We start from the raw sequence: 129,639 nt of genomic DNA, 5'->3' as shown, positions 1-129,639 counted from the left end.
AGTATTATCACTCACTGCCATCTGGCTGAGTGACATAAAGAAATAAACAAGATATTAGTTGAGATAAATAGTCCTTTCTGTTTTAACATTGTACACGATTTGATCCTAAGTTTTGGAGCCACTTGGATACTGTCTCTGTAAATAACCTCAAGAGATAGATAATAGTAAAATGGAAAACAATGAGAGAGTGATGTGATTTGAATATTTGTCTTACTTTTTTTTATTAACAGCTTATTGAGATTAAATTCACATACCATACAATTCACCTATTTAAAGTATACAATTCAATGGTTTTCAGTATATTTACAGATTTGTGCAACCATACCTACAATCTAATTTTAGAACATTTTCATCATTCCAAAGAGAAACCTGTAACCATTCGCAGCCAAATCCATCCTCAGGACCCCCACATCCCCACCCCCAGGTTGGCCAGCTGTACAGCTGTAGGCAACCGCTAATCTACTTTCTGTCTATATGTATATGCCTATTCTAGACACTTCTAATTTCTCCATAACTTCATCAACATTTGTTATAGTGGGTCTTTTTGATTCTAGCCATCCTAGTGAGTGTGAAGTTGTAGCTCCTTGTGGTTTTGATTTGCATTTTTTTAATGACTAATGCTGTTGAGGATCTTTTCATGTGCTTATTGACTATTTAGAGAAATGTCTATTCAAATTATTTATCTGTCTTTTAATTGGGTTATGATTATTTTTTATTATTGAATTATCAGAGTTTTTCTTATTCTGGGTACAAGCCCCTAACCAAATACATAGTTTGCAAACGGTCTCATGGTGTGGGTAGTATTTTCACTTTCTTAGTAGTGTCATTTGAAACACGAAACTTTAAAATTTTGATATAGTCAATTTATGTACTTTTTTTCTTCTGTGACTTATGCTTTTGGTGTCATAATTAAGAAATCCTTGTCTAACTCAAGGCACAAACATTGACTCCTGTTTTCTTCTCTTTTAAGAGCTTTATCCTTGCCATTGTTTTAAATATAATTTATTTAATTATAAGTTTCTATAATTTAATTTTTGTAATAGCTGGGCTTAGTCATCAGCTTTCAAAATTCCTGAATTTTAGCAACTGGCTTTCACAATGTGGTATGAGCTAGCTCCCGGATACCATTGGGACTAAGCGTGGCAGTCTGCGTCGGCCTGGAAAAAAAGACAAGCTGAAATGTGCTATTGGGACTGATAGGGGGGAGAAAGAAGCTGCTGGTCACTCACCCATGAAGGCAGGGGTGTCCAAGGGAATCTAACCCCACTTGGAAAACGGGTCTTCCTAGAGGCAAATAGAAAACTAGGGCTAATCCCACGAAGAATCTCAGGTGTAGTTCCAGAAATTGCAGATAAAATACACCAACAAGAATGGGATTCCTTTGGATTAACTCAGAAAACAAATGAGGGTGGTGCCATTTAAACTGTTCTATATTATATAAAACTCCTCAAGACACAGGGAAGTACATTCTAACCTCAGAGAAAGAGCCCTGGTAGGGAACAGATGTGATACTGGGTGCAAATTATTAAGTGATGTTCAGAGCAAGTTCCCATACGCTGTCACTAGATTGTCAGTCTTTGTAGAGTATGAAAGCCAAGTCCAATGATACTAATTACTCTGGGCTACACCCACGGATAGGTAAGGAATATTAAAACTTGGAGCAGATGCCATCAAGAACACCAGATTTCAGAGTTAGCAGGAACAAAGGACTGAAGTATTTCTGGTTCTGATAGAATATAACTTGTGATACTCTGAATGAATCCCCCTCACAACACCTTTTCTCTGATCTCCTCCTGCCAAAAACAACTAGAAATACTGGATAAACTATGTAAAAATATTTTTAAGTGCTTCATAGACCAGGCAAGAATGCAAGTAATCTGTAGAAAGAACAACAACAACAAAACTCCAGAAAGGTGTGGATGAAAAAAGGGGTTCTGTGGAAAGTAACCTTCATGGTGATCTGATCATAATTTCCTAACTGGTAGGTCATGGTGGATAGTCATGCCCCAGGCATATAACTTCTTTACTAAAAGGCTTATCTTTGCCTTAAACCAGCCCTGTCTATTTTTCTTGTGCATCTAGGTTAATACACCTTTGAAACGCTCCCTTTCAGACCCCTCTTTTTAAAACATAGCCACCCTCAAGAGAGAAAAAATCTTAAACTATCCTGTAATCCAGTCCTGTCTTGCTTTCTCCCACCTTCATGTAATCTTCTTTACTTTCCTTCTTTAATATCAAGTGCATAAAATAGGCTGCAAAACTGTCATTCCCAGGAGCAATTTCAATTTCGTCACCAGCATATGTCATCAGTTTGGCTCAAATAACTCTTACAACAATTCTCTCCAGGTTTGGATGTTTCTTACACAGAGAAATGTAGGTAATCTGTGAAGCTGGTTTTCACCCTCAGGGTCAATTTAAGGGACCTTACGTTTACATTTTGAAAATTACATGTTGTGTAGAGGACAACAGATAAAGCTAAGCATTTATGGGAATTCACTGAACAGATCTGAGATTGTAATGAACATTCTTTGGTATAAGGTTGAGCAAGAAATAAATCTCCTTAAAGATCTACGTTACAGAAGATGATGTTGCAACTTTACCTTTGCCCTGGGAGAATGGGGGAAAAAAATTCCCTGAGGCTTTCTTCATAACTTCAAGCAAGCCCGTATGTGGGTTTGAAATGCAAGTTGCCCATGTGTAGGGTTGCTAGATTTAGCAAATAAAAATAGAGAATGCCCAGTTAAACTTGAATAATTTTTTAATATATGCCCTAAATGTTGCACTAAAAGTTACGTGTATTTTTATCTGAAATTTAAATTTAACTGGGTGTCCTATATTTTATTTGGCAACCTTACCTATAAAGTATAAAATATAAAATAGGGAAATTTAATTTCCCATGCTAATAGTGCCCCCTGGTGACATAGAAAAATCCCATGTCTTTTTTGGAGGAATGTGACTTCAAACCAGACTTCAAAGAATTTCCAACAATGCTCACAATTAAAAAATCACAAAATATATAAGAAATAAAGGAAATGTAAGTAGGAACCTGGAAAAAAAAAGCTAGAAAGTATAATCAAATCCACAAAGACTTCAGCTATTATGATTGTCAGATATGGAATATAAAATAACATAGCTAATATGCTGAAAGAAATAAAAAAAGAGACTTGAAAATATGAGTAATAGACCAGGAGAAAATACAAGCAGATTTGAAAAAGCACCAAATAGAGGTCCATGAATGAACGAAAAGTATAATACCTTCAAAATTCAAAAGTCAATAGCTGGGCAAACAGCATATTAGACAAAGCTGAAGGAAGGATTAGTGAATTGGAGGAAACATTTGAAGAACATATCCAAAATGAAGGTCACAGAGACCAAAAGATGGAAAATATAGAGAGACCAGAGCTGAAGAATGTGAAACTCTAAGCTCTTCCAGACAGCGAAATGAAGCTGCTGATAAATTTCTTGCTTCTGTCAGGATTAGCTCAAAGTTTCCGGTCAAATACTTTGAGACACAACCTTGGAAATTATGCAAATCAAATCTCTGCAAAGAAAACAAGACAAAAAAAAAGTGTAGCCACTCACAGGCTTTGGTCTGGAAATTGCTAGATCATAGAATGAATTTCCTAGATTTTCCATTTCACTTACAGAGTATAGCTGAGATGAGGCCTTGATTTGTAGGCCTGGGTCAGTCAACTTGTCCTTTATTTCAGAAAAAAAAAAAATCAAGTACTAGGCTCCCTCAATGAGCTAACTATCCAACAAGAGGATTACCTTTAATGGCAGGTAGAATATTTTAAATACCCCAACAGAGGTGAAAATAAAGTATAGGGGAATTTCAGAATATTCCCATTTGATTGGGAAGATTAGATAAAGGGGCCATGTGAGGTGAACATTAAAGAAAGGACTGGGATTTTTTCTACACATAATAAAGAAGACATTTCAGGTGGTGAAGTAAACATCGTACACTAGAGTATAGTTGTTGGAAGTCTTCAAAGATGTTTGGGGAAATAGCAAATTGTTAATTTGCTGGATGTATTTGAAAGGTGTTAGGGAATAATAAAAATTCCTCATTCTCCCCCCAAAAAGTGTGTAGGGATTAATTTTGGGGGCCGAGAATGCATAGCTGAAGAACTCATACTTAATTTGGCAGGCAGTTATAATTGTATGGAAGGCCTGCCTCAAAAGCTCATCACAGATGGCAATCTGGCTTTCCGAGTCCATGCTCGTAAGCACTCCACCATGCTGCCTATGCACAATGATGCCTATTTGTAAGGCCCAGTGAATTCTTGGCAATATATTAGGCACTTGATACATGTTTGACCGTTAGAAACATTTCAGCATTTCTGATGATTTAAGAAGTAGAACCATGAACAATTAGAATGTACCAAGTGAATAATAAATCCCAAGCGAGGGTTTTGGGGGAGGGGATGCCTTTTACACTATACTACTTAATTTTCCTGTAGATCAATCTGATATACTACTTTAAAAAGCCATAAAAATTAAACAAGTTTCTCTTAATTTGGTAAGTTTACTTTTGATGTATGCATCAAGAAAATAATACAAAAAAAGGAAAAAGAATCCAAGTATATGTGTAAGTATATTTGACTGGAAAGCTAAACATAACCAAAAGGATCAAGATCTAGGGACTGTTTAAGTAATGATGGTATAATACAACAAAACATAATATACTGTAAATTATCTTATATATAAAAATAGCTATTTGAAAAAAACATTAAATAGAAGTGACATAAACTGTTGTTTATTTATATATTGAAATTATGTCTAATAAAATACACTATGTTTCTACAAAGTGATGAAGATTGAAAGAGTCAGAGGCTCTTGGGAAGTTGATCTCTAATGATGAAGGAATTTTTGCATTTTGTTATAATTATTTTGCCTTTCTTTCATTTTATAGCTAGATCAATAGACAATGAAAGATACTCTGAATTTAAACTACAGAATATCAGGCAAAGAGCTGTTAGGTAGCGAATGTATTCACATTGATGACTGTCTGTAAGGAAATTCTATACTGTGTAAGGGAGAATAGACTCAAATTTCCTTTAATTCTGATTCTATTCCTTCTGAAACTTTTCAACTTTTGCTATTTTTTTTTCCATTTCTTTTGTCATCGAATTCTTACATTACTCAAAGAAAACCTCATATTGTAATTATCAGTTATACTCTGATTGGCACGCAAATAAGGGTAGTTTTGCCAGTGAAGTCTTGTGTGATATTGTTTGAAATATCAAATGTCAATTACACGACTAAAAAACAAGGAATACTTAAGTCAAATACACAATAATATGAAATTTGAAAAGATGTGAAATCTACTAACCCAGATATTAATACCCTATTAATATACCTGGGTCAGTATCTCCCTGAATGAAAAAATTATGACATGCATTTAAAATGGACAATAAGAAGTTTAACGATAATGTGCATCAATATTTTTTAGCACATTAAGAGGACAATGAAACCAACAAATTATAATATACAGCCCTGATAACTCAGAAAGTGGAATTTCACATAACTCTTAATACTTCTCTTTTAGTATTCAAAAAATCTGACTAGAGAGTAACAAAACAACGAACCACTAATACAGAATGGTCTATTGGAAAGTATAATGATAGTTTACATGATCTATATGATACAAAAAATAACGAAGGAAACATACGGTTTTGAGCTTAGGAATCTTGTAAGATAAATTATCAAATGAAAAACTAATCCCCAGCACTAATCAAATTCAGGAAGCCTAATTAGAGCTGTTAAACCTAAATCTTGCAATTTGGCATTGGCCCAAAACGCGGTAAGGAGCACTAACTACTTCAGTGTGTAAACACAGAGATTTATCTCAAAACAGTTTAAGAACATCATTATCTTCTGAGTAATGATACAAACTAGCATATACCTCATTATAAGTTAATGATCCTTTGTTTGAAGAAAAATAATCATGCTCTTTATGAAAATGTTCTTACTGTGATTATTTCTTATTCTTACTCAGAATGGAAGAAATGTAGTAAGTATGTAATAATTCAGGCAGCTGATGAAGCGCAAAAGAAAAATAATGATTCAGATTGTCATCACAAAGATGGCGAAAGTGTTCGCTAATTCATAGTCGCCTAATTTTCTACATCCACACATTTTCCCTGGGCAACCTCATCCAAACCCAAAGTTTCAATGACCTATGACCTATTTTGTACATCTATAAAACCTTCAAATCACCAAGATTCTTTCCTCAGTGTCTTCTTCTCCCAGCAAATGACTTCACCTGTTTTCATCAAGAATACTGACACCTTTAGAAAGTAGCTGCCTTAACCAAGACCCCATTCAAACATTTATCAGGATCCATCTATTCCAACTTGCTTCCCTCCTGTCTCTCCTAAGATCAATGCCTTCATCTTTAACTTTATACCCCCAATATTACTCAACCGGTTTTTCTCTTTTACTGTATTTCTCTCTTTGATAGTTCCTTTCCTGCTCCCTGCTGCCTATAAATCTTTCATTTTGTACAGCTCTAAGAGCTGCTTTCTATCTGCCAGATTGGATGCTGATCAATTCATGAATCATTTAATAAAGCCAATAAGATGTTTAAAATTTACTCAGTTGAATTTTGTTTTTTAAAACTTTCAATCCACTCACCTTGGCAGTGTACATTGTCCTCCTGGGAGAAATAGTGCTGTTGTGTGTAACGGAACATGCTATCTCAATGAATTCTGTCACTCTCAGAAGTCCAAATAATCTGTGACATCACCCATCCTGCCCTAGCCCTTACGCAGAATGTAATCCACAGGGGAGGAACTGCTCTTCTAGTTTGCAAGAGTTGTCATCCTGAGGACTGAGAGGATCCATCATGGCCAAGTGATCCACCAATCAGCTGATGTCTGAAGAGGGCACCAGACTTCCTGGAAAGCAGACTGGACCAGGGGAGCTCAAGGACTGAGGATAGTGACAACCTGGAATAATTCATCAGTAATGTCAGATACCATTTGGAACCCCACATGTATTTTGGGGGGATTTCACAAGGGGCTAGAGCTCTGGCATGAGCAAGTAGGTTTATTTACCTATAAAATTTAGATATTAATGATAATATCACCTAATTCTTAGCCTCGGGCTGGCGAAGCTTTAGGACTTTATCATGTTTCTCCGAAAATAAGACATAGCTGCACAATCAGCTCTAATGCGTCTTTTGGAGGAAAAATTAATATAATATACAATAAAATATAAGACTGTGTCTTATTTTACTATAAGATCGGGTCTTATATAACATAACATAACATAACATAACATAACATAACATAACATAACATAACATAACATAACATAACATAACACAACACAACACTGGGTCTTATATTGATTTTTGCTCCAAAAGACACATTAGAGCTGATTGTCCGGTTAGGTCTTATTTTTGGGGAAACATGGTAAGATTACTCACGATAGCATTTCTTTTTTTAAAACTTGTTTGAGGGCCAGCCGGGTGGCTCAGGCTGTTAGAGCCCCATGCTCCTAACTCTGAAGGCTGCTGGTTCGATTCCCACATGGACCAGTGGGCTCTCAACCACAAGGTTGCCAGTTCAATTCCTCGAGTCCCACAAGAGATGGTGGGCAGCACTCCCTGCAACTAAGATTGAACACGGTACCTTGAGCTGAGCTGCTGCTGAGCTCCCGGATGGCTCAGTTGGTTGGAGAGCATCCTCTCAACCACAAGGTTACTGGTTGGACTCCCACAAGGGATGGTGGGCTGTGCCCCCTGCAACTGGAAAACGGCAACTGGACCTGGAGCTGAGCTGTGCCCTCCACAACTAAGACTGAAAGGACAACAACTTGACTTGGAAAAAAGTCCTGGAAGTACACACTGTTCCCCAATAAAGTCCTGTACCCCTTCCCCAATTAAAAACAAAAACAAAAGACACTTGTTTGGGTGTATTGCTTTCTTTTTATTTTTTATTTTTTGACAAATCTGAGTTCTTAAGCATATCTGATACTTATGAGAGTTTTATTCATTTAACAACTCTTCACTGAGTAACCGCTAATCACTTGGGAATATGAAAATGCTAAAACAGTCTCTGCTTTCAGGTAGTGACTAGGAAATACATGGTAAGTAAGTATTGTTTAGTAAGGTTTGATATACAGATAAGTTATGGAAATTTGTCACCTTTACAAAGGGAAATTTATGGCCTGCTTTTAGGCCAAAAGGGGAAGGCAGAGCCGTTCTCTCAGCTTCTGCTGTTTCTCAATTGCCTTCAACTCAAAATAATCCTTATGTAGAAGTGGCATGTTTTGGGGGGCATATTCTAATCCCTTTCAATATTAATGTGGATTACTTTTTGCAGCTTTTAGTTTATTATTTATTGCAGTTATTTATGTTTCTGTCTCTATTAGGTGATCAATTCCTTAAGAAAAAGACCTCTCTTATTCACCTGCTCAACCTCAGGAGGGAGCTCAGGCATTAAATAATTAAGGAAACCTATTGTACCCTCTCTAATCAGTCCATAATTGCTATGGGTGTGCAAAGCAAATACTCAACTTGCTAGAATTACTTTAATGTGAGAGTAGCAAGCTTTATGACTTCTTGTGTATTATATATTGTGGTTGTGCTGAGGTCTTTGCCTCCATCTGCATTCTAGGATGCATTCAAGATAAGCCAAGTGTTATTATTCAAAATAAGAGGCTAGATTAATTGAGTAATGCACCCAACTAATTTTCTTAGTGCATGGTTTCTTTGTACTTAAAAGAAAAATTCAGTAGATTTCTGTTCCAAGGTCAAACGGATTTTTTAAAAAAAATAATTAAAGTGCTTTTTATTCCATTTCACTCACAACCAGTGTTTTCATTTGCAATAACTAGTAGCTGGTTCCCATGTAAGCTGTAGGCATGAAACTGCTGTTAAAAATGTGTGACTGCTGAAATTTGACTTAAAAATTAAAAAGCAAAATAAATATCTAACTGTACAAATGACCAAGGTGTCGTTCCTGTACGACTCGCTCTTTCCAAATATTTTGAAAGCAGAACTCTGTGTTTTGAAAGCTCTCTGCAAAACTAAACACAAAGATCCCCAGGAGACCCTAGGCCAGGAAATGCTTTCAGCTAGGTCCCAATCTCACCCTTCAAGGCGTGGGACTGGAAACGCGGAGCCACGGGAAATAATTGAGGGCAGCCAAAGGCCGCAGGGGGCCGCCCCGCTGCAGGGCGGAGGCGGGGACCGAGCGTTGTGGGGCAGAGAGAAGCCCTCGCTCTCCACGGCGCCGGGGTCACGGCTCCCCACCCCTCTCCACTCCTTCGCGCAGCCTGAATCCGGGTACCACCGGCGTTTCGGGGCGGCCCCTTCCGCTCGTTGCAGGCGCCGGGCCTGGGCATGCAGCTTCAGCGGGGACTGCGGCTTTTGGGGCTCCGGGCCTACGCAGGTCCAGTCGCCGCGATCGGAGCCCCAGCCGTGGGCCGCGTCCTCCGCCCCCGCGCGCCGCTGGTCGGATCCCGGCCCCGCCCCGGCCTCCGCCTCCGCCTGGCGCCCCGCCCCTGGCCGCTGCGCTGGGCAGCCGCTCCCGCTGCGAGCCCAGACCGGCCACTCGCTAGCGCCAGAACCATGGAGCACCCCGGAGCGGGTGAGCGCGGGCTGCGGAGCGGGCCGGGAGGGGAGACAGGAGCCTGGGCGCGTGCGTCTCGCCCAGCTCTCGGCTTCTGGGAGGGCTTCTGCCGGCGTCCCCAGCGCCGGGAGCGCGACCCCTCGCCCGCCCCCAAGTCTCTTATTCCGTCTTAGCGGATCTCACCTTTGCACCGAAGAACGCAGTGCAACCGGGGTGTGATCAGTGCACGCGCTGTTGTTGCGACGGGAAGTGAGGGGTGTGAACCCAGCTTAAGTTTCAGTTTTAATTCCCGCTTTCTGATCTTGTGACCTTTAGTACAGACTTCATGTCAGCACACAGCCTCCGACGCTGTGTGGGGTCATCAAAACCCAGAAAACCTGTATTTTTTTCCCTATGTCACAAACATTATAGACCTGACACTTTTCGTTTAGGATTTCATTCTAGGTGTAGAAATGACCTTATTAATTTGGCGCCAAATCCGTAGTAGGGCCCAGAATTAATTTACAGCTTAGATCAGCATTTACTGTGAACTGAACTTTGCATACAGCGTGTTAGGAGATGGACTTTCGGTGAAAGGGACCGAAAGCTAATCAGAGAAAAAGTGCTTTTCTTTGTGGTCTTTATAGTATAAACGCAAAAAGAAAAAACAAACAAACAAAAAACAGAAAAAAAACAAAACAACAACAACAAAAACTAGAAAAACTATTAAAATGTTCAATTGTAGTATATACCCTGTTTCCCCGAAAATAAGAGCTAGCTGGACAATCAGCTCTAATGCGTCTTTTGGAGCACAAATTAATATAAGCCCTGGTCTTATATAAGACCCAGTAGTATATTATATTGTATTGTGTTATTATATTATTATACCCAGTCGTATTTTACTATATATTATATAAGAGCCGGTCTTATAGTAAAATAAGACCGGCTCTTATGTTAATGTTTGCTCCAAAAGACGCTTTAGAGCTGATTGTCTGGCTAGGTCTTATTTTCGGGGAAACACAGTAGTAGCTGTTAGTGCGGATACGTTTACAGTTATTATGGGGATGAAATGATAAGGCCTTGTGGGTCGGTTCGGAGGATTTGAGTTTTTGAGATACCGATAGCATATCTGGGTCTTTTCGTTATTCATATTAACAAACCTTAAGATGTTTTTCAAGGTTACTGTTTCTTTACATTTCTTTTCAGATATTAACTTATTTTGTCCATTTCTCTCTTAATTTGGATTGTACTTTGTTTTCTTTTTATGATGAGGAAACTAAAGCATGGGGTTTAAGCGACTTGTTGATTATCACACAGCTCTCTGCATTTACCCAGATGTTAAGATGCTACTATTTTTAATCAGTAAGCCAGGTCTAGCATGGATGGTATTGACCTTTTCTATTGATTCTGGAGGACTATATATACCTAGTAGAGTGAAGAATCTTCCTTATTTTACTATCCAAACAGGAAACTTGCATTTTGTGTGACAAAGAGCAAACCCTCTATCCTTTTTTCCTCTACTGGCCTATGATGAAGTCCTTTGCTGGAGTGCATTTATATTTGAATATTAGTGTATACTTAATGTATAATTTTATAATATTTTAAATGTATGCATTAATTGTTTTCTTATAAAAGTAGTCCTATTTAAAACATCTGAATAGTGGAAAGTGGAAACATACAAATATACTGAAAACAGCTATGTCAGCATTTAGAAATAATTTATATCTTTTAGGCTTTTCCTATGTAATTGTAATCATAGAGCACATGCAGTATTAGCTTTGCTTTTTAAAAAGCTAATATTATAAACTTTTTTTTGTAGTTGCAGTCTGCATAGCCATTATTATTTGTTGTCATTAGAGTGAGTATGCTTTGTTTAACCATTTCCCTATATTAGGCATTTAAGCTGTTCCACTTTTTTTTTCTAATAAAGCTGTGTTGAGTCTGTGTTGACATATGTAATAGATACCCAGATATATCAGTGAGAGGAATATTTTCATGGCTCCTGATCTGTTGCCAGACTGCCTTCTGAAAGGGTTACCTCAATTTACAGCTCTATTAACTGTGTATGTTAAGAGGCAATAGGGCATGTTGCTTGAAAGGACAGGTTTTGGTGGCACAGCAACTGGATTTAAATGCTAGCCCCAAGACCTAGCTGTAACCTTGGGCAAGTTACTTAAGTGGCTAGTCTGTAAAATCAGTAAAATAATAGTACATCCCTGACAGCATGGTTGTGTGGATTAAATGAGTTACTATTTGTAAAGTGCTTCCGGCTGTGCCTAGTATATAGTACATGCTCAAATGTCAGCTGTTGTTGTTATTATTAGTAGTAGTAGTTTGCCAATTTCACCTCATCTTTATTATTAGTGCACTTAACAGCATTACTTTTATTTGGATTTGTACAAAAATTTTTATTTCATTTTGACTATGGTTAGACCAGAATTTAAGTACTCAAAACAGTCAACTTATCGTATAAAGGCTTTATTTTAGGGTCAGTTATTTTAGGCAGTTTTCCAAAAGGAAAATATTTATACCGTCTGTAAGAGAACGTGTAGTTGTGATGGATGTGTTTGATTCATGTCTGCTAGCCTTTGCCCAAACACTAAAGCTTAGGGAATTGGAGGAAGGCTTCTAGATTTGAACCCTGTTGAGAAACATTGCTCTATAGGATGACCCGCAATTCTTTCAAGAATTACTTGGAAGTGGTATTCTCTTTTTCTTTAGTTAATAATTCATATCTTCAAAAATTGTTTCAATCATTCCGTAATTTAATGTAACAGTTTGTATTTCATGTTCTAGACTCCTGTTGATTTTGACATATTACACTCGAGTTTATATTAATATGTACTTTGTTTAACAAGATGTGGAATGATGTTGAACAAGTCATATTACGCTTCAATTTTTATTTTTATGTCATATGGGATAGTAGTAGTATCTTTCCTTCATTCACCCTATGAAAATGAGAATCTGATGTGCTGGAGCTGCTGTTAAACACCGGGAAGTGTGTGTCCAGCACATCACGGACATTGAGATAACTGTATGGCACTACAGCTTATGTGAGTTACTAACCACTCCCAAATGTGCACTTTATCCATTCCCTACAAATATGTTGATCACCAGCTGGGAGTTGAACACTGTGCTAGGCATTGAGGAATCAAAGGAGAGTAAGAGACAGACTTAAGGAACTTGGAGTAAGGTGATCAAGCCGAAAGGGGCATAGCTGTGAATAGCTCCCCCTTTCATTTTCAGAAGAGTCATAGTTTCAGTGATAAATTATATGATCCCTTCAGCTTAGAATCTAATAGGGAAGGCAGACAACTGGACATCTATAACTGATATATTTGTGCTGTGACTGGCAGAAGCACTAAGCATCTGGAAGGAGACTGAATTACCTAACTCAGCCCTGAGCTAGGGATCAGGAAAGTTTCCCTGACAGTAAACGTCTCGTGGGAGTTTTTACTTTTCAGTTGATTGTTCTCAGCCGTTATCACAATCTCTTATTCTACTGCAGCACTAGAATAGGGAGGAAGTGAAAGGGAATCCTCTGGGGCATTGGTTTTCAAACTTCCATCACACGTTAGAATCACCCCGCAGAGCTTTAAAAAAAATAACGGAGGAGGCTGGCCCGATCTCCAGAGACTGTGATTCTGTTGGCCTGGTGTGGGACCAGACGCTGGTAATTTAAAGCAGGTCCTCAGGTAATTCTAATATGCAGCCCGGGTTTAGAATTTTCCCATTAGGGCGACGTTGTCATCTAAGGGATGAGATCACTACTGGGGCCTAGAGAGATTACATGGCTTACTGAGGATCACACAGCTGGTGAGAGGGCGGGTCCATACTAGAATATCTGTCTTATGATTTCTCGTCTCAAACCCTTTCTGCTATAGCCACCAGCTTGCCTTGCATCATCACCTGAATGCCACTATTATCGCCATTGTCATTGCATGATTCCTTTTTGGTATAGCCAGAGTGATTCCCATACCTCTTGCTTTCTAACTGTTGTTGATTAATTGAGTTCGACATAAACTAAGCATTCAACTATTTCAAGAACTTTTCTCATTAAAAAAAAAAGACTAAATTTAATTCACGTTATTTAATTCTCATTCTTGCCTTCAAAATGTGTTATTAGAGCACAGAAGTCAGCCTCCCTCCCCCATTCCACATTATGCCAATAATCCAGTCTATTTCCAAGTAGCACGGGGACTTTGGAGCTAATGTAGACATGTTAGTGTTAAACGGGCGAATTTCATACTACTAAGTTCTTTTCTCCCCAGCTTTATTAAGGTGTGGTTGACAAAATGTATTTTTTTGACGTATACAGTGTCATGATTTGATGTGGAATGATGACCATTGTGGAATGATGACCACAATCAAGTTAATTAGCACATCCATCACCTCACACAGTTAACTTTTTTTTTTGGATGAGACTGCTTAAGATAGATTCTCTTAGTAAATTTCAAGAATACAATACAGTATTAATAACTATAGTCACCATTGTCACCATGCTGTGCCTTAGATCTTTAGAATTTATTACTGACTTCTTAGATTCAGCATAAAATAGAGAAAAAAGTTGGAGTTCTTTAATTTCATTTTGATTTTCATTCTGCCTTGTGCATATTTAATTGTACAACTACCACTGCTAGTTTTCCAAGTATAAGCTACATGGTCAATTATGATTCTTTTTGTTTAACTGCATGTGCCCAAAGGTAAAAGTTATGTATTTATCTATTAAAACTTTTGTTTAAGTGTAAACTGCACTTGTATTTTTCAATGCAAGCATAGAAATAGTAAACATTTACATGTTCTTACAAATTTCAAATTGTTTTGTTTGTTATTAGACTCATAGTAAACTGGAAGATTTTTTTGCTTGTTTTAATCATTGAATTTCCAGAAATGCATGTTTAGAGCCATGTATTTTTGACTGAATTTCCAGTGTTAATGTAATAATAGAGAGAAAAAATTTAAGTCTTTATTGAAGAAAAAAAATTATGACCAGAACTTATACAAATGAGAACATAGTGATATTGTTAAAAGTAAACATGAAAAATACTGACAAGACCTTGTCGGTTTACCGTTTTCAAAAGGAATGTGAAAAAATAGAGGTTTAGAATTAAGAATATATAGCTATAAAAGATCATGAAGATTGCTGATTAACTTAGTCTTCACCTGAGTTGAGTACTACGCTTCAGAAAATTATTAAAGCTGTTTAGCATAAAAATGATTTTATAAAAATGTGGACTATGACATAAATAATAAGTAGCTTCACAATATATTTGAATACAGTTGTACCATTTCTTAACAGATGTTTACTCATATTGAATTCAGTTAGATTAGGATATAAGTTAAATAAGTTAAATAATACATTTTTCTTTTTGTGATATGTTAAAGGAGGAATAAATTCCAGTGAGTGTGAAAATGTGTCCAGGAAAAAGGAAATGTCAGAAGAATTGGAAGCCAGTACTATGGATTCTCTGGTAGATAGGCCATTTGCTACTATAGATGTTAAAGATGATTGTGAAAGTAAGTACTTTATTAAATACATATGTATTTAGAAGTAATGAATAGTAAATTTAGTGATACAGATTTTTTTTTCTTAATGAATTACTTCACCTTAAACACTTGTCATGTTTTGAGTTTGGGGTGTTAGTTAATAGTTATCTGTTGATATTTTATTGTCAAAATTTTCACAGATAATGCTAAGACATGTCTCACAAAATTTTAGATCAGATCATTCTGTACTTTATAGCAACATCAGAAAATAATGGGCCAGAACATACCATAGTATATAACCTCTTTCTTCATCTATCCTGGAGCCATTGCTAATTTTAGCAGTACCCAGCCATCTCATAAATATTTACTGGCCCTGGAACATAAGCCAGGCACTTGCGAGGCATTGGGAGGGTCACCAGTGAACAAGACAGACATTAGCCCTACTCTTCATGGAGCTTAACAGACTAGTGTTAAAAATAGTTCAACTTTTAATCAATTATGCATTTATTAAATTGATTGGACCTTGAGAGCCCCATCCATAAACTTTAGCTATCCAATGCTTACTTGATTGAAATACTGCCGGAACTACATAAATATCTAAATCTGAATTTCCTGTCATTGTAAAAACAATACTGTACATGATATTTGGTGTTACCCCACTGAAAATGTGACAGGTTTGCCTGTTATCCAGGTTACTTGTGAATAAGAAAATAAGGGAAAGCACCAATGTATTCCAAAAATATTTATTGACTGTATACTCTGTACTACTCACTGTTTGTGGCCTTATGTAGAACTTTACTATGCTTTGATACGGTTTTATCTTAAGATGATTGGGGGTCTGTAACTGGAAGCTCCATAAGAAATTATTTAGTTCAGTCTCTTCATTTTTGAGAAGAGGAAGTGAGACTCAGAGAAGTTAAGTAAATTAGCTGAAGTCATGTAATTGAAAAAACTAGTTATAGAATCTGTGATTTCTGATTCATTAGTCATTTCTTTGATACACATTTATTGGATACCTAGGTGTTGGCACCAGATATTGGGAATATTGAAACACATGACAATATTGAAAAGCATTACCATCAAGAAACTCATAACATCATTGGGGAGCCAATACATCAACAGCTATAATCCCATAAGATGAATGCCATCCAGGATACTGTGAGAGTACATGGGGCAAGGATGTGTGTGGGAGGTGTCTCACCTGTAGGTGGGAGTAGAGGGTGTCCTGGAAGGCTTCCTACACGTTTGCAAGAGTAGAGGCCTGGTCGATAAGTATGAACTGTCCAGGGTTCTTTCCTCTTTGCTAACTGTCCTTGAACTTAACCGATCAAAAGAATTTTCTGTGGACTTACATAAAAGTACAAATTCCTCTTTTCCACCTTGGTGTCAGGCCAGGGAACCTTTTTTGTTTTATTTTTTTAAACATCCCATGTGATTCTGACCCTCAGCCAGTCTCAGAAACCCCACTGCTCTTTATCACACTGTATTTTGATACAGTAAATCTAGCTTATATTTTGGGTAGATGTAAGGAGAGAAGGATGCTTAAAATGTATTAAATCCCTGGTATCTTATTAGTCAATTTTTCGTATTCCATAATCCAAAGGGCAAAGGACATATGAAGAGGTGTTTACTCGGGGAAGGCATGGGTTTTCCATCTTTTCCTTTACAGCTGGCCTGTAATGAACAGCTTTTGTGGGGTTCACAGCTGTTAGAGAAACCTTTATTTAAAGAATTGGTAAACATGTTAAGTAGAGGAAGATACCCTTTGGAAATGAGAGGCAAGAATAGCAATGATTTAATCATGTTTTCCACTTAATACTCTACTTTTTGAGCAAATAAAATGAATATATCTAAGAAATGCAATCACTTCTTTCTGACTTCATTACTCTAATTTGCATATAAAAATAAAAAAGAAATCTCCTGAATAATAATGCCTAGGGTTTCCAGGCGGGAATTCCCGCTTATTCTCAGGAATTTTTTTCTCTTTCCCATTCTTGAATCCTGAGGAAAGTTGGTCGGGAAATCGGGAAAACTGGCTCCTTGAACCTAGTAATACCCACAATGGGAAATAAACGTAGTACTCACAATGTCTCTCATAGATATTTTCCCTACTTATCACTAGGGTTTCCAGGCGGGAATTCCTGCCCATTCTCGGGAATTTTTTTCGCTTTTCCATTCCCGAATCTCAAGAAAATTTGGTCAGGAAATTGGGAAAATCGGCTCCTTGAACCTAGGTGATTGGTAGTATTGGCCGTCACTTTGTGGAAACGATTCATTGTGGAGAACAGAAAACAGTTTATATCTCAGGATTAGGGAATGGGAAAGCGAAAAAAATTCCTGAGAACAGGTGGTAATTCCCGCCTGGAAACCCTAATCATGCCAATGTGCCCAGGTGGGCATCTCCCATCCACTCTTCTTCCCTCTGATCCCTGGTGCAGTTTCTGAATCACCATTGGAGAGCTTGTAAGTCAGACTGGAACAAGACGTTCAACTTGTTCATCGTTCCAGCTACAGGTACTTCTGACTTACACATGTCTAATACATGGGAAACAAACTACTTCTGCTAGGTATTGAGAGTGATACCACCAGAATCCCAGAAAGCAAATCGTATTTCTGTAGCTAATGTATTCTTATATCTGCACTGGTGAGGAAAAACAATGGTCCCTGGGACGAGAAAGAAGGAAAGGGATTTGTCAGTGGTTCTGTGGTCCATTTGTGCTTTGAAAAGTATAGCTGCTGCTTCAGAGGACGGACATTGGGAAGACTTGCCAATTCTTCATACGAATAGGGATCTTTTCTCTGCATTATATGGTACATTTTTATCAAAGAAACGACATTATGCATGTAAGTTAGGGGCTCAGGTCCATTTTTAGCTATATAGTATTATACCACTTTTTGATAGTTCAGACTTTGTCAGTTAAAAGTTTTTGTGGGTTAGTCTAGACTCCAAACCACTATGCATAATATTACTTTTATGGGAAGATATATTTCAAATTCCAAGCTCCAACTTACACACAGTCAATGGTATAAGAGAAACGGAAAACCTGTGTTTTAAGTTTTGGTTACTTCATTTTTTTCTTGTGATACCTAGGACACTTAAACTGAGCTGGGCTTCTTCAACTGTTAAATGTGGATAATCCCTCATGGTATTACTGTACAGATCAAAAGAGGTAGTCTGTGCAAGAAGGAAATTAAAAAATGTAAAATTATGTACAAATGCTACTTGTTAAACCTTGAAACATATCCCTTAGTTATTTGGGGACAACTTGGTCTCTGGTTTTTATATTAGTATTTACTAAAACACCAAGGAAGAAATAGTAAAATTCTTTGCAAACCAGAAATTAGTAGTTTTTCTACAGTGAGATTTTTATAGAAATGTACAAAAACTGGGATTTTTGTTGTCAACCCCTAAACCCTTAGGTAGATATAGTATTTGTGTTCAAAACACAGGACAATTAGTTTGTGACTCCAGTGGATTTGGGACTTTCTCTTACATTTAGTAACATGGAAATTGAATCAATTGAATGTCTCTGTGGTAGACAGCAACCTTAAAATTCTCAAGTAGCTGGTTGTCTTTGGTCCTTTCAGTTTCCTTTGATGGGTGGAAATTGTGAGTTAACTGCCAAGAAATTCTTGCAGATAGAAACCCTTGGCAGACTGATGGGGAAAGTAGCGCTAACAAGAACACCGTGGGAAGGGGAATCCTTGCCAGTAAGAAAACTCCCCAAATGTTTGTTTCTGAGTGTCTCAGTGGTCAATTGTGTTACCTTCAGTGTGGGGATCATGATTAGGTGTCGTGTGCTCTGGTTGGCCGAAATGGGTCTTTATGTTTTTTTGTTTTGCTTTTGAGAAGAGACTACATGTTAGGATATTAAAATGTGTTAGAATATTATGTGAGAATTAAACATAAAATATATTAGCTATTTATATATGTGTATATATATTAGAATATAAATATATATTAGATATAAAATATCCAAATGCATATACAAAAGAAAATCTTTTAGAATTGTTGAGGAAGCCATACGAGTATAACCTGAGCCACGTCTTCTAGCTTTATAGGTCAGACATGATCTAAGAAAATCCAGTATTAGTGAGTTGTTGATGGGATCTGGATGGGTCTGTTCCCTTTACAAGGGGAAGTGTCAGTGGTCAGTTGGTTAGAAACCCAGTAAACCATGTTGAAAATTGGTATACTGTTAGTCCTGCCTCTAAAAGTTGAGTGGGAGTCTGCAATGGAGAGTTCCTCTACTGCTGATGGGAATACCTTAGTGTGCTTCCTATAGAGTGTAAATTTGTGGAGAGCTTTAGTTTAATTGACTTTACTCTCTTAAGAGAATCAATCACAGTCTTTAACTAACAAGCCACATTTAAATCAGGATTCAAAATAAAGTATTTGAATGAGTTTATTTTTTTTTAAAGTCACATGCCTTTATTTCCTAAGTAGAATTTGGTTCTCCTCATATTGAAATTATTATAATTCTTATTTTACCTTACATAGAATTTTAACCTTGTAATTATTGGAGATTTTAGCGACATGGAAAATGATAATTTTGTTATTTATTAACTAATACTATTAGGTTGTATTTTTAAAAACACTTTGTTAAGTATTTTAAAATACAAATTGAAACTTAACCTTTACCTGAAAAAAATTTTTTTATAGAAAAATGCTGTATCAAAAAAGGATGGAATCTCAATACCTTGTATAGTATGTGATTATCTTCAGTCAGTTTTTAAAAAGGATAAGTTATGTTTTATGCCTTCTCTGTAATTGATTGGGAAAGCATATTCCGTATTTTATTATGAAAGGGCATATGGCAAATTTTTGTCCAAAATTATACAGAAGGTTGATACTTAAACAAACAAACAAAATAACAACAGGAAAACAAATAGGAAAGCCCAATAGATACATTAACTCATCCAACACATAATTATTGAATGCCTGCTATGTACCTGGTACTATTATTTGTGCTGGGAAAAGGTTGTAGAAGATAAAATGCAGTTAGTAAACAAATATATGGAAAGTTCTTTAACTTCATAAGTATCAAAGGATGCACCTTAAAATATGATTGTGACTTACCTGATTGACAATATCTTTTAAAAATAATACTCAGTGATTTTCATGTCATATCTACATTGCTACAGACAATGTGTTTTTATAGTCATTTTAGAATGGAGTTTGTTGGGATCTCCGGCAATGTTCACACATAAGATAGAGCCACTCATGGGATTCCTAGTATAAGGACATGATCTTACTTGTGGAAACAAGTTTAATTCATAAATATGTGTGTCGCAATGTTTTTTAAATAATAAAAATATTGGAAAAAACCGCAAATGTCCAAGATTAGGGAATGGTTGAATAAGCTAGACGAGTGCCTTAAATTACATATTATGCAATTATATATTATGAAAATAATATTTCTGAAAACTATTACAGGGAACATTTTCTATATAAAATGTAGAGTGAAAAAGTTGTGGGAAATGTATGTGCTGTTTGTTTATAATTGTGTAAATACTTTATTGATCGGTCACTAAAATTAATAGTGGTTGTGTTGTAATAATAGGTTTATGAGCGAATTTTTTGTTCCTTTCTCTGATCTTCAAATTTATGAATGCATCATTCTTTTTATGAAATGCTTCAATTAAACATTTTAAATGTGGTTAAAAACTTGCTTGTAAAGGTGTAAGCTTCATTGATTCGATAAATAATAGAGAGCTGCATAAACTCATTTCTCTGATGTTGTTATCCTCTAAGATATTCCTAATACTGTTAAACTGTGGTGGTTAAAAGTGAGGGTTGTGGGGCGTCTGGTTGGCTCCGTGGTTAGAGCAGAGTGCTCATAACACCAACGTCGCCGGTTCGATTCCCAGATGGGCCAGTGAGCTGCGCCCCCCCCCCCCCCACAACTATATCAAAAACAAGGACTTGACCTACAGTTGAGCTGCACACCCTCCACAACTAGATTGAAAACAATGACTTGTCATGGAGCTGATGGGTCCTGGAAAAACACACTGTTCCCCCAATATTCCTCAGTAAACATTTTTTTAAAAATCCTTTAAAAAAATGAAAAAGTAAGGGCTGAGGAGTCAGACTGTCAAGTTTCAAAATTTGCTTCTATACTTTCATATTGTGTATTTTGAGCAAGTGTCTAGGCTCAATTTCATTTTCTGTAAAATTGGCATTATAATTGTAGCAATCTCAAGAATTGTTGAGAGGATTCAACTCATTAATATAGGGAAAGTTCTTATAACAGTGTGTGGCACAGAACTAACCCCTGTAAAGTTTTATTCATTTAATCTCACCAAAGTTTTTGCCTAAATATATTTGCTAAATTAAATATTTAAAAAAATTCCCCTTGAGCAATAATTTTTAATCATATTGAGTGCTTCGTGCACAATGCTAAATTCTCCATATTTTCTTATTTATTTTTTAACTTTTTTTATTAGTTTCTTCACATTTTCTTAATCCTCACAGAAACTCAATGTGGGTGGGAGGGTAAAATTTTTTTTTTTTTTTTTAGATATTTTATTGATTTGCCAAAGATTATTCAGATAGTAAGGGAAAATAACTCTATGAAATATAGAAGGTAATAGTTTAAGACATATAATTAAGGAGTTTGAGGAGTGATTACTTCAAAAACTTTGCTTAAGTAGTACAAGAAAAAAAGAGAAGAAGATCAAAACAAAATCTAGTTTATTCTGAGCTTTTTGGCTAGGAGCAAGTGTGAAAACAGTCAACCAGCAATAACAGATAGACTACTTAATTAAATTAATTTCTCCCATAATTCATTCCCTTGTAGTTCTTTGAGGGAATAAAATGACATGTAGTGCTTTAGGTGAAAAAAACAAATGCATAGGTCAGAAAGTTACAGCCTTTGTCAACAAGACCAGATTCATTAGAGCACATTAAATGACTACTGAAATCATTGTGAAAATTAACAAGTGTAATAAATGAAATTTATGAGATGGGTTTACAAGCTCTATTGCAACTCATTGTTTTTTCTAAACAATAAAGTTACTCTAAATAATCCAGTGAAAGACCCAGCGCATATGGCTAAAGCTTTTTACATTTTGCTCCTATGGTCACTGATCTTTAAAGTTTTCATTAGTAAACTAGACATTACATGAATACTTTGTTCATTATATTTTCATATGAACTAAATAAAAAGTAATAGAAAATTGCATTTTAGAACTTACACTATGATTTCAATGTTAGAAATAAAATGAAGTTCAGTAAGGAATAAAGGGATTTTATATTCTGGCTGTACAAATAGACTTTACAAATAAAAGACAAAGAAGATGTGAAAATAGAAGAAAAGAGATATTGGGTTTGATGTTTAACAAGTTGACTATAAATGAGAAGGACTTACTGAATTAAAAAGAAATATATTACAAGGTTAAATAAAACAAGTATAGCAATAAATACTCATGGGATTCTTCTTTTTTCCCAGCTCTCATCAGGTATTTTTCTCTGTGATTCCTGCCAAAAGAAAATTTTAGATAATCCAGTTGAAAAGAAAGTTAAATAGTTGTTGGTAAGATTAGAGGAAGCTAAGGGAATTTAGAAATACCCTGTGCTTCTTTATTTTTACCAAGAGGTTGTATTCGGAACTGGGGTTTTTACATTATGTCTTTCTCATGATACCAGAATTGTTAAGAGTTGTACATTATAACTAATAGTATCACCTTCAGAGATTATGATTTTCCTTCTCTGGATGTCTGCAAAATGGACTTATGGAATGTTTGAAATGGCAAAATAGTTGCTACAGACAGGGGGACAATTTAGTTTTAAACAAATAAGGTATAAGACAACTTAAAATTCTGAAAGTTTCAGTGGTGTTTTAATTACCATGTTATCTGTAAAATTGGCATCAAAATTGAGTCTGTTCCTCTTCATAATATTGTTTGTATTGAGTAAAATACAGCAAAAATGATTATATGTCTTATAGTCACAGTAAGAAATACATTTTATATTGCTATCCAATACACATGAATATGCAAAAACCTCGAATTTCATGAAGCAATGCTTACACTTACCATAAGTAATGTACTATCTAAACTAATTCCATTCCATTCTATTCCAGTCCAGTTTTTAAAAAGTCTATTATTATCTTCTGAGTTGGTTTCGTAACCCACCAGTGGGTTGATACTTGCAGTTTGAAAAAGGAAAAACTAGAATATAGGTTAAGGATTCTCTTTCCACTATGTTAATTTTATTTAATTCTTTATTTAAAAATTTCACCAGGAAATGTCCTAATTGGTACAGTTAACAGGTAGTATCTTTATCACAGGTCACAGAAAACTAGAACTAGAAGATATCCTAGACAGAGATTATCAGCCTGTCCCCTGCCCCTGGGTTGTGTGGTGTTTTTTCGTTTTTTGTTTCTTTTCAATTTCACTGTAGAAACTTTCAAGCATATTCAAAAGTAGAATGTTAGAATGAGCCTCATGTATTCATCACCTTTTTCTCACTGGGTTATTTTAAAGTAAATCACAGACATCATTTTATCTGTAAATATTTTAGCATGTGTCTTTAAAAGATAAGCAATCTTTTTTAAAAAGCATATCCAACACATCCTTAACACACCAAAAAATAACAGTAATTCCTAATGTAATCAAATATCCTGTAAGTATTCACATTTCTCCAAATCATAATATTTTAAAAACTGGTTTGAATTAGAAACCAAAGTGTATTCATTATATTTGATTGATACATCCCTTCAGTCTCTTTTTATGTATAGGTCTTCTCCTTTTTTTCTTTTTTTGTATATGTGTTTATTGTTGAAGCAATCAAGTTGTATAGAAGTATCCATATTATGCTCATGTAACGTATTTCTCTATCCTTTGTGTTTCCAGTGAACTGGTAGTTAGATTAGGAGGTTTGATTAAGTTTTGAAATAATTGACAAGAACACTTTAAAATTTTTTGAATTTCCTATTGTGTGACATCAGGAGGCACATCATATTTGGTTGTCTTGCTTTTTTTTTTATTTAGTAAAGAAAAATGTAGGGTTTTATATACCCTTTTAATTTGTTTTTAAATATTTTTAAGGTTTAAAAGTGTTTGAAGTTTGTAATTCCTAGTAGGAAAACATTATCTGAACAAATACCCTATGGCAAACCACTATAACATGTTACAGCTGCATTTGGGGCAGAGGTGTAGGGATTCTCTTCAAAGCACCCCAGCTTTCTACTTGAGAAGGTCAGAGTTACACTGGTTTGTATTATTGCAACATCCGCTGGGTGACCTATGTTGCTTTTCCGTCAGCAAGGGTTTTATTTGTCAGAAGGGCATTACGCTTGACCTCCAAATTTGGCTGACAATTTACTGATGAGATTCATCACCTTTGGGTTGCTCTGATACTTTGACATATTTGCCGGATTCTGGGCCACATCCTGGAAGGCCAGCGTAACTTCTGGATCCTGCATGGCTGCAAGAACCTTTGGGTCACTAAGAATTTCACTGAGCCCAGGCATTCCTGCCATTCCAGGCATGCCCCCTCCCATTCCAGGCATTCCCCCAGGAAAATTACCAGGCATTCCCCCAGGAAAGCCACCTGGAAAAGAGCCATACCGAGCTCCTGATTGATTGTCATCTGGCTTCTTCCTCCCTCTGGGCTGTCTCACGTTCTTCCTGAGCCTTCTTAACCATTTCCATTCTTTCTTTGATATCTCGTTCTTCACGTTTCCGCCCATACTTTCTCCCACGTTCTGCAATTTTCTGAGCCCTTGATTGAATTTCTTTTAGTATTGCACTAGCATCTTCATCATCATCCAATTGACATGCAAGAGGCAAAATCATGGGCTGCTTCTTCCCAATGGCCCGGAAGTCTATGTGCTTTCCCTCGCCATTTGTAGGGCTGAGCTGAATCAGGATTTATTTCAATAGCTCTGTCACAGTCTCTAATGGCAGCATCTGGCTTCTGTAATTTGATGAAGATACTGGCTCTCTTGGCATGCAGGATGGCCAAGCGAGGATTCAGCTGGATGGCATCTGTGAACAAGTCAATGGCTCTCTGTAGGTCACCATCATTTAGAGCATCAATGGCAGCCACTTTTTTATCATTTGCCTGATCCATCACCTCCTCAGTTATCTCTACATTTCCATCTCCCATTTCTTGAGGTGCATCAATGTCTGGTTCAACCACACCATTGTCAATTTCTAGATCACTTTCCTCACTTGATGGTTCATCTGTCTTTATGTTTTCCTCCGCCTTCTTACTATCTGCTTTTTCTCCCTTGATATTTTTTTCTGACTTAGTTTTATGAATGGCGGGTGGTATTTTACCCCCCATGCTCTCCACCCACTCCCTCAGGAAGCGCATTTCCTGGGTGTGCAGAACGCTCGGATCCTGCTTACACATTTTCACAAAGGTCCGAAGCTCGCTCACTTTGCGGGGTGGGTGGGGGGGTGTCCATAGTTGGAAAGCAAGCGGCAGGAGACGGCGGGCACGGCTGAGCCTGCAGCCCGATTCCAGGCCTGGGCACTAGCTCGGTGTGACCGTGACTGTGTGGAAGGGGGTTGTCTTGCCTTTCTGTGATGTTAGATTGATCAGTGGTTTCCCATCTTGTCATCTGCTGTACCCACTATTAAAGCTCCTGTCAGCTTTCCATCCAATGGATTTTTCATTGATGATCTTTGGCTTGATCCACACTCCAGTAAGGATTTTGCAATGGTGACATTTTAACTCTATCCTTTTGCATTTATTAGTTGAAAATTTCTATGAAGAACTTTACCTTAGGTAACTGATTTCCTCTATGACTATTTGGTTATAAGGAAAGAAAGGGTAAATGCTTGATTTTTTTTTTTTTATCATAGTTTTAGAATAATAGTTCTTTAGACTCCTCCAAAAGTGACTTGAATGTTTGGTTTTAATTTTTCTTTTGCGTATTACTTTGAACTGATGTATTTAAATTTACTTGAAGTACTTCATACCATTGAAGGTATTATTCTATTTGATGCTCAAATTGTCCCATCTTTGGCCAGTGCAGGGGACTTTCCGATTGGGTCTTGAGACCTTCTGACATGTTCCCCGGAGTCTTGGAATTTCCATGCTTCTCTGGTACATTTTGTGCCCCAGACCTAGAATCAGCTATGTCTCCAAGGATTGGCCAGATTTTTAAGTTCTCAGAGATACAAATGAAGCGACATGATGGAAGCATGCTTGTTGGAAGACTAGTTTTTGGGTCAGTGCCCTTTTCACTCTCTAGTGCCAGCTTTATGGGACTGAAACTGACATTAGTTGTTGCCTTGCCAGTAGCCCTTCCATTTTTCCTTTTGTAGATTACTTTTTTCACATAGGTAAAATAGGATAACTGCCAGATACTCACTATCCCAGCTTCCTGTGCTGCTTGGCGTTAGCCCTGTGTCCTGATTTTGGACAATGATATATAAGAGGAAGGATGCTGGGAATTATTTAGACTCTGTTTGTAATTTTACTTAAAAAAAAATGCGTGTTTTGCTTTTGAAATTTTTTCCCAATATTATATTTTAAAAAAACTGTTAAGAATGCTCTTCATTTTCCACATTCATAGAGCTATGATTGTCTGGATAATGAAATACAATGGATAGTTTATACAATGGATAAACTACAATGGATAGTTTATAATGAAATACAATGGATAGTTTATAGTTTATAAATCATCTCAGTTTCTTTTTGGAGCCCCTTAAATAATCTTAGCAGATATAAATTTATATCCCTAATTTTGTTTGGGTAATATCTAATAATTATAATAACTAAGAATACTGCATATTTTACACCAGGAAGTAGTCTAAGATCTTTCATGTATTAATTAACTCAATCTTCAAAATGACCCTATTATTATTATCCTCAAATTATAGGGCAAGAAACTGAAATAAAGAGAGTTCATGTGATTTATCTCAGATCACACAGCTAGTAAATGGGGGAGCCAGGATTCCCTCCCACACACTCTGGTTCCAGACTATATTAAGTTTGGTTTCCATTTCTAGACTCCCAATTTACTAAGAGCAGATGGAAGTGGGCTAGAAATGTATTTATAAGTCCATTAAAATTATATGTAGTCCTTCATTAGCATATTTTGTGGCTTCTTTTTAAAATTAGTATATGTAGTTGTGTTACTCCGATCAGATATGCAACCTTTTTTTAGATACCTAAAATTATAAGCAGCTCATCAACATATTGACTTGATTTTCCATATTAAAAAAATTGCATGGGAAATAAAACTCAGTGACATCATATGAAGCAGTGCAGACAACACTCACGATATGGATGAGAATGCTGCAAACTATTAGCTGTAGACTTTCTAAAGTTCCAACAAGCTCGCATGTATGAAGAAGCTAATAATTTATATTTCAAATATGTATTCTCTGTGAAGACACATCATTTTAGCCACATTAAAATGTAGTAGTGAAATAGATGCACCAACACACCAGGTGATTTTGTCTTAATTCATAATGATACAGTCAGACTTATAACCCAGGTCACTTTGCTCTTAATTTACCTCTATCTTCTAGGTCTCACAAATATATGTTAGTCCTAGAAATAAAGCGTGTCTTTTTCTACAAACCCTTAGTTTCAAATTTTAAACGTACTTGACTGTTTTTCGTAGAAGTTAGCATTAAAATACTATTTGTGACATTCATTTAAAAATTGTTTACTAGTGATATTTCAAAGAGCAACAGAATAAGGATGATTATGTCTCTTTGGTTTTGTGTGTAATAGTAACTTCTTATGCAGAACTGCAGTAGAGTAGCAGTTTGATCCAGTAGAAAGGACGCTGGAAGAAATCCAGTAGAAATCGCTATCACACTTAACTCTGTGACATTGAGCAGTTTTGAAAAGTTCTTCTGCTCTTCTATTTCATCACATGTAATACAAGAGGTTTAGTAAGGTCAGGGTTGTCCAGGCAGGCGCACACAAATTATGCTATTGGTTAAGCTCGGATCTTCCCCATGGTCCTTCTCAAGACATTGTGTACAGGGGGTCACTGTGGTTTATTTGAGATGATCCAAAGATGAAACCAATCTCATGGGATTGAATGGAAGGTGAGGTGATTCCTCTCTCCCACTCCTATGCAAAATCAAGCCTCAGAAAATATTTGTGTTTTTACAAAGTCTCCATGCGGCAGTCTGTTTTGAATAGTAAGCTACTGTTCAAGAAGATGCAGCCTGAAAACTCAATTAATGGTAGTTTTGCACGCATGTGGAAACTTCTGATCTGTAAAAAGGGAGATAATGGTATTTCCCACTGATTTGGTAATTATTTCTGGGGACTTAGCTTTGTAATTAGAATTGTGGGTATTGGTAAGTGAGTCTGTCAAAGATGACTTTAAAAAGAAGTATGCTAAGTGCTTCTCAAATGATCTATGGTCCAGGACCTGTTTTGTTTTTTTAAAATTTCCGATTTTCTGCCAAGTGATTCTTTTGTTAAAAAACACACCAAAAAACAAAACAAAACAAAAAAATAAAAAATGAATTATTAGAATAATGATGTAAAAAGTGACCAACAGACTATAAATAAAAATTCAATAGACAGAATTACTTTGCCTAATTTTTGTGAAAGTTTCTAAAGCTGTCTCTTAATTTTTTCAACAAATAATTTGTAGTGTGACGTTGGCCCCAAACCAAACTTTGAGTGGCACTGCTACAAATGGTTGTATTGTAGGAGTCACAAATATACCTACATGATGGGTGGAAAAATAACCTTTTGTAGTATCACGAAAACTGGCGTGGAGGAGAGAATGGTCGTTAGTGAAGTTTTAGATCAGAGGTTAGTACCCTGGCTAGCTTTCTGCTTTTTAAATAAAGTTTTACTGGAACATAGCTATACCTATTCATCTGTGCTTTGTCTACAACAGACTTGGGTATTTTTGACTGAGACCGTGTGATCTGAAAAGCCTAAGATATATACTGTGATGTCTTTTACAGAAGAGTTTTCCAACTCTTTCGATTTTAAAATGACAGTTATGAATGATTGCTACTAGCAGTGCTTGTTTCTTTTTTACCCTAACTATATTATCTTTGTTTTAATGAATTAGATATATTATTCTTTGACTTTTTTCCTCTAGTCACCGATGTACCTCAAATAAATTTGGAGAGAAGTGAAGGAAATGAATGGCTCAATAAAGATCAAATAAAGAAGAGGAAAAAAAAGCACAAAGACTATCAACCCAACTATTTCCTATCCATTCCGATCACCAACAAAGAGGTGCTATTTTTTTTTAAACATTTTTGCTATAAAATTATAAATTACATGTAAACTACACTAAATGCTGGTAAGCTCATTTGCTCTCAGTTTTTGAGAGTCTTTGGTGGCATTTTAGCTGGGCCATGCAGAGACTGTGTCTATTTTAAAAAGGGAATATATTTTTAAAATAATTTTGAAAATATTATTGAAACAATCATATTTAAAGCAATTTTGCAAAACCCACTTGAAAAAGTATTACCAGATGGCATGTCAAGATGCTTTCTAAGCATTTTGTTCACCACAACAGAGGAGCCTTTCAGAAGCTGAGAGCAGTGACCAGGTAGAAAAAGAGAATTCTGAAGTCTGCTGGGAAAATCAACTGGGATATCTTGCTGTTTAGTCTTGTTTATGATGATTGCAACATAATTTGTTAAAAACTTACTCATTGTTGTATCAACTTAATATTTCATGACAGACTTAGTAGAAATCTATTAAACATCTGAAAAAATTAATGTGGTATGAGTAATAGGAAATCAGATCAGCCAATTAGCCCACACTGAGAAACCATTCCTAATATGTGGCTGAGAGAGAAAACTACAGTATAATTAAATGGGCTAGGGCAGGGAGGTAGGAACTGAAATGCCTCACTTCTCTTGAAAACTGACTGCTTTCACATCTTGGCCCAATTTAAGAGCTCGATCTGAATTGCTGTTTGATTGTGAGTGATAATCTCTTTTACCAGGCACATTTTCAAGTTGCTTTCCCCTTATGTAACGAAAATGTTTCTAGGGAATGCTAATGAATTTTTAAAAATCAAATCAAACAAAATTGAAGTCAAAGAAATAAATATCAAAAGAAAAGAAATCTTTTGGGGCATTCTAGGAAATATCTAGTCTGTGAGATACAGTTTAGCCAGGGTAAGAAGATACATAAAAAGAGAAGTTGTATTACCTGGCAGTACAAGATTTTAGAATTTGATGCAGTAAAGAATCATGTTTTGATTATACTAGTACATACTGGTGGGTTGTGAAATAAATGTAAATAGTCCTTAAAAGTGTTTAGTTGATACAAACTTTAATGTAACCAACAAGTATATATTATATTCAAAATAGTTGTGAGTTATTTGGTTTTCTTTGAAATGTAGGAACAGGTGTACATACGGGAACTAGAAGAGAGCAGGAAGTCAAAGCCGCTTAACAGAGCAGGGCCTAAAGAAACTGAATGTGAAACAGGACAAATGACTTCCCCAGAGACATATGATTTCTGATTGTAAGAGACTCCATGTCCCTTATTTTGATTTGTTGCTTAGAGATTGTTCCAGTACAGAGTGGATCAGTCTACACTTCCGTAAGTTGCTTTAACTAGGCCCTTCATTTTATCTTCTCCCTTCATACTTCTATTCTTGGCTCTCATTGTAACCTGCCCCACCCCTCCTCGCTTTATCCTGGCTTCTCACCTGTTTCAGTGAAGACTGGTGGAGTGATATGATGTGGTGGGGCAGGGCAGGTGGCGAAGGGACCTAAGAGGAACGAGGGAAGAGAAAATTCTGTCTTTCCACCACTTAGTTCAGGATTTGGGCTACAAATGTGAGAGTCAGGAGGGGATGAGAGAAAATCCTGTGCAAGTTAGTCTTTGTTTTTCACCCTGTCAACAGGTGTAGCCTTTGTCTCTGCTTCTCAACTTCTAAAAGGTGTATAGAAAGTGGGAAGGATACATACAGGCTTTGGAGTTCGACAGATCAGCTGGGTCACAAACTCCTCTATGGATATAGATGAGGTTCCCTAATTTCTGTAGTTTCAGTGTTTTCAGGGTGTAAAATGGAGGTGATAATGATTATTTTCTAAACCCAACTTTGGACATGTCACCTCCCTGCTTATATTCCCATTGACATTAGGATAAAGGCAAAGTCTTTACCATATTCTGAAAAGTTCTACATGGTCTTGCCTTCTCCATTTCAGCCACTGTTCCTTCTGCTTGAGCCCCTCTGGCCTTCCCAAAACTTGCCTCTGTCCCCGGGAAAGCCTTCTTTTCTCTGGCTGGGAGTTTTCTTTCTTCTCTTGGTTTTGTTAATGCCAAAATCTCAGCTCAAGCCTCTCCCCTGTGACCACCCTGACTAGGTCATTCCCCACCCCCGTCCCCACCCAGCGGGGGAAAAAAACAACTTTTATAGCGTTCTTTTTGCCATTTGTCATCCTTTCATTTGACATTTGTTAGTTTGTCTTCCTTACAGTTTTTCAGCTCATTCCCATTATCTAGAACTGTGCTTGGCCAAGAGTAGATGCACAAAATACTGTCATTTCAGGGGCAAAGATGTGCTTCTGGCATACTAAGTTATGGACCATTATAAATAATAAATACAATGTTACAAATGTTGGTTTCCTAATATAGGTTCAACAGCAGTTGTTTGTGTTGCAGGAGGTAGGGTGACTTGTACTCCTGGGAATAGGTTTCAAAAGCAAATAACTTAATGTTTCCCTCTCAAGAAATTTGTATGTGACAGAAAACTATATACAAATATAAGGAGGAGAGGTAGGAATGGGATATTAGGAGATACATTTTATATCTTTTGTATGAACACCGTTTTTGTTTGCTTGTTTTCAAGTATCTAATGTTAATTTTCTTTTTAAACTACTTATGAGCTGTTGTGGGAAGGCCTGGGAAAAGAAACAGCATTTATAACATTGTTTCAATGGGAGACTCTATTCCAAGTTTCAATTAAGTGACCTGCAAACAAACTTTTGGAAGCTAGCACACTCACAATGAGTTGTTCTACTTTTGGCCTCTACTTGTTGGCATCTAGTTTTAAAGAAAAAAGTATACAGACTTACATGGATCTTTGATTTTTAAACCTGTTTTTAGACGTTTTGAATTCTTCATTAATGGAAGATCATGATTTCGTATTTAAAAAAATAGAATTGGAAAATAAATTAGAATGGCTACATAAAAATATCCTAATTGCAAGTATATGAAAGTATGTTTTTCCATTACTTGCTATTATACATTAGTTAAAAAGTAAAAATAGACAAGAAAAAATGCAGTTATGAAAAAATCTTAAATGTTTCTTAAGTGGCCAGTTTATATGCTCCCTTGTGAGAAATAATAATATAAGGTAAATCAACACTGAAAAACTGTAAGGGAACAATCAGGAGCTGATTGAAATTAGGAGTGTATTAACTTTTTTTGTAAGTTTTTTTATACTAATGGAAAAATATGATTTTCTTTAGGGGGTTTAAAAGGCAATTGTTACACTCTATCTTTCATCATTTCCTAATGTGAAAAATTGCTGGTTTTAGGAAAATATGAAAGTAGATTTGTGCATTCAGTTTCTGGGAAATGTAATTGTGAAAGCATTTGATTTCGTCACATGTGTTAAGCACTTGGTAAATAAAATACTCCTCCTATTTGAGGATATTTTTTCAGTTTTACTCTAGTTATTACTATATCATCAATTTTCCAAGTTCTTTTCGTAGTTGTAGACAAGCAAGCAAAATAAGAGTATTTGATTTTGAAGAAAACTTAGGTAGCAAATTATAAAAAGATGAGGTCAAAGACGTTTTTCTAATGTGCACTACAGTGTAACATGCACATCAACTTTAAGGCATTTTCTTTGAACTCATATATGCTTTGAGTCAATTAGAAAGCTTAAAAGAGAAAAATAAATTTTCTCACTGAATTATTTCTGGGCATGTAGTATATGGCTTAGTGGTGAGATTCAGTAGATGGGTGTCTGATTTATTCTCTGAACACATAAATTATTCAGTGAGTGAAATATTTAAGAATTTAATAAAGCTTTTATTTTTAAAAGTTTCTTTCAATTTATTTAATATGACTCTAAAGTATTAGATTTTTAAATGTGTATTGTGCAATTCTGCCAATGACTGAGGATTGTGGTGCAAGATAGGTTTAATGGCGTTACGGAATTTTAAACAGTAGCTATAAAAATTCATTTCCTTTGGCCTTTAATGACTTCGGTACTTTTTTTAATGGCATACAGTGAAGACTCTGAAGTATATTTCTTTTTATCTTTTAACAATGTAATTAGGAATAAAAAGCATTTAAAAATCTTAAATTGATACCAAGGAATATATAAATTCATTTGGTGCATCAAAGTATAATTAGAAATATGTTATTTGATTAGATTAACTTTAGAATTTTCATAGGTTTGAGGTTAACCCTGCATTGTAAGTACTGTGTGACTTCAGAGAAATAGTCTTCAAAGTGTTTTACAGTTTGTAATTAGCAACTTTATAAGCTAATAGATAATTCAAAGATATGGATGGTCTAAAACTATTTTACCATGTAGGACATTACACTAAGATGCTGAATATCCAACTAGAAGGAATTTTTGGAGCATTGTCTTGACATATGTAATTAGTATTTTAATTTAGAATGAAAACTAAGTTTTTATGAAAATACAGATACTGTACCGATGAGATGCAAGTAGCAAACCAACAGCTGTGACAACCAAAATGTGTCCAGGTATTGACAAATGTCCCCTGGGAGGCAAAATTGCCCAGGGTAGAGAACCGCTGATTTTAATAAAATTGGCAATGTTACATACCTTATATTAGGCAATGGTATAGAGGTCACAAAATAGTTTGCTATGTATGTAGCTTGTCTGCTGTGATCTTCAACACAACACTAAGTTTGGAGATACACACTTTATTATTCCTATTTTACAACTGGAGAAACCAAGACTCAGTGAGACTAGGTGATCGCACCTTGGGTTAAAAATCCAGGATTTCTGCAGTTAAAATCCAGGATTTCTGAAGCAGGTCCAGCACCCTTACTTTGGAGCACTCCGTATTATGTAATAAAGTTCTAATCCTGAGCCACTTTTTCATTATCCGTTAAATCAATCACCATTGGTACCAGCTCAGATTTGAAGATGTAATTATACTGTTTTGAGGTGTGACATTTTTGAACACTCATTTCCTTGACACAGGGCTAGGCCCTTTCCATATGAACCTGGACTCTTTTGAGCTGCTTTGTTATTCTTCCCAAAATCCAGTCTTAGTACTTCATTGCACTGGGAAAAAACTCTAAATTTGAAATTTAAAATCATTGCAGAGTAATATAGATTTACACTACAGAGTTTTTTGAGAGTGAGAGTGTGTTCCATTACAGAGTATCCAGTAAGATTTCCTAAAAATCTCCTTTAAATGTCTTTTTTCCCCTCAGTGTTTCGTTTCTTAATTCCATACCAACATCTTTATCCCTCTCCTGTTTCCTCTTGAAAACAAATTCCTTGTAACTCGTACTCCATTGCTCTCCAGCTGCTTCTCCTCCTCCTCACCCCTCCTGGTCTTTCCTTCTAGGTCCTTCCTTCATCTTTTTTCATGCATTGCAATTTATCCTTTTCCCAAGTTCCTTTGTGGTTTTGGGTATGTGATCTTGAAGTAATTTTTTTAATCGTCTGTGTTTCAACTTATGTTAACAGAGATAATATGAATATCTACCTCATAGGATTGCAGAGAGGCTTCAGTGAACGAATAACGTGTGTAAAATGCTTACTATAGTACCTAGAACCTAGTGGCACACAATGAAGGTTAGTTACTGCTGTCAGTTCAATATTATTTTTATTAGTACTCAGCACTGTGGTGAGGTGGCAGGGTAGAAGAAATAGGTATTGCCCTTGAGACATTTACAATTTAGTTTTATCTCTGTAGAGTAGAGAAAACTGACCATAAGATCTCTGTGTACTATTATCTTACAAGCATTTTCTTTATCAAGCTGTCAGTATTCTTTCCTTGGTTGTCATAGAAGTGACATAGTATGTTAGGTGTTGCTATGTAAATTCCTACCAGAAAAACACAGGTTGTTTCTTGTGTTGCTCTCTTCCAACCTGCAAGGAATAGGGAAATGCTGAGGTTATTTTGGGTGTAAAGATACATCAGAAGTCAGATCCCCGGACAGCATCTCATGATTTGCCCAGTCACATTCTCAGATAATGGGAACATTGTTCAGGATAAAACAGCCATTCGAGTATTAGAATAGTCTGCTGTGCTCCTGATTCTGTGGTTTCTTATTTCTGCTGTCTTTTTATGGACTCTCCTTCTATTGCCAGCCCCGCTCCCCCCTTTCCTTTTCTCTCTAATTCTGCTGCCTCAGGGCTCCTGTGTTCTTTTCTTTGGGTATTGCTCAGTTTGCTATTTCACATTCAAACTATTTTCTGTTCAACTAGAATTGGATGTAACTGGAAATGGAGAAGGGAAGAGGTATCATTCCTCTCCTTGTTCAGAGGAGGTAGTGAGCGGGGAAGGCTGATGAGGGACCAAGGGTTTCGCTTGGATGGAGACTGTAACTGCTTTTCTAACATACACATTTGGATCTCTTTGCTATGCTGTCTCCATGGGGATGCCCCTCCTCACGTGTCTGGGAAAATGACAGTAGTCATTCCTGTTGAAATTATGGCTGTCCTAAAACATCTTCAAGGTCATGAAGGATGGGTTCTCAGACGCATTCACTGGGAGCCAACTAAATATTACGTCTCACAGAAATGAACTGTTGTCTGCGGGTTTGACCTTTCTGTGGCAAGAATAAAACTACTTTTTAGGAAAGATCATATTTATAGTAAGTCATACTGTATATATTCAAGGACAAGTTTCTGAAAAGATGCACGGCCATTGAAAGTTTTTCTACTCAACTAGTGATCCAGTCTATAAATTAAGGGTGTTAGACTCGATGCTCTTTAGATCAGCAGTGTATGATTTCTAAAACTTACACACCCTGTTAAGCTTTGTAACTCATCAGGATATTTGAGAACAAGTAGACAATTAAGTACTGTTTGGTTGAAAAATCTTGACATTTCTAATTTTGGTTGCTTATTTTTCTTCTCGATTTACATTTTGCCATAAGGAAATTTTGCTCACCTAATCTCTGTTTTGTGTGCATGTATGTGTGTGTGATTAGGTTACAAGAGGAATTAAGATCCTGCAAAATGCAATAATACAACAAGATAAGCGAATGTCCAAGGCAATGACCAATGATGGTTCCTTTCATGTTACCCTGCTAGTGATGCAGTTGTTAAATGATGATGACATAAACATGTGAGTAATGTGTCTTTGAATATTGTTTCTCAAATGATTGCTTTAATATGAGTAAACATACCCGAACCCAAGAAGGCATTTAAATTCTAAAGAAGTAGTCTTTGTTATAATTTATTCCAGTGGTCAATGTACAGAATTAGCTGTGTAAATATTCTTTCTAATCTAGACTTTTAAGATATGTTTTTGTTACCAAATGGTGGCCCTTGATTACACAGTTGTTTTGCCCATGCTAATTACATAAGCACTTTGGAGTCTGATCATTTAGGTTAGGGTTCTAGGTAAAGACTCTGGAACGATGGCACAGCTGCCTGTTAGTAGCTGCTTGATTGCAGCAAATTCTTTATTTTTTAAGTAAATGGAGAAAATAATAGTACTAGTACACGTAGGAGTTCTTAGTATAGGGTCTGGTACATAGTAGGCACTCGATATTATTAGTGATTAGAGCTGCCATTCCGCTAGGTCAGTGTACAGTTTGGTTTTACCTCACTCGTTCTTAGAGTACCTGTCCACCTCACATCCTATGCCACAGTGGTGCCATGAAGGCTGAGTAGAAGTCATTGTCGTTTTCCAGCCTGGAGTGGAGACACCTTGCTCTGCCCCCAATTCTCTGGCATACTCTGTACGTGTCATCACTCCTTTCGTGTTTCCTCTGCATAGCCCTCTGGATTAAACTCAAGCCTAAGCTCTCCGGAAAACCAAAGCCAGAATGGATTGAAGTTTACTTCTGTTTTCTACCCTGAAATATAGTCTCCTGAGGGAACAAAGAGCAAGGCTTGAATTAAGAAGGGGATGAAGAGAAGGGAAAGTGAAAGGGAGAAAACAATAAATTAGTAACTCAAAATATATATTATGACTCTTGTAGTTATGTCTTTTAAAGAGTAGAACCTCATGTCTTTAGACATCAATCTTCTGATCCACCTGCCCCAACTGGATCTACCCAGGAGCAGGTCTTGTGTGCTGTGCAGTGGCAGCGGTTTGGCTCACTTTAGCTGTTCACTTCACCGGTCAGAAGAAAAAGTAACTATTCTGATGCTCTTAAAAGAAAAGAAGCCAAAGCAGATGTGACACAAGAAGATGAAAGCCTGAGAGAAGAGGAGTGCCCGGTGTATTGTAGAATGGTGTATTAGGGTTCTCCAGAGAAGCAGAACCAAAAGGACTGTATATCTAGATGGATATCTAGATATATTGATATCTTTATATCTCTGTGTCTGTATATCTATATATCTATATCTATATATCTGTCTATGTGAGAGATTTGTTTTCAGCAATTAGCTCAGGTTGTTGTGGGGGCTGGCAAGTCTGAAATCTACAAGGCAATCTAATGTGGCAGGCTGGGGACTCAGGGAAGAGTTGATGAGTTGATGTTGCAATCTCAAGTTCAAAGGCAGTCTAGAGCCAGAATTCCTTCTTCCTTGGAGGATGGCTGTCTTGCCTTAATTTCAAATGTTAGTACAATCTTTGGCTCTGAATTCCAGTTTCAGAATTCTGTTTTCTCCATGTGTATACTTTTTACTCATTTTACCATAAATAAGTCTTCTTTGTTTTTGTTTGTTTGTTTGTTTTTTCACTTACACTGTTTTCTGTGTCTATGAGTTTTTGTTTGTATATTTGTCTTGTTGCTTTCAGTTTTATAGCCCACATATGAGTGAAATCATGAATTTTGACTTTTTCTGTCTGACTTATTTCATTTAGCATGATAGTCTCAAGATCTATCCATGTTGTTGCAAATGGCAGTCTTTTCTCTTTTCTTATGGCTGAGTAGCATTCCATTCTTTATATGTACAATATCTAATTCATCCAATCAAGTATCAAAGGATATGTCAGTTATTTCCATGTCTTGGCCACCATGAATAATGCTAAAGGATAGCTTTGCTCCATATATTATTCATGGCTGGTAATTTTTCTCTTTCAATAGTTTGAATATTTGATTCCACTCTCACCTAGCTTGTAGGCTTTCTATTTAAAAGTCTGATGATAATCTAATGGGATTTCCTTTGTAGGTTCTTCTTTTCCCTGGCTGCCTTGAGAATTCTTTGTCATTAATTTTTGACAGTTTTAGTATACTATACCTTGGGGAAGGACTTTTTGGATTGAGATAATTAGGTGTTCTGCTTGCTTCTTGGATTTGAGGATCCAGCTCTTTGCATGGTTTGGGGAAGTTCTTGTCAACCACCTGTTTCAATAATCTCTCTGTTCCCTTTGTCCTGTCTTCTTCTGGTATACCCATCATTCTTATATTGCTCTTTCTGATGAAGTCAGTTCTTGTAGAGTTCCTTCACTTTTCTTTTTTAATTCTCAAGTCTCTCTCTTTTTCCATCTACATCATTTCTATATTTCTGTCTTTGATATCACTAATTATTTGTTTCATCTGATGAGCTGTATTTTCTAAGCTCACTAGTTCATTTTTCATCTCTTTTATTGAGTTCTTCAGCACCAGAATTTCTATTTGTTTTTTCTTTAAGTTTCAATCTCTGGCAAAGTACTTCTTTTGTTTATTGATTTTATTTCTGGGTTCATTAAAAGTGCCTATCTGAGTTTTTTTGTATCTTGTTGAGTTTTTTCAGAACTGTAATCTTGAATTTCTGTCATTTAAATCATATATTTCCATATTTTTAAATTTATTAATCTGGAGATTTTTCAATTTCTTTCTGAGCTGCCTTGTACCTTGCTTAGTCATGGTATTTGATGGATTATGTCTCTGCCTAGGCATTTATAAGAATGAAATATATATATATATTTTTTTAATGTCACTTCTCTATTTAGTAGGTTAATAAAAAGAGGACTTTCTTTTGTTTTCCAGTAGGTGGTGCTGCAGCACAAGTTTTTTATTTTCTCTTGCACTGCTCCAGCTTCTGAGGAAAAAAAGTCCTTTCATAAACTGCTCTTAAAAATATATTCTATTTAAAAGAATTTGAAAGTTATTGATACTTACCGTAGACACTATGACTCCTTCTCACTCTGTGATTGATGACATCTCATTAGGACAAATTTATTGATTTACGTTACTAGAGAACTGAAAAACCGCACTGAGTTGAGATCATCCCTATTTCTTTAAAGAAAAATGGGATATAGAATTCACTGTCTCTGAAAAGCTCTAACATTTAGCATGGCTTACTTTTGTATATAGTTACTTTTAAAATCAGTATCTTGAATTCCCCTAATTTATGATAGATGAGCCAGAAGTGGCTGCTGTGTTTTTACAAGCTTTAACTCGTAGCACACAGTGAAGGACAGTGATGCAGTAGGAATGTGTACACTGTCTTTTTGGATGAACATGAATACAGTTAGGAAAGATTGAATTTAGGTTTTTGAATTTGGAGGCATAATGAGCATTGGCATTTCCAGAACTATTTTAAGTATTGGACATTACCTTATGACACAGAATTGAGTCTCAGTATGAAAGCCGTATGTGATGATTCATTAAAAACTTTATATGAAAACTAATTTGAAGATATGAAAGATCTAGAAAAATACCTAAATTTCTTTTCACACATTTGACATGTAATTACTGGTCAACAAATCACTGATCAAGATAATTTAATTTAATGGTGGCTCACCAGAAGGTTTTTTTAAATCCCTTTCCATAATGTAAAAAAACAAAAACACACACACAAAAAAAACCTTATTTCTTTTTTGAGTAATTGCTGCCCTCTAGTGAGATTTAATTTTTTTCCTCATAATAGAGTACTTTACCAAAAGCCTTTTTAAAATGGAAATAACTGATTCTAATTTATAAAATATTCCAAACCTAGTAATGTCTAATTCATTAATAGAGTAAACATTTGTTTTTATAAAGACACATGAAGAACTTGAAACAGAATAGCCCTGTAATGACTGTAGGCTAAACAGATACAACAAACTTGCAACAAACATAGTTGCAGTTGGCAAATACAAACTTGTATTTTTATTGAATCCAAGTATAGTAAATTTTCTTATTATAGAGACTTATATTTTAAGAGATAATGTATATTAAGTTTCAGTAGTGCCTCACAAATAAAAAGTACTGTATAAGTATTAGTACTTTTAACAAGAATCTAGAGCTTTCCACATAATTTAATGTATACTCTTGTAGGTATCAGGTTTTTTTGGACTATATTATCAGTTTTTTGTTTTGTTTTTTTGAAATGTCCATGCAGTTTTTCCTTTGTTAAAAACTTGGTGAAGTATGAAATAATATCTTCTTTCATGTCTTTAATACAATATAAATTATAATTAGGTAAAGATTTAATTCAGTTCTCCCATAGTTTTTGTTTAAAAATTAATATTAGTTTTATTTTAATCACATAGATTAAATTTTGAAAGTGTTTTATGCTTTAAAATAATTAATACACATATCAAAATTTTATCTTTCTAAAGCTGATTACTTTATTTCTTGTTTGCTTTTTAAATATTTTATTACTTAATGTGTTACTGAAAAATATATTATCTCTTGCCAGTGGTATTGATGCTCTTTTGGAATTAAAGCCATGCATAGAAGAAATCCTGCAAGGGAAATATTTGACTTTGCCCTTTCAAGGAATTGACACTTTTGAAAATCAGGTTGGATTTGTGAAGCTGGCAGAAGGAGATCACATGAACCCACTTTTGGAGATAGCAGGTAAAAACAAACAGTAATACACTCATATGAAATCTCATCTGTTGAAGAGCAAATTTTCCCTCAATTTTTGTAGTAGAGATTTGACATCTCTTAACTTGGGGAAGCCAGTCAACCTCACTTTATAAGTGAGCTGCTTCAGCATTTGCTTGTGTAGGTAAATAGCTAAAGAAAAGGCCTGAAAAGTTATCTTGATTCTTCTGAGGAGTATGTTGATTCTGGGCTGTCTGGAAGGGATGGGCTTGGCTTAAGTATTTGTTAGGGCTGTCCTAATTGTAAGTCTGAAGGATCTTAGTGTTAACATGACATTTGACATGTAGTTGGCATTTAATAAACACTTAATGAATGAATAAGAATCACCAGTTGCCCATTCAGAGGCTTGTGGGGACTGTCAGCCCTATTTCAGAGTCAGTAGATGTCAGTTGAGTCAGTAGCATTTTCCTCTGTGCTAATTTTTTCCCCCCTTCTGTGTAGGTACTTCTCGTTAAGCAAAAGGTCCATTGATGATGGTACAAGGTCTCATATCCATTGGAGACAGGTTCCTTTGTGCAGCACAACTTCAAGTGTTAGGGAAGTAGAAGCAGAAAATTGCACAACCTGGATGAGTGACTTTTGAGTCGATGCAGAGATCACAGGTTGGGTGTTAGTCTGCAAACTGTAAACCAGTTTTACTTTCATTTTCATTCATATCATGTGAAGTCATTTTATGTCATCTCATTTCAGGTTCAGTAGTACTTGGTTCATAACACTCTTATCATTGGTCCATGCTTGGTCTCCTTTCTCTCTCTCTCTCTCTCTCTCTCTCTGTCTCTCTCTCTCTCTCTCTCTCTCTCTCTCTCTCATCTGTCTGTCTGTCTATCTATCTATCTTAAATTAATACCACAATCACCTGGGAATCCATCCCCCAAAATGAAAGCTAGGACCTTGGTAGTGATCTAGCCATATTGTCCTTTTCATTAATCCCATCTCTAGCCTTCCTTCATCTAAGCTGGCCATCATCCTGAAGTCAGTGTTCATTTCCTTGTATTCTCTCAAAGTAGATGTATTTTAAATTTGTAGTTAACCTTATGAAAAGGATAGCTGTTGTATGTGATCTTTTGAGACATACTCTTTTACTTAATATTATATTGTTTTTATGCAGTTTTATATTTGCCCATCCAAAAATGCACTTCTTTTTTGGGGTAAGAAGGGCATGAGGATCAGGTTTCATTTCATTGTTGGTTAAGTTTTTCTTTTGTGGAGCAAAACCTATATAAACAAACAAACATGCAAACAATTAAACAATATGTATGAATCAAGTAGAACTTAAAATCATTAGTTGGCCAAGGAGAAGGCAACTCTAACAATTTTGGTGGCAATGCATTTGGGCACTGATGGCCCCAGTTAACAAACTCAATTTGTTCTTTCTGACTGCTGGAGATAATGTTAGATGTAGGTCTATTTTTTTAAAAAACTATTTTAATCCTCATTTTATTTTATTATTATGTTTTAAATTTTATTGGGGAATACTGGGGGACAGTTTGTTTCTCCAGGGCCCATCAGCTCCAAGTCGTTGTCCTTCTATCTAGTTGTGGAGGGCGCAGCTCAGCTCCAAGTCCAGTTGCCATTTTCAGTCTTTATTTGCAGAGGGCGCAGCCCACCTCCCATGTGGGAATTGAACCAGCAGCCTTGTTGTTGAGAGCTCACACTCCAACCGACTGAGGCACTCAGCTGCCCCTAGATGTAGGTCTTTTCTTTTACAATTTAAATATCTCTGAATTCAAGAAACATTTTTAATTAGTCATTTATTCATTGCTCTTTTAAATAATCAAATTAGTGCTTTCAATGTTAAAAATTCCATCCATTCTTAGCAAATAATCTCACAAAGGCAGTTTCCAATATTGATAAAAGATCCATTGTGTGCTGAGGAATGTGAAATCTTTCCAGCTTTAGTATGACTATGAACCCAAGGGTGCTGGTCTGTCATTTAGAAAAGGCCACTGCCCCTGTAATTCTTGTTTTGATGCCAGAGACTGTTGCTTTAAAACATACATGCTTTTCCAAAAATTTAAACAAAACAGTACCAAAAAATGGAAAATAGAGGTAGAACAACACTCTGTCCCCCTCCTATAATCACTGTTTCTTATATTTGCTTTTAATCTTTTTGTGTATATTGGACTGTTGCTTTTGATTGTAGTTTTTATAGACTTTTATAAGAACTCTAAATATTTGAATACGTATATGGAAAATTCTCATTGAAGTCTAGTTGGAACGTCCCTTTATATAGTGTTCACATAGTTAGAATGTTCAGTGACAGAATTTTTGTCAGTATTTTACTACATTAGATTTAGTTTTAAAAGAATGTTTCAGGATTAGTATTGCTTTTGTTTAACATTATCAGTAAAATAACATAATATTTGATTTTGTGTCTTATTTTATAAATTGTTTATTCAAATGATATAGTCCAACTTTTAGAAGAATATATTCCATTGACCAGGGTACAAAGCTTTGTAATAAACTATGTATACATATAATCTATACAGGAATATTGAAATCTTATTTATTCAAAATAATGAAGGCAGAGCTAGTTTGACTTAATGGAAAGCAGGATAATTTTTAAATGAAATAAATTGGACTGTTAAAGTATTGATAAAGAAGTTAAGTTTAAGTACATATTATGAAGTAAAACTAACTTGAAAAATAGTTGAAAATTGTAATTCATGAATAGTCTGATTTACCTAATTTTCATAGTTTTAAAATTTACAAGTTAAAAGAAACAAAGTCTTAAAATACTACATAGTTGTTTTGAGGAAAAGACTGAATTTTAGACACTAATATTTCAAGTTATTATTGCAAATTAGCAGGTTAATGAGTAATTTAGAATTTTTAATGTGTAATATTGAAGAAAATTATACCTGTTGAACTAATAGAGTCTGAATTGACAAGCTTTTACAACACCAGTACTTGGATTATGCATCCGGATATGCTGCTACTAACTTATTTTTGGTAGGTGCTGGCGGGAAGAGACCAAGCTCATGTTTGTACACCATGTACATGTAGGTTTATGGTGGTAGCTGCTGGAGGCAGCAGGGATGGTGGATGACATCAGCAGTCCTGTGTCTCAGCTTCTTATTTTGACCTTGAGTGATCCTGTTTTTCCAGAATAAAACAGCACCTTCTCCTTTCGTAGTTTACCCAGTAGCTCATAGAGCTAAGAAGATGTTGAAAATGAGGCATTTACATGGCATTTCTCCACATTTTACAATGATGAAATTGCACTGAAAAGCTTCTGCATAGAAATGAAGGTGTGATTTCATTCATTGTTTCTTTAGCAAAACGGTGTTAAGTATATTAGATTGAGAGATTACTAAAAATTTAGGCTACTGGAATGATAATAGTCCTTGCACGTTTTTTTTAAAAATGAAAAATGTGTGCTTGGTTAACATAATAAAAGATTCCAAGTTCATTTACCTCATAAAAGTAAAAATAAAAGGTTTTAGGATATTCATTTGAACGTTACAGTTTCTCTTATTTTGACTGCCATCTCCCCCAAACAATGGAGAGACTATGTCCTGTGTTTTCTGCTCCTTGCAGGGAATCTGATTGTTGGTATCTCGGGCTTTTCTAGGCTGCTCTATTACTACATGAAGTCTTGGACTTCTAACTACCAAAGGCAGGTGGGCGTTCCAGTAGCCTGCTGACCATTCCCCTTAATGGCCTGGACTAGGCAGTCTTCAGGGACATCAGAGCACCTCAGCCACACTTCCTTTAGAACTAAGCAGAGACCAGCTTTCCTCTCCAAGAAGGATGTCTGAATCACAGCCCTGCACCGTTGGGGACCATCAGAGAGCTTCCTTTGCACAACCTGCCAGTGGTAGATCATTTCAGTCATTTGCTTTTTTGCCCCAACTCCTGGGCAGAATAAAGTCCAGCTTCCTTGGTATGGCCCATGAGATCTTTCATGTTCTGGTCTCTTGCCTGCATCTCCTGTCTTATCATGTTCTCTCTCCTTGCCCACTATGCTCCAGTTACACTGTCTCCTTTCAGGTACTGGGACTCAACACATTCTTTCGTGCCATAGCACTTTTGCGAATGCCTGAAGAGACCCTCTCTTTGGACCTTTTTATTCTCTGGCTCTCAAATGTCACCATCTCAGAGGGTCTTTCCCTGTCTCTTGTCCCCTGTAACGAGAGTATCCGTTTCAGTAAGTTCTTTACGATTGTGCCCAGTGTGTTTACTTCACAAGTCTTATCACAGGTTGTAATTACATAATGGCCTATTTGTCCGTTTTACTAAATTGAGGGAAAGGACCATGAGTGCTGTGTTGACCGCTGTTTACCTAGTACCTTCTCTAACATGTGACACATAGAAAGTGTTAATAAGTATTTATCAAATGAATGAGAACATGAAGAAACCATAGTCACGTAGGTCACTCTCCTGCAAGCGTAAGTTTCCCAGAGTCAGCAGCATCCTGCTCAGCGTCACTCTTCTCCTGCTTGTTCTTTCTCTTGTCCCCTCCCCAACACCACTCCAGCCGCTGGTGCAGAGTTCCCTTAACCTCTGCCCCTCCCTCAACAGAGAAGACTGAGGCTGCGACCTGCTTCAGTCAATTCCCTGTACTAAGGAAACCTGTCTGCTACTGCATTTGCCTTTAAAAATCCCATATGGTTTTAGGAAAAGGACTCTTTTATCTACGTAAGACTAATCTTTTCAGCTGTGTTCTTGATCTGATGATCTTGCTCTACCAGTTGTTTCATCTCCTATACTTCTCTATTTTCAACCTTTTCTCTTCTTCAGCTCATTTCCCCCAACTTGGTTAACTTGATAACACCTTTCCTATCCTCAAACAAACAAGCCACAAAGTAAAAGAGCCTAAGAAATATTAATAGCAAGGAAAAACCGTATTGTTCCTTGATCTTGAATCTTCCACTAGTTTCTGCATTGTACCTCTCCTTCCCTTCCTAGCCACAGTCTTTAAAACAGTAGCTTGTATCATTTGTCTTCAATTCTTTACCGGTGCTTACCTTCCTTTCTTTAACCTGCAACTGTAGGTTACAACCTACTCCACTACCATCCCGCATCACAGGCCACCGATGGCTTTCTGATTTCTAGATCTAATGGATGCTTTAAATTTATTCATATGGCTGAGCACTCCTTTCTTTAAATTCTCCTTTGGGCTACTGAGACACCACTTTCTTGGTTTTTTTTTTTTTTTTTTTTACACTTTTCGTAATATATCTTCTCAGTTTGATTTAAAGGCTTATCTCTTTATTTCTTATGTGTTTGTATTTTCAGGATTCTGAACCTTACTCTCTACTACTTAACCTTGCTTCTGCTTTTGTATTTATTATCTTGATGAAGCTCTTCATTATTCTAACAGAAACGTAAGCCAGAAATCTAGGTGGCATCGTAGAGCCCAGCTTCACTCATTTTAGATATTCAGTCATCAAAAGCTGTAAATTTTCTGTCTTAAATACCCGTCCCATTCATTACCTTCTTTCTATCCCTGTTGCTGTGCTTCTGTTCCAGCTCTTTTCATCTCATCTCCACTATTGCAGTCTCCTTTCTCCAATCTGTCCCTGTGCTTCCAGAGTATTTTTCTAAAGCAGAAAATGGATCATTTTTATGCTCCCTTTTAAAAGATTTTATTATTCTCTGTCGTAGATAGGACAAAAATCTATTCTGACTGTGACATTGAAGATGCTCAGCTCTTTGCCTCTTACCTAGCTACTTAGCCTATTTCTGGTGTTGCTGGATGTGTGAAACTACTTGCAGGTTCCCTGATGCACTGTGCCATTTCACGTAGTCGCCTTAGCTCACATTATTGCCTTCTCATTGAATGCCATTGTAGTCCTCACATGATCGAATAACAGTCACTGATCTTTTTTTTAATTTATTTTGAATTGTAGCAAAATACATATAACAAAATTTACCATTGTACCCATTTTTAAGTGTACAGTTCAGTAGTGTTGTATATTCACATTGTTGTATAACTAATCTCCATCTTTGTCATCTTGCAAAACTGAAACTCTAGTCATTAAACAACAATTCTCCACTCCCCCCTCCACTGAACTCCTGACAACCACCATTCTACTTTCTGTCCCTAGTAATTGGACTACTGTAAATACCTCATCTCAGTGCAATCATAAAGTCTTTTTGTGATTGGCTTATTTTGCTTAGTATAATATCCTCAAGTTTCAATCAAGTAGCGTGTCTCAGTATTTCCTTCCTTTTTAAAGACTGAATAATATTTCATTGTATGTATATACCACCCTTTGTTTATTCACTCATCCATTGATGGACACTTATGCTATTTTCACTTTCTAGTTATTGTGAATACTGCTGCTGTGAACATAAGTATACATATATCTCTTCGAGTCCCAACTTTCAGCTCTTTTGGGAATATACCTAGAAGTGGAATTGCTGCATCATATGGCATTTTATTTTTAGTTTTTTGAGGAACCTCCATACTGTTTTCCATAGTGGCTGTACCATTGACATTCTCAACTACAGTAGAAAAGTGTTCCAATTTCTCTACATCCTGGCCAGCACTGGGTATTTTCTTTTTCTTTTCTTTCTTTCTTTTTCGATGGTAGGCATTCTAATGGATGTGAAGTAATACCTTATTGTGGTTTTGATTTGGATTTCCGTAATGATTAGTGATGTTGAGCAACTTTTCCTGTGCTTTTTGGCCATTTGTATGTCATCTTTGGAGAAATGTGTGAGTCCTTTGCTCATTTTTTAATCAGATTTTTTTTTAACTTTAATTTTTGAGTTGTAGGAATTTTTTATATACTCTGGATATTAACTTCTTATTAGATATATGATTTACAAATATTATCTTCCATTGTGTTTGCTTTCCATTCAATTGCTTATGTCCCTTGATGCACAATTTTGTTTCTTTTTTAAAGGATTTATGAATTTTGTATATTTAAAAATATTTGAATGAAGTTTATTAGCTTAATATTTATGAATCTTGTACTAATCATCAATAATCTTATGGTAAATGGTGCATTTGAAAACATTCAGAACTTGATAATGTCATTTATTTAAATAGAAGGTATTTCTTTACTTCCAGCTTTAATTTTTAACTTTTTAAATGTTTTAATTTTAACTTTTCCAGAAGTTTTTTAAATTTAGTCAATTTATTTACTTTTACTTTTGTTGCCTATACTTTTGGTGTCATCCAAGAAATCATTGTCAAATCCAATGTCATGAAGTTATGTTTTCTTCTGTGAGTTTTATAGTTTTAGCTTTTATGTTTAGTTTAGTCTTTGATCCATTTTGAGCTAATTTTGTATAGGGTATAAAGTAATTCTTTTGCCTGTGGATATCCAGTTTTACCAACATTATTTGTTGAAAAGATTGTACTTCCCTCATGGAATGGTCTTGGCACCCTTGTCAAAAACCATTTGACCATATACATGAGAGTTTATTTCTGGCTCTTTATTCTGTTTCATTGGTCTGTATGGTAGTCTTTATGCCAGTGCCACACTGTTTTGATTACTGTAGCTTTGTAGTGAATTTTGAAACCAGGAAATGTGAGACTGCCAACTTTGTTTTTTCTATCAAGAGTTTTTGGCTATTTGGGGTCACTTGAGATTCCAAATGGATTTTAGGATGATTTTTCTATTTCTGCCAAAAACACCATTGGAATATTGATAGGGATTGCATTAAATTTGTGCATCGTTTTGGGTAGTATTGACATCTTAGCAGTATCAAGTCTTCCAGTCCTTGAACATGAGATGTCTTTCCATTTATAATATTTGTGACTTCTTTAGTTTTTTTCAGCACCATTTTATAGTTTTCAATTTATAAGTTTTTCCCCCTCTTTGTTTAAGATTATTCCTCAGTATTTTATCATCTTTGGTACTATTGTAAATGGACTTGTTTGCTTAATTTCTTTTTCAGATTGTATCACTGATCTCTTATAAGACTCATTTCTGGTCTGACTTCCAAAGTAAAGGCTTTTCTGATCTTCAAAATAGAAATGACCATTTTCGTCTCTAATCTCCCACATAGGTGGATATCTATGGTAAAACCACATTGTATTTGGTTGTTTTGAAATCTATTTTTTATTTTTTATTTTTGGATTATTACAAAAGGATGAAATATTTATTTTTAATTAGTTGATATCCTCAAACATTGCTCTCCATCGAATCATCCCAAAAGTGATGAGATACCTAGAAAACATGCAGAATATAAATTTGATCTCTCAGACATTCATAAATGTTCCCAGTGAATGATAAATTTATTTCCAATTGCTATAAATTTCAGGTGTAAAGGATAAGGTAACACAGTACCAGTAAAACTAGGTTTGGTGGAATAGTCTAAACATCTCAACTCTTTATTATTGAATTATTTACTACTGAATAATGAAAGTCAGTAAAGTATTGCTAAGTATCTTATCTATTAGGGCTATAAAGTATTTATATGCTTTCATAAATGTCAGTGAAAGAGGATAGGTAAACAAATGTCACTGGCTATACATTAGAGTTTGGAAAGGCTATCATACATAGCACAGTGTTTTAAATCATAATATTTTTAAAAAATTTTTATTAGTTTCAGGTGCACAAGACAAAGCAAAACTTAGACGTTTATCATTTATATCCCTCACACTGTGTGAGCCCCCCTCCCCCTATCCACTATCCCTCTGACCTCGCACAGAGCCATTACATTTCTACTGTCTCTATTCCTAATGCTGTACTCTGCTTCCTGTAACAATATACATACAAATATATAAATATACATACATATATATATAAAATTATAGTTGGCATTCATTATTGTTCAGCTTCAGGTGTACAGTGCAGAGATCAGGCATCTACATCATCCCTGAGGTGGACTCCCAAATGGGACACGTGTCCATCGGATACCCTACAACATCTTTACATTATTGATTACGTTCCCCAAGAAATCTATTTTTCTTAACTAGAGTAAACGCTCTTTGAGGGGGTCTTTCATTTTTGTGTTCCCAAAGCCTGCTACATAACATAGGTTCAAGAAATATTTTTCAACAGATAATATCAACGAATGAAAAAATGTAGATATAAGCATAAGATTCTAATTGAAAGAACATTAAACCCTAGGTAGTCTCTCTTTCCTCATTTATATTCTTGTCTAAATCTTTGCATCAGAATAAAATCCAGTCCTGGTGTCTAGAGTCCTCTGTGGATGATGTACTGGAGCTTGAGTCAGCTGGTTTTTAGGATAAGAAAAGGGACCTGAGAGATGACTTATGGCCTCATAACTTTTACAGTCACGGTTAAATGACCTGTCCAAGACCACAAGCTGAATAATAGGAGAACTGGGACAATGTTAGAATACTCAGTCTGGTTCTTTTTCTCAACTGCACTGGAATGAATGTGATTCCTCTGGTCTCAAAATGTAATTTTAAAGACTTGCTTTTAAGAGTGAAAGGCTTTAAAGTTCTATGACAATTTTACACAGCAATCAATTGGAAATATCTGTTTAAAATAATGAGTATAAAAATTCTAAATTGGAGTTGGTTTCAACATTATGCCAGCCTTTTTTGTTGAAACAAAATAATTCAAATGACTTACTAAAACCATTTAAAATGAAATAGTTTAAGCGCATATGGAAATAAGAATCCTTTAAATAGTAATAACATAGGAATGACAAAAACAGTTGTATGGTTTTTATTTCTTTATAGTTATAGATGGCTGAAAAGTGATTCTAAAATGTTATTGAGATTTTTCATATTATATTTGACATAATGTTATTATAGCTTACAGTGGTACTAGAAAGCATCTCCCAACTGGAAACCACAGAAAGAAGTTATCACCTCTTGTTGTGTGGTGTATTGTTTAATCACAAATCAGCCTTTTTGAAGCTGTAGTATAACTTATTATTTCCATTCCATCCATATGCTGAACTAGAATATATAAATTTAGGAATATATTAGGACCACCTAATTTACAGCCGCTTTGAATACCTCAATAAAAAATAAACCTCTTTATGATTATTCTGAAACTATGTATCATGCTATCATATAAAGATCCTTGACAATTTTAGAAAAAGGGAGAAATGGCAAAAGGGAAAAAAGGAGAAAAAAATATTTTCTTTACAAGAAAATATATATGATTAAAAATACATTTTATTATCTGTTGCAGTTTACTTTGAGACAACTTTTAGCAATTTCTTCACATTTTAGGTATATATTTTTATTACATGTTTAAAAGAGTTCACCTGAACAGAATCTCCTATATGAAAATAAATATATATATAAAACTTAAAAAACATAAAACTTCCCAGCACTTAGCATGCTCAATAAATATTTGTTGAATGGATGAAAAAAAAAAAAAAAAGAAAAACAAACAAACAAAAAAACCCCACACAAAAAAAAACCCATATAAAACTGGTAGGATAAAAAAAGTATTGTTTCTTTATTAATTTATTTATTTCAGTGTTCTTTTGTATAGCAAAGTCTTCTAGTACTTAAAATATATTTTAAGAAATTGTTCTTCAGACAACTTGCAGCTTTAGCTGTAAGGTAAATTATATTATTTAGAAACCATTCTTAGCTGACTTTTGAAGGATATCTGATATATTTGCTGTGTGATTTTCTATTTAGTGCTTGAAGGAATGTCTGGGACACTAGGGAGAATTGAACAATCTCTTAAATTATTCATAAGCTTCTCTTCCAGAACATAAATTAACATAGATGAAAAATGACATGGTTTTATTTAGCAAAAACTCTTGTTATCTCAAGAATGATATTTCTATAACCATTACCCAGTACTCTGGCTAAGCAATAGATTGTACTGTTACTAGAAATATAAAGTCAATACTAAGAAATACTTATCAACAATAAGGTGGCATTTTCTTTTTCCCTACCTCTGTGCACCTAGAGAATATATTGTACTAGAAAAACACGTTAATAAAAATTAAATGTACTTTGTAACACATATTATTTAAAATAGTATTGTGAATATATATTCATCATCAATGATTTTGGGCTCAGTGAATAATAAGAACTCTTGGGTGAAAATTTGATGTAACTGAAACCAGTAAATTTGAAAATGTTTCTTTAGACTCAGTTGATAATAAAATTGTTATATCAAATAAAATATGTAAAAACTAATGAATATAGTAATGAACAATACAAATGCCTATTATTTTAGTTTCTGTTAACTCCTTTCCTTATAGCTCTTGTATTTTTTGGTAATTCTGAACATTAAGTCCTTCTGTTTATTGGGCTGAATTCTGTCCCAGAAGATGACAAGATTCATGAAAGCAGGGACATGTTTGCTGTCTTTAGCAGATAATGTGCCTGACACATATGAGAAGTGCTCAGTAAATAAGTGAGCAAATGAATTTTTGCTTTCATACCTTCATACTATTTCTGTTTTCTGGGTTGGTATAAACATGTTGCTAAATTTCTGTCAGGCTCTTGTCTATGTGATAATTCCTCAGATACTTAAAGACTTAGAAAATATGCCCTAATCTACCTTCACTCAGATGTTAGGAACTTCCTAAGTTAGTTCACCATGCTATATGTTAAACCATCAGACATTGCCAGTGTTTGTTTTTGACTTAAAAATCACAGTTTCATATGATTCAGCCTAATATTTTAACTCTAGATCTATTTAAAACAGTTGAGAAATTTGCCAAAATAGAGAGGGCCAAAGCTGGGTTATGACAGGGTAGTTAAGAAAAGGTATACCTATTTGTACTATATATGAGCTAAAAGTTGATAAGTTAATTACAACAGTAATTGTTGTGAATGCACTCTTGTTGTTTTAAAACGTGTATGCTGGACTCTTGTCTTTCTTTCTTGGCTGCCCGATATCTAAACTCTTCCTCACCATATCCCATGTCAGATACATTCTTTCACAGATTCTTGGAGCTAGAAACATGGTCTTGCTTCGGCCCAGACTTTGAATCAGAATCTAGTAACTTGAACAAAAAGAGAACTGTGCCGACTCCATTCTCAGGACAGGTTGTATCATCAGTGGCAACTATCACCAGTCTAAGGCAGGTGGCAGCCGTTCTGGCCCTGTGCGTGCTGTGCACGGTTTCAGTGGTGCCAGCTGCATGATGTAGGGGTGTCACTGGACCTGTTCTCCTCCGTGACTTTGGACACCTCCTGGACTTCACAGCCTTCCAGCCTGGTGCTCCAGTTCTCCCAACGTTCTTATGTAGATTCTTTTCCTGCTCAACTCGGCCAAAGTTGTCATCTGTTGCTTGCACATGAGAACCAGTGTTTTCTTGGCACTTGAATGGTCTATTGCTGAACCTTCTTTATTACCATAGAAGACAGAAGAACAATCATTTGGTGGCAGTGAGTTGCAGCGAAGGGTTTTTCGTAGGACATGCATCACATTATGTGCTGGTCTATGCTCAGCTGAATACTCAAGGGGGACTCTGCCGATCTTTCTCTGTGCAGGTCTCACTTCTCTAGTATTGTGAGCTCCAGATATCTTGGTCTCTCCTACTTTCAGCGCTTTTTCATGAACCCAGTCAGGTGACTGGGCTCCATCTGTGTTTCTCCTCCTTGCACAGAGGCCTAGACTCGAGCATGTAAGCTGGGCAATCAAACGGCTCAACTCATTTGTTTCTCATCTCTCAGGGTTTACTGACTTTCATACCTTGGTGTACAGTGTCTTGCAAACCATTGTTTCATGTATTTTGTCCTTTTGTTGGTTGCTTCAGATGGGAGGGCAAAGGCAAATCTGATTCCTGTTATTCCATCTTGGTCAGAAGCAAAAATTTTAGATATGAAGGATTCCACCTAAACTAGTTTTTTTAATATGCTCGTGGATACCACTGGTATATTCAATGAAAGTCATCATCTTATCAGCAATTATTTCATCTATTAAGTGTTTTCTTTTCAGAGTGTTGCTTTTGTGTGCTTTAACCAAAGTATGAAATCACTGCAGATTTAACTGTCACAAATATGTTTGTTGTCATGCACATTGTGTTTTCTGTCTCTTTAAAAAAAAATCTCAAACAGGTATATAAACTAGTCTTCATTATAAGATAATATATTGGTTTTTGAATAGCCATTTTTATAAAGACAGACGTGTTATAGTAGCATGTTTGTGTTTCTTTTTATTTTCTTCAGAGGCAGCAAAAAGGACATTTCAAGAAAAAGGCATCTTGGCAGGAGAGAGCAGAAGTTTTAAGCCTCATTTGACCTTCATGAAATTGTCCAAAGCACCATGGCTCAGGAAGAAGGTGAGTAGACATTTTTATTGTAAGCCTTGTTTTACCAGCTACACCAGCCTTGAGCACGGTAGGGGGCACGAATGTCATTTGTAGTGGTTTTTGACACCCCTCCACTATAGTTTCCAGGATTCCAGGTCAGTTTGGTTCCAATTCCCAAGGATGCTGGGTTGGCTCACGAGCCTCCATGGAGACTGTACCACCTGTTCCATCCTTTGCCACTGTGGCTATTAGCTGTATACGCTGACCAACACTTACTGTTGCTTCGTCTGTTACCACATATGCTTCATTCTTCCAAGAGCCATGAGGTGGTACCAGGGTTTGTTTTTCTTTTCTTTTCTTTTCTTTTCTTTTCTTTTCTTTTCTTTTCTTTTCTTTTCTTTTCTTTTCTTTTCTTTTCTTTTCTTCTTTTCTTTTTTTGCTGCTTTCTTTGCTTTTGGTTGTTTGCAGCCTGCCGCTCTCCAAGCTTCTTCCCCTGGCCAGTATACACTGGTGCTGCTCACGGCAACTGGGTTGTTTAAGGGGGAACAAGCTTTTTAACCCCTTTACATAGCTCTTTCAAGGTTTCCAAAAGACTACCTTACTCTTTCAGTGATTGTTTCCATTGAGGGCTTGGAGCAAGTTTTCCTGGGACTGGGAAAGAGAGTAACTGAGGGGACCCCTGAACTTCAAAATGCTTCTCCCTGAGGATGGTCAACAGGGACACAAGCCAAGGGACATGTCTCTTGACTTCTCCTGTCTCTGGATGACTCTCTGCCTTCCCAGGCCACCCCTTCCTTTCTCAGATGTTGGGATAACTTTTGACTTTCTTCTGGATTCATGAGCATTTCTCTTGGAATCTTAAGGGCACCCTTCACTGTTTTTCCCATTTCAGCCTAGGGAGTTTCTCATGCAAGTTAAGACACCTGCTGACCTGCTCTGATAGACCAGAGTTTGGGAGATGGGCATGCAGATTAGTGTTCGCTCCTGCTCTCCATGACCCTTGGCTGCAGTTAAGACTGATTTGCAGTTCTGTAAGTGAAGGTCAGGTTTATTAGTAAGTAGATCTTCTTTCTGAATTTGGCACATTTTGTATTTAATGTCTCTGTGCTTAGATAGTCTTTTTGGTCCTTTTAAAACATGTTTTGGAGTGATTGGCCATCCTGTGCTTCTGAGTTTTCTACAAACTATTGTAAATATCTTGAGATATTGTAAATATTTTTGAGGAAAGGAGATCTTGCGTGTTTTTGTTATAACTATGCCCCTAATCCAACAATAACTATATATATCATGTGCCACTCCAGAATATTTAAGTAAAAATAATTTGTGTAAATAATAGATTTTGAAAATTGGATGGTTAACAACTGACAAAATTTGTAGACTGACAGTTTACGTTTTCACTCGTTATCTTTCTTGTTTTGCTTTCAAATGGATTGTCCTCCTCCCAGTGGTTTCAAACTTCATCACAGAATTGACAAATCAGTGGTGAAGGTAATAATCCACATTTCCATATGTTTCTTTTTCTTTACAATATTAACATTGAAATTAGAGCACCCAAGGACATTTATTATAAAAAGGAATATTTAAACTACTCTAGAATCTCAATTTGGATATTTCAGACTGAATTTAAATGATTCCTTGGCAGCAGTTAATGTCACAGACTCTGCTCTCTTACTTTACAGAAACGGATATGAGACTAAGAAAGGTTAAATGGCAAAGATGAGGTCACATTCTCCTCCGCGCAGAGCCCTGTGTAGAATCCATCTTACCTCATTCCCAGTCTCGTGTTTTTCCCTTCCACCTGCCACGTCCCCTTCATCAAAATTAATTTCTGTACGTGAGGAGCTCCCTGGTTCAAAGCATATTAATTCAACAAATCTTTGAGTGCCTACTATGTGCCAGACACTGAGTGCTGGGCTTAGTTGTGATCAAAACAGTGCTTCCTTGGATGGTGTATAAACTAAATCAGACTGTACATTTTAAAAAATTTTTAATTTTTTTAAAAAACGTATTTTTATTATTTTATTTTATTTTTAAGGAGGGCACAGCTCACAATGGCCCATGTGGGGATCGAGCCAGCAACCTTGTTAAGAGCACCGTGTTCTAACCAACTGAGCTAACCGGCCACTGCTCACTGCTGCCCTTTTTTTTTTTTTTTAGATTAGAATGCTTAATATTTAGAAAATAAATTATGACCATTCTGCTTTTAAGAAAGCCAAGTAAGAATTATCATTGTTTTAAAATTTATGGAATGACTCTGTTTCTGTACTACTATGCTATTCAGTGTTTTTGAATGCTTAAGAAAGTATAGCTTAAACTTTGGGATTCATGAGTCACCTGGGGTGCTTGGTGAAGCTGCAGATGTCCGCTCTCTAACATCAGATCAGGAGTTGGATGGACTTAAAAACCTTGGCTTTTGCTGTCCTGTAGTGCCACAGCTGATTCTGATCAGAGGATCTGCAGAGTAGTACAGTAAGTCCCCACATGTCTGTAGGTTCTTAGAACTTAAGCGATGTAATGAAACCAATTTTCCGACAGGCTAACTGACACAAGCATGAGTAAAGTTCCTGTGGCATCTCATCAACACTGTAACGAAAATATGTTATTTGAGGACCTGCAGGCTTAAGTAAATAGCCAGCATTTTCTTTATGCAGCAAATCATTGGTTTCACTGTAAAAGTTAAAATCAATATGAAAAGGTGGCATATGTAACAGTGGGTTTTTATTATGCTGTGTCATTTGGAATGCAGATTATTTGAAAATATATGGCTCTTTGGTCTTAACTTTTTTACATTTCCAACTATCTGTTCTCTCAGCACTAATTGTCTTCTGGGTTTTTATTCCTGTCCATTTATTTATAAGGGAGTAGTCACTGATAAAGTCAGTAATGGAATGTATTCCTAGCATTCAGTGTTATTTATTTATTTAGATTGATAATGAAATGAGATGAGAGAGAGAAAGGTGCGTAAAATAATAGGATTTTTTTTTTTACTCAAATATTAGGAAGTTTGTCTCATTTCAAGTACTTTTTCTTTTCACTTTAAGTGTTATTTTAAGTATGAACCTATTAGGTGAATGTATACTCACTGTTAACAATCCAAATACATACAAACCATAGAGTGAAAGATAATTTTTTTTCCTCATTACCATCCTGCCATCCCTTTTTTCCAATATAATTTCTCTCTCTGTAGATTACCACTACTAGTATATCCTCCTGACTTTTCCTGTACACTGCAAATATATATATAGGTACATATACATGCATATAATTTCTTTAAAACAGAAATAAATATACTGTGGACCCTTGAACAACACAGGTTTGAACTGCACAGATTTTTTTCAATAAATACTGCAAATCTGTTTTCCTAATAACATGATTTTCTTAATAACATTGCATTTTCTCTAGCTTAATGTATTATAAGGATATAGTATGTGATACATATAACATACAAAACATGTATTAATCAACTGTTTTTGTTATCAGTAAGGTTTCCAGTCAACAGTGGGATATTAGTAGTTAAGTTTTTGGGGAGTCAGAGTTATATGCAGATATTTTCCATTGTGCAGGAGGTAGGAGGTCAGTATCCTTTACTCCTGCATTGTTCATGGGTCAACTGTATATTATTTTGATTGACCATAGTTTATTTTCCCTTTAATGAATATTTATGTTGATTTGTTTCTTTGCTACCACAAACAATACTAAAGTGAACACCCTTGTTCATTTTTCTTTGGGTAGATAGACCAGTATTTCAAAAACCCAGTTCCTTGAAGTGGCATTCCAAGGTCAAAGGGTACTATACATTTTAACTTTTTAAAAACACTGCAAATTATGTTTTAAAACAATAGTGTCCATTTATACTTATAGCCACAGTGTATGAGATGAACATTTTTAGGATAAACTTGAGGAAGGAGGACCATCGACAATTATGAATTGTGGCTTACAAATTGGTAAGCTCTTTGACCTGTAATTAAACAATTCCCATAAAAAACATTAAATATTCATATTCTTGAAGAAGTCCATGTTGCTGAGATTATGCTATATATGTAATTTTTATTGAGATATAATTGACACATAACATTGTGTAAGTTTAAGGTGTATGAGTATATATTACAAAATGATTCCCACAATAAAGGTAGTTAACACATCCATCACCTCCATAATTATCATTTAAAAGAAGAAATTCTTTATTTATAAAGATGTTTACTAAACTATTACCTATAATAAGGAAAAATTAGAGATAACTTCCATAACAATAGGGGTATGTTTAAGTCAATTATGGTAAACCATATAAATGATGTAAGAAAGTATTAAAATAGATACTTATAAGTACTGCATAATAGCATAAAAAGGAAAATAAAATGTAGACTATGTATTATTATTTTGTTTTGTTCTTGATTTATTGTTTTGTTTTTCTTTGTATTTTTTAATTAGTTTCAGCATACAAAACAGTCTGATAGTTAGACATGGCTGTATATTATATTTAAAGTATAAAAATAGTTTCCTTGGGTTTGTCTCGAACACACCTTAATGTACTTCAGTGTATTTTGGACATAAAAAGTGGGTTCCCTTTTCTGGAAGATCAGTGAATAAAGCTGACCTTAATGATGTAGCTCATGAATTTTTATGGTAGATCAGTGACTAGAGCTGACCTTTATGCCACTCGGCATAGGCGTGTATAGTAAATCCCCCTTGACATACTCAGGGTTCGTGCCTTGGTTGAGTTGAGGTTTTCTGAGGTTCTGAGTAATAGTGGAGCGTTGGTGGGCTGAACTTGCAATGAAGTGGTGATGGGCAAATTAGCTTTTCCATGACAGTTCCTGAGTGAGGAAAAGCCTCTAGATATAGGAAATATGAAGGTTTTCTACTATCGTGAGGAGAGTTCCTTGAGTTTGTGGTATGGATAGGTGGTGCACAGTGCAAGTGTTTAGGAAAGAGCTAATGACGTCTCCCACTAACATGTTCTGATTTGAGGGTTGATGCCTAGTGGTGTATTCCTTTTATTTTGATATAAGCTGCTAGAAGGTTGTCTGTGTCATTTTTTTGTATTGAGTAGATACTGGTGTACTCCTAAGATACTTGTGGGTAGACATGGTAATTATTGGTAAAAGAGTGTTCTGGGTAGAGGAGTGCTGTAGATCATCGTAGGCAAATTATGAGGTACTAAGATGATCCATTCATTATTATTTACAGGAGCTATAATCAGTTATTCTGTAATAGTACTTCAGTTGATTTTTTTCACCATATAATGTGTTGTTTTTTTAGTGACCTAAAAAACCGTTATCCATGTGGACATAAAAAATACAAAAAGAATCAAAGTTAGTTATAATTGGTCTGTTCGTGAAAGTAAAACATCTCATTGACATAAAAGATGTGTGAACAGATGTCTGGTGCAGGGGATGAATTTTCCCCACCACTGGGATGGTCATGGAGATCTAATGTGAGGATTTCCCAATAGTGTGCAGCGTTGGCTGCAGAAGTCCCTGGGCTTCTGGGGTACCATCTACTTGTAGGCACCTACTTGCAGGTAATACAATTCAGTAGAAGTAACCAAAAGCCTAGTGGGATAACCAAAAGTTTCTATAGATTGTGTTTAGAATTTTGAAAATACAGAATCTCTCCTTCAGATTTCCTGATAGGGGACTTTCTCTGCTACAGCGTATTCTGGTCCCAAACTTGAGTACTGAGTTTTTGAACTCAGATTCTGGGAAACATAAGATTTATCTTGACAATTACACACTTTTCTGATACCACGAGGCATTTAGTCAATGTGTTAGTTTTGCATATTTTCAGTTTTGTAAAATTCCAGCGGGGTATATCACGTAAGAGAATATGGAAGGTAGTTGTGTATTTTGGAGCTATTTTGATTATCACTATGTTTTCAAAGTTGTAGTTTTTTTATTTCATTAAATGAATGCCTCAGAAAATCTTATTAAATTAGTATGTCTCTGAAGTAGCGTCTAAAATTCAAGTTAGTTGTATAGTTTCCATATAATATATTTGTTTCACATGATTAGTCTGCTACTTACTCAGCTACATGCTTCTCATGGTACATTTTTTTCAATTTATTTTTCTCTTTGAGTCACCTTGTATTTCTGTGATTTAAACATTGCAGAAACTGCTTGGTTAGAAGTGTATGCTAACACTTGGTGGCGGAAGAAGACCATTTTCAAATCAAATAAGTGTCTTAATGCAGATCTAGATTCCTCAAGAAATAAATGTGGTCTTTTCATGGATAGATCAGTTGTTTTTAATGCATAAATTATTTCCTGGGCTTCTTAGACAGCTTTCTTGATTTATGACTTTCAAATTGCTAATGTAATACTTAAACTATCAAAGCCATAGTTTATTAATTGGTGCTTCCTTGCAGCAGTTCTTCAGAGTCAGACAATGAGAGAAGTTTGGAATGAAAGAAATGATCTTCTTTGAAATTGTTAGTTATTTGTCACTTGAACTGGTTTGTTTTGAGTACAGAGTTTGATATGCACAAAGCAAGGATGGAGGGTGGTTGGTAATTGGACCATATGATGAAGTTGAGAGGAAGTAGGGAATAGGCAGTCATCAATAGGAGTAGTAATGGAAAGTAGAAAAGGAGAGCGTGTGGATAAGATTCTGTTCTGATGGTACAATTAAGGGGAAAACCCAGTCCCTGAATTGTTTTGTGATTGAATATACAAGACCGAGATTGTAATGAAGTTCAGTTGGCTGAATCCCAACCTTCTGCATCCTTCCCAGGCCAGGACCGTCTGCTATCATCTTTCCTCACCTACTATCGTTATGTTCTCTTATGTATCTATCAGCACATTTTCTCAGGAATTTGTTAACTAGCTTGGTGTAATTTGGCTCCCACTCACTTATAATGGGCCTTTAAACCATTTCAAAACTCAGGAGTACTAGATTATTCTTTCTCAAAGGAGTCTCTGTAATAAATTTGAAGAAGCATAAGTTTCTTGTTTGAGCTCTGTTGTTTAGTCCTGGACAAATCTCATAACCTCTCTTAACCTCTGTTTACTCATAGTGAAAGGAGGAGCTTGGTCTTAAAGACTCTTGGCTCCTATGCTGTTCTGAAATGTCTGTCAGGTGAGCATTTTGACCAAATAGGCTAATTTGGCTTCACGTAGAACCTTTCTTTTTTTAAACTCAGATTGGCTTTCTTGTATGCATGGAGGGAGAATTACAGAAACACAAGGTCTTTGAGTACTGATAGGAAGATAGATGGTGACAATTTAAATCTGTATTTTTCTACCTCTTCTCCTGGAAATCTTATAGAACAATAAAGACAATGGGGAAAATATCACAAACCTCACTGTCAGTGAAACTAGGAGATAGAAAAATCTATACCAAATTATGTGCAAGCATGTCCAGAAGCAGCTGGGCCCCGCAGGACTTGCGTGACAATTTACTTTAGGGTGGGGAAGACTGTAGAGTGAGGAGCAGGCCTGTTGGTGACAGAGCTCAGAAATCATCAGCAAATTTTCACTCCCAGATAGCGAGGGCTCCACTACACTGTACGAAGGCACGGAAAGCGTGAAAGGGGGCCCAGAGGAGATCAATCACAGGAAGCACTACTTTCAGAAGCGGAGGGGAGTACCTCCAGATACGATGAAGGAACTCGTGGCTGGTGATAGACAGGCAGAGCAAGCCAGCTTTTTCTGGGGCCCATATTATTAAGAATAGTTCATCACTAGCAAAAGAGGAGGAAGCCTTGAGCAGAGCAGCCTGGAAGACTACACTGCCACTTTCTTCACCTGGTACCGAAAAGAAGGCACTTTAGATGCCCTTGGTATCAGTGAGCCTTTATTATTCCAGACAAAAGTTTGTCTTAAAAAAAATATCCTGGGCAGCTGGATGGCTCAGTTGGTTTAGAGTGCTAGCTCTTAATAACAGGGTTGACGATTTGATTCCCACATGGGTCAGTGAACTGCGCCCTCCACAACTAGATTGAAGAAAACAAGCTGTCGCTGAGCTTCCAGAGGGGCGGCGGGATGGCTCAGTTGTTTAGAGCGGGAGCTCTCAACAAGTTTGCTGGCTCAATTCCCGTATGGGACGGTGGGCTGTGCCTCCTGCAACTAAAGATTGAAAATGGCAACTGGACTTGGAGCTGAGCTGCGCCCTCCACAACTAGATTGAAGGATAATGACTTGGAGCTGATGGGCCCTGGAAAAACACACTGCCCCCACAAAAAAAAAAAAAAAAAAAAAACAAAACAAAAAAAAAAAACACAAAAAAAACTTAAAAAAAATATATATCCTTGGTACAAGATGAAGCAAATTATTTTAGTAATCTATTCCTGACGCTTTCAATGCCAAATTATTTAATTACTCATAATTTTTAGTTGTTTTGAGTCTCTTTTTATATTACCAGGTACCGTTAGATCTCAGGCTATATACTATGGAATTCTCCTTGGATTTTTCTTATTTAAAATTCAGTAAATACAACACATCACATCTTTTTTTTAATCTTTTTGTTTAAGTAAAAATTATATGAAATCTGCTGTGAGATTGAATTAAAATTTCTTCTGAGATATTCTAGGTGCTGTTAGTCAACTATGTCATCTATTGTGGGTCAAAGAGCTCTGTTTATACCTAGTGACTTCACTTAGGTTTCTAGTACATATTTCACCTTCATGCTGTTGTTTATTTCCATACATCGAAAATACTAAATAAGTTTACCATTGTTTAATGTTATCCAGGAATGGATAACAAAATAAGTGAAAGGACTTGTATTACCGAGCACCTTTCTTCCTTGATCCGTTTCCTAACCTGTACCACAGTTAATGTAAATCTTAGTGTCATTATTGCTTTCCCACTTCCTCACTCAGTTCTTGTGAAAGTCCCTTATTGGGAGGGACAACTTTCTCTGTTAGGTAGGGCCTTCTGTCCTAACTGGTGTGCAGGGAATATGTCTGGGCAGTTGAAGAAGACGAGATCGGTGAAGGAAGGTGTTTTGTTGAGATGGGGAGTGAGAGGGAGAGGAAGGAAGAGTGTTGAAGGGGGGAGAGTCAAGGAATTTGATTGTGCATAATAAAGTGGGAAATTAAGCAGTTACTAGATGAATAGGAGCGGGATGAGCTACAGAAGCTGTCTAGGTCTTCCTTGCTTAACATTACAAGGCTAGAATTAGTGTACAGATGAACCTAAACTCTTTCGCCAATGTGCAGTCAGTCCCTTTTACAACATCCAGGTGTTTAACTCTTATTTGGATTGTATCTGGGGCTATGGATGATTGTATCTGTCTGTAGAAAAGTTGACCAATTTAGGTAAATGGTTCCATATTTCTGACCTCTATGCTAAAAAAAGCAGAACTCATTCAACCACACTGTAAGTGTGTAGCAGTATATAGGTCAGTGTTATAGGACAAGCTAAAATTGTTTCTAAGGATTTTTCTGTGAGCTTATTTCTGAATGATCTTCTGCAGAACAGCTTCGTTGTCCTATTTCATCGCTGCGATCCTGAGACTTTTTTATGCCAGTGGCTAGCTGGCATTGCTTAATGTTGGAAAGTTTTTTGTTTGTTTGTTTGTTTTTTTAAAGATTTTATTGGGGAAGGGGAATAGGACTTTATTGGGGAACAGTGTGTACCTCCAGGCCTTTTTCCAAGTCAAGTTGTTGTCCTTTCAATCTTAGTTGTGGAGGGTGTTGTTCAGCTTCAAGTTGTTGTCCTTTCAATCTTAGTTGTGGAGGGCACAGCTCAGCTCCAGGTCCAGTTACCGTTTTCTAGTTGCAGGGGGCACAGCCCACCATCCCTTGCGGGAGTTGAACCGTCAACCTTGTGGTTGAGCGACACATTCCAACCAACTGAGCCATCCAGGAGCTCAGCGGCAGCTCAGCTCAAGGTGCCTTGTTCAATCTTAGTTGCAGGGGGCGCTGCCCAACTTCCCTTGCGGGACTCGAATTGTTGAACCAGCAACCTTGTGGCTGAGAGCCCACTGGCCCATGTGGGAATCGAACCGGCAGCCTTCGGAGTTAGGAGCATGGAGCTCTAACCGCTTGAGCCACCGGGCCAGCCCCAATGTTGGAAAGTTTTGATTAGAAGGGAAGATACTGCATGGAAGGAGGAAAACAGATTAAGTTGTAAGTGTATAGATCATATTGGGTGAGAAATGTTGAGGTGAGGGATATTTTGTGTTTATAGAACATAAATTCTTTAGTTTATAGAAATAAATGGTTAAGTTGATGAATTCACGAGAACATGTCATTATTTGCTCCAAAGAGCAAAATGTTAGGAAAACACATGTGATAGGGAGGAACAGGCTGTGGTTTGTTTACATGTGAGTGACCACGAGACTGTGAGCCAAGAACACACTGAAGTTTGATCAAGGAGAGTTAAAAGTCCAGCTGAGATTGAGCTGTATAGAAAACATTCCTGGACGCCTTAGTTATAAGACTCTTCCTTTGTTTCCTCGTGATGAGAAAAGCCACCTGCCAACATAATATTATATGGCCAAAGAGCATATGACCTGTCCTGTCATACCCGAGAAGGCTTGAGGGGGGAATGGAGGGTTTTGCTAAGTAGACAAAGAATGAGCTTGTATGGGGTAGGCTGTGTTGTAAGTGTTCCAGTGAGCCTGCAACCTTGAGAACCTGTTGGGTACCATTGACCTGTTACTTCTCCAGTTCGTATGTCATTAGTCAGTATGAATGAACTAAATGTTTGTGGACTGAAGCCATGCTCTTCCTCTGTTTTGTTTGATGCCAGCACCTCCTGGAAAGAAACTCCAGGTCCACAAAGCAATACAGCCTATTGTCTGGGTGGCTTTTGTGGAGTGGCCTGAGCTGTTAGAAGCTGTATATCACCTTCATCTGTGACTGCTTTCCTTTCCACGTGATGCCACCGGGGAGCATTCAGCCTCTCTCAAAGTGCTTGTATAGGGAGAAGGAGATTAAAAACAAATAGTTCTAGCAGTGAGGTTTCTACCTGTTAGTTGCTGAAAGATGTAACGTTATAAATGTTCGATGCGATGCTGGGATAAAGAGTTTCTACTTTTCCTCTCCCCAAAGCCTCAAGATTAAACAAGGCAGTAGAGCTGAAAGCAAGGTTTTAAATAGAGGGCTGAGGAGATGGCCTACCTAAAGCACTTCCTGGTGTGCTGCATAGATGCTTCAGCATAAAGTAAAATGAAGAAATACTGTATACTCAAATAAACAGCTGGATTAAAAAGTGCGGGCAATCTCTGCCAGGATTTTACTTGATTATCTTTATATTAGAAATATAAGAAGAGATCTTTTTACAGGATGGATTATTTGGATTTTTTTTCTTTGTATAAGCAGCATCTATGAATTCTCATCTCCTATGAAATTCATTTAACATAGACATGTAATTCTCACTTGATTTATTAACATTAATGCAGAATATTAGAGGCAGGTATTTTAGAATGCTAGAAGATTCCTGAAATTTTCACGTTGGTTTTAGAAATATGATAGAATATATGATCATATCTTAAGTATGATTAATATTCTTAGAATTTTCTTGTTTTCAAGTAAATAGTGAAGAGCGTGAATATTGCCAGTCTGTTCCTTTCAATTTACTGTGTTTTCCACTTATCCCCAATCTGAATCCAAACCCTATCTCTTACAAGCTGTATGTCCTTCTATAAGTGACCCAATTTCTCAGTGATTCAGTTTCCTTCTCTGGGGAGAATATGGTACCATTCTCTTAGGGTTATTGTGATTATCAAATGAGTTATAAGTTCTTAGAGCAATGCCTGTACATAGTAAATACTATGTATTTTCTATTATGGTTATACAGACAGTAGATAGCATCAATTTTTTCAGATTGGTTCAAAACATGAGCCAAGTACCATTGTCTTCGCTGTCACTTTTCATCACTCCTTCCTTTTTTGTCTCTAAACATACAGACAGGCACTAGACAGAGTGTCAGGGCCTCAACCAGGGGGATCAGGCAGAACCCAGCCCCATAAGCTGGCACAAGAGTGGCAGAAAGAGGGAGACGGGAAGGCTGCTAGGAGCTTCTCACCCAGGGGTGCTGGATACTGGAGCTGGTCACCACGCTGTTCTAGAGCCCATTGGCTGGTGCGGTGAAGACTCCACTTTCCATCCCTGTCAAAAACAGGCTTGGGTGGAACTGAGCCTGAATGGGAAGGGCCTCCGTCTTCCCGACTGAGGGGCTTAGGGAGGACTGCCGCTGAGGAGGTAGTCATGGGGTCTCAGCGCAAACCATAGTGAAAAATGTAGTTATGCCAAGAGATGAAGAGGTCAGTAAGAATTATAAAGAGAAGGCCCATGTCGACATGCAGTGGTTTGTATCACCAATATGTAACTTTTCATCAGGGGCGGTGATCATAAAAAGTGATTTTAGTTTTTTTAACCAATATCATATGACTAAAGATGCATAACCATTTTCCACTTACGAAAATGAGTGTTAAAGATTGCTAGTCCTCTTTAACCAGCCCCAAATGACAAGCCAGTTTGGTTTGGCTCTTAATTGACCTGAATTTTGGTATCAAATCATTATCACAGGAAATGTACATTTCTTTTATAGCCACTGCATGACAGGAATAAACTATTGGAAAACACAGCAGAGCTCTAGGAATGTCAAGCTTTCCATCAGTAGGATACATAATCCCTTTGTCTGATATGCAGCCTGTTTACATTTTCATTATGGAAGCTGTGATTATTATAAACAGATAACAGGTCACAATAAAAACTTATCTTCGGTTATAAAAAAGCCTTAATCTTCTTAATAATATTGGCATTTCATCATTCCTCTGATCTCAACAACTTTTTTCTGGAGGTTAAAGATGGATTATAAGTAGTTTATCTTTCAGAACCTTCAGAGAATGATTTCCACATTCAGATTGTTGACTAATGTGAATTTTTGTATTTCATGGAGCTTTACTTCCTGTATTAAAAATAGAATTGAATGCATAGTAACATAAGTCTGAGCCCTCTTTGGTACATATTAAATTATCCACATCATTTAGCTAAATGTAAATGATATGGTGAGTGCTTCCCGGGTAAATAATTTCCATCACGTATCAGATGCAGCCATTAGATGATTCTAAAAATACTACTTATCATGCTCTCAGTGACATTTTTCCTGTGTTGGCTGTTTAGGTGCCAAGTTACAATCAAGAGTGAAGTTCCTCAGGGTTTCATGGTACACTGTATTAGAGGTTGTCAGCTACTTTGAATATTATTGATAATTCCCCCTAAACTGTGACTAAAGCTAGGCCAAAAGGAAGTGAAACGTCAGTCATTTCTAATGATTAATGAAGACATTTGAAAAGTTTTTCTGTTTGATATTTCTTGCCACTGATTTATTGTTTCAAAGTCTGATATCTTGTATTTAACTTCTGTTTAAACCCTTAAAAATATACTCTGTCCCTGGTAGGTCCAAGACAAAAATAATTTTCACACATAGGAGGAGACAATCATCAAGCATATTCAGAATTCCAGGGTTGCAGCATTCTTAGCGTGGTTTTAGTGAAGACACCATACATATTATTTGTCTACATTTGAAATAACCTCAACTCTCTTAGCCTTTACAAAGGTCAATTTTTCTTGGCTTTGACCATTTCGTGATTTTCTTTGAGCTCTCCTAATGTGTTATACCTCCATCGATCTTTAAATGACAAGGCCTTGGAAAGGGTATGGCCTATGAAGAAGGGAAACAGAATAATTTGGGGGAGTCTAAAACCTGGAAATTACGCCATCATCCAGCCTTTTTTAGCTTTAAAATATAACCTTGCAGGGTGATTTCTCTGGGACTATTTTGGCAATCCAATGATCCATTCAGAAAATAGGAGACTTTGTAACTTTATTCTAAAGGAGAACCAATTTTGATGTATTCATTTATTTTCTTAGAATGCTAGTCCTTTTTTTAATTATGAAAGAAAAACAGCACCTGCTGCAGCTGGATGGAGAGAGTCAGATAGATTTTCCTAGAAAAAAAATATATTGCCATGGGACAAAGAGCCTGAAAAAACGAAATATACTGCCAAAAAAATTCCCCAGAGAACAAAGATCATGCTAATATTATATATCAGACAAAGCAGATTCTTACCTATTTCTAGATATTTTATTATTGAAGATGTTTTCTAATCAGAGTTTATAATTTTAGTGCCTCCTAAGGCCTCATGCCTCTTTGAACCACAGCTCTCTCTCTAAATTATGAGTTAAAAATTAATTCCATTTCACTCTCTAGTAAAAATTAACTCCTTCAGGCTCATGTTAGAAGTCATCTGTGAACAATTCTTGCAAAATAGTTGGTGCTTCCTTTTTCCTAAAATTACATTAATTCACCTAGCATTTTAGTCTGTCTTATGTTTCCCTTATTTCTTACTTAAAAAAAAAAAAAGATATCTTACAAAACTGAAATGGAGATTATAGTGAGTGGGTAGCCAGTGCTGGCATTGGTATCTTGAAAACTTAAGGTCTTTCTTTTTCCACTAAGTTATCACTAGTCTTCTGTCTGGTCTAAGGGACTGATCTCCCTCCCACCCCCAAGTACACACACACACTCACACACACACAGGCATTTACTATATTTCACTGTTTTAAGCACTCTTATAAATTCACTTATTTAGTCCATATACACGTTGAGGTAGGTACTATTATTAACCTCCTTTTATAGTTGAAGAAACTGAAGTGAAGTGACATGGCTGAAAAATGGCAGAGCCAGGGTTTGAACTCACAGTCTGACTGTTCCTCAGCATTACTTAGCACAATGCTCTACGTCTCTCTTAAGGCAGTCTACTCACCAAATCAGAAGAAATCCACTCGATTTCATTCTTATTGAACCCTGAATAAATAGCGTTTGATGTTGTCAACACCCTCTTCTTGAAACTTTATCCTCTTTTGCACTTGTGGCAATGACTTATGGAGCATGGCTGCTTGTCAAGCTCTGTTCCAGGCACTGGCGGCATTTCAGTGACTAAAAATCAGACAAAAATCCTTTTCTGTGTGGAGCTTACATTCTAATGGGGAGAGACAATGACAGACAGCGAAGAGTAAATACAATAAAATAAGTTATGTACTATGTTATGTAATGGTAACATAGATGGGAAAAGCTGTGGAAAAGTATACAAAAATGCAAAGAGAGAAAGGTAGAGAGGATCTGGGAGTACAAATGAAGTGATGGACAGGTGAGGATCTATTCAGAAAGTAGCATTTGAGCAAGGAGTTAAAGGAGATGGGAGATGGGTTATGAGGATATCTGGGGGAAGAACATTCCAGGAAGAGGGGAGAGGCAGTACAAAGGCTTTGAGGTGGGCTTGTGCCTGGTGTGTTCAAGGAAGTGCAAGGTTAGGGAGTCTGGAGAGGGGGAAATGGAGAATAGTGAGAGACCCAAGTTCAGAGGGGGCAGAACAGAACCTCGTAGGGTGTTCTGGGGAATTTGGCTCTTTGACAGAAATGGGGACCCTTTGGAGAATTATCAAATTAGCTGGTTATCAAATAGTTCAACCACATTTCTACATTAAAAAAAAAGGACTCTTTTGCCTAGGAAAAGCAAAATACATAACAAAATTATAGTAGTAGCAGTTTGGGGTGATTTGATTTAAAACTTTTTGTTTTTATACCTCTAATTTACTTTTTTTTTTTTTTTTTGCAGTACATTTTGTGACTAACAAGGGAAAAGATGTATATAAATTATGCTTTAGTAAGAGTTATATAAATATGATTTGAAAATAATATATAGCATAGAAAAAACTTGAAGGATATACACCCCAGTGTTAATCATGTATTTAATATATAGAGCAGAGTCACGAAAGATTTTTCTTTTCTTTTTTTCTAGAGTCTTCATAGTTTCTAATTTTTAACAAGTGACAAGTATTGCCAGAGCAATATAAAAAAAATGATGACTTGAAAGGAAGGGTTCATACATGGTCAGCAGTAAACTTTGTAAAGTACTCATTTGGGGACTATGAGACTGGGTGCAGGACTGTTGGTATAGCACAGGGTAGGGGAGTACATTCTTCCTCTTTTGGGAAACTACAGAGGTACCACGGGCATCCCACTGTAATTTTTCAACCAGCCCTCATCCTGCTATGAAAGACACTGAGAGTAAAGAGGAGGGGTAGGTAGAAAACTTGGAAGATCCACTGACTCCCTAACGCCAACCCAAATAACCTTTAATTGTGTTTCAGATGATTCTTACATAAAGAGTTTAAGAATTGCATCCATTTTATTAAAACATTTTGCACATTATACAATGTCAAGATAAATACCACTTTTTCAAAAGTCACCCATTTCTCCACTGTTGTTGGAAAGGATTACTCTTTCCTTGATGTCTCAAATTTCAACTTGATACATTGTTTCCGAAGCTTAAAGTATATGAGGTTTTGAATGTTGCCAAATTTAAACCGAAAACTTGAACAATTTTTTTAAATACAACTCATTCTAGGCAGAGACTCTAAAAACAGCTTTACAACAATTTTATGGTACCAATTTTCAAATGCCTGTAAGCAGTAACTGTATACCAAAATGTAATGTCAGATTCTAAATAAATGATATAGATATAAACTGGCTGCCTAGATGAAATGACTGATTGATGTGATCATGTGATTTTGTTTTGTCATTTCAAGGGAGTGAAAAAAATAGACCCCAAATTATATGAAAAATTTATCAGTCACAGATTTGGAGAAGAAATGGTCCATCGCATCGATCTTTGCTCCATGGCAAAGAAAAAGCAACTTAATGGTTATTATCACTGTGAGTCTTCAATTGTGATTGGTGAGTGCCTTTAAAAGTATCTGTTAGCTTTATTTTGATTTCTTTAGTCTCATTTTATTTTGGAAATATTTAGTACGAGTTGTATATGTTTTTCTCAATGACATATTTTCCTATTAATAAATACTATGTTTTGGGAATAATGCATTGAAAATTTTGTGGAACATATTTAGTATTTATATGTATCAGTCAAGATTTCAGTATGTATACTTTTTCTACTTTTGTGCCTTAAAAATAATTATAATGAAGTCTTGAAATGTTGATTCAAAATGCATTTCAGTTTAATTTTATTTCATGAATATGGAGAAAACATTTTCTCCCATGAAGGCTTACATGACCACACGAGGCATTATCATGTTTGCTGTTCTAATTAGGAATAGAATGTCCCAAGCAAAACTTTCACTCTGAAAAGAGAAAACCTTTGTAGGTGGTCTGCAAAGATTGAAAACTTGTCCTTCAGTTTTTTCCCTAAGGGAATCATGTTTTGAGGGGAAACAAAGATTCATACATAAATGCTTCTAGCATTTAATCAGGGAGATGGTATGTGATGAGACAGACTTGTACACAATTACGAGCGTCATATGTTTCCAGGTGAAAAGTGTGCACACCAAATGAAAATTTTTTTAAAAACCAGAACAGGGCTCTCTCTCATCATTTGCAATGTGAATATATTTCAAAGGAGCCTTATCTGTTAGGATTCAAATTTACTATGTCAAATTAGGCACTATTCTTAGAAAATTGTGAACTTGAAGACAACCTAATTTGTACACTTTTGAAGTAACGTGAAAATTCTCAAGATAAATACATGCTTCTAAATATTTCAAGATCTTCAACCAGAAGAATTTCTCTACACTTCAGCTTGAAGAATAACTATGGAAATATATGTCCTGAAAGAATCTTAGCACTGAAGTTTATTAAAGCACTTTAAAAAATGTTTAAGAGACACAATTTATTTCCAAGAGAAGTCATCATTTTACCTTCCAGAGATATTAGCTATCTTAAACAGAAGATATTCAGTATGTCAGTCGAATTTTATGTTCTAAAACATTTCAAATATATTTTAAGGAAGATTTTTGTGTTTTCAGAATCTCTTTCATGTTTCCATTGCTATCTCCCATTGAAGTGTTGATGAGGACCAAACATTTCTGTTTAGGTTCATTGTAAAAGGCAAATTTGAATCCTTGTGTAATACAGATTTTTGCTAGTAGGTTTCTGTATCTTCACTGTAATTACTTTAGGCCAAACTTTAAGGAAAACTAAGTACTTCATTGTCTCATCTACTCCCACTCCCAGTTAAAAAAATAAAGAAAAAAAGCAATAGTAGATTTTACTGAAGGTACTATGGGACTGCGTAATACATGCTTCACCTGTATTGCAATTAGACAGCCCTGTGCAGCTCACCCCAAATCACTTGTTCTAGCCTCTGAATTTTCTCTTTTGTTGCTCTTTTCCAGTTTTGTTTCTAAAATTGCCCCCTATTCTAGGCAATTTCTTTAGATTTTTTTTCCTTAGGCTTCTTTATCTCTTACCCTTTTCTAATTCAGAGCAATTTAGCTTCTTTCAAACTTCACCAATCTTGTATCCCCATATCAATCATTTAATGCTATTTTTTAAAAAAAAAAATGCTTTTTGCCCATTACAAATACTGTTTTTTCTGTCACATTTTGTGACATATGAACTTGAAGATAATAGCTATGTCTAAAATTATAATTATTATGTTAAAATAATCCAAATTTGATACATATGAGAGTTCTTTTATTTGCTATGGGTAATTTTTTGATTTTCTTGATCTTACCTGAGTTTTGTAATAGAATTTTTAGCAGGTTTCAGGACACTTTCTTTGTGAGTTTTATCTCTTGATCAGATTTAATTAGTTTACAGTGGTTTGATTTCTCTTTAACTTGATTCTAACTCAAATCTAGTGCCTGTTTCCTGAGACTTGAACCTTTATTTTACTATATGTGTTAATAAAGTGGGACAGAGTTCAGATCTTAAGATATTTTGTATTCAGAATTGTAGGGTAGAAGTTGGGTTTCAAGGACTCTGGGAACCGGAAATTGTTTATAAAACTGTGTATATAGGTACATATGTGAATTTTTCTGGGGAGAGAATTTACTAGGTTTGCATATTTCCTATCTCTTTGTTAATGGTGCATTCTTGGAGAATGCTAGATTCCAAATCACCGATTTTCTGTTCAACTGTCTCTGTAAGGCATCGTGTGTGTGTGTGTGTGTGTGTGTGTGTGTGTGTGTGTGTGTGTTTAATATCAATGACTATATATGCTTCATTTCTAAGATTTCCAATTGGTTCTCTTTCATATTTTCCTATTCTGTTCTTTACTTCACAGATGCTATTCCTTCATTTATCTCTTGGAGGATTTAATTATAGTTAATGTTTGACATTCTTTTCATGTTTCAAATCTTGAGTTCCTTGGGTATAAATTCTTCTATTTGTTGGGTATTTGGTGGTACGCAGTTTCCTCTAGTGCGTTTTAAGGTTTTTCGAGGGCTCATCTTATTGTGCATGTTTCCTCCTCATAACCCCATGTGTGGTTTTGCAGATGTCAGCCGTAGTCCCACAGGGTACACTGCTCTAATGAACTGGGTTAGGAACTGGCAACAGCAAGCCATCCTGGTCCATAAAGAGTTGGAGTTCATTCTTCTTGTGTCTCATACCAATTTGTGAGGTTTTTTAAAGACTAAAGGTAGTTAGCCCTTTGTCTTCAAATATTGGCTTCAAATATTTTCCAGATTGTGTTCTGTGTTTAATTTTGATCATAAAGGGTTTTTCACATTAAATGTTTAAAATTATGTTAAATTACAAATTTAAAAAAGTTCTGTGATTTCTTTAATTTTTATGACTAAGGAAAGTCGTCTCCATACCAAATATTTGATACATATTCATTTATATTTTCTTATAGTTTTTATTTTGTTTGCATTTGAGCTTTTAATCTACCTGTTCTGATCAATAATATATGTACTCAGACACAGAAATCCAGTTACCAAACGTGGGTATGAAGTAGGGATTTAGTTTTAAGAATATGTTTTTATAATTTTTTTTACATCCCATCAACCTTAGTCTCTGTTCCAAAGATCACAAATTAGCAGCCTTTCATGTTGTACTTGCCTGGAACAGGGTGTTTTTGTTTGTTTGTTTGCTTTTCTATTTGAATAACATGCCAACATTGGGGTGATTTTTTGTGAAAAATCTGGTGTTCTACCACCTTCTGAACAATCTGAAAATGTAGCCACATTGGTCACACTCTTGCATGGCAACAGTTTCCTGGATGCGGTAGAAGGCATACTGACCTTGAATTGAAAGTAGCTGCCTGTTGTCAGTCCTCTTACACTATTGTTTTTCTTATACAGTTTTCTTGACTGTTCACACTACCTGCTTGGCTCCTGAAGGCACTTGAATTGGACCCTCTGCCAGCTGTTGTTCTCTGTACCTGTTTTACATTTCCATGCTGGGCATTTTCCTCTTCATCTTCTACCATCTGTGCCTTTACGTGGTGTGTTAGGGGAGTTTGCTAGGATATGGAGGTAACCCTCATATTTTCAGATACAAGAAAAGGTACTACATTTTAGTTCTTTTATAATCAAAACTTTGGGTGATACTATGCCTACTTCATAATATTGGACTACAACTCCTTACAAACTGCCCTCACCCCCCACAACAAAAAAGGGGGAAAAAACAGGAATGAAATATGGTTCAGATATCCTAGGGTGGTGAAAGCTGTTCTCTGTGAGCTACTTACTGGAGTTGGGTGAATTAATTTTGTGACGTAGCTATGTTCCACTTATATTTCCTTAGGGAAGGTAATTGACTAAATTACATCCTTTGTAAGACTGATGAGCAGTTTAGTGCTTGCAAAAATTAGTTTACTTTCAGCTGTCAGACTTATCTCATAGGAGGCCGTAGGGAATTTGGAAAGGTCTAGAAGGTATTTTTTTTGCTGGCCAGTGTACTGCTTTATAATTTCTGCAAGCAGAGGTGGGAACAGTGGTTTTCTGGGATTGCCAACTGTTTTTCGTTTAGTAATAATTCACCATTAAGTTAGTGAATGTTATTGAGTGTGTACAATGTGCATATGCCTCTCTCTTTGGTATCATGACATACAGAGAAGTATACGACATAGTCCTTAAGAGTGATATAGAGTCACTGGGCAGCTAAGATTCCATCTGAGAAATGGGGAAGGAGGAGGAATGGATGAAAGGACTTTGTCTATAACCGTAATGGGCTTTGATAGGAAACCGTGGAAGAGGTTTATACTTCTACCTTCTAGGAGAGTGTGGGGATGGGAGTGGCAGAGCTTGGATACATAGGATTAGATTGAGGAGCAGACACATGGATAATAGAGAAAGGACGTTTTCCAGGAGCAATAGGTATGATTTACGGGGGGAGGAGAGAAGCAATGGACTGGGAGGCGGGGTCGAGGCAGTATTAGTGATAGCAGGTGCATGGCAAAGGCTGTAGTGATGGAGTCTGCTGTGTAGTTAGCTGGGGAAGCTACCGAGGAGCAGGTTCTTGGTTTATGTGTTTGAGGAGTTGGTGAGGGGTGTAGGAAAGGAGATGGGCACAATCACACACACAGAGGCAGTGATTGTGTAATAAAGGCTACTGAGGAGATAGATGTATGAAAACAAGAGGGTGAAATTTAATACTCAACATAACGACACAGGACTGGACCCTAAAGGCAAGACCTTCAATTAGTTTCAGACTGTAGCACAGAGGCAATGAGAGGGCTAGGGTTGTGCCAGACATCGGCTCTAATAGAAGCAAACAGGCCTGCACAGATACGGTGATTGAAGAGGAAACATGCCAGACATAGTCAGTCAAGACACAGTCATCATAGCTGCGGTCAATTCAGTCTGTATCCAGTGCCAGGCAGGTCAGACCAGCAAGACACGAGACTCAGACTTGAAGGCTGAAACTCTATGGAGAATTGTGAGTGACGTGAGTCAATGAATTCATTCTATCCAGATGTCCCTGCTTTTTGAGAATCACCCTTAAGAGACCTGGACAGCTTAGATCAGTCTTGTCAGTCTTAAAATGCTTGTCATCATCCATCCAGTGATTTTCAGTAGTTGTATCTAGGTGGTGGTTCTACAGAAGGAAAGGACTTTTGGGGTTGCATATGGGGAGACCCTTAGCTCTGACTTTGGTGTCCTAATCGTCAGTGCTTCTTCACCTGTAGGGGCCAGGGAAGAGTGCCAACAGCTCTGGATATTGCCTGATTTTAGTATGTTGGACATGGGGTTCTTCTTTATGGAAGAGAATACTGTCAGTGTAATTGACTCATCAGTTGATGCAGGAGGAAGAGGTGGGAGGAGAAGGAAATCAACAGTTTATTTCATTGAACGGAAGGCATAGCTAGGACAAAAATCTCTGCTTGCTAGAATCCTTAAATCTTAGCCTTTGTCAGATCACTTATAAATTTTAGAAGTATTTAATTTAAAAATGTTTATATTGCTTAAATGCCATATGCCCATGTAAAGGTCAACTTAGTCGGTAGCAATATTGGGGATAAATATGTGCTTGAATGTCAGTTTTTTTTTCATGTGACTCATTTACTTTTTGCTGTAGAAAAAAATGCAATTTAATGAATGATTTAATGTCCTAATAACCTATAAGGCTACACTTTTTTTGGGTTATAAATTCTTTTAAAATATACTTTAGTTCATTAGTTTTCAAAGCTTGGACCATAAATCGCTGGCAGTCCCTGAGATACTTTTAGGGGTCTGTGAGGAAAAATGATTTTTATCATGATGTTAAACCATTATTTGCCTTTTCCATTGGGCTAACATTTACACTAAAATATTTAGTGTAACATTTTTACACTAAAGGTGCAAAATCAATGGTGGGTAAAATTATGCGTGGCCAGTATGAATCAAGGAAGTCTCAATTAAAAAAAATTTTTTTTCTTTAACTTAAAATTTATTGGGGCGACAATTGTTAGTAAAGTCACATAGATTTCAGGTGTACAATTCTGTAATACATTATCTATATCTCACATTGTGTGTTCACCACCCAGAGTCAGTTCTCTTTCCATCACCATATTAAACCAAAAAAATTTTTTTAAGTCAATTTCACGTAAGAATGTTCTTGCTAACTACTAAAAATTATTACTTGTATTTAATCTTAACCTTTGAGAATGTCTTTTTAATATTCTGTGTAACAAACAAATATTCTGTGCACCAAGCATAAACACTTCTGCTGTGTATTGACGTCGGAGGTTGACTCAAGGAAAAGCCCTGTGATTGTTTCTCCTGTGAGCTAAAATAGCCACTTTTGTTCATGGTACACCATTTTTGTCTTGAAGAACGACTGACAGACAAACTATCATTTTTCACACTTGGGTATCTGACAGATATTTTTTTGAAAATAAATGAACCTTTCCTATCAAGGACAGCTGACATTATTTACGGCTAATTATAAAATTCAAACTTTCAGGCAAAAGTAAGAATTTTGGAAAACTATTACCATGAGATTCACAGTTTCCTAAAATTCAAAGACTTTTTCCTACTTTTTATTATAGAAAATTTTGTACATAAAAGTAGAAACTCATAGATACAGACAATAGTTTAGTGGTTGCCAGAAGGTAAGGGGGGCGGGGGGTGGGGGGTGGGAGATGAGGGTAAGGGGGATCGAATATATGGTGATGGAAGGAGAACTGACTCTGGGTGATGAACACACAATGGGATTTATAGATGATGTAATACAGAATTGTACACCTGAAATCTATGTAATTTTACTAACAATTGTCACCCCAATAAATTTAATAAAATAAAATTAAAAAAAAAGTAGAGAGCATAGAGTAGAAAAATGAACTCCATGTCTCAGTTTGCTTTTATCTATCTTACTACTATTTTTACTTTATTGAGGTATAACATATATAAAACTTGCAAATCCCAATGGCATTTTTTAAAGAAATAGAACAAAAATCATCAGATTTGGATGGACTCACAAAAAGACCTGGAATTGCAGAAGCAATATTAAGGAAAAAGAAGAAGGCCAGAGGTATCATACTTCCTGACTTCAATTTATACTACAAAATGACAATAATGAAAACAGCATGATATGAACAGAAAAACAGACCACAAGCCAATGGAATAGAATTGAGAACTGAGAAATAAACCCACATATATATGGGCAGATAATTTTCGACAAAGGAGCCAAAAACATACAATGGAGAAAAAGAAAGCCTCTTCAATAAATGGTGCTGGGAAAATTGGAAAGCCACATGCAAAAGAATGGAACTAGACTGCTGTTACCATAACAAAATTAACTCAAACTATATCAAAGACCTAAACATAAGACTCAAAATAATAAATTGCATAGAGGAAGCCATAGGTAGTAAACTTATGAACCTTTGGTTCAGAGAGAATTTTATGAATTAGACCTCAAAGGCTAGAGAAGTAAAAGCTAAAATAAATCAGTGGGATTATATCAAACTCAAAAGCTCTGGCATAGCAAAAGAAATCATCAACAAAACAAAGAGGCAACTAACCAAATGGGAAAAGACACCATGTTTCCCCGAAAATGAGACCTAGCCGGACCATCAGCTCTAATGCATCTTTTGGAGCAAAAATTAATATAAAACCTGGTATTACATTATATTATACCTGGTCTTATATAAGACCTGGTCTTATATAAGATCTGGTCTTGTATTATATTAAAATAAGATCGGGTCTTATATTAATTTTTGCTCCAAAAGACGCAATTAGAGCTGATGGTCCAGCTAGGTCTTATTTTCGGGGAAACACAGTATTTGCAAACAATGCCTCTGATAAGGGGCTAATCTCCAAAATATATAAAGAACTCATATAACTCAACAAGAAAAAACAAACAATCCACTTGAAAAATGGGCAGAGGGCTTGAACAGACACTTCTCCCAAGAAGACATACAAATGTCCAACGGATTATATGAAAAAATGCTCAACTTCACTAGCTATTAGGGAAATGCAAATATAGACAATAGTTTAGTGGTTACTAGAAGGTAAGGGGGAAGAGGGTGGTAGATGAGGGTAAATGGGATCAAATATGTCGTGGCAGAAGGAGAACTGACAGGGTGGTGAACACACAATGGGATTTATAGATGATGTATTACAGAATTGTACACCTGAAATCTATGTAACTTTACTAACCATTGTTACCCCACTAAACTTTAATTTAAAAAAGAAGACAGTAATTGTTGATAGATAATAGTTAGTGTTATTTTATTCATATTTTTTATTTTATTCTTTTCATCTTAAAGAAGTCCCTGTAACATTTCTTGTAATACTGGTTTGGTGATGATTAACTTTAGTTTTTTCTTCTCTGGGAAGCTCTTTATCTGTCCTTTGATTTTAAATGATAGCCTTGCTGGGTAGAATAGTCTTGGTTGTAGGTCCTTGCTTTTCATCACTTTGAGTATTTCCTGCCAATCCCATCTGACCTGCAAAATTTCTGTTGAGATTCAGCTGACAATCATATGGGAGCTCCCTTATAAGTTACTGGTTGTCTTTTAAAGTGTTTTTTGATGAAATATATCTTCTAGAAAGAAAGTGTTTGAAATTTTATTGTTATTTGTCCCTAATGAAAATGAAGAGCAACTCATAATTGGAATTCTCAGCTCATTTCTTTACATCTGCTTGAGTTAGAGGAAGCTTCAGATTAAGTAACTGAGAAAATTACTCTTAGTGATGGCTCACTGTATTTTACCTGGTGTATCAGCTATTAACCTGAATAATAACACAAATTGGCAGCTGTGGCTCAGGCCATTTTGAAAATTGAACCATCTGCTGGCCTGGTTTCAATCCTTATGATTTATATTAAATGTCTTAGGAACCCTACATATTAAAGGGACTGTGTGCTATGTGGTAAATTTAACTATCTGACAAATTAAGCTCTGCTGTTAAATGATGCAGTAATAATTTCTGTAATTTTATAGTTTATTTTTAGAGCCTTCAATTTTAAGTTTATTTTGGAAAACATGAAAGTAAATTTTTTCCATGTGTGTTTTATTTTTTCTTTTAAAAATTTACTTTTCAGTTACAGTTGATGTACAATATTATATTAGTTTCAAGTGTACAACATAGTGATCAGACATTTATATACCTTAAGAAGTAATCATCCTGATAAGTTGAGTACCCATCTGATACCACACAATATTATTGACTACATCGTCAATATTGAATTCCAAATACAAAGAAAAAGAAACTACATGAATGGAATTATCGGAGAGCAGAGTCTGTGGTCAAACAAAGCCATGAAGATATAGGAAATTAGTGTTAGGAGACCCTTCCAGTTGCCAAAGTTATGGCTAACTAGCCCATAACATTGCCTAATTGCCAATGTGTTTTTTCACCACATTAAAAATGCTTACTAATGTTTAAAAGTGCTGAGCACAGTGCCTGACATAGAGACTTATAAGAACGTTATAAGACTTTTAAGGGGAATACACAGTAAATTTGGCAAATCTACTTAATGTAGTGTTATCTGAAAAAAATAATTTGATATTGTGGTGAAATCACAAAAGAAAAACATATGAAACTCATTAAACTCTTCTCTGTTTCATTGAAGCATGGGGGCATTGGAGAGGATGCAGAATAGTGGAGAGAGAAAATGAGTTAGAGAGAGAAAAGGGTAGTGACCCACAAGTTCCTAGAGTCAGTCAGACCTTGTTCTAATGCTCACTGCCCCTTCCCAACTAGGCAACCTTGTGCGTATTACTTAATGACTTTAAACCCATCCATAGATGGGGCTAACAATGGTGGCTACTTCACAAAAATGTTGTGAGAATGGAACAAGATAATGCAGGAAAAGCATTTAGCATCATGCCTGACACATACTTAGTGTTCACTCACTAGTGCCCATTATTATTGCTGTTCTTATCACAAATTCTATGTAGAATTCTTAAACAGCACAGAGAAGGCTAAACAGTGACTTAAGGAAGGGTAAATATTTTTAAAAGTCCAATTTCTTCTTAATCTTTACTAGGAGTACACTGTTGGAGGTACTAGGAAAAGCTGTGGGCTCTGAAAGATGGTTAAACATTGGAACACGGTGTTAAGTGATTTGTGAAATGTCTTTACTTTTAAGGTGGAAGAGAGAGTACCATTTCTGAGGTCATCTAATTTGGAGATCCGAGTGACCTCATGAAGTTTCTTCCATCATTATAATCATAGGTTCTCTATTTTGTGTTAAACTGTTGTGTTTTTGTTTTTTTTGAAAGCTAGACTTGCTGATTAATTGGAAGAGAAGTAATAAAATTCTCATGGTCTCGCTCAGTCTCAAAATCCGTTGTACTGTATTCTTCTTTTGTTATGTATTTACTCTTAAAATAGGCATTGGAAGGGGGAGTGTGGTTGGTTGTAGAGCATAAATGACTCCCGGTGTCGCCCCAGTGGCAGAGTGAACTTGGGATTCATGAACGCTGCCTGAGCTATTAGTTCATGCCTAGCTCCCTCGGAACATTTGAAGAGCTGCTCGCTGTGCACATAAAGATCCCTCCTTCACTTTAAAACTTCCTTAGTCTCTTTATGGTTGTTTTAATTTATTGGTGCAATTTATTGAACTGATATTTATTGAAGCTACCAGTGCCACGCATTATGGTGTATATTGCAGATCAGAGATGGGCCAACAGAGATGGGCCCTAGTCTCAGAGTTTACTTTCTAGTGGGAAATCTACAAACAATTACAATTTAAGGTGATAATGACTGTAGTGAAGCTAATGGGAGCCAAGTCAGAGTACTTCTAACTCGGCCTGGGATTGTCAGGAGAGGCTGCATAGAAGAGGTAAGGTTTAAGCTGAAAAATGAGAATGTGGGGCAGGAGACAAGGGAAAAGGAGGTATTTTGCAGGTGCAGTAGCCACCTAGAGGAGTATAAGTAATTCACTCTGCACATGAATTATTTATCCTACAGATCTTAATACAGACCTTATTTTGGAAGGGATGGGAGCCATCAAAATTTTTGGAGCTCAATGACACCATCAGATGTGTGCTTTAGAAAGGTTCCTGTACCAGTCGGATAAAAGCATGGTGGTTGCGAGGGGACAGGAGACTGAATCAACAAGATGAGTAAGAAGGCTACAGTGCTGGCCAGAGGCAGGTCCTGATAACTGCCTGCTGTTAGCTTTTGCGGTGGAGATGGAGGGACACCTTACAGATCTAGGTAGGCAGGAGAGTCAGTATTTTCCAGTTTAGGGTGCATATGAAAGATGGGGAAAAGTCTAGGGTGGCTCCCAGATTTGGGGTGTAGACAACGACTAAGTGGTAGTGCCCTATGCCAGTGTAGAGGATTAAAAACAAACAAACAGATTTTGGTGATGAGAAGATGATGAGTTCGATTTCTTAAACATATAAAGCGTCTGTGGCCCAATCAAATGATAGAACCAGAAGGGAGGTCTGGGGCGTAGATGACATATCTGAAAGAGATGTGGGATTCAGTGGCATTAGATTAAAAGTTAAAGCTGTGAATGCATGAAGGAGCTGAGGGGGTACCTGGAAACCTGGGACTTCAGACTAATTTTGTAGCTAGTTACCCGAGATAACTATTGTAGACGAAGGAAGGAGACGTTTAAAAGGGGGCTAGGATAGAGATAAAAGGTTGTGGAAATTATTTAAATAAATATGACGTATCCACTCATTGTATCTTGTTGATCTGTGGGATCTAGATAGAAATGGCTTAAAATTCCCCTTTACTATTCAAGTTTACTTCATCTACAGAGAAACTTGTTCTGGTAAAAACAGAGAGATAATGAGGATTAAAGAAACAGACTATACATTTATTTCCCTTTATGAAGTTTAAGTTCTCTTTTTTCGTTACATGTAAAGATCCTTTGATATTTTATCTGACTTTAATATGTCTTATATAAAATTCCTAAAGCATGAATTGTAGCTGAGAGAACAACATTTTGTCAATTCATGAATTAAGGTTTTATTTGATCTTCTAGTGACAAAGGTATTCAGGTGAATGTTTTGTCTTGATTCTGGCTATGAGTAAATAAAACAGCATTTGATCCTTGCAAGTTTTATGTTTCATACCAGGAACCATAGCTGCCAAATATATTTTCTTTGCTAATAACTCTTATCAAAGGAAAAGCTCATGCTTAAGAAGTCAGTCTTAGCATAAGGTTTAGAGAGAGGGAATTCATAGTTTTGTTGCTTATTTTCCAGCTATGCATTTGGCAAGAACTGTAATTTACAAGTGTGGCATACATTTATCCATATATGATAGTTTTTTGTTGTTATTATTAGCATGACATTCTTTTCCAATGATTTACTTTTTAGGGCTTTTTCTTCTTCTTCTTCTTTTTTTTTTTCTGTACAAAATTATTTCTAGACCCTTTCAGTACTTTCTAATTTTAATTGACCAAATAGTGGATACCACATTTTTATTAGAAGGTAAATACAAAACTGGTGGACACTAGGGTTTTGCCTGTTCTGAGCCCATTCTCTTCCCTCCTTCTTCCCTGTTAGCAGAGCCTCTCCCCTTTCTTGTGAGGCCTTGGGCTTCAGGGCACATGGGACCGGCTGTAGCCCTGCAGGTTACAGGTTCAATTCTCTTGCCAGTGATTAGCTTAGGAAGTGGCATATGACCCAGTTCTGATATGTGAGGGGAAGTCTGCTTAGGACCTAGGGGAATAGTTTTCTTGCTGATATGTAGAGATTCGTAGGGAAGAGAATGTCATTGTTTAGTTGGAAATTGTTGGGTAGATATGTGGACCTGGATATACAGGGACACTGGGCGATCTACATGAACATATATGCTGACACTAGAAAGGACGCTAGAAAGATGAATCTTGGTGATCTTGTTAAATCATTGAATTAACCAACCCTAGAGCAACTCTACCTCAGGTTATGGGAGATAATGACATTATTTTTTAACCGTCAGAGTCAAGATTTTTTGTTAACCTGTAGCTGTACACAGCCTAACAGGTGCACATTTCAGATGAGAATTAAGAACTGTATTAACAGAAAAGAGACTCAGTATTTGGGTTTTAGGGTATGTAAACAACAGTTCTGACAGGTACAAATGTTGTCAGACGTATCCACGCACAGAATGGGTTCTGCCTGGCGTGGTGCTTCAGATTAATGGCGACCTGGGTCCTGGTGGATCACGACAGACTCTGAGACCTGCCCAAACCAATCTTGATTTAACTGCATTTCATCTAGTCTAAGTGCATTTTCTTTTTGTTGTCTTGGGGATTCACTTGCATTCTTCCTCATCCCCTTAAGTGTTCTTAAAGGGAAAAAAAGCTTTAATAATAATACATTGAGTTATTAAAGCACCTCTTATTTGAAATCGTCCAGTCCTTAACATAGCAGGAAATGTGGCTAACTCTTGTCTTGCCCCAGGGGCAACATGGATCACTTTCAGAGCTAAATACAGATTGAGGATATTCCACATAAAGAAATATTAGAACCTGTGAAAATCCCGATAAATTAGGAACTGCAGAACCAAATTTTGCGTTGTTTACATTGTGAAACTGCAAATAAAATCTACCCATTGGATCCTATTGGCTTTGCCGAAATATATTTTTTCTTCCTATGAAGGGAGTTGCTTTCTTTGTGAAGGACTCAGGACACCAAGGGATTAAAGGCATTTGAATAAGAAGGCAGTCATGTCCGGTAATACAGACACTGGCCATCAGATTAGTGTATTCTTTGCCTTTATTTTATTTTATTTTTTAAAGGTTTTAACATCCAAATGTTTGACTTGTCCTTCAGTGAGTAACTCATGCCAGCTTTTGTGATTTATTCTTAGTGGTTGAAAAGAAACACCGCCTGTGAAAAGCAGGACTGAACAGTGTTTCTCTACAATACATGACTGTTCCTGGCCTTTGTCCTCCTGTTACTGGATTGCCTTAATCACACTGCCCAGTGGGATTTACCACAGTGCGGATGCTGAGTGAGTGCCCTGGCTCCCTCAGGGGCACCCCAACAAATACCCGCCTCCTCCCCTCCTTAGGCCCTGGCTTTCTCCCTCACCTACTCCTGTACTCCTGGACTCAAGAGTTAACCACCCCAGGAGCTGATGTGATTATCATATAAGTACATACTAATTGTTGAATAACTTGTGCCTTGAATCAAATTGAATTTATAAAATAGTATAATATAAATTCGAGGGTCCAAATACCCAGGGTAACTAGTCAGCCCTACTTCCAGTCTTGTACCTCAAGAATTCTGCTGCTATCTGTTCTTGGAGAAGGGACATAAATTCTCCTTCGTAATTAATTTCTCACCAATTAAGGAAACATCTTCAGCTATATACATTGGTTAAGATGGGGCCACACACAGAAAAGAACTGACTGAATAATAAGCATGAAGGAGGCATTTGAAAATTAGCATGAAATAGGAATGTGCCAGCAGAGATTTGGGAATGACTCTTATAGATTGGTCAATAAAGATGTTTTTTTGGAGCTCTGGTTATCTGCTTGTTTCCTCCCCCTTTTTAAATGCACACGTGCTGTGTATGGTATGTTAGATTTTTCTCCATGAGTTTTATAGGAAAAAAACACAGTTCTCTTTCTAATTACATACTGAAATTCTATAGCATATGGCAATGTCAAATACAAATACCTGTAACTTTCCGTTTTAGATAAAAATAATTAAAGCACTACCAAGAGAAGTAAATGTCTTTGTTGAAAACATGACTAAAGTAGGAATAATGATACAAGAAAAATAGATTCTCGGCTCCAAGATTTCACCGACCAAGATTCTTTTCCCTGCTAATTAAAAACAGAGCTTTAATCATGAGATGTAGAGATAATCCCTGAAGTTTTTCAGTTATGGTTTTTTTCAGCCTCTTTTCCTCATAGACACTGAGGAGAACAGCTTTCAAATATCAGTATTTAATGATGTAGTTTCAGAACCTTGCCCTTTGGTTACAAAATGACTACGAGACGCAGTAGTGGCTGAACAATGGAGGAGCATCTGTTGAGTCTGGGTGATAGGTACATGCTGATGTGGGTTTATTCTTGAGAGTTGCAACTTGGTTTTACAAGAACACAAACAGAATACAGTGTTGGCTATGTCCATCCAGCCTTCTTCAGGCTCAGAATAATTTCTGTCTTTTGGGGTCCAATGTCAACATAAAAAATTGGGATATGTTTTAAAACATCCCAATTTGCATGAATTGTATTTCCATCAGTTGTCAAGCACTTCTTGAACTTACGTACATGTTCATTGAAACTGTGACATTTCCTGGCATAACAGTTTCCATAAGTGTGCACCATGCTGTATGATGAAATCTTCCTGAAGTGTCTCTTTCGTGCTTAAAGGCATGTTTCCTGAGACTTGGCTCCAGAATTTGATGGGATGAAGCAATTTTTTCCCTCTCTTTACACTTCATGATTTAATATCCTCTTTCTCTCTATTCTTTGGAATCAAGGAACATTTATTTATTTTTTTTCTTTCTCATGTGTTTTCATAGTTGTCAAACTCAGATTTCCTTTAATGAATGAATTAGAGGTCTCAGAAGAGTTGGTAAACTGTGCAGTTTTATAAAATCAGAATCTTACAGTGAGGTTTGTTCTTTGTCTTGAGTCAGACTTTCACAGCAAGATGGCTCAGAAATTCAAATGCGTGTATATTCAGTTGTAGGTAGGAAATGGTGCCAACCAATGACACAGAGACTATGGAGTTTTTGGTCATAGTAAAGAATTATTTTTTTTCCCATTGGAGCCAATAATCAGAGCTGGTATTTCAACACGGAGATAGAGGCATCTGCCACCCCCCATATACTTTTGAAATTTTATTCTTGCCATTTTCACCATCATAAATCCAAATCCAAACTGCTATAGCAGATATGGGCAACTGTCCTAACCATGATTTGTCTGTAGCCAAGCCTATAAGAAAAGAAACCTGCAATAAATTCAAAATGATTTTGAATTTATGAACATGGTATTATATCAGATATTTTTTCTCACTGAGGTTAACCATTTTTTTCTTTCTTTTCTTTTCTTTTTTTTTTTTTTACATCTTTAAGTTATGGCAGATCTCTATATATTACTGAAAGGAGTCTGTTAATCCTCTGATAAAAGCCCGTTACCATCCTTGAGGGATTACTTGTGAATGATATAATTTGCTATTTTTCCTGAAAGATGAATGCTTTCAGGGGCCATTCAGGTATCTTTGTGCTTTAGACCTAGTCTCTCCATGGCATGGCAGATAGCAGTGCTAGGCTTTATGTCCTCTGTTTTATGGGAGTATATTACTCATAAAGGGATTTGGTTATAAAATATGAAAAACCAAGACATTTAAAATATATTACTGTAGACCTTGGTTAAGTAACTTTTTCAGCATTGTTCTGAAATTATAGTAAGCTGTTTCATAAAGTATATACCTGATAACAAACACAAATTGTGTTTAATAATACAGAACTCTGGGATCAGATGGTTGGGGTTTATGCAGCCAGACAAATTTGAGTTCAAATCCCATTATTGTCACATACTCTCTAAGAAATTTTGGCCAAGTTACTTTTCTGAGCTCCAGTTTTTTCATTTTCAAAATGGTGATTGTAACAGTGCCTGCCTCATGATGCCATTATAGCAATTACATGAATGAGTAAATGTAAAGTACTTGACAAGTGCCTGGTATGTAATACAGTAAGTGTCTAGTAAATGCTAGTGTTTCTTCTTACTCACTTTTGAGTAAGTAACTCACTTTTGAGTTAGTGTTTCTTCGACTCACTTTTTGATTGTTTTGTAAAATAGGGAAGGGTAAGCAGGGGTTATACCTTATACTATTTAAGTAAATTACATACTACTGTATTCCCAAATAATTGGGTAAGTTATGGCTACTTTCTAAGTCCTTCTGAATGGTAGCTATTCAGATTTGAGGGAGACACATGGAATGGCAGGAAGAAAAGTCAAATTTATTTTACCGGCATGCCTAATATATATGTGGTTTGTTTTCTAAACTGAAAAATCCAGACACATGATTATCACAGTTTTTTGAGTTGAAAATTTATATGAAAACTCATATAAAATTTATAGACATGAAATCACATTTAATGGCATATCTAATGAACCATCTTGTTTTCTTTTTTGAATCAAAACTGTGCAATGTGAAGACCATTCTTGGAAATCCTGGCCTAGATATAGTCATAAACCTACAGTATGAAATTATAGCTTTTAGTCAGATTCCACCCTAACCTTGAGGTTAAATAATGTGCTAATTATTTGCACGATTAAAAGCCAGTTCTAAAATTCCCATCTTGAATTTTCAGTTGTTTTCTAATTTTTTATTATGGTTAATTAACTTTTAATGCTTATGAGAAAAAAGTATCTAATATTGTATAGCCCCCTTAGGTTGTAAAATATCCTCAGGTAGATACTGTTACGTAGCTAAAACACATTTTATATATTTTATTCTTAATTGCATATTTTCAACAGGGACTAATTAATAAAGTGAAATTGGTAGGGTTTATCACAGAATGTTATATCCTGGGCACTGCATTTGGGTGAGAGGCTTTCTTGCTTGGAGGTCACATGTGTAATATAAGTAGTAACTCCATATGGCAGCTAGCAGGGCAGGAAATTGGAAGAGGAGGTGGAGGAGAGATTGCTAGCTGGTGCTGAAAACATGGGAGTGCATATGAGGTTAGACAGTTAAGTTTGCGAACTCATCCTAGAAGAAGTGCTACATACCTCATTGCTGAATATCACTAAGGTCACTTTCAAAGTACTCCCCTTGGGAAGCTATGCCCTGATGCCAGCACCTAGTCCACCCTTCAAAGCAATTTTGGAGCTCTTTTTCTGGAATGGCCATCAAAGCTGTCATCATATTATCCTGGATGTCCTGAATGTCATCAAAATGTCTTCCTTTCAATATTTCCTTTATATTCTGGTAAAGAAAGAAGTCAATGAGGGTCAGGTCAGGTGAGTAGGGAGGGTGTTCCAATACAGTGATTTGTTTACTAGCTAAAAACTCCCTCACAGACAGTGCCGTGTGAGCTGGTGCATTGTCGTGATGCAAGAGCCATGAATTGTTGGCGAAAAGTTCAGGTTGTCTACCTTTTTCACGCAGCCTTTCCATCACTTCAAATAGTAAACTTGGTTAACTGTTTGTCCAGTTGGTACAAATTCATAATGAATAATCCCTCTGATATCAAAGAAAGTTTAGCAACATCCTTGCAACAAGTTCACGAACTTAATTGTCAGGCAGGGCTACAGCACAATCTGTTTTCTCCTTCCCCTCCTCCCAAGCCCTACCTTCTTTGCAGCAACAAATTAAAGTTTTATAATGAATTTACCTGATTTACAGATGACGATATCAAAACTCTGGCAAAGAGGTCAGTTTCATAATTGACAGATTTGGGATTTAAAACTCTGGCTTTCTAATCGTAAAGATTGTTTCACTACACTAATGTTGGTGATGGGGGGATGCCAGGAGTTATTCATTTTCTTCAGTGAAGAGTATTTACTGCAAATATTTCTTTCTTTAATACAAGAAGTAATGTTTAGGATAAAAATGGGTAACTTTTATTCTTTTAGACTGCATACTCTTTTTGTTCAGATGAGTATGAAAGTAGACATACAGGGTTCAGAACCATGAAAGTTTTCATGATTGTCCAGTGCCCTCTCCTTCCAATTCCTGGTAAATATGTGTGTGTGCCTAGCTAGGAAATAGAGGAGTAAAGTAAGAATTTGGATGGCAATTCTGGCACTAAGAACAGTCTTGCATTTCTACAGTGTCATAGAGTAAGATTGTTCCCTCTACAAGGTAACAGATATTGAACAGGAAATACATGAAATCAATTACATGAAATCAATTATCCTATGTCATGAAGTACAAAATATATCATGTCTTGATAGTAATTGTTTTGCTGCCCCTGAATTTGCTCAACCACCTTGTAGTTTCAATTAGAAAGAGGCTCTTATTCCTGATCTTTTTCTCAGTGACGGTTCTTGAATTGGGGAATTTTCTGGGCTATTGACGTAGTTGATGCTACAATTTAAAAATGCATAATATTGACTAGTGCTATAGTAGGGGGACAAAGCTGTGGTTCATAATGCAAATATTTAACTTGAAAATATATGCTGTAAAGTGCAGATAACAATTGATACTCTCCTTTCCCTCCACTTTCCCTGTCATTTCTACTGTTTATGCAGTTTATTAAGTAGTTAGTGGTACTTTATACAAGTTGTGTTTTCAGTGTTCTGCAATTCTGTCAGGTTCCCTATTCATAAAACAGACAAAGAAACTAAAATCTTCTGGGGGAAAAACGAAGCTCTTCCTCTTTAAATAGCAGACAGAAAATGTGGTTTTTTTTTCTGTTTTGACTTTCCCTATGTAATTACTGTATTTGTCTGTAGGAGGAGGACGCATTGTGGTCTGTTCTTCCTTACTTGTCTTGAAAACACGTATAGATACCCACACAGCACACACTGCACTTTCCTGAGGCTGAGAGCTCAGAGTCTGTGAGGATTAGTCAAGCACAGAGCCACTTCTGTCAGTGAATGCCGGTCCCGGAGCAGTTGCGTTGGGCTGGAGGACTGGGAGGTGGAGCCTTTTTGCTCACTGCAGTGAGTTCCCGTCTCCTTTCTCTCTCCCAGCTGTGCATTGGCTCTGCACGCCCGTGTGCTCGGAGTGGAATAGGGAGGGTGTGATCGCAGACCAAGGTATAAACTGCCATTTCTCTTTGGGGTGCCCCAGGGAGAAGAGCACCAGGAAGGAAAGACGGCACCAGTGCCATGGGCCAGCTCTGCTGCTTTCCTTTCTCCAGAGATGAGGAAAAAATCAGTAAGTGTGATTTGTACGGTGCAGAATCCTAAGTGCCTGACTATTTGTGTGGCTGTCTTCTAGGGCTAGTTTTGTTTTTTTTTTCCTTAGGTGAAAGATAGCAGAATAATCAGCTTTGATTTTTCATATGCATATCTTACATGGATTGGAAGGTGTGTAGTTAATAATTAACTGTAAAAGTACAGTCACTCAATAAATAGGCCACATTAAATGTAAAATGCTGAAAACTCATTTTTGATACTTGTCTGTTGGTAATCTTACAGCGCATTTTTAATCACACTCTCTAGAGTCAGAGTTTAGTTTTGAGTTTATTTAAGTCATTTGATAGATTGTACAAGCCTGGCTTCATTTTGCTAATCTGAAATTGGGATATTTTCAGAGCAGGGTTCAATCATAACATATAAAGAAGTAAAGCTGGCTCTAAAAGGTTGTATATTATACATTTGCAGATATTTTCACGTATCCTCTGCTTTGTTCTCCATAGAAGGGGTTCACGTGTAAGACCACTCCAAACAAGTAATGCTGCTTTGCTTCTAGCAAAAACCTCATTGAATATTTTTAAACAAATGTCAGGCAGATTCCACATTTGCTTATGGTCCAGAAAACAGAACTTAAAGTGATGACATTTGCATTGAAATTTTTTCCTCATTGGCTTATGTGTATTCACTTATGTTTTAGCTTTGTTAACTATAGTACTGGCATTTTAAGTAGTGTGCTGAATAGAATTTTCCCCCAAATATTGTACTAGTTGCCCCCAAATATTGAATTTTTGCTTCTTTTTCAATAAAATATTTGCAGTCATACTTACTAAATTTGCAGGCCACCTTTCTGTCATGTCAGTGCTTTATTTAAATAAATTTGAATCAGTCTATGGAATCTCAGATATTCAAATATCCACATCTGGTTTATATTTCCTGCTGCTCGTTCCTCAGGAAGCTAACCAGGAATAGATTTTTTAAAAATTAATATATATCTTATACCTATTCACTTGGGAAATAAGCCAGTTTTTGCAAGAAATCTTTTAGGAAAGCTTTGGAATAAATTTTGGGAGACTTTGGAGCATTTGGTTATAAACAAGAGCCAATAGCTGTGCTCTAAATTTTACTTGTGAAAATGATACTGACAGCATGCAATGATCCTGATCTTGAAACCTGAGACGACTTGACAAGAAAATCATTCATTTTTTCTAACAGTGAGCATTGGCATTCGTTTGGCAGCCCGGAACTTTTCAGATATTTGTCAGAATGATTTATTTCTAGTTCCTGGGTGTTTGGGTTGATTGATCCATTCCTTAAGGAACAGGTCTATCTGAAAAACCTTGGTGTGGACAAATGGAGGGGTAATGAGTTCATGCTTATCCTCCTTCTCTTCCTATTCCACTGCTCCAGGTTTTCCCTTGGAGCATCTGCCTCCCTTCTATTCTGTTTCTCTTCTGATCTGTAAGCAGTCTTCTTGGCTCTAAGGGAAGTCAGGCTTCACTCAAGAAGGAATTTACTCTCTTCTGTCTTTCTTATCTGGGATCTTTGAGGTACAGTCTTGCGTTTTACATACAGTGCTTCATAATACTGATTGACAAAGCGGTCTGTACTGCTTCTTGGGTTTGCTTTTTCAAGTGCCCAATTTTTAAAAAGGAAATGAAGACAAAACATTGTACTTGAAGTTAAGTTCTAGTCCGGAAGTGCAAATTATGGTTAGAAATCAATTCATTTGCATCCCCTTTCTTCTCATTCACCCCCACTACCCTCCCCCCACCACCTTCTCCATCTTCTTTCATCTGTCTTTGATTTTTGTTGTTGCTTCACTGTTTTTCTCCTAATTTGCTCCACACTCCATTCACACACCCCATCAGTTGTTTCCTGATGCTGGGTGTGCATTTCTCTGCTATAGGATGGTGTAAAGAGAAGCTTCTCTCCCAGGCAATCCTATGCTGCCGGTCATACATGTCTAACTGTCCTTACAAAGGGGACTCAAAACAAGGGGCAGAGAATCCATTAGCGAGAATGCCTCAGGAAACATGTAAATTAGCACTAGCTAGATATTCAGTTGTAAGTTGTGGTGATAGCATGGACAAAAATCTGTGGTAGACCTTTGGGAGGGCCCAACAGTGTTCTGATCTTGCTGCTGGATGTACAGTAACCTCCTAGGTTTTATTCATCTTTGTGTCCCCACCTACTCGTCTCTTTAGCTTTCTCAGAGCCACAAGCTCAGTGGGGACCTACCAAGGACAGAGCACAAAAATGCAAATGCCCACACCCTTCTAATTCTGCTGGAAAGGGCAATGGCCCTCAAATTATAAAGAATGCAATGAGTTTTGGGTGAAAGTTTAAATTTGTGGATGTCATTCTCAAAACACAGGCGAGTCCTCTACAGTCCTGCAGAGCTACAGCAAGGAAACACCCAGCTGGCCGAGTGGTAAGGATCCAGTGACCCGCTCCCCTCTCGCTGCTCTTTTGTCCTGCTTTTGCCCTGGTGGTGGTGGTAGGTAGAAAGTGTTCTCATTTAGTTGATTCATTAATGGTAGTATTTTAGGCGATTGCTAGCAGCCAAAACGATGTTTTAATCTACTGGTTGTGCAGGGACCTACATTTGTGTGGCAAGTTAACTGTATGCAATGTCAGAAATCTTGATAATGGGGTGACTAGTCAAATACTGTAGAACTCACCGTGGCTTATTTGTCAGTTAATGCAGCACAAAGCAGCTGGACCCCTTCTGTCCAGCAGTTGAATATTTTCTCAAATTGTATACTTTTGGGTCAGAGTAAGTAGAATATGCTGACAATAAATGCGTGTTTCTTGGAAGAATAAGCTCTTTCTATTGCTACACAGGACCACACGTAATGTTAACTATGCCTGTACGTATTACAGGATTAACAGATGTTGTAGTTGATCTCCAATATAGTTTTTGCTGAATTCTTTCCATAGCACTTGTTTTCTTTAAATTACTGACTTTTCTCATAGTGTGCTTCCTGAAGGAAATGTCCTTGGATAGGAATGTTGTTGGTCAGGCTTACTGACCACGGCAGCTGATCAATCTCATTAAGTAAACCTCCAAAGAAAAGTTAATCACTAAAGAGACACCTCTATAACTAATTCGAAAACATTTTATGTGCTCTGTTCCTGTTGTAAATTTTCCCATTTTGAAGTGCATCGATTTTAGGTAGGATGAAATAGGTGAATGTCCAAACATGAACTGTACTGCCTCATGAGGTTGTCATTTCCTGTCATGGGAGGTATTCAAGCAGAGGGTGAGAAGCCACTCTAGGGGACACAGCGAGGGACAATGGAACAGGTAATGAATGGATACACTGACAACTGCATTACTTTTCAGCCTTGATATTCTGTGAGGCTGAAAATAAAATGGCATTAGCATGTATTTTAATGAAACATATTTTAATTTTATAAGTATTATGTGTTTTAACAAAGCATATGTATTTTACTTTTATATATAAAATATGTTTCAATATAGTCTTTTTGTGTGGGATGAGTTACCAAGACTATTTATAGTATTCACTTCATAAATATGAGTCAAATCTCAAGTTAGTTTGTTTCTGATGATTTGCAATTTGATGGTATAACATTAATATATAAATTGGGGTAAGCAGTGTGAATTTCATGTCTGGTGAATACTTAAATTTTTGAACCTTAATTACCATGGTGATTATTGTTCAGTTATATGCAAGGAAGTCTGTATTTAGATTTTCCAGTTCTCCAGAAGGCTTCCTAGAAATCCTATAGCCTTATACTTTGCTCTTATCATTTGGACTTAAAAACGCTGGCTTTGAGGTTATCTGTCATATGTGTGCTCTGTTTCATCCCGCAGATTTCAAGTACCCCGTATGTAGGATTCATGTCGTATACATCTTGGATAGCACCAGACCCTAACATAGTGTTTTTCTCCAGAGGAGGCATATTCTGAATGTTTATTGGTGAAGAGAATGATACCCATTTCCTGTTACGAGTCTGAGAGAACTTCAGCATCAGTCAGCCTATCAGAGGACAGAATTTGGAATGACTGGTTAATATTGTAACCTATAAAGAACTGTAGTTACTGAGTGTACCAGAGAAACATTTTATCAGGTTCTCACTTAGACACTACAGCATGGGCCCCAGGAAATGTGTGATAGGGAACCTCCCATCCGCAAACAGCATATTTATTCTCCTTTCTTGTCTGTAGGAATGTGTTTGTACACAGGGGATGCAGCATGACTCCAGCTCTGCTGCTGCGTCTTGAAAACATATGGCTCATCCCTTGCCATGCAGGTTTAATTGTGTCAATAGCACAGGACTGGGAGTAGGAGACCTGAGTGATAACCCATCTCGGCTGTAATATCCTGTCTGACGCTAAGCAAGTTGCTAACATCTCAGGTCCTCAGTTCCTCATGTTTAAGAAGAGGGGGTTAAACTACCATGATCTTGAAAGTTTATTCATTTTTTTCTGCCATTTTCCCCTTAGAGTTAAGAGTCTAGGACATAAATATTATAGATGTGATGCAGTTCTTTCCCCTTTCTGTTCCTGCCCTTCCTCCTCCTCCAGGGTTGTCTAAAGACCTCCTTTATTTTTTTAATTCGTTGAATGCTTACTGTGTGCCAGGCACTATGCCAGCATCATTTGTAAAACTGCTTATGAAGTGAAACTATTAGAAAATAAAAGCTTCCCCCATTGTAGAGGGGAAGCGCCACGAAGGCAGTGGTGCTCTTTGCAACCTGGGACTGCATTTCGCCTAGAATTGCTGTGGGTCCTATCGTGGTAGGAGCAGTGATGTTATGTGATATAAAACATTTAACCGTGGTCACTAAACATTAGACTTCTCCTTTATTAAATAATGCGCTCCCAAGAGGTTTATGTTTCTCAAATTAAGTATAGGAACATCAGAGCAAATGCTAATAGTTACTATTCCTATCTTAGCTCCCTGATTCCCTTTGTTTATTCACAGGCTATTTGGTAACTGTGTTTCCCTTTATTGCTGTTCTCAGACCTTAGAGTTTGCCTGGATGCTGTGATCAAATGCTGAGTAATTTTCATTGGGATTATGAAGGTCGTAGAATTTTTTTTCAGCCTCCGGTGTAGTCATTGGCTTCTGTGAACTCTATCCAGACGCCCTGTCAAATAATGTGATGTGATCCGTCTCTGTGTCTTCTTTCTGGGGACCATGTGATAAAGGAGTGGGAATTCTGATGTGCATGAAGGTTCTGGTTAATAGAAGAAAGCTTCGCATATTACCCCTGGCATTTGCATTTTAACCAAACTCAATTATCCCCTGTGGTTTTGGGAAGTATCTGTAGTAAAATAACAAAATAAATTAAGCAGTAGTAATGACTTCGCCTGAAATAATCTCTAATGGAGGAGTTTCAGGCAACTAGTAAAACTCTTTCAGGGAATCTGATGAATCACTTCCTGTATATAATTGCCTTCTGTTTAATTAACTTGGCCCTGTCTAATATGTAGGTCTTTGAGCTTTCACCCACAGACTTCTGGTACTCAACAGTAAAAAAACTAAAGTGAGCCCCAAACTCTGAGGGCTGAAAGCAGAGTGTTTTGGAGACTCAGCTTGCATTTTTTGATTCTAATATTTACTGTGCAACTTCTCGAAGCCTCTGTACCTTCATCTTAAATAGTTATTGTGAGAATTCAATAAGCCAGTGTCTATGAAATTCCTGACACCGTGGTTGGCATACAATAGATCCAGTAGATATAATTTCTCTGTAATACAAGAGACTGTATTGTATAACTGTAGTCACCTTAGAAGTCATCAAAATTATGGTTTTATTACCATCATGCCCAGGATGGGAAAAAAGGGACTTAGAATTTCAGACCTTGAATTGTTGAGTAGATGTCCAACATTTATTTTTGCAGCACCCTTTCCTTTGGGGGACTCCCTCCCCTTGTCCGTGGGGTTCTGTCCATCATGATGCTTTGCTTCCCTGCTCTAGGGGAGACATGTGGTCCAAGCAGAGTCAGCCAGAGTCTTCCCTAAGATCTGATAGACGGTTTGTCTTCCCTTTGGGTTGTGAGTAGTAAGCAGAGATTGCTAGTTGGTAGGGAAAGAAGGGAGTCTTCCTGAGAGTGAAGCCAGCTCAGAAGAAAGAAGCTCGAGGAGAGAGACACAGTCTTGATGATATTTTTAAGCCTCTGAGTTCTGCCATAAGTAAGACCTTCTTCATTATATGAAGCACTTTTTTGTGCTTAACCTTGTTTGAGTTACATTTTTGTCACTTGCAACCAAAAAGCTTCAGATACTATTCTAGAGGATGCTCAGTGTGTGTAAGAGTAGATGCTTTCTGGAACAAATATTTCCAAACCTAGTGAAGAAGTGAGAGCTCCCTGATTTCTTCTGATCCTTCATGTTGCCATTTTAGTGGCAATGACATTTAAGTTAGAGCTGTTCTGAAGAAAAATTCAGTTCACGTCACCTAATATTCTTGAGTACATCACATTTTGAAAGCTCTCAGCCAGGTGTTAGAGAAGATACAATGTCCCTATTGTTGGAGGATTTCTTTTTAATTTTTATGACTTTAAAAAAATAGAGCTAGAAAAAAAGAGATCCAGTGTTTATTCTGCCCTGAATTAAAACAGCCAGGATAAAAAAGTCTTGATGCTTTCAGTCTAACAAACGAAGCCACACTCCTTCCGTACCAGGCTGGTTACATAGCTACGTCAGCCAAATCCAGTGAGAGGGAGTTAATTACCACCAAGAGTGGAAGTTACGTCAGGCTCCCATCACAGGCAGTGGTTACAGCCTGATGGCCGGCAAGTGCAGTTTCTACAACAAACATGTTAGCAAATAAAGTTTCCTATAACAAACATTTACAATGTCAAAGGTACAAGTTAACAGATGTGGGAACTATTAAAATGAACATTTCCGTTGTATAGTAAAGTTCTTTGCCTTTAGCAAACAGACAGAAACTGAACTATGTAATGAAAATAAAAAAAAAATAAGTATAGTTTCAACTTAAAGTCTATGCTAACTAGGACATAAATGATGTTAATTTTACTAAAGGCTGAGTCAAAGATATTTGAGAACATACGATTTTCTGTTTCTACACACTACCCCCCAAACTTAATTTGTAAACCTAATATCGTTATACAGAAAAATTGTAGTGCCAGGGAGAAAGTGATGTAAAAACAGGATGCTTAGAGTAGATGGAGAGAGAATTTCACATTCTCAAGAGAGGCAGAGCTCACCCAGTTTAATGCTGATGGGAGAAGGAAGAAGAAATCTGATAGAAAAGCGTGGTTCTTTTTTTTTTTTTTTTTTTTTTTTAACGTATCTCAGCAGTCTCTCTCCCCTACATCGCCTCACTTTGTGGTTAGCTAAGTGGTATTGGCATTTGCCATGTCAATTATATCAAGTTTCAATTTCATGTCTCACATCTGACTGTTAGAGCAAAAATAAAATTCACACTTTCTAAGCATTTAAAATATTCAGCTAAAGTTAGCTTGTGCAGCTCAGCTTTTTCAGAGTTTTGATTGATGATTATGATAGATAATAAACTGGCAAGCAGATGATCTGTTAGTCTAAGACTTCGTATCTCGATCTATAGCAGTCAGTCCTGTTAGAATTCTGACAAATGCCAGTGTGTCCTGAGGTGGGAGGTCAGGATGGTGAGGAGCCTGGAAACCATAAGCGGAAGGCTGCAGACCCTGGCTGCTTAGCTAGGACAAGAGAAGGCAGATGAATTAGTTGTCTTAAAATATTTGGAGGATTCTTTAATGTGGAAAGAAAAGAAGAGTTATTCTGTATGGCTTCAAGGGAGCAGAATTAGGGCAACGTGTGTTAGTTTTAACCTTTTCGTTTGGTGATTTTAAAAGCCAGTGGTATAGATACGTTAAACCCAGTAGTATTCTAATTATGTTTGGGATGACTCTTGTTTAAAATAATGAAAACATTGAAATAGATTTCTAAAACCAAGGAGTTATCATAGTCAAATTTTACATTAATCATTCTCAACACGTTGCCTAAAAGAGGATATTTTAAGACAGAGTTTTCAAGCTGTTTTAAGCCACCAAATCTTTCTTTAAATGGAAGACCAGAATTTTTATGGAAAAAAAAATATACCTCTTTGTTACTTCTTATTTCATAATACCTATTAAATGATTATTTTAAATTAACACCTTTAGGAGCAACAAGTTTGCTTTAAAATAGAAATGAAACATAGGACTTTGGGCTCTTTTCTAGGCACATTGTATTACTTATGCGCCACATAAAATGTTGATTATTGAACTTGGCAGTAATGGTTGGCAGTAGCTATCAATAAATCCTAGAGATAATAAGCAATGGTGTATTGCCTATTGTATGGTTATCTTTATAAGTGGCATTTTAATGAAAGATTTATTTTAAATTAATTTTCTCTAATATGGATATAGTAAATTGAATATAAAAATTTATTTTGATGCTATTGTGTATCTACTACTGTATACTATATACTATAATCTTCAATGTTATGTTTATAGAATTTTAGGTTTTATAGAACCTAAAAATGTGTATGTAAAACTATAAAATGTGAACATTAAATTAAAAGGCATAACAAACAAATTGTTTTATGAGGCAGCAAGTTCATAAAATATGCAATTTTTAAAGAAAAATCAGCCTTATAGTTGCTCCTAACTTTGCACACTTCGCATTTGTCATTCATGGCTTAGTTTGCTGTAAAAACAACATAGTAGGGGAAAAATACAGAAACAGTTTGCATCAGTTAGGATCCAGTCAGGAAAATGAGAATTATACTAATTCTTTTAACAGGGAGAATTTAACATAGGGAATTAGTTAAACAAGTTTTGGAGGAATCAAAGGTGGAAAGGCAATACTGAGGAAAAACAAAGGTAGTAAATAACTATCAACCTTGGGTAACTTGTGGGAAGGGACCCATGGAGCTGAGACTCAGACCTTTGAGGAGGGTGGCTGTGTCCCATGAGGTACCCCAGGACACAGCAAAGGGACCTGTGGAACTGGGCTTCTGGCCTGTAAGCCGGGACCTGGCCCACTTTGCTGGCATCTCTGAGGGAGTGCAATGAGGCTGATTCCAGGAGTGAGGGAAAAAAATGAAAACCAGAACCAACTGCTACTGGAACCAGTGGCCTCTGTCAGGGCAACACCGACAGGAAAAAGGGGCAAATAACAAAGAACAAGTTCCTTTTCCCTTTGTGCAGCTGTCCAGTTTTCCTCTGGAGCCCTTTCTTAGAAGAACCTAACAGAGACCTAGCAGACAAGGAGCATCATGTTTGCTGAGTCTCAGCTGCAGTATTGTAAAGCTGAATACAGAGGATGGGTTCGAGCTCAGAGAAAATAGTTTAATAACTGGCACACAGGTGTTCGCTATGTTTTAACAATATCTTTTTTTCTTCATTGTTCCAAGGTAAGCATTTGGTTTATGTCAATTTGTGGTCATTATTTCTTTTGGGACAAAAATAAGAACCATTTTAGATAATGGTGTATAAAATTCCACAAGTTTTTACATATTATGTAGAAATGTGAATATTTCAAAAAAAATACAGCTTTTAATGCAAGTAGGTAGGCTAACAGTAATTCAAACTAATTGTAAATGTTTCTAAGGAAAACTCTCATCTAGATCAATTTAGTGAACTTAAAAAGAACAAATTATTTTTAAAATAATTCATAAACAGTTTATGAAAATTCTTTAAAAGTATTGTAGTCTTTTAAAGTGTGTTAATTATGTGCTCTGCAATCTTACAGTATTTTAAAAATATTTTCCCCCCAGTTTTACTGAGACATAATTGACATGTAATTTTGGTGAATATTTCTTTAAACCAGTTCTCTCATTCCACATTAATGACGTTCATTGTCAATCTATGATATAGGAAAGGTTAGTGAATGAGGTGGGGAGTTAAACCTGCAGCCAGGAGAGATTAGTGTTTGGGAATGACACACTGTGCTCTCATGGTCTTGGGGGTTAAAGGAAACCACAGCCTCAGATGGCAGGAGGCCAAGGCACCCAGTGAAGTGTTATGAAAAGTCTGAGGAATTCTTAAAAGGGCCTATTAATCAGAGAAGAAATAGAAAAGGACAGCAAGAAGAACCAAGGCAGTAAGAGAATAGATGCCAGGATGTTACATACATCAAGGCCAATCTATTTATGTTTTTATTAAAAGGGAGAACTTGGTGGTTCACATATGCAAAAAAGACCGGTAAAGTTGATCTTGCGTCTGACTTACAGCTATTATCAGCCCTCCATCTCTTCTCTGTCCTTCTGTGTCCTCACCCTCGTAGGCTTTACTCAGCGATGGGACTATGACTTCCAGGAGCTCTGGGGAGCATTTTTACTGCTTAACGTTCAAGTAGAATGAGTTTCTCTCTCCTAATTCCCATATATAAAATATGAGGGAAAGTTGTAAACTGCACAACTCTGGAAGGCACTATACATATCAAAGACATTACTGTAATTTATGTATTATGGCATACAGTACCTTCATATACTAACAAAAGCAGTATATTATGAAAAATTCCCCAGAGGTAGAAATGAAGTGTCTTAAGGAAGGTTCACCTTAAAAAAATGTATACAGCCACTAAATGGACCAGTGGTAGCTCTGATAGACCAGCAACCCCACTGGATCCATATAGAGGGTGAGATGAGCAGTTACCGCAGGGGAGAAGTGAAATGGATACTCGTATCAGAAAGGGTGGAGGGATTTGGGGCCAACTCTTATAAAATGAGTGTGGCCTGGAGCCCCAGCAATGAGTAATCCGTGATCCTGAAGGAACCATGATTCCTTCTTTCACAAGAACCACCATGCATCCATCCCCTTTCACTCTGAATCTGGGAAGCTAGGTTTCCCTCTGCTCTTTACTTGCTATTATAATTTGTTTTTTCTTGATCCCGATTTTTACTTACAGTGTACCTTTTACAGTATTTTTTGCTATTAATTATCTCATATTTTTGAGGATTTGACAATGGATGAATGGAAGAAAAAAGAAGGACTCTGACTGAAAATATGTAAAGTAGGAAGACAAGAGCAAAGCTGGGGCTATGAAGGATTGTGACATTTACATGTGCAAAGCACATGTTCTGAAGTAGATATGAGCCTGGAAAGTTGCATATGAGTGAAACTCGATGTGATGATTTTTATCAGTTGTGATTTTCAAATACAGAACATCTGTATTTTTCAATAACTCGCATTTTAGTTTGGTGCAGCAGGAAACCTAAAACCATCTGTATCTCACTGTTTGAGCTGTGATCTGTTTATGTCTGCTAGAAAGCCTATGAAGGAACATCCATCATTAAGTTGCAGAAGAATATAAATGCAAGCTGTACAGAGCAATGCATAAAATGCTTGTTTGCAGTTATGCCAAAATTGTTTCAAGAAACATTTTTAAAGTGAATCTTGAATAGGTTGCCCATATCTTGTTTACTTACAGTGATGTATGGCAGGGAAATCATAAACAAATAACCTTGTAACCTTATAAATTGAAACACAGTCTTAGTATCCCTTTGATTTAAATCAAAACAGTACAGTTAATTTTATTGAATACTAGTGTAAGTGGAGCACTGTGCTAAGTGCTTTGTATTATTATTTAATTTTCACAACAGCCCTGTGATGTAGAACTGTTGTTCTCCCTGGTTTACAAATACAGAAAGTGAGCCTTAGGAGGGTGAAGCATATTTCACAGGGATACAGAGGCAGTGAATAGGGGAGTTATGATAGTAGTCCAGATATTCTGACTCTGTAACTTAACAGGAAGCATTATAAATATTTTGTGGTTGCAGTCTAATTTTAGAGCCAAAAATACTTGTATCATAGGGCTATATTTCCAATTGCCAGATATGGAGCCTTACTTATGGTGTAACGGCCGTGAAGTGTAGTATTTGGGAACCAGATAGATCTACATTTGAGTCCCAACTTGGCCATTTTTTAATTGTATGGACTTGGGTACGTCTCTTGGCTTTTTTGACCCTTGTTTTTCTCATATTTAAAATAGTGATAATAGTGGTAAGCTTTTGATTTAAACGTGTGGGGGAAAGAACAGGCACATAATAGATATTAAATAGGTTTATCATTAAAAGGATCCATACATATAATCATTACAATTAGGTAATGTTACATGGGATATGTTAGGAAAACATAAGTATGCAGAGTCTTAAGACTCAATTTGCAGGACACTAAGGCTGGTGGTGCAGGAACATAGCTCTTCCGACACCAAAGCTCCTGGGAAGAGACCCTAAGCAGATGCAGAGGGGACAGGCTCTGGTTTATTCTTCAGAGAGAAACAGTTGGACATGGTGGGGAATGAGACCAAGATTTTGTCTTATCTCCTTCATCTAACCATCTTTGTAGCACCCTTCTTTCCCCAGGGACAATAAGTGTGCCTTTAGGGTGGCCTGGAGGGCAAGCCCAGGGTGACAGCCATTGTTCTTTGTCCACCCTGGTACCGTGTGTGTGTGTGTGTGTGTGTGTGTGTGTGTGTTTTTAACGGTACCTGAAATTCCTTTGACTGGGAGCAGTTCTACCATACTTAGCAATCAAGAGCTTGAAAAGCAAGCATCAAACTGTCTGAAGAAATGAGTTTACATTTATATACCATCAGCATATTATCCAACAAGTTTAAATGCTAGTTTAATTTTCTATAGTAAGAATTCACATATTCAAAGAACTTTAATGAACAGTAGTTATCAACAAAAATATTTTTTAAACCATTTGATTTTTGTCTGAATGCGTTTTGGAAGCCTCTAGGAAATTGACAGTGCTAGGTCCTTGAGAAAGGTATATACTACATCACTTCCTTTAGTCATTCCCCCTGAAGCTAAGGCAATCATGTATGAGTTCACCAAGCTTCAGTTTTTTGAAAATGTGCTCAGTTTCTTTATTTATTTTTATTATATGCCTGGAAGAATGGCCATGGGAGACTTTACATTTCCATTTTTCTCTTGATTTCATTTTAATGACTAATCATCTTATCTTCAAGTTTTCTTTAGCATCACACATTCTTTATTTGAACCATTATTATTGTTTTTATAATACCCAATAGACTTGGTCCACAGATGGCTTAGTATTCACAAGGAAAATACACTGACCAAATAGTTCTGTGCACCTGGATTTTCATGATCAGACTTTAAAAATTAAGTTTTAAGAGGCCATCAAAGAAAATGAAGAGTGGCAGTTTAACCTATTTTATGTATTGGCTAGTTGAATAAATATTCATAGATTGAAATTTTTGTGGTATGAAATACATGCTCATCCAAAACAAAAAGGGTTTGGTTTAGGGTTAGGCAAGTGAGTTAAAGAGAGCTGTTTTGGATAATTTTTGAAAATACAATTTATTTCATCCTGTGATACTTAAAGTATTTACGATGCTCTTGATAAGTAATGCTTATATTTTCATCTCTCTCACTAAGTTTAATGACTGGTTATTTGCATTGAGCTTAAAACAAAATGAAGCAAAACCACTGGTTAGTGGTATGTCTGGTATTTTTCTATAAAAAACTAACAATGTACTGATACCCAAGCTTACATTTTAAAATATTAGCAGTGTTTTAAAAATCTAATTTTCTTTAACATTGTACCTCATGGGTTGAAATAAGAAGTTCTTTGAAGATGAGCCTTGATAATTTGTGTATATGTCAGAATCTAGGTTTGTAATTTGATCCTAGTAGGTGCTCTAGAAAACTGAATGATGCACAAACTCTTCAGTATGTCCTGCGGGAGCCTTTCCCCTGCGTACATTTCCAGCCTCATCATTCTTCCCTCCCACCTCATCAGTCATTTTATATGAGACCAAGTTCTGCAGTTACCCAGACAAACCACTAGCAAATTGCAGGTGTCCTGAAGTCTGGGCCCCTGTGGGGTTCATTTCTGTATTCAACAATGCTTATCGTAAATAGAGGGTACTCAATGAATGTGCATGGAAGGAAAGATGGAAGGAAGGTAGAAAGAAGGCAAGAAGATGGAAGAAAAGTATTGTACTGCATTCATCAGTATCCATTATTTAGTAGAAAAATGTTGATCTGAGAATGGAACTTTCTGTTTTCCAATCAACCAATCTGTTTTTCCAAAACAGAGTTTTTCTGTTTTCCAATCAACCAATCATTAAGTTATGTGGTATGGTTTTTTTGTTTATTTTTTTCGTAAGTACACCTTCATGTCCCCAGGATAAGGGTGCTCCAGAGAGCTGTGGAGTGTCTGCCTGGGAGTGCGTGTCCCAATTAAACTAATCGTCCTGATTTGGGGTGAGAGCTACAGATTCACATCTCTTCTGTTGTGATCTTAGACAATGTATGTATCCTCTCATGTTTCATTGCTCTCACTCGTAGTATGGGAAGAATACACACTTGTTTCACCTCAGTAGGTTTCTTTGAGAACCAAGTGAGATAATAGTGTTTCTGAAAACACTTTGAAAAGTGTGAAGAAAGTAGTCCTGTTATTGCTATTAGGGACCTGGTACCATGGGGATTTTTTCAGCCCTTGGAACCTTCCAATCTGGGTGTGTGTGTCCTTATTGTGTATAAAAGAGGTAGAGTGATATCTACAGTTACGGTTTATTTCACCAGAATAGACTGATGTTAACATTTATGCTGCTGATCTACCTTGGCAAACATTGTCTTCAGAACAGGAAGGTGACCGTTATTTCTGCATGAATCCACGCCTAGCCTGGAATATCAGCCTAGAAAGACAAGTATATATTACCATGAGTAGGAGTGTTAGACAAACAAGTGAAAACTAATGCTAGGAAGTAATGCTTTTAACTTTTATGTAACATTCTCTTAATAGATGATAATAAATTACATGAACATCGTAATTTTCAGATTCAAAGCAGTGATCGTTTTGCAGCCTTGTTTCTCTGCCAAAGAGCATGATTGTGTGCAAATGTATGCTTTTGACACGTTTGAAACTGTATTTCTTCTTTGTCCTAACACTAGTTTTCCAATGATAGCTGTCCTTCTGTTGCTACTCCTTAGCATCGGGTCTTGTGTTTGGAATGTCTGCTGCTCTTATCACCGCTGAAATTGCTCCTCTCAATCAGTTATGCGCAAAGTGACACATAGCGATTCTGAACAGTCAGGAATATTAAGAACTCCTTACAGTCCAACCTGAGCAAATATGGGAATCAGAATTCAGGGAGGAAACAACCATGTTTATATAGACAGAGACCGTGGTATATGTAAGTACAGAGTAATTTATGATATGGAGTAGCAGATAGGAGTCTATAAACAAGGCAAAACAAGTGAGTAAAACAAGCCACAGTTTGTACAGTGCCCCCTTGGAAATAGATTTCAACAACAGCGTGATGGTGAGCACTTGTCAATCAAGTACAGGGTACCAGTTTAGTTTGTGCACTTGTTGAGCAGATTAGAGCAAACTTGAGCAGATTGGAGCAAACGATCCATTTCTGATACACTGAAAGGGAGCATTAAAATGATTTGGGTTTCATTCATGTTCAGAAACCATTCCTGTCTATTTCCCTGGATATTAGTTTTCAAATTTTGATACTGAGCACAACAGAAGTGTATGATTCAGAAAGAAAGGAACTAAGAATCTGAGGCCTGTCGCTGTGAGAGATTGCACTTATTACAGTTGAGATGTGTGTATTAGAACAGAGAGAGGAGCTGAGAAAGTCATCCTCATTACCAACTATGTGCTAAGTGCAAAGAGTGACAGGGCACCAGTCTATTCAGCAGGTCCACTTGTTGACCCCAACAGACCCCTAAATGGTCCTTTACCACAGGGAAAAAATTATTCCCGTTAGTTTTTTTTTTTTTTAGGTATAATTTACATATAGTAAAATTCACCTCCTTTTTTGTGTAGAGTTGTGTGAGTTTTAATCAACATAGAGTCGTATAACCATCACACAATCAAGGTTGTGAACTGTTCCATTATCCCCCAGATTCTCTCATGCCCCTTTGTAGTCAACCCCTGTCCTCATCCCCAGCCTCTGGCAATCACTGGTCTGTTTCAGTACTGATAGTTTTACCTTTTCTATAATGTCATGAAAACAAAAATCACACAATATGCAGCCTTTTGATTTAGGCTTCTTTCACTTAGCATAATGCACATTAGATTCATCTGTGTTTGTTGCATATATCGATATTCATTTTTTTGTATTATTGAGTAGTATTCCATTGTGTGGACATACCACAGCTTGTTCATTCATTCACCAGTTGAAGGATATGTGGGTTGTTTCTAGTTTGGAACAATTACAAATAAAGCTACTCCAAACATTCATATCTATAATGTTTTTGTGTGAGCATATGCCTTCATTTCACTTGTTTTTAATTCTACGTAGAAATGAGCTTGCTGGTAAGAATATGGCCAACTTTCATTAAAACTTTTATAAGGAATTTCTGAACTGTTTTTACAAACTTGCTGTACCAGTTTTGCATTTCCACCCAACAACAGGAGTTCCAGTTGCTTCACATTCTCACCAACACTTGATATTGTTATTCTTTTTAATTTTAATTTTAGTGGGTGAATAGTGGTATCTGATTGTGACTTTAATTTGCATTTCCTTGGTGGCTAATTATGTTGAGTATCTTTTCACATGTTTATTGGCATCTGTACATGTTTTGTGAAGTAACTCTTCAATTATTTTTGCCATTTTTTATTTATTTACTTTTGTCTTTTTATTAAGTTGTGAGAGTTCTCTTTGTATTCTGGATACATATTTTTTGTTTTTTGTTTTAACAGATATATTTTGTTAATATTTTTCCCAGTGTCTTAACAAGAGAAAAGTTTTACATTTTGATTAAATTTAATTTATCCTTTTTTTTTTTTTTGGTAGATTATGCTTTTGGTGTCCTATTAAGAATCTTTGCCTAATCCAAGGACACTAAGAAGTTCTTCTATATTTTCTTCTTGACACTTTATGCATTTAGCTCTTATATTAGGTATATTATCTGTCTTGAATTCATTTTTATATATGATGTGAGATAAGGGGAGAGGTTGTTTTTGCACATGGCTATCCTGTTGTTCTAGTACCATTTCTTGAAAAGATTATTCTTTCTGTGTTGATTGTCTTGGCACCTTTGTTGAAAATCAGTGGGCCATATATTTGAGAATGTATTTTTGGATTTTCTGTTTTGTTTCGTGATCTATATGTCTGTCTTTACACCGATACCACACTGTCTCTGTTTATATAGCTTCATGATACATTTTGAAATCAGGTAATACAATTCTTCCAAGTTGTCTTCCAAAAAACTTCCATGTCTGGAAACTCCTATTTACTGAGCTGAAATATCTCCTCTGTGACACTTGTTATCCCTCCCAACTCCACTGGACCTCGAACGTGTTCTATTACAGCACTTAACCTATTGTTTTGCAATCATTGTTTATTGGTCATCTTCCTAGACTGACTTCTGTGTGGTCAGAGACTATGTCCTGTTTATTTTTAAATACTTAGTAATGGCACATAGTAGGCATTTAATAAAGTGAATAAATTAATGATTGACATTTAGTAGGTATTGAACGCATTCTTCTTAATCATAACACATGTATAAAATAACTATCATATTTTGAAAACATACTGTATTCCAGGCACAATTTTAGGCACTTTTCATACCTTATATCTAATGCTTACTACAGCAGTGCAAGGTGTATTATCCTCACGAGTGGCCCATGGAAGGGAAATTTAGGTTTGGAGAGATTGTTGAACAAGGCTGTGCAGATAGAAAATAGCAGAATTGGATTTCAAATTCATATGTATGTCATATTTTTCCCTCTTTACACACATATTGCAAGTTCTGTCACATCACCAATATTTACAATAAGAAATTACAGCATTACAGTAGGAATTGTATAGGAACAATGTGGATCATATATGGACTCAGAGAACTGATACCACAGACTGAAAAAAAGAAGTCCTAAAGATAACTGATGACACTACCTCGGCACATCATAATCACTCAAAGTCCATAGTTAACATTATGGTTCGCTCTTGGTGTTGTACGTTCTGTGGCTTTGGACAAATGTATAATGATGGACATGTATCCGTCATTATGGCATCATACAGAATATTTTCACTGCCCTAGAAATCTTCTGTGCTTTGCCTATTCATTCCTCTTCCCTTCCCCCAACTCCTGGCAACCACTGATCTTTTTTCTGTCTCAACTTTACTGCCTTTTCCACAATGTCATATATTTGGAATCATACGGTATGCAGTCTTTTCAGATTGGTTTCTTTCACCTAGTAATATGCATTTAAGGTTTTTTCTTTTCTTTTCGTGGCTTAATAACCCCTTTGTTTTTAGTGCCAAATGATATTCCGTTATCTAGATGTACCACAGCTTACCCATTCACCTACTGAAGGACATGTTGGTTGTTTCCAAGTTTTTGCAATCATGAGTAAAGATGCTATAAACATCCATGTACAGGTTTTATGTGGGCATAAATTTTCAGCTCTTTTGGGTAAATACCAAGGAATGTGATTGCTGGATTGTATGTTAAGAGTAGTTTTGTAAGAAACCGCCAAACTGTTTCCCAAAGTGGCTGAAACCTTTTGCCTTCCTACCAGAAATGAATGAGAGTTCTCGTCCCATATCGTTGTCAGCATTTGGTATTGTCCATGTTCTGCGTGTTGGCCATTCTAATAGATGTGCATTGGTATCTCATTGTTTTAATTTGCATTTCCCTGATGACATATGTGGAGTATCTTTTCATATGCTTATTTGCTATTTGTGTATCTCCTATGGTGAGGTGCGTATTAAGATCTTTGATCTATTTTTAATCATGTTTGTTTTCCTGTTGTTGAATTTTGAGACTTCTCTGCATGTTTTGGGTAACAATCCTTTATCAGATATGTCTTTTGTAAATACTTTCTCCCAGTCTGTGGCTGTATTCTCATTCTCTTGACACTGTCTTTTACAGAGCAGAAGTTTTTTAATTTCGGTAAAGTGCATGCAGCTTATCAATTTTTTCTTTCCCACATGATGTCTTTGGTGTTGTATCTAAAAAGTCATTGCCATACCCTAGGTCATCTAGGTTTTTACCTGTTATCTTCTAGGAGTTCTATAGTTTTGTATTTTATATTTAGGATCACGTTGAGTTAATTTCTGTGAAGTGTGTAAGGTCTGTGTCTGGATTCATTTTTTCGCATGTCCAGTTGTTTCAGCACGATTTGTAGAAGAGACTGTCCCTGCTCCATTGTATTCTTTTTGCTCCTCTTTCAAAGGTCGATTAGCTATATTTGTGGGACTATTTCTGGGCCCTCTATTCTGTTCCAGTGATATGTTTGTTCATTCTTCTGCCAGTATCTTGATTACAATATTTTTATAGTTAGTCTTGAAGTTGGCTTGTGTCAGTCCTCTAGCGTTGTTCTTCTCCTTAACTAGTGTGTTGGCTATTATGGGTTTCTTTTTTTTGGGGGGTGGGGGGGGTCCTGTTTTTTGTTTTTGTTTTGCCACTCCATGTAAACTTTAGAATCAGTTTGTTGATATCTACAATATAATTTGCTGGGATTTTGATTAGGACAAGTAATGTGTTGCACTTTCTCTATTGGTCTTACACACACAGCATTGTAATGAAGATTTTTCTTTTTTGGTTCTCTTTTAAACAATATTAGCATGACGATCATTTTGTAGTTCATATGTATGATGATCAGGTGCTCACGCTCCTATGTGTATTGTGCCTCACCTCCCTCCAACCTTCATATGACATCAACATATTACCCATCTGATGTAACACACACACACACACACACACACACACACACACATACACACACACATATGAGATCTGACAATTAAGTTTGTGAATTTGTTGCAATGATGTTGCTAACCTTTTCTGATATCAGAGGGATTATTCATTATGAATTTGTACCAACTGGACAAACAGTTAACCAAGTTTACTACTTCAAAGTGCTGAAAAGGCTGCATGAAAAAGTTAGACGAAAACAACCTGAACTTTTTGCCAACAGTTCATGGCTCTTGCATCACGACAATGCACCAGCTCACATGGCACTGTCTGTGAGGGGGTTTTCAGCCAGTAAACAAATAACTGTATTGGAACACCCTCCCTACTCACCTGATCTGGCCCCCAATGACTTATTTCTTTACTTGAAGATAAAAGAAATATTGAAAGGAAGACATTTTGATGACATTCAGGATATCAAGGGTAATATGATGACACCTCTGATGGCCATTCCAGAAAAAGAGTTCCAAAATTGCTTTGAAGGGTGGACTAGGTGCTGGTGTTGGTGCATAGCTTCCCAAGGGGAGTACTAGGAAGGTGACTATAGTGATATTCAGCAATGAGAGATGTAGCACTTTCTCTAGGATGAGTTTGGCAACTTAATTATTCGACCTCGTATATTAGCATGCAATGTTCTTGTCGGGACATATAGGCACCTAGATATTGGTAGTGGGTTGGGGTGATGATTTCTGGAACTCTTTATGTCACATCAATTAAGCAATTATTGGGTTAACTCACATATAAGAACAGCTGAACCACATTAATGTTGACCTTAAATTATTCTACTAGGTAGAAAGTATTCTTGCTATCACAAAGGAGTTCACTTCTTTTTCTCCTTCTTCTCTTCCTCCTTCTTTTCCCCCACAAAGATGTTATCCCTAGTATCAGGGATACCTGATTTGGTATCAGAGATCTCAGGTTTAATATAAACAAAAATAGAAACATGGATAATACCATGAATTAGTGATGTTTCAACCCTTAAGAAAGTGTACTTGCTCACTTAAAGTTTGTTGAAAAGTTTAAGTCTGTTCTTTTAGGGTCAATACTGTGTTTAGTGGGCTTTACAGAATTTTTCCTTCCCTTTCTTTTATATTCTTAGTATTCTAAGAAACTGATCGAAGATATTCTGGGGAGATTAGATTCTAAAATAAGTGTCAAAGATTGAAATTTATCTGCCATTTTAAGTGGATATGATATTAAGTAACCCAAATAGATCAAGAAAAAATGCTTTTATCAAGAGTTTGCTGCATACATTGGGAATTTTTTTTTTTTTTTTTTTTTAAGATTTTATTGGGGAAGGGGAACAGGACTTTATTGGAGAACAGTGTGCACTTCCAGGACTTTTCTCCAAGTCAAGTTGTTGTCCTTTCAATCTTAGTTGTGGAGGGTGCAGCTCAGCTCCAGGTCCAGTCGCCGTTGCTAGTTGCAGGGGGCACAGCCCACCATCCCTTGCGGGAGTCGAACCGGCAACCTTGTGGTTGAGAAGACGCGCTCCAACCAACTGAGCCATCCGGGAGCTCAGCGGCAGCTCAGCGGCAGCTCAGCTCAAGGTGCCGTGTTCAATCTTAGTTGCAGGGGGCAGAGCCCACCATCCCTTGCGGGACTCGAGGGACCGAACTGGCAACCCTGTGGTTGAGAGCCCACTAGCCCATGTGGGAATCGAACCGGCAGCCTTCGGAGTTAGGAGCACGGAGCTCTAACCACCTGAGCCACCGGGCGGCCCCCGTTGGGAATATTTTTGTGTGTACTTTTGTTGGAATATCAAAAGATAGTTTGTGTACCTTGCAGTGGCAGGTTGAACTGCCATTGTTAACCAGTCTTCAGGTACAATGAGCATAGTAGTCATTTATCTTTGAGGTCACTGTGGGAGACAGATTCTTTTATTCAATCACTGAGCAGGAGAAAAATACAGTATAGCTTTAACTAAAGGTGCCTCTTCTTTAATTCAGTTGATTTAAGTTTGCTAAAAGAGGGAACACACCGAATGAAGGCACACATTTCTTGAATTGCTGCATTCTTGCAGGGCTCTGGGATGACCCTTCCAGTAGGCTGTCCCCTAGGCTACCCTTGATAATCTGAGGATCCTTGGTGAAATCATTAGGGAATGCGGGGATCCAGGACAAACCTGGAAGATTCATTTATAAACAGCATGTTGTTTTGTTGATTGGTTAGTTTGTAGATAGTTAATATTTGTCATGTAGGCCAGATATTTTGTCATACTGACCAGGTTCATCAAGTAAAGTGGATGGAGATTTTTCAGTGGATATTTGAATTAATCTGGAATTCTCTGCTCTTGATTTAAATTTAATAATAAATCTAAATTTCTGGCCATGGCATGCTATCCTTATAGGAAGGTAGGAACATTTAAAAAATGTTTCTACTGCTTGCAAGGACTTTAATCAACTGACTGAAAGATATTTGTTGAGCTCTTATTGGGTTCAGAAAACTGTGCCATACATGAGCAGAGCAGGAGATAACTGAGAAGTCTAGAGCATGGTTTCTGTATTCAAGATTGTACCTTTATAAGAGCAGATACTGAATTAATAGTTGTTGAATATGTACATTAATAAAAAATACTCATAATTTGTGAATTAAGAAAGAAAAGCTTGTGGAACTTTTTTGTTCTCTGCTGTGTCCCCATAGGGTAGAATAACCACGTAGATAATAGGTTCTGAGTGTGTACTTAAATGAATGACCAAATGACCACACACTATATATGCAGTCAGAGTTATTGGAATCTAGTGGAAGCTCATCACTTCTAGCTGGTCACTCAAGGAAAGCTTCCTGGAGTAGGTGGAATTTTAACTGGTGAGAGGGAAAGAGGGCTGCCTAGAAATAAGGAATGGTGTGGAGGCTTGGAGGGGATGTTGGAAGCTGAATTGGAAGTTCCACAGTGGTGGGTGAGCACCAAAGGTGAATTCTGGAAAACCTTGGAGGACAAGTTTAAATTTTCCTGTAGAGACAATGGAGAGTAAAAGGGACATTTTAGAAATACTAATCCAGAGGGCTTATACCAGATGCATTTGAAGAAGGGAGAAATCGTGAAGAGCAGGTGATTAAATATGTCGACAAGGAAAAGGAAAGCGTCAAAGATGGTGACAATCTTGTTTTGAGTTTTGTTGACTTGGATGATAGTAAAGCATAAACAGAAATAGGAAAGTCAGAGGGGAAAACGAACTTTTTGTGGGAAGATTTTTGTGTTTTAATTCTCTTAATGTCTGAAGTAACCGGGACATTTTATTAGGGACCAAGAAAAGTCACAGAAGCACAGATTATTTGACCTGAGGGGCATCTTGGAGAGTGAGTTAGGATTAGACTCAAATACGAACTTGTTATCTTACTGGAGTTAATGTGGTGTATCACGTTGATTGATTTGCATATGTTGGACCATCCTTGCATCCTAAGGATAATTCTCACTTGATCGTGGGGTAGGAGCCTTTTAATGTGCTGTTGAACTTGGTTTGCTAGTGTTTTGTTGTGAATTTTTACATCTAAATTCATGAGGGCATTGGCCTGAAGGTTTCTTTTCTTCTAGTGTTCTTATCTGGCTTTGGTAAATGCTGACCTCATACGAGATGAGTTTGGAAGTGTTATCTCCTCTTCATTTGTTTGTTTGTTTTGGTTTGTGTTTTTTTTGGGTCAGAATTTGAGAGTTAGCATGAATCTTCTTCAAATGTTTGGTAGAATTCATCTGTGAAGCCTTCTTGTCCTGGGCTTTTGTTTGTTGGGAGTTTTTTGATTACTGATTCAATCTTATTATTCGTCTGTTCAGATTTTCTGTTTCTTCATGACTCAGAGTTGGAAGGTTGTATGTTTTCAGGAACTTATCTCTTTCTTCTAGGTTGTCTAAGTTTTTGGCGTATAATTGGTCATAGTATGTTATGATCCTTTGTATTTCTCTGGTATTAGTTGTAATGTCTCTTTCATTTATAATTTTATTTATTTGAGTCCTCTGTCTTTTTTTCTTGGTAAGTCTAGCTAAAAGTTTGTCATTTTTGTTTACCTTTTAAAAAAATAACTCTTAGTTTCATTGATCTTTTCTATTGTTTTTCTATTCTCTGTTTCTCTTGTTTCTGCTCTGATCTTTGTTACCTTTGTTATCTTCTTTCTTCTGCTAACTTTGGGCTTAGTTCTTTTCTAGTGCATTGAGATGTGAAGTCAGGTTGTTAACTTGAGATGCTCTTCTTTATTTTTAATTTTTGAAAATTATAGTTGATGTACAATATTTTATTAAAGTATATAGTTGACATACAATATTTTATTAGTTTCAGGTGTACAGCATAGTGATTCAACATTTATATACCTTGTAATGTGATCACCATCATAAGTCGAATAACTATGTGTAATACAAAGTTATTACAATATTATTGACTAGATTCCTCCTTTTAGCACTGCTTTTCCTGTATCCCATAAGTTTTGTTATGTTGTGTTTCCATTTTTGTTTATTTCAAGATATTTTTTGATTTCCCTTTTGATTTCATCTGACTCATTAGTTGTTTAGGAGTATGTTTAATTTCTACATTTTTATGAAATCCAGTTTTCATCATGTTATTGATGCTTAGTTTAATACTGTTGTAGTCAGAAAAGATACCTGATATGATTGCAATCTTTTAAAATTTGCTGAGACTTGTTTTGTAACCTAGCATGTGATCTGTCCTGGAGAATGTGCCATATGCACTTGAAGAGCTTGTGTATTCTGGTCCTGTTGGACGGAATGTTCTGTGTGTCTGTTAGGTCCATTTGGTGTAAAGTATAGTTCAAGTCCAATGTTTTCATATTGATTTCCTGTCTGAATGATTTATCCATTGTTGAAAGCAGAGTATTGAAGTCCCACACTATTATTATATTGTCGGCTATCATTTCCTTGAGATCTGTTAGTATTTGCTTAATATATTTAGGTGCTCAGATGTCTTTGCCTCCGATCATCTGCCTTCCTGGGTCCACAACTTGATGGAGGGAGATGAGGGACTGAATGGACATGAGTGATGAGCTTCCTTGTACTTTTCCCCAGTTAAGGAAACAAGGAAGAAAGTGAGTGGGAAATGTGTAGCATGAGAATAGATGAGAACCAGCCCTTTTATAGTGAAATGAAAGATAGAATTACTAAACCTTGATCATCACTAGCATTGAAGCAAAAGGCCATAAAATATTAACATCTAGTAATTTATTATCATAAGCCTTACTCTTTTCCTTCTTGAAAAGTTTCCTGAATTTTAAATTGCAGTGATAGCACTGAGATTAAAAAGAATGTTAGTGTTATAAGCTTATTTTAAACCAGTTCCCAGCAATAGTAATTGCCTTCGTTTTCAAGGGAGTGCTGACAGTTTATTAACAACTAACCTATAAACAAAATATTTTAAAATGAGTGATCCTAAGTAGTTATCTGGGAGGAGAATCTTGATTTCCTGGCATTTGGCAGTGGAGAAGGAGAAGCAGACACAGATCTAGTTGGTAAATTCACATCTGGGGTTCATTGACTTAATAGCAGCAGTTGGCCCTGGATGAAAGAAAGACAAAAATTCCAGCATTATAGTTAGAAATGGAAAGCCTCTAGCATTATAGGTAGAGTATTTTTAGATTGGGGCTTATGAACTACTTTTCAATCTAAAATCTACAGGAATAGGCAGTCTTCCTGCTTCTGCCAATACCAAATGAAAAGCAAAGCCAATATTCTTGGATTTATAGATTCAGTTTACCAGATTGAAGGACCCTTGCTCTTTTTAACGAACTGAACTAGCCGGCCTCTGCATGCTGAGTTTCTATGGCAATATGATCGCAGTGACCTCTCTTCTCTGTTGTGGAATGTAGGTGATAAGAATGGAGGTGAGCCCGATGATGCCGAACTGGTAAGGCTCAGTAAGAGGCTGGTGGAGAACGCAGTGCTCAAGGCTGTCCAGCAGTATCTGGAAGAAACACAGAACAAAAACAAGCAAGGGGATGGGAGCTCTGTGAAAACTGAAGAGGCTGATAGGAATGGCCCTGACAGTGACAACAACAGGAAATGAGACCCAAATGCAGGCAGGCCTCACCGCTCTGTGAGAAGCATCTCTGCTCCCCTCTGCTGAGTCAATGGACTAACTTGCACTGTGCTGTTTGAGTGTCTCTTGTCCAATTTGTAGAGATTGCCTAATACTTTCATGATTGATGTGTTTACATTTCTGAAACACAACAGAAGAGAAATGGAGTGCTGGGACTAGCAGAAGAAATTATGAAAGAATGGCCCAAGTTTTACTTGCTCTTGACCATGGCCAAGGGAGAGGGGACTTTGGGTTATGCCTCGTGGATTCAAATTAAAGGCCATGGCAGGGGCCTTGCCATAATTGGAATACTGCCATTTATATCGCTTAGCAGGGTACTTGACTACTTTATATGAGTCCAAAACACAATCACAGCTAATAAGTGCTAAGTTTAAAATAATCACTGTTGAAATTATTATCCATATAGTTAGTCCATAATGTTTCATGTGTGTCTCATGTATGCTCTCGCTATGCAGTGATCTTTATTTACAGTAAATTTGTTTCAGGTAAATGATATATTTTTGGCAAAATGCAACCTTTTCTATAATATGTGGACAACATTTTAAAGGTTTCTTTTCTAACCCTCTTTTGATAAGTCAATGTACCATATTTAATGTTTTTCATTGGCATTTATATGTAAAAATCTATTATAAATTCTTTTTCTGTAGGCAAGAGACCTATTGGAATCCGGGATTTAATTAATGAAGCTTTACATCAAGAAAGAATGGGTCTGAAGGCCAAAGTGAAACAGATAAAAGAACTTTTATTCAAGCCTGAGACTCAGGCCAAAATTAGGAGGGAGCTCTTTGAAGGAAGATCCATTCACCACAGTGATCAAGGAAATGATGTTGATTTCAGTGACACTTTGACATAAGTTCTCCATCACTCTCATGGTACCATAGTTAATGAAATCTTTTCAGCTTATTAAATAGCTCTTTGGTAAATACCAAAGAAGTGTTCTGATAGTGTCTGCACAACAGCACACTAACATTTGGTAAGGAATTAACAACTTCTTACCAAAGAAAGCTGATTGTGCCCTCTTATTTTTTTAAGCTAAACTTCTGTTTTGGAATATTTGTTTCTATAATACTAAGAGTTATTTTGTTAGAAGGACTTCTTAATTAGCTGCTGTAAAGTGTTTCTGGGGTCCTCACAGATAAAATATAGACTGTGAAAAATCACGTACAGACAAAAAAACATCCAATAGTTTAAGGGTCACTTGCCTCCTGTTGCCAAGATCTTTGTTGTTGTAATGTCCACACGTATCTATAGCTAGTGTTACTCTTAGTGGGAATTTGAATGTTTATTGAACACCAGTACTTGAATGAACATTTATAAATGTAATTATTGTAATCACTGGTTAAGAATGTTTTGTAATATCCGTATGTATTATTTTTCAATGATCAAAATGTAGTTTGCTTTTTTCATTCCTTAATGAATAAGTGTTTGGGGTTTTTACTTTCTAGTTTTCTGAAAATAAACCCAGGTCTTAACTGTATCCCTTATAATCTGAATCTTTTTGCACTGGTTCATTTTTAGAGAAAATAATTGAAAATTTTCCCCTTATGTGGTAATCATTGATAGCAGCTTTTTCTATGGTCATTATGAAATGACTGCTACTAAAAGATCATGATGGAAGGGCGAAATTATTGGAGATCAAATATGTAATCATTTCAAATATAAAATCCAGTTTATTCATGGATTTTAGCTATTTTTCCACTGGGCAAATGATGCTACATTTATTTATAAATGAGTTTTTGCATTTTCATGCTCCTTAATAAATGTGTTGTTTTCCCTTGTTGCTTTTCCTCATTTTTTCTCACTCTTGGAAGTTGATGGTATAATGAAGTCGTAAACAGGAGCTCTGATGGTTCACTCTTTCTTCACCTTGATGTTCTTATCCTTCATTCTACGATAGCGCAGTCATCATAGCACCTTCAACTTTAGACTTAAATCATTTCAAATTAGTAGAAAATCTAAATAACATCTCATAAACTGCTAATAATGTGTCACCGAAGTGAACTTTGTAGCAAAGATGAAAGGAGCAAGTCCATCCAGATGCAAAGACCTGGGAGCTGCTGACCACGAAGCCCCTTTCAGTGGAAGAGGGCTTTTCTGCGTGTAAGGTAGGAAGTGAGATATTTGGGGGCTTGCCTTGTTTTTCAGGTGAGGAAACAAGCGCAAGGAGGTTGAGTGCCTTCTCCCAGCCACACTGCTATTAGGGAACTGGACCTGAACTAGAACTCAGGGCTCCATATCAAAGTTCCAGAGCTATTTAACAGTATTTCAGGAGAGATAGCACTTCTCAGCATATATCTATAAATGTCTTTATCCTCAAGGAGCTAACAATTTGAAAGGCTCGGGTAGTATCTTTTTTGCAGTATAGGGTCACATGTCTGTTACTGTAGTTAAGAATCATTGCTTCCATTTGTTAAATACTTTGTTGTGTGCCAGGTAACTTCAGTATATTATTACATTTCTTCCCTTCAGTGAGCCTATTGTGAAGTTACTAGTACTGTTTTACAGATAGCAAACTAAGAAACTGATATTCTAAATGGTTAAATAGCTATAAAGCTAAATGGCTATTTATAAAGCTAAATAAAAAGCAGGTCTAAATTTAAACTTGGATCTGTTCTACTTCAAAGGTATACTCTTTTCACAATGCACTTCCTCTCTCCACCAAGTACAATACATTTCACAAGTTTAGGATGTATAACAAAGGGGAAGTCACTCTCTTTAGTCTAGCTAGCTCTCTTGCAGTTCTGAAATTCTATGAACATATGGGAGAGCAGTCAGCTGATGAGATGGAACTGGAAAAAAAAAAAGCCAGATATCTAATTTGGGGAATAAAGATTCTAATTCTAATCATTGAAATCCTCATTCATGCAGGTTTACAAAGACAATGGAAAGTATACAATAAAACATATTTTATTCATGGTTCCATTTAAAAAACCTAATAAGACATTAATTTCCAAAAATCTAAGTTTGGGATCTGAAATATTCAAAATGACTTTTTCCCCATTAATTAGAGTTACAGGACAATTGCCCATTGGGCCACACAGCCAGAATACGAGTATGTTGTCCTAAATTGGTAATGTATGCTGCGTTGCCTTGTCTTCTGACAGGAAGGCCGCATGGTTGGGAAAGGAGCCATGGTTTGGTCCAGGAGGCAGACTGTGGCCTCTAGACCTGGGTCCACCACTGACATGTGATGTTGAGCAAACCAGTTCACTGTTTTGAGCCTCAGTTCCCAGTCTGCTATTTGAAACAGTTTAGCCAGGTGATTTCCAAGGATCTTAGATCTTTGTGACAATACCAGGATGCTGCTTGTGCTGATGCCACCATGTCAGCCAGCCACCCAAGTATGAGGCCTTCTTGACGGAGTCACTCTAAGCGTATCTGTTGTCAGTAAGATGATTGGAATTCTAGGAGACTTGACATTCTGTTTCGCTTGTGTTGGCTGTCACCCTCAGGTAGCGAAACCCCAGTAGCACATATTCACATTTATACCTAGATTCCAACATTTTCAGTCACTGGAAAAATAGTAGATCCTATGTGAATATTTTAAGGGATGTTAAAACGTAGTGTTTTCAACAGCAGAACAAGGTTCTGTCAGCTTTGAACTTGGTCATATTTTATAGAATTGTAAATTATTATTTTTTTCCTCCTTCTTACCCCTCCCCCCCACTCTGGTTCAAGCTGTTGTTTCTCAGTCTAGCTGTGTAGGACACAGCTCCCTGACCCATGCTGATATTATGAGCCTTGCGCTACACCCAGCTGAGGCAGTTGGATGCCAGCCGGTTACTCACACTGGCCACCAGCCACTCCTGGCAGCACAGGGCAGCACAACAGCGCACCGCAGCTCACACCGACCTCTGAATGCTCACGCCAACCTCTGGCTGCTCAAGGCAGCCAAGCTCCAAAGACAGCTGTTGTTCACAATCTTAGCTGTAGAGGGTGCAGCTCAATGACCCATGTGGGAATCGAACCGGCAACCTGGGCATTAGGAGCACGGGGCTCCAACTACCTGAGCCACTGGGCTGGCCATAGGTTATTATTGCACTGATCTACTTCTCAGTCTAACTATAAGCCTTAGAGATTTACTAAATTTATATTTAGAGCATAATTAAGATTCACACTATTTACTCCAAAACCCCAAATGTCCTCCCAGCAGCCAGATGTTCCCATAGGAGGTAATTAAAACAGTTTTGACTTCATATTCTAGATGTCATTTCAGACATATGATCAATAAGGTATGTTTGTACCGCTGCACTCGATCATAGGTGCATAAACCAGCTATCACATTACGTAACAAATTAATAATTTATTTCATTATATAATTAAAGACAACACACCTATAGTATCTCCAAACATAAATTAATGAATAATCTATCCATTGTTTTCATCCCTTTCAAATCTCATCTTTCTAATCATTTTATCTTGAACAAATTGTAGATGCATTCCTGAATTTTAATTTTTCCAGGTCAAGAGAATTCATATTTAAAAAGAAATAAACCCAGTGTGCTTAAAAAAAAAATGGTTTCCAAGTCCCTAGGTGAATTTGATAGCAGCACACATGCTAACAAGACAAATCCTTGGATTATTTCATTCACAGTAAAAATGAATATTACAGCAATTCACTCTGAGTCAGTGAATTTAAAATTCTGACACTATCTACACTTCTTTCCGGGATCACTGTTTTGGGTATAATAAGATGTGTTTATAAGGTAATTTGGAAGCTAAAGGAAAGTGCTATTATCATCTGTAGTGTAATATGCTCAAAACTGCTTATTTGCATCCATTAAATGTAACTGATAAATTCAGACAATTTAGAATGGTTTTAAAATGTAAACTGCAATATTTATTCCTCTACATATCCCATCATTAGTCACTTATTAGAAGGCTGTGAAGTTCTGTTATAGCATCAAAGATAGAAACAATAAAACTGAGAAATCAACTCATTGTTTCCAGTAAACTTATGTTTCTTTCCCTCTAGTGGTTCAGATTATAATATTTCTGAAAAGCCACTGTCCTGTGACACAGCACTACATATTTATGTGTTATACTCTTTGACCCATCTGCTTGTAGTCCTGTCAACTTAGGCAGCACTATGGTATATGTTCTTAAGTAACCACATAGCAAACTGGTACACTTCAGATGACTCCCCACACTTTCTGCCAAAAAACACATGAGCACAATGTCACGATTATCTTTGAACCAAAGTGCACTGTTTGCGTTTTTTAAAAACCACACACATATTATCTTACCCATAATTAAAAAAAAAATTTTGTACACCTGAAACCTATGTAACTTTACTAACAATTGCCACCCCAATAAACTTTAATTTAAAAAAAAAGGAATTAAAATTTTTTTTTTCATAAACACTCGTGGGATATATAAAGCTGTAGAGGGTGAGAGGACAAAGAAATAAGAGTCTTATAGCTGGATAGTCATTACAATGCTGAGGAAAGGAATAGAAGTGTTTGTATACACCAACTCAAAAAATATCTGATATAGTAATTGAGGTAAAGATAATAGAATGAATATGCAACAATGGGAAGAGACTAAATATATCTTTTTAAGATTCCGGAAGACAAATTTGGAAGTTATTTTTATCTGGTCCATGCTTGGGAAGTGCCTTTATGAAAGGAAATGTGATGCAGGCTTTTAATGATTTCCTGGACATTTGTCACACTTGGTGACTGCCCAGCATCTTATGAACTCCCTGTGTTTGGGGAACTTCCTACCTTGTGAACCTTGCTCCCCCAAAGTAGAAAGTCCTGAGGTAGAGGCCAAGAACTCATGCTCTTAACTTTCTTGGTCACTGGGGTTCAGACATGTGACCTGGGCTCCACTTAGCAAGAGGGAGACCGTGCATGGACTCAATCCATCCCGGCGAGGATGACAGTGGTGACCAAGGTGCTCTGGGGATCCCATACCCTCTGGGGAGTACACACTGGCAGAGGGTCGTGCCAGCGAGGTTCTCCTGGAGCAGCTCGCAGTGCAATGGGCCATTTTTCTTGCTGCTTGATTACCCAGCCTGATTCTCTAGACCTGAGGATTCTGTGAACCAGTGCCTGTACTTTACTATAAAGTTCCTGTTCCACTTAAACTAGCTAAAGTTGGTTCTTTTTTTCTGCACTAAAAGTCCTGACTAATACATGCTATACTCCACTAAATCAGTGTTTCAACACAGGGCTTAATTGGCATTTTGAATCGGACATGTCTCTGTAGGATGGGGCGGTTCTGTACGTTGTAGGAATTGACCATTCCTGATCCCCAGCCAGTAAATGTAAGTAGTAGACTCCAGTTATTGTGACAACTAAATATGCCTTCACACATTTCCTAAATCCCCTTCAGATGGGGGCAACATAACCCCCAGGTGGGCAGCACACTATTAAATAGTGCTCTCCTAGCACATTAGAGAGTTAAAAATGCTCCTTCTTGTGCCCACTGTTTCAAGAAATAATTTAGGTCTTAAAGAGAACACGCTCACTGGGGCTCTGTACACACTCTATCAGCTGCCTGGATAGAGACAGGAAAATGAAACCACCTGCATGTTTATGTGAGATGGATCAAAACAGCAAGTTCATGCATGTGGAAAATAACTGAAAGGATCTGTTGTGATGGTAGTGATGTCATTGTTGAAAGAATTTTGTTTATAGGATTCTTTGTGCAGACTTAGAGCTTGAAAAGAGAGGATAACCTCCAAATTCTAAAACAATATGACATATCAACATATGATTATTAGGTACTATAATAACAGGGCTATTTTGTTCATTTCATAAAAACATAAGTTACATATTTTACATTATATGCTTAAGAGAAAAAGTTTATAATAAACAGATGTAGGAATATTTTAATAAAAGAAACATTAGAGATATGTTAGAAATATAGAAATGTTTTAATGTATGAAAAATACTCATTTTCCCTGAGAGGCATGGTAGGAAGAAATGGGAAAGAGTTGTTCCTTTAAGGTTCTGCTGAAACCTGGAGAAAGGTGGCTGCCTGAGTTAAGTGACATGGAAATGCAGAGCAAAGTTCACGGGAGCATTCAAAACAAAAGAATGTAATCAATAGACAAAAAAAAAAAAGAGCACGCATCACATTAACTCTACAGATTGTGGAGGATTTACACAAGAAAAGGTCAGAGTCTCTCATGCAGGGGATAAATGGAGTCACTGTGATAACAAGGACAAGATAGCCAGGGGTGGGGGACACAAACTGGAAAAAGGTGGGACTACACGCTTCTCAAGGTTAGAGAGGCAAGTGTTAAATACTAAGAGCCAGTTATGAAAGGTGTCCAGAGATCCTTAGTGAGAAACGCTAAAATTATCCTGGTGAAAGAGAAGATTCTCTGTACGGAGTAAAGTTTAAAGAGACGGGGAAACAAAAACAAAGCTGCGTTTGGATAATGTCACCAGTCCTGTTTGTCCAACAAACTGGTCATGGCAAGGTGACTGACTGAAGTAGGATCCCATTGCTGCTGCCCAGGCCAAATAAGAGCCTCAAACCTGGGCATGGGGAGGGGAGGGGTGAGAGGTGCATACTGAGGAGGGGTGTGGGCAGGACTGTGTCTTGATTCAGTCCTGCCTGCACCCCTCCCTGTTTTGATTCTCTTGGAGTGATGCTGGGAACCCTCCCTCCTTTAAGTTTGGGGAATCTGGGAGTAGAGCAATCCTTTGCCCAATTTCTGGTGGAAGTACCAGAGAGGTGGCCAGCCTAGGACAGAAGTGACCCTCTGATGCTGTCCTTGAAGTCATCTGTAAGAGTAGAAATGGTGGTGTTGCTGTTTGGGCTCGAGGAGACAGAAGAGAGCCCATGTCCCACTGCCTGATGAGTTTTCTGAGTGCCGTGAGAAAAGATCTTAATCTCAGAATGGGCAAAAACCATAGTTCACAGAAAAAGATATAAAGTGGCCCCAATCATGTATCATATACAAAGACATGAACCTTTCTAATAATTAAATAAAACTAGTTAAGATGGTAATGAGGTTGCTTTTATTTTTACCTATCAAAGGATAAAAATTTTAAAATTTGATAGTAAAGGAACTTGGTAAAATTGTGTAAATCAGGAACTCTTGCGTCCTTTTGATTGGCATATAAATTGATACACATTTTGGGAGTCAATTTTGTGAAATTTATGAAGATGAGTAAACTGAAAGTATTGACCCAGTAATTAATCCCACTTCAATTTTTTTTCTATAATTATATTTGCATGTGTTTGCAAAAATGCAAGTACAAGGATGTTCACGGTGCCATAGCTTCTGATGGCAAACAACAACAAAAGAAAATCACTGAAACTCAGTCAATAAAGGTCTGATTGATAAGTTATGGTAAGTACCAATTATGCGTCTGTTAAAAAGAATAGAGTGGATGTAGTTATAAAGATAAGTATATGAAGCAAAATGCAAAGCACAGGATAATATGAACAATATGCTCCTAAGCGTAAGTGTGTTTTTAAGCAGGGTGTGTATTTGTGTGCAGAACATGTGTGCACAGGGAAATTCTGGAAGGACACCCGAAAAATTGTTGAAACGCTTCCTGTGGAGAGTATGACTGAGGGTCTGGAAGAACATTGCGATTCCCTTTCCATCAGTGCGCCTGGAAAATGTAAGGAACTCTTAGACTAAGGGACTCAGCCAATGTCAGAGACGAGGAAATGGAAAGACAGTCAGAACAGGGAAGCCTTTAAGAAAAATTCAGTCTCTGATGAAGCGGATAAATGGAGTCCCCATGATGGACAAGGACAGGATAGGGGGGATGGAAGGCAACTGGGAAGAGGTCGAAATACATTGTTCTCAAGAGTAGAGATGCAAATACATACTGTATTAAGCACTAAAACCCAGTGGTGGAAGGTGTCCAGAGATGCTTAGTGAGAGATACACACGAGAAGAGTTTCTCCTCCTAAGGTTTACCTTAAGGATTTGCTATGAGTTCAGGATTTACAGGACTTGATGTGTAAATGGAAGAGATGGGGGGTGTGGACACTCCTGTTCCCAGAAACACAGCAAAACAGAAAAGGCTCACCCAGAAAGGGTTTTGGGGGGGAGGGGGATGTTAGAAAGATTGAGGACATCCACAGCATCATTTTTTTCAGCTGATTTTATGTTTTTCCAACTTTACTAAGGAATAATTGACAAATATAATTACACATATTTAAGGTGTAGAATGTGGTGAGTTGATACACACCCCCCCACACACACAGTGTAGAATGATTACCAAGGTCAAAATAATTAATTAGGACATCCATCACCTCATATAGTTAACTTTTTTTTTTTTTTTGGTGAAAATGCTCAAGATAATACTCAGAAAATTTCAAGTATGCAATACTATATTATTAATTATAATCACCATGCAGTACATTAGATCCTCAGAATTTATTCATCTTATAACTAAAAGTTTGTATCCTTTGACTTACATCTTCCCATTTCCCCCTTCCTCAGCTCCTGGCAACCATCATTCTTTCTCTGTGTCTATGAAATCGGCTTAAAAAATTACATTCCACATATAATTGATGCCATACAGTATTTTCTTTCTCTGTGGCTCATTTCACTTAGCATAATGCCCTCCAGGTTTGTAAATCAAGGCATCGTTGATACCCAGTTACAGTGCAAACCACTTATCAAAGATATGCAAGTAGTAAAAGTTTATTATACTTTCCGGTTATTCTTTTAAAGAAGGAAGAGTGGAGGAACAATTAAGAGACTTTGTGGTGAGACATACCTTTTTTGGTATATGATAACAAAAATATCTTGTTATTTATCTATCTTGCTAGTTGTGTAGAATAGTGGCCCCAAAGCTAGAGAAACAACGTGAAAGGAAATGGGAAAGATGAATGCTTAACACTAGCTATCAATTAGTTTAAGTTATATTGCTTAGGTAAGAGGCTCAGGAAGCTTAGGTGACCCTGAAGTAACACTAGTGTAATGATGCTGGAAACAATAATTTTGTAACAACACTCTAATGATTCGGAAGTAGTCATGCTGTAATGATGCTAATTAAGACTCTCGGTGGGGAGCTGAAAATCCGGCATCACGACAGCAAGGAGAACCTTGTCCTACTGGTACAAAACAGGCACTCAATTTCTAAACCATTTAAAACATTTCTATACAGAAAAACTCACTTTTCTGATGTACAGTTTTATAAGTTTTTACACATACATGGATTCTGGTAACCACCATAGATGATATACAGAATAACTTTAATATTTCGAAGAATACCTTCAAGATGACCTTTTGTATTCAGACCCTGCCTCCACCTTGAACCGCGGGCAACCACTTATCTTTTTTCTCTGCTCCTACATTCTTGCCTTTTCTGGAATGTCACATAAATGGAATCTTACAGTATGTACCCATTCGAGACTCAGTCCTATCACTTATCATAATATATATATTTTTTTATTTTTAAAACAATGTTTATCTTTCCTGACTACAAGATAAAGGAAGAAAACAGGAAAAACTCAGTTACCTCAGAACTTACGTGAATAATGCCTTGACATCCTGAAAGAAATGGAGAAGTAATTGAGACACTGCTGAAACACTGTTTTCCTTCATACATAATAAGAGCTTTTTTCGTTTAAAGCATTTGTATTCTGATTGGCCTTTTCTATTTTGGGAATGCTCAAATATACATCCTCTAGAGGCATGATGGAAGAAAACTCACTTCCCAAAAGTCTCAAATTAGTCTCTGCATATGGAAACATAGTGATTCGGTTTTTAATTAAATTTTTTAGTTGGTTGGGCACTTGAGTTTATTCTACTGTTGGTGAGATAATGCTTAGCAGCCTATTTCTTGTTCCTTGGAAAACTGTAGACCTTTCATGCTGTCACAGGTCTATTCAGCACAGGCTGTGCTGCACAGCAGTTATTTGCAACACAAAATTGAGTTGGATCTATAGCAGGTGAGAAGAGCCATGGCTTGTATTTTCCTGCCTGAGGGGAATTTCCAGTTTCTATCAATGTGCTCCCACTTCCATTATAAGCAGTACATTCTCTTTGCTGCTGATTTCTGCTCTTTCATATGATGGAAACCATTATTTAGGGAAGGAATTTATAATGCGCTTTCAAGTTCCCACAGAGGTGAACATATTTAGCAGATAGAGAGTTCAATACCTGCTGAGTAAATAGAAGCAGCAAACTCCATTCCTATGTCCTTCACACACACACGCACACACACACACACACACACACACACACACACACACCTACCTTCACACTCATAAGCGTTGTGGAGGTGGGGAGAGGTGGCTTTCAGAAACAGTCTACACTGCTAACTGGTCTGCTGTTGTGTTTTTAAGAGCAATGTTCCCACAAAGAAGAAGATCTGTCAGGGGATATATAAAGTGGACTAGTGCTTAGAGAATGGTTATACAAAAACTAGCTTGATTTATTCAAATGGTTAATATCAGACCATTTGAATTGATCAAGTTTGCCAATGGGTTCACTAGAGTTTTCTTTAAAATGTGTTACAATTACAAATAAATTAGTTTCAGTTTTAATTTTCTATTGCGTTCCTGTGGGCAAACTTCATGTTTGAAATTATGACTAGTTTGTGATCAAGAAGCAGAGTAATTCAATAACCAAACAGAGCACTGAAATTTGATTCCTATTTATATCACCATTGTTGTGCCAGGCAGACTGGGAAACCCTTCACTGGTTTGTCTTTTACGCTGGAGGAAGATGAAGTACTATACTAAGGACTGAAATTTGAGTACACCATGCTCTATACCTCATTGGGCAAATCAAATTGACTATATTTCTTCTGGCTGGGTTACCCTCTTTTGAATTCAGGAATTTTATAATGAAGATCTATTTCGAATTGTACAGGTTTGGCTCATCCAAGCTGTGGTAAATGCTTCTCCTTTATACGGTCATTACATCTGCAGTATGCTCTTTTTTTTTTAATTGAAGTTTATCGGGGTGACAATTGTTAGTATAGTTACATAGGTTTTAAGTATACAATTCTGTAATGCATCATCTACATATCCCATTGTGTGTTCACCACCCAGAGTCAGTTCTCCTTCCATCACTATATGTTTGATCCCTTTTACCCTCATCTATCATTCCCCTTCCCCCTTACCCTCGGGTAACCACTAAACTATTGTCTGTGTCTATGCGTTTTTGTTTCTTCATTTGTTTGTCTTGTTCTTTTGTTGTTTTCAGTTTTACATACCACATATCAGTGAAATCATATGGTTCTCAACTTTTTCTGTCTGACTTATTTCGCTTAGCATTATAATCTCAAGATCCATCCATGTTGTTGGAGCATGATTTTATAATCATTGGCTTAGTGCAGCTATCTCTCCCTAGGTGTCTTGGTGACCTTCAATGACAGGAACATTTTCTTTGTACACATATGATCTCAACAAAAGTGTTTGAATACAAGTTTACATATTGAGAATTATAGTTTTACAGAGACTCAATCTTAGTCATTTCCTACTTTTCTTTCTGTTGCACCACAGTTAATGAATCTCATTGATCACTCTCAGGTCACAGCACCAACATGACCCTGTCCTTGGGAACAACCACTCATCTAAGATGAATAAATGTCAGTGAGTAGTTTTTTCCTTCTTTCTTAGGATTTCCTCTTTTCTATGTCTCGTTCTTTTCCTTCAGATCTTTGGAATCTAAGCTTACTTACATCCTGAAGTATGCAAATTGTCTGTTCCTCACTCATTTGACTTCCAAGTTTGTGGAGGACTAGACAACATCTCACACATCATCATATTCTCCATAGTATGCAACACAATGTCTTGCAAACACAAAGTACTGTTAAGTAACAAAATGATCAAAGAATGACTGTGGTGAGATGCCTAAGGTCACACAGAAGGACCAGAGTGAAGACATACCAATGCTGTTCAGTTTAATAGCAAAATCTTGAGATGAAAAAATCTCAACGAATGTTAACAAAAAACCAAATTTAGACCTCTTGTTTAGATCTTGTCTTGTGGATGACACCTGGCTGATTCTATATTGGAATTACTTTTCCATACAGAATTAAAGTTTGATCAAATTTTAAATCAAAGCAGTCAAGGGAAATGCGCAGTGACTGCAAATGTGATGTGTGTGCGGGTATCCAGCCCCAGGGGTTTGTCACCAAAACCCGCCATCATGTACCTTCATGTTGGCACCAACCCTGGATGGGCAGCTCAGTTCTAGCTTCAACTCTGCCACCCAATGTCTCTCAGATCCTAAGTAACATTTCTGGGCTTCAGTATTCTTCACAGCTGACCAATAATGTTTGTGTGGAGTGTAGGGGGGGATTTTCTAACTCTAGGGTTTTTAACATATACTGCTATGTACAATCACCATTCTCTTTTCAATTGGTCAAAGGCCTTTTTCCCCCCCAGATTTCATGTGCAATTAAGCTGGTGGATTTGCAGAAATTGAACAGTTGTGAATAAAGAAGATGCTTAAAGAAATACTGCTACAATAATGACTCTTGCTAAAAGTGCTATAACTTAAAATGTTTGTTCAATAAATACATATTGAATGCCTTGTGTGCTAGGTCCTGGGGTTTGGGATGAATAAAAAAGTTATGCATGAAAATTTATAAGTTACTCATAAGC

The 129,639-nt window shown here is 36.7% G+C and overlaps 1 protein-coding gene, 1 non-coding gene and 1 pseudogene across 12 annotated transcripts; 2 read left to right on the top strand and 1 right to left on the bottom strand.

Annotated features, from left to right (window-relative positions):
* The first annotated feature begins 9,180 nt into the window (after positions 1-9,180).
* AKAP7 (A-kinase anchoring protein 7) lies at positions 9,181-117,869 on the top strand. 11 transcript variants are annotated; one of them, XM_019729381.3, is made up of 11 exons: positions 9,183-9,602; positions 14,949-15,080; positions 29,099-29,238; positions 36,130-36,266; positions 40,703-40,863; positions 53,927-54,039; positions 70,549-70,696; positions 90,339-90,425; positions 92,781-92,837; positions 115,862-116,088; positions 116,739-116,879. In XM_019729381.3, exons 1-10 carry the CDS (start codon positions 9,356-9,358, stop codon positions 116,056-116,058), a joined length of 1,419 nt encoding a protein of 472 aa, XP_019584940.3. In that variant the 5' UTR covers positions 9,183-9,355; the 3' UTR covers positions 116,059-116,088; positions 116,739-116,879. The 11 variants fall into 11 exon arrangements, with proteins under 11 accessions (XP_019584948.3, XP_019584940.3, XP_019584938.3 ...); XM_019729379.3 differs by lacking the exon at positions 115,862-116,088 and having other exon boundaries at positions 116,739-117,869; XM_019729380.3 differs by having other exon boundaries at positions 115,862-116,882.
* On the bottom strand, positions 24,344-26,212 carry LOC109446240 (hsc70-interacting protein pseudogene; annotated as a pseudogene).
* On the top strand, positions 109,933-110,041 carry LOC141572001 (small nucleolar RNA U13). Its single transcript, XR_012497033.1, has one exon. It is a non-coding gene; the product is annotated as a small nucleolar RNA U13 (small nucleolar RNA).
* Positions 117,870-129,639: the final 11,770 nt, after the last annotated feature.

This window comes from Rhinolophus sinicus, chromosome 2 (genome assembly GCF_057876585.1).
Source record: "Rhinolophus sinicus isolate RSI-liver-muscle chromosome 2, RSI-T2T, whole genome shotgun sequence".
Classification (NCBI taxonomy): domain Eukaryota; kingdom Metazoa; phylum Chordata; class Mammalia; order Chiroptera; family Rhinolophidae; genus Rhinolophus; species Rhinolophus sinicus.
This window is presented reverse-complemented; position numbering and strand designations above follow the sequence as displayed.

Coding starts and splice junctions, on each gene's coding strand:
- AKAP7 (XM_019729379.3), top strand. CDS start 9,356: ATGCAGCTTCAGCGGGGACTGCGGCTTTTGGGGCTCCGGGCCTACGCA. Junction 40,864..53,926: donor CCCACTTTTGGAGATAGCAG/GTAAAAACAAAC, acceptor TATTTTCTTCAG/AGGCAGCAAAAAGGACATTT. Junction 70,697..90,338: donor TGAGTCTTCAATTGTGATTG/GTGAGTGCCTTT, acceptor GGGGTGCCCCAG/GGAGAAGAGCACCAGGAAGG.